This window comes from Spermophilus citellus, assembly GCF_964194105.1.
Source record: "Spermophilus citellus genome assembly, chromosome: 3".
NCBI lineage: Eukaryota > Metazoa > Chordata > Mammalia > Rodentia > Sciuridae > Spermophilus > Spermophilus citellus.
The window spans coordinates 73,022,149-73,144,044 of NC_138184.1; the positions used below are offsets into that span (position 1 = coordinate 73,022,149).

General features: G+C 44.6%; 8 protein-coding genes across 17 annotated transcripts in view; 3 read left to right on the plus strand and 5 right to left on the minus strand.

Moving 5' to 3' along the window:
- SMPD4 (sphingomyelin phosphodiesterase 4) overlaps positions 1 to 19,897 on the minus strand; it is a 27,261-nt gene extending 7,364 nt beyond the window's left edge. Inside the window, exons 1-11 of one of the 7 annotated variants that reach the window (XM_081285847.1) lie at positions 19,675 to 19,897; positions 17,143 to 17,190; positions 14,806 to 14,892; positions 14,042 to 14,184; positions 13,504 to 13,579; positions 12,663 to 12,771; positions 12,506 to 12,558; positions 12,199 to 12,350; positions 9,936 to 10,068; positions 5,766 to 5,837; positions 1,961 to 2,047 (exon numbers count right to left, since the gene is read on the minus strand). In XM_081285847.1, coding sequence (XP_081141973.1) covers positions 1,961 to 2,047; positions 5,766 to 5,837; positions 9,936 to 10,068; positions 12,199 to 12,350; positions 12,506 to 12,558; positions 12,663 to 12,771; positions 13,504 to 13,579; positions 14,042 to 14,184; positions 14,806 to 14,892; positions 17,143 to 17,190; positions 19,675 to 19,749 — 1,035 coding nt within the window. In that variant the 5' untranslated portion in view covers positions 19,750 to 19,897. The other 6 variants (XM_081285846.1, XM_081285848.1, XM_081285849.1 and 3 more) reach the window with 6 other exon arrangements.
- Positions 19,898 to 20,297: 400 nt separating this feature from the next.
- On the plus strand, positions 20,298 to 31,539 carry MZT2B (mitotic spindle organizing protein 2B). Of its 2 annotated transcripts, XM_081285853.1 has the most exons (4): positions 20,298 to 20,562; positions 20,746 to 20,894; positions 21,701 to 21,880; positions 30,785 to 31,539. In XM_081285853.1, the coding sequence occupies exons 1-4, from the start codon at positions 20,396 to 20,398 to the stop codon at positions 30,940 to 30,942; spliced, it is 654 nt and encodes a 217-aa protein (XP_081141979.1). In that variant the 5' UTR covers positions 20,298 to 20,395; the 3' UTR covers positions 30,943 to 31,539. The 2 variants fall into 2 exon arrangements, with proteins under 2 accessions (XP_081141979.1, XP_081141980.1); XM_081285854.1 differs by lacking the exon at positions 21,701 to 21,880 and having other exon boundaries at positions 20,323 to 20,562.
- A 1,444-nt stretch (positions 31,540 to 32,983) lies between these two features.
- On the minus strand, positions 32,984 to 38,344 carry LOC308644999 (tubulin alpha-3 chain-like; the record flags this gene model as incomplete). Its single annotated transcript, XM_081286881.1, has 4 exons — positions 38,111 to 38,344; positions 37,067 to 37,215; positions 36,059 to 36,739; positions 32,984 to 33,280 (listed from the first exon to the last, which is right to left on the minus strand). Exons 1-4 carry the CDS (start codon positions 38,229 to 38,231, stop codon positions 32,984 to 32,986), a joined length of 1,248 nt encoding a protein of 415 aa, XP_081143007.1. The 5' UTR covers positions 38,232 to 38,344.
- An 18,692-nt stretch (positions 38,345 to 57,036) lies between these two features.
- On the minus strand, positions 57,037 to 59,834 carry LOC308645368 (THAP domain-containing protein 7). Of its 3 annotated transcripts, XM_081287418.1 has the most exons (4): positions 59,125 to 59,834; positions 58,537 to 58,692; positions 57,890 to 58,030; positions 57,037 to 57,710 (listed from the first exon to the last, which is right to left on the minus strand). In XM_081287418.1, the coding sequence occupies exons 1-4, from the start codon at positions 59,202 to 59,204 to the stop codon at positions 57,158 to 57,160; spliced, it is 930 nt and encodes a 309-aa protein (XP_081143544.1). In that variant the 5' UTR covers positions 59,205 to 59,834; the 3' UTR covers positions 57,037 to 57,157. The 3 variants fall into 3 exon arrangements, with proteins under 3 accessions (XP_081143544.1, XP_081143546.1, XP_081143545.1); XM_081287420.1 differs by lacking the exon at positions 58,537 to 58,692; XM_081287419.1 differs by lacking the exon at positions 57,890 to 58,030.
- A 58-nt stretch (positions 59,835 to 59,892) lies between these two features.
- On the minus strand, positions 59,893 to 84,885 carry LOC308645266 (tubulin alpha-3 chain). The gene is made up of 6 exons (XM_081287326.1): positions 84,619 to 84,885; positions 78,762 to 79,072; positions 66,728 to 66,950; positions 65,706 to 65,854; positions 64,695 to 65,375; positions 59,893 to 60,714 (listed from the first exon to the last, which is right to left on the minus strand). Exons 2-6 carry the CDS (start codon positions 78,762 to 78,764, stop codon positions 60,418 to 60,420), a joined length of 1,353 nt encoding a protein of 450 aa, XP_081143452.1. The 5' UTR covers positions 78,765 to 79,072; positions 84,619 to 84,885; the 3' UTR covers positions 59,893 to 60,417.
- An 8,856-nt stretch (positions 84,886 to 93,741) lies between these two features.
- SLC7A4 (solute carrier family 7 member 4) lies at positions 93,742 to 99,981 on the plus strand. The gene is made up of 5 exons (XM_081287202.1): positions 93,742 to 94,504; positions 95,170 to 96,191; positions 96,817 to 97,457; positions 97,731 to 97,839; positions 97,942 to 99,981. Exons 2-5 carry the CDS (start codon positions 95,210 to 95,212, stop codon positions 98,115 to 98,117), a joined length of 1,908 nt encoding a protein of 635 aa, XP_081143328.1. The 5' UTR covers positions 93,742 to 94,504; positions 95,170 to 95,209; the 3' UTR covers positions 98,118 to 99,981.
- Positions 99,982 to 100,172: 191 nt separating this feature from the next.
- Positions 100,173 to 106,199, minus strand: P2RX6 (purinergic receptor P2X 6). Its single transcript, XM_081287203.1, has 12 exons — positions 105,986 to 106,199; positions 105,015 to 105,165; positions 103,631 to 103,702; positions 103,362 to 103,437; positions 103,122 to 103,215; positions 102,967 to 103,047; positions 102,744 to 102,885; positions 102,540 to 102,649; positions 101,067 to 101,160; positions 100,900 to 100,965; positions 100,676 to 100,753; positions 100,173 to 100,559 (listed from the first exon to the last, which is right to left on the minus strand). Exons 1-12 carry the CDS (start codon positions 106,117 to 106,119, stop codon positions 100,476 to 100,478), a joined length of 1,182 nt encoding a protein of 393 aa, XP_081143329.1. The 5' UTR covers positions 106,120 to 106,199; the 3' UTR covers positions 100,173 to 100,475.
- Positions 106,200 to 107,963: 1,764 nt separating this feature from the next.
- On the plus strand, positions 107,964 to 121,390 carry LRRC74B (leucine rich repeat containing 74B). Its single transcript, XM_081288306.1, has 9 exons — positions 107,964 to 108,139; positions 108,612 to 108,754; positions 109,176 to 109,308; positions 110,186 to 110,392; positions 114,031 to 114,140; positions 115,597 to 115,712; positions 117,373 to 117,451; positions 119,109 to 119,204; positions 121,111 to 121,390. The coding sequence occupies exons 1-9, from the start codon at positions 107,989 to 107,991 to the stop codon at positions 121,261 to 121,263; spliced, it is 1,188 nt and encodes a 395-aa protein (XP_081144432.1). The 5' UTR covers positions 107,964 to 107,988; the 3' UTR covers positions 121,264 to 121,390.
- The last annotated feature ends 506 nt before the right edge of the window (positions 121,391 to 121,896 follow it).

A 121,896-nucleotide genomic window follows, 5' to 3' on the forward strand; every position in this document is an offset into this window, starting at 1 on the left:
TGATGTCCTGCATCATCTAAGGACTCTACCAGCAACAAAGCCATCACCAGATGTGGCCCCATGACCTTGAATCAGAGTTGTGAGCCAAAATAAATCTGTGTGTGTGTGTGTGTATAAGAAAGAGAAAGAGAGACTGGGGATTGAATCCAGGGGCATTTACCTCTGAGCTACACCCCCAGCCCCTTTTGTTTTATTTTTGCGATAGGGTCTCACTAAGTTGTCAAGGCTGGCCTCAAACCTGCCATCCTCCTGCCTCAGCCTCCTGAGTTGCTGGGACTACAAGTATGCACCACTGTGTCAGGCAATAAATCTCTTTTCTTTATAACTTACCATTCTTTTCAATTTGTCTTAGTAATAGAAAACGACTAAGATACAATAATAATGTTAATGCTAATTAATACTAAAAGAATAGAAGAATATCAATGCCAAACTCTAACACCCCAATTCAGGAGGCTTACCCTTTCTACACCCTCATTCCTGACCCGTGGGGTCCTAAGATGCGATGTCATTCCCTCAGCATCATCACACGAACTGGCAGTCCACCTTCTCCTGCTTGTGCACCTCTCCCACTTTGCCCCATCCTCTGTTTAATCTCCACTGAGAGTTACTGAGGTGGGACCAGGTGGGATTTTTAAGAGATCTGAGGAGCTAGCTTCTGGGGGCCAGGCTCTAGATGCCTGTTGCTGGCAATCACATGGCACCCTCTCAGGCTACTTTCCTGCTAGGTTTGCCAAACAAACTTCTCTCCCAACTCCCCAATCTCTCTTAGGCCAAATTCCCATGTAAAATATGATGCCACAGTTGTATTTGGGCCTCTATGCAGTACTGGGGATGGAATCCAGGGACTTGTACATGCTAGGCAAGCACTCTACCACTGAGCTACACCTGTAGTCCCCACCTGCTTCCTTTCTAAGAATGAATCCTCAAAGCTTACAGCATTTCCTACTGGGCCCAACCTCTCAAGGATTCTTCCCTCACCCCTCTCCTACTCTGGGGATGAATGAGCCAGATGTTTTTCCAGGGATCCTGTTACACATTTGGTCCTCCCATGAGGCTTCTTCTCCCTCCTTAATGCAACCCCTGCTTCTGAGCCCTGCCATATGCTGCAATCACCATCCTCTCCCACCAACACTGGGTGGCCAAGCCATTTTTCTTATCTTGTACTCAAATTCAAGCTTTATTGTTGTGGGATCCTCTCCAGAGTGAGTAGGACAGAGCCCTGGCCACAAGCATGGCTCCACATTTCCACTGTTTCTCACAAATAAGCTAATGTCATCATCCCTGAAATATCTGACAGGTCTAAACTCCACTTCTTGACGTGAATCCATTGATATACTTGTTATTCTGAGTACACCAGCCTCCATGAGGTTACCACCTGATGTCATTTGCTTATGGAAGAGTCTACCAGTAGCTCACGCTCAACAGGCCAGACCCCACTAGACTGTCAAAGCCCTGAGTTCTTCCCACCCCTTGCTATACATACATACTTGGGATAGCTGCAGCCTCCAGGCTAGGTGATGGCTCTGAACAGGGTAGAACCCACACCACCCCTAAGTCCCAAGGCCTCTGCACCTTGGTCACTTCCTGAGCATCATGACCTTGCACAGTGAAGGTGAGCTGAGCCACTGCAAAGCTCACTCTCATACCTGAGAACTTGAGATACCTCTGCTGGTTGGGGTTCACCCAGACACATTTTGTGACGTCAAGGCCATATGCCTCACTGTCACATGGCCACATACCCCCAAACCAAGCTAGTCTGCAAAGCTGGAGGCCAGGCCTGGCTGAAGGCCAGGCCTGGCCTGGCCTCCTGTCTCATTCACAGACTATCCCTCTGCTGAGTACTAGCCTCTCAATCACATGCAGCAGGCCCCAGCCAGACCTTGCTCTGCCAATGTGCTGACATGCACTGTGTTCCCACTGTGGGGCAAGGGTAAGGGAAGGAAACGAGAGCGGCCAGTACTTGGTAGGCGTGGAGGGCCTGGAGGCTGGGTTGGGCAGGGCTGTGGAGGGCGCTGGAGACACTGAGTCGGTAGTGCAGAACCTCCAGCTGAGAGACAACACAAAGAGAGAAGCCAACAAGAGTCAGGGAGTTGGAAGATGAGGCAGGGTGGGGAAAGGGAGAGATGGGACCAAACAGGACAGGGGAAGGGGGAAGTGGGGAGAGAAAGAACAGTGAGAAGGAGCCCAGAAGAAAGGAGAAACAAACAAACAAACAAAACAAAACAAAACAAAAACATGTCAGTGGCAATCCAACCAATTTTAGCCCCAGCAGCCTTGGGCCAGCAAAGCACCACCCCTCTCAGTGGCCCAGACCAGGGCCTCCCAGCACAGGCAAACCCACAGCCAGGCCCATTTGGACATATTCTTCAGCCTTATAGACTGAGAAACAGGCAGACCCTCAAGATCACTAGGGAGGCTCCTCAATGTTGCTAGAGCTAAAGGCATCTTCAGCTCTGAAGTTAGCTCAACTCTGTCCTTCGAGAAAGAACCTGCTCTCCCACCAACCAAGAGACTGCACTACATGTGATACATGCACACCATAGCCCACCAGAACCCAGGTCCCTCACTAGGGCAAACTGTCAGCCACCAAGGCCCAGAAGGCTCAGGAAAAAAAATTTTTGTTGTTGTTATACTGATGATTAAACCCAAGGGCGCTCTACTACCGAACTATATCTCCAGCCTTTTTCATTCTGAGATGGTCTTGCTAAATTGCCCAGACTGATCTTGAACTTTCGATCTTCCTGCCTCAGCCTCCCAAGTGTTGGGATTACAGGTATGCACCATAGCACCAAGCTCAGAAGAGAAACTTGAGAAGCCAGTCCCAGGACTCTCTGTCCAGAAAAGTATATATGCTGTTGGCCCTCTGTAGCTGTAGGTTCTGATCCACAGATGTGACTAATCTTTGATGGAAAACATTCAGGGAAAAAAAAAAAAGTTGCAACTGTATTGATCATGTATAGACTATTTTTTTGTCATTATTTCCTAAATAATACAGTGTAATAACTATTTATATATTTACATTGAATTAAGCATTATAAGTAATTTAGAAGTAACTTAAGCATATGAGAATATGCATAGATTATATTCAAATACTATATCATTTTATATAAGGGACTTAAAGATTTATGGATTTGGTATCCTCAGGTGGCAATGCTCCTGGAACCAGTCCCCCACAAATATTGAGGAACAACTGTAATGTACTGGATTTCACTGGTTGTCTTTGAGAAGAAATTTACCAAATTAGTTAGGTAAATGACATGATCAATTCTTATGTGTCTAAAATCCAATCAATGATCCTTCCACGAATGTTTCTCTCAGAACCGAGAGGACAGGGACAGGTTTCCAGGTACAGAGATAAGCACAGGCTCAGCCCACCATGCCCACTCTCTGCCCTCCACACCCCACATTCTGTAAATTAAAGTCCCAACTGTAAATTAGTCCTAACTGTGGGAAGACAGCTGCTTCTACCTCACTAGGATTCCCTGCCCTCCAAATACACAGGGATCTCAATGGAAGAAGCCCCAAGAATTTGGCTATAGCCACATAGTCCTAGAGGCAGCAGGAACCCTGATGCTGGGACAGCCCAGGAACAAGGGTGACAGCTGAGCTAGCATGCTGTATGGTCCCCAGCCCAGGATCCTTTACCCTACTGACCTGCACCATCACTGCCTGCTGATATACCCTTCATCTAACCCAGCCCAGAGCAGGCCTGGCACAGAAAAGGCCATGCCTCCTGCCAAAGCAGCATGCCTGCCAGGATTCATACAGGAGAGCTCAGAATGCACAAGTCAATGCTGAGAATTGCAGGGCCGGGTGGGAAGCACAGTAGGATGGCAAAGGCCCCTCATAGCTTTCCTCTGAACCAGACCCCAGACTTGGATGCAGCACTCAGGGAGCAATCTGGGAGTAGTTTCCCAATTGAGTCTCTGCCCCTCCCTGTAGAAACACAGGGCAAGTTCCACAGTCACCTACAAAGCCATAGCTGTCACTGTCCCCCAGCCACTGGACAATGAACACATGCCCTGAACCCAGCCTGGCCAGATTGGGACTCAGGTGCTGCACTTCTTGCAGCTAGAAATCAGAGAGGGGTTGGCAAGGACTTCCATAAGATAGGGACAGCACAGGTCATGATAAACAGTTAAGGGGCCTTGAATGATGGGGACTTCCACAGCTGTCTTCCCCCAGCTCCCATCCACTCCGTCTTCTTGGGTTTTGTTTTCTGCCTTAACAGGAGAAGCCAAAGGGCAGATGCTCTTTGGGCACTGTCCTCTCATTGCCAATCATTCTTGGCAGGTCTCACCCAAGGTCTGGCCAAGAGGAAGCTGGGGACAAAGGGGAAGGTGCTTTCCTTCCTGAGCATGGACAACCCACTGACCTTTCTGCATGGCTCATGAAGACACAGAATCTTCATGTGACAGTCCAGAAGGGCCTTTCTGGTTGACCCTTGAAAGTAGGTGTAGCTTCCAGAAGGCAGTATATGCACAAAGGAAGACAATGCAGCGAAGCATCATGCACAGGACTGAGTGAGCCTCTCAGGGTCCCAGGGGAGAAGTTCAGCTCTGGGAACCAACTTGAGAGAAGCCCAGCTGCCATGCACTAGCTAGGAACATAAAGCAAGGCTACACTGGAAGCACTGGAAGAAAGGGCATTGCAGGCTCTTTGTGTTCAAGGGGCACAGGACAGAGACTTTAGCCTTTCCACATTCTCCTCCTCCTATGTGATGACAAGGATGGAGATTTGGGGTGCCGTGTGTTTTGAGAGAGCAGCAGTAGGTACAAATCTCATTCTCCACACAGCAGAGCACTGGGGTTGTAGAACTAGGACTCCACAGCAGGAGCAGAACCATGATCTTTCCCAAAATCTGAGATAATTTCACATACCCTTCTCATTTTTAATTTCATCACCCACCCATAAACTCTTAAAAATCTTGAAATTTTTAAGAATTCTGTGGAGTTGTCACAAAATCAACATCTGTAGAGCAAACTTATACACAGAAACCATGGCAACAGACGGTACAGTTAATGCTGCCTTGGGTAGGGGCTTGGGTATGTGATTCAAGTTATTTATAGTATGTGAACCTTGCTGTGACTCTAAGTGCCTATGCAGACACTCACTAATATGGGCCCAGTCCAAGGCAGAAATAGCTGGAGGTTCCAGGGACTCTGCCACCTCCATGTCTCAGCAAATAAGTATGCTGCCCAGGGAAGGAGGGAGAAGAAAAGCCATAGAAAGGGAGGGAGGAGGAGGAGGAGACAGGCTGGGCCATATGCAGGAGAGCAGCAGGCCCCATCCACTATAAAAATGTTGTTGTTGTTGTTGATGCTCTGCAGTAGGTAAATGCAGTGCAGGCAAGCAAAGAAGGTTTGGGTTCACTAGTGGTAGGGGTCTGTGGAGGGCTATCACCTCACCTGAGAGCATGATAGCAATGGGGAAACCAGGATGTGACTCCCAGAGGCAACTGCAGCTTCCCCTACCCTCAGAGCAATAGCACCAAAATCTCAGCCATTCCTGCCACAGGGAGAATCCACATAGGGAGACCCCCCAGAAGGACAGACCACTAGACCTTAAGGGCTTAGCCCTTGAAGTGCAAGCTGCCCGTATAACTGGAGAACAATACTCATTTGTGTTCAACATCTGAGTAAGGGGTAGATGGTGGGCTTCTGTGTCCCACCATCTAGGCTGTGACAACTAACTCAGACTACGGACAAGGAAGAGCAGATTGACCAGAGTCAAAGGCAAGAGGTAGACCAACTATGGTAACATACCTTGGCATGAGGAGACTGCATTTTTTGGTACATCTCCAAGGAGTAATGATGAAGCCACATTTCAACAAAAACCTGCAAAAGAGCATGGTCAAAATTGTTTGACAACAGTGCCAAGACCATTCAATGGGGAAAGGAGTCCTTCCAACAAATAGTGCTGGGAAGACAGTTGTCCGCATACAAAATAATAAAATACCACACATAAAATTAACTCAAAATGGATCAGCAGTCTAAATGTAAGAGCTAAAACCATGAAACTTAGAAGAAAACATAGAGAAAGCTTCATGACAATGGATTTGATCAAGACTTTTTCATTATGAGATCAAAAGCACAGGCGAACAGAAGGAAAAAAGACATTGTGATATTATTAAAACCAAAACTTTGGTGATTCAAAAGACACTATCAGGGCTGCGGATGTGGCTCAAGCGGTAGCGCGCTCGCCTGGCATGCGTGTGGCCCGGGTTCGATCCTCAGCACCACATACCAACAAAGATGTTGTGTCCGCTGAGAACTAAAAAATAAATATTAATAATTCTCTCTCTCTCTCCTCTCTCACTCTCTCTTTAAAAAAATATATTAAAAAAAAAAAAAGACACTATCAACAGAGCAAGGCAGTCCACAGAATGGGAGAAAATACTTGCAACCACACATCTGATATAGGGTTAATTTCCAGAAATATACACAAAGTCTAAAACTCTATGACAAAAAGTTAAAACAACCTGACTGAAAAATGAAAAAACATCTTTCTGGGTGTAATGGTGCATGCCTGTAATCCCAGCAACTCTGGAGGCTAAAGCAGGAGGATCATAAATTCAAGGCCATCCTTAGCCATTTAGTGAGGATTTAAGCAACTTAGCAAGACCCTGTCTCAAAATAAAAAGGGTTGGGAATGTGGTTCAGTGGAGAAACCCTTCAGGGTTCTATCCCCAGCACCAAAAAAAGTACAAACACCTAAATACCTTGAATAGATATTTTTCCAGAGAACATTTATGAATGGCCACTAAGATGCTCACCATTAACTAATCATTAGAGAAACGCAAATCAAAATGAGATACTACTTCAAAACTGACTACAGGGTAGCTATTATCAAAAAATAATTGATCATAAAAATGTGGAGAAAATAGAACTCTATGTACCCCACTGGTGGGAATATAATAAAATGGTACAGGAACTCTAACAAAACAGTATGGTGATGCCTCAAAAAAAATTAAACATAAAATTAACATGTGATTCAACCCAGGGGCTCTCTACCACTGAACTATATGCCCAGTCTTTTTTTTTTTTCTTGGTTGTCTATAGACCTTTATTTTATTTATTTATATGTGGTACTGAGAATTGAACCCAGTGCCTCCCACATGCTCGGCAAGCACTCTATGCTGAACTACAATCCCAGCCCCTGCCCAATCCTTTTAATTTTTTGAGACAGGGTCTTAATAAGTTGCCAAGGTTAGCCTCAAACTTGTGATCCTCCTGCCTCAGCCTCAAGTTGCTAGGATTACAGGCAGAGTACCTGGCTGAAAGCTGGATCTTGAGATATTTGTACCCTTATGTTCATAGTAACATTATTCCCAATAGCTAAAACTGGAACCAACCCAAGTGTCTATCAACAGAAAAATGGATAAACAAAAGATGATATGTACATATAATAGATATATCCATATAATAATTCAGCCTTAAAAAGGAGGTTATGCTAAGTAAATACTGTGTGTAATCTAGATAAATATTCTAAGATATGAAGTACCTAGAGTAGTTAAATTCATAGAAACAGAAAACAGAATAATAATTACTGGGGGCTGGAAGGGGAAAATAGATCACTGTTGTTTAATGGGTATTCTTTCAGTTTTTGAAGATAAAAAATGTTTCAGAATTTAGATGCACAACAATATGAATGTACTTAGTACTACTGAACACTTATAAAAAATGGTTAAGATGATACAATTTATGTTATATTTTAACCACAATTAAAATTTTTCGGTCTGGGGTTGTGGCTCAGCAGTAGAGCACTCACCTCACACGTGCGTGCGGGACCCTGGGTTCGATCCTCAGCACCACATAAAAAATAAATAAGTAAAATAAAGGTATTGTGTCCAATTGCAACTAAAAAATAAATATTAAAAAAAAAACCCAACTTTTCATTAGCTGGGCATGATGGGGCAGGCTTATAATTCCAAGTGACTCAGGAGACTGAGGCAGGAGGATCCAAGTTTGAGGCCAGCCTCAATAATTTAGTGAGGCCCTAAGCAACTTAGTGAGACCCTGTCTCAAAATTAAAAATTAAAAAATGGCTGGGGATGTGGCTCAGTGGTAAACCTCTGGGTTTAATTCCCAGTACCAAAAACAACTTGAAACAGAACTCTTCAACTCTGTCCTGAAAGTGTCTGTTCACCTGCCCTCCTCATAGCCAACACAGCACAGAGCCCACATTAGCTTGAACCATCTGGACTACCATGGTCTGCTCTATGAACAACAATATGACAATTCCTATCATTTCTACCTCCTAGGGCTGCTGTGAAAAATAACCTGGGGGCTTCCAAAAGCACAGCACTCCACACACCACTACAAGGTAGGAGACCAAATCCCATCCTATTCATGTTCCAGGCTGTCAATAGCAATATTATGGATAACAAGTCAGCCCCAGAATCTAGCATCAGAACCAGATGATTCTCTCTAGGGCCTGGGTGGCCAGCACACAGAAGGGCAGAACCGGGCTGGGGTTGTAGCTCAGTGGTAGAGTGCTTGCCTAAAATGTTTGAAACACTGGGTTCATTCTAGCACGACATTAAAATAAAGGTATTATGTGCATCTACATCTTTAAAAAATTATATATGTATATGTATATGTGTATATAAATAAAAGAAAAAAGGGTAGGACCACTTAGGACGTGAGCAAGCCCAAGCAAGGGCCCCCTCCCATTTGCATCTCCTGACACGAAGGGTGGTGGCTCCCTTCTGACCAAAGTGGAGGCTTTGTAGGGCCCTCAAGTTTCAGCATCATAAAAATGCTTCTCTGGCAAGATTTAATACCCACAAGATGGTGTTCAAAAGGAAACATCTTAAAACAACATGGGAGAGGATCAGAGGACCAGGGTGGGATGTACAGCATTCACACAATGATTTAAAAAAAAAAAAAAATTATTTTTTAGTTGTAGTTGGACATAATACCTTTATTTATTTAAAGTGGTGCTGAGGATCAAACCAGGGCCTTGCATGTGCTAGGCAAGCACTCTACCACTGAGCCACAACCCCAGCCCTCTTTTTTTCTTCTTTTGTGTGGAAATGTATGACACTAGGGATTGAACCCAGGGTGCTCCACCAGTGAGCTACATATCTAGATCTTTTTTTTTTTAACATTTTATTTATTTATTAGTGTGTATGTTTTACAGGGATTAAACCCTGGGGTGCTCTACCACTGTCCTATATTCTGTGCCCTTTCTGAGATAGAGTCTCACTAAATTGCCCAGGCTGGTGCCGAAGTTGCAATCCTCAGGCTCCTAGTGGTAGGATTACAGGTGTGTGCCACCATGACCAGCAACTGCAATGATTATGTCACCAAGAGAAAAACAAAACAAGTCAGAAACAGTGGTGTATACTTATCATCCTAACTACTTGGGAGGTTGAGGCAAGTTTGAGGGCAACCTTGGAAACTTAACTAGACCTTGTCTCAAAATGAAACATTAAAAGGACTGGGGATTTAGTTTAGTGGTAGAGCACCCCTAAGTTCTATCCCCAAGCAAAACAAAACTCTTGTAGTTGGAAGGGAACCTGTGATGGAAAACATCATCAATAGCATATTGGTTAGAAAGGTGGATAGATTTCTTTTCACAGGTTTTCTAAATGTCTCAGCAGGAAAATGCCAACATTTAGTACTACCTTCAGGCTCACAAGATGTTTTGAGCATTCTACCCTATATGGTGGAGAGTGGTTGAGCAGTTTGTTTTGAAATGGAAGCAGAGGGGGCTGGGATTATGGCTCAGCGGTGGAGCGCTCGCCTAGCACCAGCAGGACCCAGGTTCAATCCTCAGCACATATTAAAAAAAGGCATTGTATTGTGTCCATCTACACCTAAAAAATATTAAAAAACAAAAAACAAAACAAACAAACAAAACCCCCCCACACTATTTTTCTAAAAAAAAGAAATAGAAGCAGAGACAGACCCAGCCTCCTGGGCTCTCACCTGGAGGAGAGTTTCTGACCTCCAGATCTCATGGGAGGCAGGGTCTGCATTCACAGATGTCTGATGAGAGATGTGTCGCTTCAGAAGGCTGGTGTGATGAAGGCCGTAGGAGGCAAAGGGCATGGCTGGTGTCCTGATAGTGATATGAAAATAAGCCTGAGTTAGGGATTATTGCTGTCTAAGCCGGGGGCAATCTGGATATCAAAATCAATGATGTCAGTAACTGAATATAAGGTATTGAACCACATACAACAACCCCCAGGTCCATATTTATATTCTTTTTTTTAAATTAATTTTTTGTATTTGTAGATGGATAGCATACCTTTATTTTATTTGCTTATTTTTATGTGATGCTAAGGATAGAACCCAGTGCCTCACAAATGCTAGGCAAGTGTTCTGCCACTGAGCTACAACTCCAGCCTGTGATATTCTTAAATAAATAAATAAGGGAGAAGAGACTCCTTACCATAGAGTGCCCACTTAATAAATGTTGAAGGGATGAAATCAGAAAATCACCATTTGGCAACTGCCCAATTAATACCTGATTTGGGTAAGAATCAACAGTGGATGCTAACATGAGTGATGATTACATACTCTCAATTTATCTTCCCACTAAATCCTCAGTATTAATTTAGGGCAAAGTATGGATTTAACAATAGAAAAATCTGGCTAACACCCTTAATCCAATGACCAAGCTCATATCACCAGTATTAGGGCAAAGGGACACCATGAGTCTCCCAACTGGACACCAGGGAAAAACCAAACATCACAGCTGTTGTGCTTCTGCCCAAAAAGTCCAAGCTGGGCCTAGCCATGAGCGGACAAAAAACAGACAGCTCAAGTGAGGGAGCATCAACACACAAGTGGCCTGTGTATTAAGAGGAGCCATGGTTGGGAAAGACAGAGACTGAGGGACTGTTCCAGACTGAAAGGCACTAGAGAAACCAGTGCACAAAGCAAGCCTGTGTCAGGCTCAGTTAGGTAACAGATGTGAGTTGGGTGGCTGATGGCAAACTCTTAACAGGGTCTGAGGATTAGGTGATGACTGGTAGCAGTACTAGCTACCATGTAACAACAGTATTCCTGCTGTGGACAGAAGTACCATTGTCATGTAGGAGAATGCAACAGCTTTTGGGAAATACAGTTTGGAATATTAAGAGGTCCTGGGGTAGCATATCTATAAGTTGTTCCAACAGTCCAAGGGGGGTGGGAGGAGGGTGTGTGTATGTGTGTGTGTGTGTGTGCGCGCGCGTGCACGTGCTGTAGGAATGAATTTAAAGAGAAAGGATTAAAGAGACATTGCAAAGTGTCAACAATTTGAAAATCTGGGTGAAAGGATTGTGGAACATTTTTGTTACTTTTCTGTAAGTCTGAAGTTATTTCCAAATAAAGTTTAAATAAACCAAGAACAGAATCCTTCTTGGAAGCTGCATTCTGCCTTAGAGAGGGTATGACTCCAACCCACCTCCAAATCCTGCTTAACCAGAGTACAGTCAAGGTCACAGCTACTGTTGTCACCTAGGCAGCTTCTCCTGTCTCCTAAACCTGTCTCTCCATTCTCTGGAGGGCATCAGTCCACACATGTGAGTTTTGTCTGAAGGCATGGCCTAGTGAGCTGGGTCAGTATCTGCAACACACAGCCTATATGCAGCCTCCCAGTGTAAGAGCTGGGCCAGTGAGGTTAAGAAGTAGGAAAGGAACACAGGCAACTGCTACTGGAGAAGGAGGGGCTCCTGTGGAAAGTTGGCCAAGAGGCCCTAAGGTAAAAGTCTATAATGGCTCCATGGAGTCATCCAGAGAATGCTCAGGATGACTTAGGCTAAGACTGCTACACATCCCCTAGATGTGCAGTACAGCATTAGGCTCAGTCTATATAACCTGGCACAAAAAGTTTTTCATCCCATGGCCTCCCCCTGAGGCCACACAAATTCCCACTATTATTTTTAGTCCACAGGACAATTGTTCACCTTACACTCTGCTTGCCACATCAATGGGGTTTAGATGCTACAACTGGTGAGGGTTGATATGAGAACATATGCCTGTTCCCATACCAGAAGGTCATAAATAAAGCCACAGACCACCAAAAACAACAACACAAAATGCCCTCCAGTCTGTAGTAGGATGGCTGACATTGGGAAATGAGAGGTAAGAAAAATCAGAGACTCTCAAACAATGGGTGGTACCCCTGTCTCTGTAGGCAATGCCACTGACCAGGTCACTTCTTTATAGAAGAGCCAGGCCTTTATGACCAAGGCAGTCTTACCTGGGAGCTGGTGAGGGGCTGGTCCCCCCTGGACTGGAAGAGAGTGGGGGAGGCACACTGCCTTCAGTGGGCAGGAACCACGACAGGTACCTGTCGACCAGGATGAAATAGGCACAGTCTGAAGTACGGACATGGAGGGACACAGGTAGTGGCTAGAAAACCAAACTCATTATTAGTGTGGGCTCTGGGTTCTAAGCTAGCTTCCTCCAAGCACCAACAACTACAGGGATACCCCAGGCCAAGCCCCCACCCTTCACAGCAGGACTTGGTAAAGCAAGAAGGCACTCAAGAGGCATTCCTTCTGTACCTTTTGAGTGATGAGGCTCAAGGCAAAGAAGAATATGTAATACTCAAATGGATCTGATAGCAGTGTCAAGGAGCAAAACAGTATTGGTGGGCCACCCTCCAATGATGTGTGCTGAGCTATTCACAGCCTCCCCACCATTCAGGACACCAAAGGATACTGAGGGCCAGGTTCAGGCCAAGGCCCCCAGTTGGGGGGAACTGGACCTTGTTGTGGTACAGAGGGCTGTCGGGGAGAACACGCTCCTGGATAGATGCCTTCACAGGGCCCTGCAAAGAGAGAAATGTGGGCTCATGGGCAGGCTCCAGCACTGTGCCCTCTAGGTAGTGCTGCCCTTTGGGAAGGCTGCTAAGGAACAGACCAGCACAAAGAACTTGCCTTTGTGGATAATGTCCTTCCTGTGGGCAGTGCTTGGACAAAAGAGGTTTTGCTTAGAATTTTTCCTTTTATCCTCAAAAAAAGTTATAAACAGCAAGCGTAGCAGCTGGGTGTGTTTTTAAGTCCATTTCCCTTGCTTTTCTTTTTTTCTTAAAATTTACTTTTTAGTTGTAGGTGGGCACACAATATCTTTATTTCATTTTTATGTGGTGCTGAGGATTAAACTCAGTGCCTCATGCATGCTAGGTAAGTACTCTACCACTGAGCCACAACCCTAGCCCTCCCTTGCTTCTTAAACCCACATAGGAAGTCATTCCTCAATTTTCCCCTAAAAGACTGGAGGCTCAGAATATCAAAGTAACCAGTCACATGGCTCTGTTGGCCGCTCAGTCAGGAGCACATTAGGCAGCATAGTGCCTTCTCCACTGGCAGAGTTTGGAATGATTTTTTTAAAAAGTTGATATTAAAAATTCTAATGTGTGATGCCTCCTGAGCTCTGACCAGACTCTGGAATTCTCCTGCCCACTGTCACCACACCTCTAAGCCTCTGCCCCCTCACGATCATAGCTACTTTCCTGAACACTCTGCCTCAAACACCATTCTCACTATCATGGCTTACTTACAGGGAGGTAGGATACAGGAAAATCAAACTTGTAGTCTTCAGCTTGGAGTTTATAAACCAACTTCATCATTGGGCCACTGAACATTAAAAAAAAAAAAAAAATCAAACAAAAACAGGACAAATCAACTACAAACTACCTTGCTCTGATTCCCTCACCCCACTGTACTGGGGATTGAACCCACCAGGGCTTCATGCATGCTAGGCAAGTGTTCTACCACTGAGCTACATCCTCGGCCTTTCTGATTTTATTTTTAAGACAGGGTCTCATAAGTTACACAGGCTGATCTTGAACTTGTGCTCCTCTTTCCTCAACCTTTTGATTATTACCATACATGGCTGATTGATTATTTCTTACATTTAAGAAAAAGGGCTGGGGATATAGCTTAGTTGGTAGAGTGCTTGCCTTGCATGCACAAAGCCCTGGGTTCAATCCCCAGCACCACCAAAAAAAAAAAAAAAAAAAAAAAAAAAATTATTATTTGAAAATGAGGTCATTATGAGGAAGCACCCCATCCTTCTCCAGCTGCAAACCAACCTACCCAGGGTCTAGAAATTCCATTGCAATGTTGTATTCCACAGGGTTCATACGCCCTTGTAGGCAGCGGAGGTTCCAGCCAATGAGAATGCCATCCAGGCTGCCAAAGATGCTCTCTACTAGCCATGGGAAGATGGTGTGCAGCTCCTGAAACAGTGTACAGTAAGCCTTTAAGCAGGCTGGCGGAGGACCAGTGCCCACTCCCATCCCAGCTTCATGTTGCACCACAACTGCCCACCTCCCTCTAAGGAGGTCACTCCTTGGTAAAGATTCATAAGGCTAGCCCTGCATCCATAAAAACCCTTGTGCTACAGTGAAGAGCAGCTTTGGTTTCTTCTACTGGGGTTACTTACATGCCAAAACAAGCGTCACCACATTATATTTGGGGCAGATAAATAAGTGAACCTGTGATTAAAAACTTTTTAATTAAATATCAGAAATTCTGATCTTAAGAGACATTAAAAAGGAGAATAACATTCTTTCACAATCAGGCCCCTGAAATTTAACCATGATCTATTGTCATCTGATATTAATTTTTTGTCCAGGTCAGCTTCTTGGGCTTGACTCTTCAAGGTGTGAATTAAGACATATTTCTAAGGATTTATCTCTCAACTTTGGCACTATTGACATTTTGAACTGGATACCTGCTTGTTGCAGGGGACTGTCCTGTGCACTATAGGATGGCTATAGCACTCTATACCTCTATATACCAGAGATATGTAAGAATTATATGATATGTTGCAAACACAGAGGCTAGCAGAGCTGTACCTTTGCTGGAAAATCCTCAATGACTTTCACCAGGTCTTGGCACCTCTGTGCAAAAGGTTTATTTATAGAATCAGCTTTTAGGCTAGCCTAGAAAATAAAGAGGAAAAAAAAATAAAATAAAAACATGAAGTATTCACTGCAGTTTTTGCAAATATTCTGGCTCAAATCAAAACAAAAATCCAAACCAGGGATGGAGTTGTGGTTCAGTGGTAGAGCACTTGCCTAGCACGTGTGAAGCTCTGGGTTCGATTCTCATCACCACATATAATGAATTAAATAAATAAAGGTCCATCAAGTTCTAAAAAATATTATCCCCCCCCCTCCAAAAAAAATCCAAACCAAGTATAGTCACACACTTGTAATCTCAGCTACTTGGAGGTGACTGAAGCTGGAGGATCACAAGTCAGTCCAAGGTCAGGATGGGCAACTTAGCAAGACCCTATTTCAAAATAAAATCTTAAAAAAGGGTTGGAGGTGTAATTCAGTGGTAGAATACTAGCCTAGAATGTGTGAGGCCCTGGATTGGATCCCCAGTACTGCCCTGCCACCACATGAAAATGAATAAATACATAACAGAAATCTAAGCAATAGTATGAGTTATACAACCACTGGCCTGGTCCCTGGCACCTCATGCACATGGTCCTGTGTGTATCAGTGGCTCAGATAATGCTATTGGAAGAAAGAAGTTTTAATTCTATACTCCTCTAGATCAGTAATTTTCAGGCTTGCTTCCCAGCATCCTCCTTTAGGCATCTTGTTACCTCAAGAGTGCAGAGTCAAAATGAAACTGACTTCCACTCACCCACAAGTAGAGGTTCCTACCAGGGTCAGCCCACACAGCCAGGAGAGGATTTGTGTTATGTAGGGTACCTCTCACAGTTCTCAAGTACTCACTGAGTTTGTACACATGAATTGGAAAATTCTCACCTCATTAACCACTCATGATTATAGCACTGAGATCATCAGTGAGAATGCCCAATAAAATAACGAGGGTTGCAGCAGAAGCCTTGACCTTGCTAAATTGTTGAGGCTGACCTTGAACCTGCAAACCTAACCTCCTGCCTCAGTCCACGGGGCTGCTGGGATTACAGGTATATGCCATCAAGCCCAGCTAACCCTCCACTCCCATCCACCAGTATTAGGGATTAAACCAAGGGTGCTTTGCTACCAAGCTATAGTCCCAGCCCTATTTTTTGAGACAGAAGTCTTACTAAGTTACTCTGATCTTGCAATCCTCCTGCTTTAACCTCCTGAGTAGCAGGGATTATAGTTATCTACCAGTACACTTGGCTTTTGTTTTTTTCTCTTTGTTTCCTGGCAATATGGGGATTAAACCCAGGTGCACTCTACCTTGGAGCAACATCCCCAGCCCTTTTTTTATTTTGAGATAGTCTTACTGAGTTGGTACAGTTGGCCTTTAACTTGTGAGCTTTTCCCTAAGACTTTCAAGACACTGGTATTGCAGATATATACCACCATGCTCAGTTTCTCTCTTAATATTAAGGAATCTACTGGCCTCATTACCTTAAAAAATATGGCAGCCTGAAACTGTAGTCAACACTAACCATGAAAGAAATGAAGAGATCAGCAAACATTCAGGATAAGAACCAAGGAAATCTATCCAAGGTCATAGGATATGGGCAAAGAACCCTAACTATAAAAATAGACCTCTATGCAAATACGTTCATATCAGGAAGAGATGCCAGAATTTTAACAAGAGGGCTTTATACCCAAGGATGTCTAAAGCCAAATTAGGGTGGATTTCACTGGACTGGACTCACTCATGAAGACCTGGGCTGTTCAGGCCATGTATCAGGCCTACTGGCTTTAGTAGGATGCACCAAGGAAGAATGTCCTTTCAAATAGATGTTTACAAAAAGAATTCTCTGGGAACTGAAATTAGAAATCTTCATCTCTGATATCTGCTTTATAACTAACTTCTCTAGAATCGTGTTTAACACTTAAATGTAGTCCTAACTACCCCCAATATAACAGGGTCTCCCCATTTCTCATTGACAACATTTATGTTTTCTGATGTACATTCTCACTACTCCTCCTCATGCTTTGGGAAGTAGGGGAAAATGGCATCTAAATTTGAATGGTAGCATTGTGTAGATAAGAAAGAGTTCAGAGATTGCATAAACTCAAAGTCCTATAATACCAATAAGGAGGAAAAGTCAAACTTAAGCATTCTAACCCCTAAATATGGTGTTATTTCCATCATACATCCCTTAAAAACAATCACTAAAGTTCTTCAGATCGGTGGAAAGAACTCCCAAGTCTCTCTGCTATAGAACTATCATTACTCTAATGCTCCCAAATGTACCTGATACTTACTAGTAAGAAGCTGGGCTGCTGCAGGTGAGGGAATGCCATGGTAGCCTCCTGTGGAGGGTCAAAAATGATTGCCTTAGGAAACCACTGTGGAAGAACAAAGATGAAATCTCAGTATCTGCCATACAATAGAATGTTATGCAGTTTTAAGATGCCCAGGAGAACATCTGTGTAACTGAACACATGCTGCCCTGTCAATTTCCATGTTTTATGGAAATGCCATTCTCATACAGTTTATGATGACCAGCTTCAGAGCCACACTTGTGGTAGTGAATCCTTACTAGATGCCAGAACTGGCACTTATATTAGATGCCAGAACTGGTTCTCAGGGCTTTCCATATATTTCGTCATCTAATCCTACCTTAAAGGCAGTCCTTCCAAAGTCCTATATTTTGGTTATTCAATCACTTATCTAAGTACTGCTGTGAAGGAATGTTGCAGATGCAATTAAAAGTCCCAATTCAGTGGATTTTAAAAGAGCAGTCCAAAACTAATAAGTCTATTCTACAACTCCAAAGAATTGCATTCTACCAACAACTTAAATAAGCTTGGAGGCAGATTCTTCCCTAGAGGCTGCAGATAAAAGTAAAGACCCTAGCTGAGCCTGCCTGCTCTTCTGATTATGTAACTGTGGGATAACAAAATGGATGCTGTTTTATGCTGCTAAGTTTGTAAAACAAGAATAGTAAACACATCCTCACAACAACCCACGAGATCAGTACAGACGAGGAAACAGGCAGAAAGGTTCTAAGTCACTTGCTTCCACCTAGCTAGTAAATAGCAGAACTCTCATAGACAAATGGGTAAAACACATCACTTGTGCTGTGAACAGTGAACAAATGTAAGAGAAGAGAAAACTCTGCCAAGGGAACCTTTGAATGGGCCATCAAACAATTAGGGAGGTTAGGCACAATGGTGTATGCCTTTAATCCCAGCAGCTCAGGAGGCTGAGGCAGGAGGATCGCAAGTTCAAGGCCAGCTTCAGCAATTTAATGAGGCCCTAAGCAACTTAGCAAGACACTGTCTCTGAAAAATAAAAAGGGCTCTGGGATGTGGCTCAGTGGTTAAATGCCCCTGGGTTCAATCCCTGGTACCAAATGAATAAATAAATAAATAAAAATAAAAATTAGGAATGGGACTCTCTCTCCCTTCTTGGCCCAGAATGTGAGATAGACCGCAATCTCCCTTGAATGTTTCTGCTTTCCTAAATAAACCCTTGTGTCTCTGGAAAAAAAAAAAAAAATTGGAATGGCTCTTTAGATTCATACTTTCTTCCCAGAAAACAGAAAACAGAGTTGGACTGAGCAAAGAGGAAGCCTGAAGAGTCCCACCAAATGGCTAGTGACAGCTTTCCTAGCATAGCTCTGCCCAGCACACAATTAAAGAAGCTGAAGTGACAACTGGAAGATTATATATGGAAGGAGACTGGTTGGGCATAAGGAAGTTATGTAGGCAGTTGGGGTGCTGAGAGGATACTCAAATCTTTGCCGCTTGGCAAGAGAAATACCCCCCAGGCTATTTCAATTCATACTAGTTATCAGTTTCAGTGGAAAACTGAAATCACCTCAGTCCTGACCTACTTGGTTAAAGGGAACATTGCATTACTCCAAATTGATCAGGGCAACATAAAATTGTGAACTGTTTCATAAGAGCAGAGATTTCGAGGTGAAGTGAAAGTGTATATTTGCTCAGAGGAAGCTTTCTTAGGCAACGACTGAAAAAATGTAGCCCAGAGTTATAAAATTCGGATCTTTCCAAGAGGGCAAAGATTCCTATACCCATGGTCCCCTCTTACACCCCTCCGCGCGCAGTACACCAAGAATTCGCCTCATCCCACCCCTTCCACACCCCTTTCTTCAAGAACTGCTAGGACTCTGGGGGTTTCTGGTGGCGGCAGTCCTCAGCCGGTGCCAATCAGATCTAGAGTATAGCGCCACTGATAAGACCTCATCTGTTCCTTACAACGTTCTACGGAGTAAAGTATCAAGAGTCTCCTATTACAGAGGAGAAAACTGAGGCCCGGAGAAGTCGAACCATACAAAGTAAAAAGGCTGGGCCAACATCCACACCTGGCTCTTCAACACGGTTGAGCCCAAGGCTCAGTTTTTTTTAAATATTTTTATTAGTTATTGACAGATCTTTCTAATTTATTTAATTTCTTATATGTGGTGCTGAGAATCGAACCCAGTGCCTCACACATGCTAGGCAAGCGCTCTACTGAGCCCCAGCCCCAGCTCACAAGGCTCAGTTTTCAACTTGAAGCTTTCCTTCCCTCACTTCGTTCAACGAACGTTAACAGAGCACCTACCGGGATGGGGTGCGCAAGAAGGTGGAATAAAGGTATAGCCCAGGAGAGTGGCATAAAGGCCCAGACGGGAGCCTTGGCTCCATTGTTGGCCTGGCACAGGCTGAGTAGCCGGGGCCCGGTCCAAGTCCCGGGGCTCGCGAAAGAACGGAGACGGCCTCGGCGAGAGCTCGAGGACAACGACGACGACGGAGCATGGAGCTGTCTCGCGCGCTTTTCCAGTCACTCACCTGTGGGACCCCTATTACCTCTGGCCTCAGGTATGGAAGCCGCCATTCGGCGACCCGGCGCCGAAATGTCGTCATCACAATGCGCAGGGCGTTACGCCTCCTGGCCGGGCGGGAAAAGTGCCCCTACCTTGAAAGGCGCGTGCGCAAAGCGAAGGCCGGCCCGGGTTTGAGATGTATGGGAGGTGGTCCTGAACGCGCGTGCGCAGTTGCAGCATCTGCGCCCCTAACGCCTGTTTAGCCATTGCCAAGAGTGCGCGTGCGCACAGAGGTCATTTATTAGTGTTCTCTAGGAGCGCCCCCTAGTGGAGGACATACGCCAAAATACAATTACACGCGACATTGAAGCGCCCACTTTAAGCCAGGCATTGTGCTAGGTGTTGCTGTGTTAGTGAGCAAGATCAATGCAATCTATCAGGGAAGATCTGATTGTAAGAAGCTAATCTCTGTGTTCCACTATGGCATCCACACGCCTAACACACTACATAGTACACAGTGGGCCCTCAATAAAAGTCTAGGGCTCGAATAACTCCGTGAGATGGCCCCGCATGCCAGCCCTCAGAGCTGGGGAAGTCTAGTTGGCTCTGCAAGGACGCTGCAGGGAGAAGGATGGTTGTCAGCGGCCGGTAGAGGGCGCTGTGGGAACTCCCGTCCGACTGCGACTTGGCGGAGCTGCGGCCGGGTGGGCAGGGTCAGGGCGCGCTCTTTCTTACCCGCAGCTTACATGGCGGCTGCCGGCGGAGGTCCCGGACTCGGGGCGACCCCGGTTCTGGAGGCTGCAACTCTGCAGAAACTCGCGCTGCGGCGGAAGAAGGTGCTGAGCGCCGAGGAGATGGAGCTGTATGAGCTGGCGCAGGCGGCTGGCGCCGCCATGGATCCCGACGTGTTCAAGTGAGCGGGCGCGGGTGGTGACTTCTTGCTCCTCCGACCCGCAAACACCCCGGCTCCTGGCCTCCCCCACGCCCCAGCCTGGACCCACTGGTGTAGAAGAGCCCGCAGCCCGTGTCGGGTCTCCAGGGCAGGCCTGTCTTGTGGCGGGAAGGGTTCTCTGAGCATCACTTTTGTTCTCACCAGGATCCTGGTGGACCTGCTGAATCTGAACGTGGCCCCTCTCGCCGTCTTCCAGATGCTCAAGTCCATGTGTGCCGGGCAGAGGCTGGCGAGCGATCCCCAGGACCCTTTGGCTTTGTCTCTGCCCACGTCGGGCGTGTCGGAGACCCGAGGTCAGAGCTGGGCCCCATTTTCCCCTCCCCGGTGGCTGAGGTGTCAGGGTACAGTCCAGGCTTAGCCGTGAATGGCGATGCCTGCCAGTGAGTCTCCTGTGAGAACCTTTAGGGCCATCCACAGACTCAAGGCCCTGGCTCGGTTGCCACCCTTGGAAGTGCACTTCCAGATCATGATTGCAGAGTGGGGGCCCTAGGGTGTTCCAAACAGGCTGGGATTCACCTGCCCCATCTTCTCGCCTCTTCACTCATGCCTTCATTCCACAAGCATGGGAATTAAGATGGCTTTGTTACCTGTCCTGGCATTAAAACCTTCAGGAAAGTGTACATAGACCAGGGCATGCTCCCCCTTGCCTGTACCTCACCCTGGCCTGAGCTCTGCCCAGGGTCCTGGCCAGCCGGGCTTCCCTCCAAGGATTACTGGAGCACCTCTGTACTCAAGTTTCAAGGGCTTCCTCATTTTCTTGATCATGACTGGGAATGAGCAGATGCAGGTGATTAAGAGTATGTCACCATGGATCCACTGTCCTTGATCATCTTCCCTGTGTGTTGCTTCTGTCCCGGAGAGGCTCCTGGGAACCCTCTGAAATTCAGCAGGATCTTCCAGGCAAATGAAAGGAGATCCAGGGCTGGCTTCCTGCCTAGAAGCACTTGGGATAGCCACACAGGCAATCCCTGAGGGGAGTAGTGCCAGGGCCCTGGGGATCCATATGCCTGAGCCAGGAGAGGCCCCAGGCACTGGCATTCAGGTTGCCTCACTTACCTACCCTCTGTCTGCTCTCTTTGTGTCTTTCTCTGACTTCCAGAGGCCTCCTTTCTCTCTGCCAGGAACAGTAGCCCCCCTGCAAGGTCCTCATTTTCCTCTGCCCTGCGGCCTACGGCCTCTCCGGTTCTGCTCCACGGCCCAGCTGCCACGCACTCGCCTCTCTCTCCAGGGCCCCCCGCTTCCCTCCGGTTCTCTTGCTGCTTGTTCTCTCCTTTTGCAGGTCGTGTTTATTGGCTTATCTCTGGGGGTTGGTGTGCTCTCTTGTTTCCTTGGAAACTGCCATGGCACATGTGAGGCCAGAGCAGCTTTGAACTGCAAGGGCAGAATGTGCAGGCCATTATTGCCTTGCAGCTTAGTGCCAGGTCACTCTCTCTAAATCAGTTTACTAAAAATACAGTACTTCTAGAACATGTAGTTAGGCTGGTCAGGGGGTGGGGCTAATACCTCTATGCCCTAGAGACTAACTATGGTGGGTAAGACTTTTACACTGTAAAGGTCTCCACTCCAGGGGAGGACAGCAGGCTGAGAGGCAGGGAAGAGGCAACATGGCATAGTGTTGGGAGCACAACCTCAGGTATGAGAAGCATCTCAGTCTCTTAGATGCTGTCCTCTACCTGGATAGGTGGTCTAGAAGATAATACAGATGCTATGGCTTCCGCCAGCCCCCTTGGCAGTACCATAAGAGTGATGTAAGCTTGTCCTATAAGTCATACTTGCAATCTGAGTCCCCTTTCCTCTCTCATCCTGGACAGGGGTATCTTCTGGGTATTGCCAGATGCCCAGAGCATGGTGTGTGAGGCCTCAGGGTGCTTTGATTGCACCCTCCTGCAAACCCTCCCTCTGTGTTCTCCAGATTCCAGATACTGCCTGGAGCTCAGGCCCAGGGAGGGTGGGGAAGGGCCAAGGGACTGGGAAGGAGAGACTGGGAACAGGGTCTCTTTCACTTGAAGGGACATTGCTGCTCACTCAATCAGTAACCCCAGGTATCAGGTCCAGTTCTTGCCAATGAAGGCCCAGAAGGTAGATAAGATGGACTTGCTTTGGGTCCAGTGAAAGAAGATAAACTTACAATGATGAAGATAGAAAGAGGTATGGTCCATTCAGTTATAAACCTGCAGCACTACCATAGCAGGTTGGGGCAGGAGGGGCCAGTTAGGCAGGGCCTCTGCAGCCCTGCAGATGGTGTGGTGTGGAGAGGGCTGAACAAAGTGAGGCAGAGATGCAGGATAGTGGTATGTCATGTGTTGTGTCCTGGCCACTGGTAGGAGCATGGCCTAACCTGGGGCAGAAGGAAAAGGGAGAAAAAGCATAGAGAGTCAAAATATATGTGGGGGTGAAGCACAGGGAGCAGAGGCACTGTGTGAATGCATGAGGGCTCAGCTGGGTGCAGAAGGGCATGCCTCTGATCCCAGAGATTCGGGAGGCTGAGGCAGAAGGATTACAAATTTAAGGCCAGCCTCAGCAACTTAGTGAGACCCTGTTTCAAAATAAAAAGGGCTGGGGATGTAGTAAAGCTCTCCTGGGTTTAATAACCCACCAAAGAGGAAGAATAGGGGCTCCCAGGGAAGTGGGGAGAAGCCTCAGCACAAGAACAGGAGTGGCTTGAAGTGCTGGGCCCTACAGGGTTGTTGGCTTTCAAAGACTCAATCCTGGGGGGCTGGAGATGTGGCTCAAGCGGTAGCGCGTTCGCCTGGCATGCAGCACCACATACAAACAAAGATGTTGTGTCCGCCAAAAACTGAAAAATAAATATTAAAAAAAAAAGACTCAATCCTGGAAGCTTAACTAGACCCCAGTCCTGGGAGGACATGGAGGACCTGAGAAGATGCCTAGGGAGACAGAGGAGAGACTGGGGTGGCTGGTTGGTGGGGAGGATATACAGAGGAGTGAGGCAGAGGTAGGGCTATGCCAGGAGTATGCTGCAGCCAAGGGGCCACCAGATGAGATAGAGATCTCTAAGGCCTATATGTCATAGCATCCACCCACACAAACATTCCAGCTACCTCATAAATGACAAAATATATAAGTGGAATAAATATGAATGCTCAAAGTGATCCATTTGGGATGACAGAGTTTGGAACCATTGGGGTTAACTTGCCCTAGGTTTCCCACAGAACTCAGTGTGGAGGTGCTCTAGGCCACATGGGCCAGAGCCCCACTCAGGAGTTTTGAGTCTGTAAATCACAGCAAGTACGATGGTGCTATCTGGATTCCTAGCCATCCAGGAAGCCTGCAGGGACTCATCCATGCCCAGCAGAGAAGGGGGAAACATAAGACCTCAGAAACATAGATGGGGAATGCTGGTCACAGTGAGGGCCTGTAGTCATTGAGGGGAAATTAAATTCAGTTGAGTGTTCTCTAATTGGGTTTAGGGAAACTATACATTTTGAAAATATGTCCCTCCAGAACATGTAGAGTGAGGTTCAGTATGTGGAAGATGGGTCATGTGATCTGTGCTGTCAGTAAGGGAGCCATGAGCCATGTATGGCTGTTGCAGTCAAGACACACTGGATGTCAAAGAACTGGTACAAAAATGAATGCAACAGCTCATGGCTATATACTGATTACATGTTGAAATGATAATACAGTTGTCCCTTGGTATCTGTGGGTATTGGTTCTAGCACACCCCCATAAGTACCAAAATCTTGAGTCCCTTATATAAAATGGCAGAGTGTTTGCATATAACCTATGTCAATGGATCTTTTTTTTTTTTTAAAGAGAGAGTGAGAGAGGGGAGAGAGTGAGAGAGAGAGAGAGAGAGAGAGAGAGAGAGAATTTTTAATATTTATTTTTTAGTTCTCGGCAGACACAACATCTTTGTTGGTATGTGGTGCTGAGGATCGAACCTGGGCCGCACACATGCGAGGCGAGCGTGCTACCGCTTGAGCCACATCCCCAGCCCCGTCAATGGATCTTTATTTATTTATATATGGTGCTAAGAATCGAACCCTGTGCTTCACACATGCCAGGCAAACGCTCTACCACTGAACTACAACCATAGCCCCCCCACACTTATTCTTTTTTAATATACATAAAAATTATCTAACACTTCTTCAAAGGAATGGTGTTTGTGTGTGTCTGTTGGATGATGCTGGGGATCGAACCCAGGGCCTCATGTATGCTAAGCAAGCACTCTACCACTGAACTATATCCTGAGCCTCTATTTATTTTTTTTAGAAATGGGGCTTTGCTATGTTGCCTAGGCTGGCTCTAAACTCCTGAGCTCAGGCATTCCTCCTGTGTCAGTCCTTGGAGGATCTGGGACTACAGATGTATGCCACCATACCCAGCTCTCTTGTTTACTTAAAATCAGCTTGAGAATATTTAATCCAATATAAATATTATTTAAGTAGTTGCTATATTGTTTAAGGATGCAATTTTTTTCCAATTTTATTTTTATTATTTTGTGGTGGTAGGGATTGAACCTAGGATCTATACCACTGAGTTGCATCCCCAGCACCCCCTTTTTTTTGTCGGTGCTGGATATCCAACCCAGGGCCTTATACATGCTAGACAAGTATTCTACCACTGAGCAACACCCTCAGCCCCTTAACCCTATTCTACCACTGAGCAACACCCTCAGCCCCTTAACCCTATTTAAATTTTTTAAATTTTCAGACAGAGTCTGGTTAAGTTGTCTATGCTAGCCTCAAACTTATGATCCTCTTGCCTCAGCCTACTGAGGCAAGTATGCACCAACAAGTGTGCTTGAATTACAAGTGGGCACCAACACACTGGCTATTTTAAGTATTTTCTTTTTTAAAAATATTTATTTTATTTATTTATTTATTTTTTTTTTAGTTTTAGGCAGACACAACATCTTTGTTTGTATGTGGTGCTGAGGATCAAACCGGGGCCGCACACATGCCAGGCAAGCGCGCTACCACTTGAACCACATCCCCAGCCCCTATTTTAAGTATTTTCAATCCAAAATTGGTTGTATCCATGGATGTAGAAACCACAGATAGAGGGCTGACTATATATTGCATATTTTGGGTTAATTAAAATACATAATTTAGTTGGTTATGGTGGCACACACCTATAATTTCATTGACTTGGAAGGCTGAGGAAGGAGGATCTCAAGTTCAAGACTAGCCTAGGCAATTTAGCAAGACTCTGTCTCAATACAAAAAAGCTGAGGATGTAGTTTAGTGGTACAGCACTCCTGGGTTCAATCCCCAGTACTGTAAATAACTGACTGAATATAACTTCCCATTTTCTCTTTATTTTTTATCTTATTTTTTTAATATTTATTTTTTAGTTGTAGTTGGACACAATACCTTTATTTTATTTATTTATTTATTTATTTTTATGTGGTGCTAAGGATCGAACCCAAGGACCTGCACGTGGTAGGCAAGTGCTCTAACGCTGAGCCACAACCCCAGACTTTCATTTTAATGTGGCTACTTAAATTATATATATGTGGCTCAAATCATATTACTGTTGGACAGCATTGCTTCAGCACTTAGATGGTAACACTTTTTTCCAGCAACACCAAGGAAAGGTGTGTGGGTGTGGGTGTTTGTGCATGCGTGCACAAGCCCAGGGGTAGGGGCACTGGATACGTCCACATGAAAGAACGCCTTCCCAAGTATAGACTGAGTTAAGAGTACACATGGGTACATCTGTCCTATATGTATGTCTTTGTCACTAGGTCTGTATGTGTTCTGGAAGCATCAGGTAGGCCTCTACTGTGGCCAGAGAGCAACAGTAGTAGCTGGTGACAGCACAGACCTGTGATTTTCTTGCCTTAAGGAAGATTGTGCCCTTTGCCTGGGGAACCAAATTGGCCTCTACCAGGACACAAGTTTGTGTGCTCAAGAAGGTTTTGGGGTGGCTTGCTATTTTGCCACTGACCAGTGTGATATAGACTTATTGATGCTACTTGCCCTCACCACAGCATGCTCCTGAAGAGGATCCTGTAGTGTTTTCTTACCCTCTCTTCAGTTCTTACCTCTCCTTGCCCACTCCTGTTTTTACCTTCCTTAACACCAATGCCTGCTGACCCATGTCACCATAAGGTGGCATTCCCACTCAGAAAGGAGACAAGCCTCCCTAGACCAACAGAGAAAAGCAGGACACACTAGGTTTCTATTTATTATTTATTTATTCATGAGATGGGGTCTCAGTATGTTGCCAAGATGTCTCAAACTGTGGGCTCCTGACTTAGCCTCCCAAGTAGCTAGACAGGCGCACACAACCATGCTTGGCTACACCAAGGATCTTTATAAATCCTCATTCTCTACCTGCTTTGCCTAGTCAGCCAGTCAAGTTTATAGGGGTTGGCAAGTTGGGGCTCACAAAGGCTATTTTAAATGGCAGAATGGATCCCACTCCAACTTGGTCCACTCCCTAGCTTCTGGAAGTCACCAAACCATGACAGGGTAGCTGACAGACTGATACATTTTGGGGTTTGCTTCTATAGGAGATCATAAAATTCTGAGAGATCACCAGCTGGTTTTAGGGGTAGGAGTGGCACGAAAGTTTGAAGAGAACTAGGCAGGATATTTTAAACATTCAGTGGTTCTTGTTTATCTTTGGTTCATTAAAAGTGACCAGGCCTGGGAGCATAAGTTGCCACCACCCTCCCACTCCACCAACCCTTAATAACCCCACTGTTCTTGATAAAAAACTAGTTCTGCATTGTAAGGGCTTCTCCATCATGTCACTACAGACCATTCCCCTTTGGCCTAAAACCCTTGGCCTCCTTGTCCATGCATAAAATGAGGAGGCCTGGATCAGTGTCCCTACTAATAGTGAAAGTATGTGATTCCTGAAGGGTTCTAAGAATCACAGCTGGACAAATGGGTTGGCATTCATATATATGTGAATATATATTAAAAATGTATATGTATTATATATAATACATAGATTATAAAAATCCATTTAATTATCTCACATATATATAATTATATAAATTTCTTGTGGGGCTGGGGATGTGGCTCAAGCCGTAGCGCGCTCGCCTGGCATGCGTGCGGCCCGAGTTCGATCCTCAGCACCACATACAAACAAAGATGTTGTGTCCACCGAGAACTAAAAAATAAATATTAAAAAATTAAAAAAAAAATTTCTTGTGTGTGTGGTTCTGAGGACTAAACCTAGGGCTTTGTACATGCTGGGCAAGCACTTTATCACTGAGCTATACCCGCAAGTCTTAGACTGTTTCTTAATGTCTTCTATGATTTAGATTTATACCTGTTCACTCTTTCATATTACACTGGGCTTATTGACCCTGTCAGATTTAAAGATGGGCATGATTTGTCCCTTTCCATTTCCTTGTCATCCTTCATCTTCTAGGTGGACCTGGTCATTATCCTGACAAGGAGGAAACTCAGAGCAAGAGGAAAAGCTGGCTTCAGAGTCAGGCCCATGTCTGAGACCTGCGCTGCCAGTTGCTGGGAGCGAGCTTGATTGACCCACCCTGAGCTGTATTTCTGCTTCTGTCAGGAAACATCCCTTGCAGCCAGCATGTGGATACCTGAGCACCCAGGATTAGGCTAACTGATACAGAAAGTTTCATATGCCTGGTTTAGCATGCAGAGGGACTGTGGCCCCTTATGACCATTTGCATATTGTAGGAGATGCTGAGAGTGATAAGGCCCAACCAACCAATGGTGACAAGATCTGTGCTCACTGACCAGTCAATGAAGGCAAGAATGATGACCGCTTGTACCAAAGGAAATTCCTGCTGACCATTCTCTACTTTGTATCATTTTCGTGAGCCAGTGGTAGGCTGAGTGGGCCCAATTTCACCCTACCACATGCTCCAATCTGTTCTACTCCTCAATTGTGGGTACCCTGTGACTACATTTTTATTGAATCAACTTTATGTAATTACTTGAGTGATCAACTATATGTAATCACCTCCAGGGAGGTGAGACAGAGGAAAAATCAAAGGAAGACAAGGACAAGATATCAGCATTCAAAGTGTGGTACCACAGTTATCCTTCCCACCTAACCAGACAGCAAAGATCCCCTAGTTCTCCAAGGAAGAACTTTCTGGAAATTCTCATAAGGGGGGCCATCCTACTGTACAAGAATCCGGGGAGGCTCTCATCACAATTGAAGAATTCAAGTGACATTCCTAGGTGATTACCCTCCTCCCATGGAGGTCTTTCAAGAATGCAAAATTCCTTCATCAACCAGAGAATGAATACAAAGCAAAGCAATATTCAAAAAATTCTGAAAACTTTTCAATATTGATGAAAACATTGATCATGAATTTGACTACTGTTGAATTCAATTTGTTAGTAGACTTTAAAGAAATTCCCCACCTATATCAATGAAGGATATTATGCTACAAATTTAAAAGAAAAAAAAAAAGAAAGAAAAAGAATCTGGGGAGAGTTTCATGGTGAGGATTCTAGAGCATAAAAAATGAGTTGCAGGAGCCAGTGTCTCTATTATCTCAGACATGGGTTTCCACCTCATGGATTCTAAGACACCTTGTAGCATCTTTGCTCCAAAAACAGTTTTCTGTTGCAGGCTATTTGGCTAAACTCGATGAATAGGCCATGGAAAAACTATGATCAAAGGGCTGAGCCCAGGGCTGGGGATGTGGCTCAAGCGGTAGCGCGCTCGCCTCGCATGCGTGCAGCCCGGGTTCGATCCTCAGCACCACATACCAACAAAGATGTTGTGTCCGCCGAGAACTAGAAAATAAATATTAAAAATTCTCTCTCTCTCTCTCTCTCTCTCTCTCTCTCCTCTCTCACTCTCTCTTTAAAAAAAAAAAAAAAGGGGGCTGAGCCCAAAGCTGGAATTGCCCCCAAAAGTAGCAGTAGGGGAACTCCTATAACCACCCTGGCATAAGGCCAGTTGGAATGTCAAAGAAATAAGCTCTAAACATCTGGGTGATCAATCCAAAGTATTTATTAGAGGGATTTATAGAGGGGCTGTAGCATGTTCCTGGAGAAATACAGTGATAAGAGAGGTCACTTTGGCATGTCTCCAACCCCAGGGGATCAGCATATACAGTTTATATTAGGTTCAAGGAAACTAGCTACAGGAGAGGGCTTGTTTCTGTGAGTTTGGTAACACTTTCATCTTTTAGTATTTCAGGCAACAACCTAAACAATGTTGATCAGTATCTGGGAATCTTCAAAGCTTAGATTCAGTATTTTCAAGGGAAAACAAAGCAGGGGTCTCAAAGTAGCCAGGGTATCCTGTGTCTAATCAGGACAAGGAAAAAATCTAGAGGTGGAGAGATAGGGGTGGAACCCTATATCATGGCTCAAGCAGGGGACATATATCCTAGTCAAAACCTGCAGAGCATACCTTGCTAGGCCAGGGAAGAGATAGACTCTACATGTGTAAGGGACTGTGACCCCATGAGCAAGCCTGCTCCCAGTCATGTCTTGTCCCCACAGGATCTTCTCAGTCTTGCTCATACTGTCAACATCTTGAGCCCAGGAGAAGCCATCCCTTTAAAATAAAACTCTGGTCCAAGTGTGGCTACAGATCTTTCATTCTTTCTGTGAAAAAAAGAATATGCAAAGCAAAGACTATGTGAACCAGTGGGATTCATCACAGGTTAACTATCTAGCAGTTGGACAATTTCAAGTTTTCAAACCTCAGCAGGAATCCAACTATGGAACAGATAGTTGGATAGCTTGACCACTGCATTTAAAGAATAGTCCATAGAGGTAGGGAAAAAACAATGAGAAATAATGTTCAAAATCAGAAATCTGCTTTCAATTCTAGTGAATGTACTTCCTGTCAGAATCTGATCAAGGCAGTTACATATGGTACAGTATGAATATACATTGGGAAGGAGGTGGCAGCATGTTCCTCCTGTTACCTGCGGAGGGGCAGATCATGTACACTGTCCAGGGCACACCAGGTAGGGCTATCCTTTCCCTGATTGCACCTCTGCTATATACATCCTTTCAAAACATTCCTGCTTTGTCCCTGGGGTGACACCTAGAAGGCCCCCTGCACACTGTCAAGGGCTTCTCTGGGATGTGCTAATTTAGGCAGATGTGAGCCACAGGACTCCAGACTGATGTGGGGCACCCAAACCGTAACCTATTAACGTGAATGTTACTCAAGGAACACAAATATAATTAACTGAGCTTTGACAATGGCGTTTACCCTGGTTCCTAACGTTGTGTTGTTTTCTTAGGGAGAAACAAAGGCGGCCCTACTCTCAGTGGAGCACCTACACTGGCAGAACGTGGAAGCCGGGAAGGATCCAGCCAAAGGATGCCCCGCCAACCCAGTGCCACAAGGCTGCCCAAGGGAGGCGGGCCTGGGAAGAGCACCTCTAGGAGCAGCACATAGGAATAGAACAGACTACATTGCCAGCGTGCTAGAACCATTGTTCTCCCAGCAAAGGCTATGTGCCATCTCCTTCCACTAAGTCTTTCTAAAAAGCTGAAAATCAAAATCATTGTTCTCCCCACAAGAAAATATCAGAAATAAGTTTAAAATGATGTAAACATTTATACCTCCCACACAATTTATTTTAGTAGGTATATTTTTGACTTTAAAGGCGTCTTTTATTCTACTTTATTAGAGCTATTTTATTTTTAAAATTATAGGATAGATAGTATATGACATGGTCTCCCAAAACTTCTTTACAATTCAGTCCTTATAATACATTATAAACTAAATATGTCCCTTTTTAGGTCTTACAGCTACAGTAGTAGCACATGCCACCACACAAAAACAAAATTTTTATTGAAATGAGCCACTAGACTAAAAGTTCTGTTCAAACACCAAAATTGTCATATTTTCTCCATGTGTCAGCCCTCTGGGTCAACAAAACACCTATAAACATTGATTTTATTTAAATTGATTTGAATATATAAATATTGCAATCTCATGATAACTTTTATGGACAAGAGAACTGTGGAAATAGTAAAAATGCATATGTAATTCTTGAATTTCATTTGTACTTATTTTGTCATCACACCCATTCTCCTTCATTCCAATGTGCATGGCTCCAGCTTTCATTCTTATCCCCAGTCCATGTCATCCTACACAAGAAACTTTTTTTCAATTTACATGTAAGAATTTTAACCATGAGGATCAGAGGGAAGTTTCAATAATAAAGTGTTAAGGGAAAAAAATCAAACGTTCTCTTATCACTTTCTGAACATATGAAAGCACATAGATTTAGAATGAGGTGTATGCTGGTCCTAGTTTTTCTATAGCCTAACGAACCAAGTAACTTAAACCAGTGACTTGACTTTCTTGGTCCCAGCTTTTCAGTCCAAGAGAAGATATATGTATTGCCAGGTCTTTATTATAAACAGCTCAACATGTTTCCCTTGAAGTGCAAGAGGTGGAATTCCCTAATAGGACTGTTCACAATACTAGGGAAGAGGTGTGAGTGTATGAACGTAGAAGGAGAGCACTGTCTCCAACTGGCCACACAACATTGAGGTTATAGTGATGTGTTGTGACTTAATGAGTCATGCATACTATGGGGAATTCAGTAATATCCCTTTCCCCTCAAATTGCCTTGATCTTTCTCATTTGACTCAGTTTTAGGGATTTTGTGGACATTTCCTACCCTCAGACCTCAGATTTTAAGCCCTCCATTTCTAAACTCTTATGCTTTATTCAGTCTCATCAACAGAGAAAGCCCCAAATTAAAAATTTTTTAAAAAATGGGAAAAATCCAACTCAGTTTCCTTAGGAATTTATAAATTTTATGCTTTGAAACTGGATTTTGTATGTGTGTGTGTGTGTGTTTACCAAGGATTGATCTCAGGGGTGCCTAATGACTGATCCACATCCCCAGTCCTTTTTTTTTAACATTTTATTTTTTAGGTATAGATGAACAAAACACAATGCCTTTATTTTTATGTGGTGCTGAGGATCGAACCCGGGTCCCACCCATGCTAAGCGAGCGCTCTACCACTGAGCCACAAATCCCACCCCACATCCCCAGTCCTTTTATTTTTTTATTTTGAGATAGTGTCTCTCTAAGTTGCATAGGGCCTTGCTAAATTACTGAGTTGAATTTGTGAATCCTGCCTCAGCCTCCCAAGCTGCTGGGATTACAAGCATGTATCACCACACTCAGTTGAAACTAGATTTCAAATACTTCCATCAGGTCAAATCACTTCGGCACTGGTTCCTTAACATTATAGAAATATAATCCCCAAGTCCCTCTTTAGTACAGTAGACTATGGAGCCTGGACTGGCCTTCTGTGTGGTTCTAAAATCCTATCCACTCCTATGGACAGAGTTATGCAGCACACAGAAATTTAGGGTTTATACTGAAACTTTAATTGTAAAAAATGTGAAGGCACCTATGCTGAGGGGTGGCAGAAGAGTTGACAAGGAATGCATGCCAGTCTCATCTTTCCACTCAATATTCTTCCCCTTCTTCAGCCTCTGCTTCCACAGAATCCACGCCCACCTCTTCATAATCCTTCTCCAGTGCTGCCAGGTCCTCTCGGGCCTCTGAGAATTCCCCTTCCTCCATGCCTTCGCCCACATACCAGTGCACAAAGGCCCGCTTGGCATACATGAGGTCGAACTTATGGTCCAGGCGGGCCCAGGCCTCAGCGATGGCAGTGGTGTTGCTCAGCATGCACACAGCCCGCTGCACCTTGGCCAGGTCTCCTCCAGGCACCACTGTGGGGGGCTGGTAGTTAATGCCCACCTGCCAGGAAAGGAAGCATTCCATGAAACTTATATCAAACCCAGAAATGGTGGCTACTTTTCCTCATATAAAGATACACTGCAGGAGCCCTCTGATGACCCTCTGAGAAGCTCAGTTGACTCTGCAAACAGGCACTGAGCCCTTCTTTGTATCACACATGGTGCTGGGTCAACAGGGTAATGGTTCCAGAAAAGGAAAAAGCAGGGAAAAATAAGCCTTGGAGTTAGTCATCCTTGGCTCAGTCTCAAGTGCCTGAAGGGCTGGGTCTAAGCAACTATGATAACTATGGTACTAAGGGAAAGGACTCCATCTTCTCTCTGAAAACACACTACCTTGTGTTCTTTGTGGATTTTCTCCATAACAAGATGGTGAATTTCTGTAACCAAAACATTTTCCACCCAGATAAATCCTGAGAACTGTATATAACTGAAAGGCTCAGGGAATATCCCCCACTTCTGACCCAGCAACCAAACCCTTGTGAAATATACGAAGGTAGCAGATCAAAGGTCATGTGAATACTACTACCACAGTGGCAGAAGGTGGCCTATCTGTGTCTTAATCGGGAAGAGGGAGTGACATGCTCAAGGAGATACCAAAGGGGAAGCATTCCATATTTCAGAATCAGGGAGTAACTTGACCAGAAGTTTTGGCAGAATTGTGTAGTAACAACTAGAGCAGGGATGAACCAAACTTGTTCTGTAAAGAATGATAAAGTAAAAATTCCACATTTCATAATTCTTTGTCCAAACTGCTCAATTGTGCTGATATTGCAAAACCATAAACAATTTGTAAGTGAACAAGTGTGACTAGTCAGACTAAACCTTATTTATAAAATTTGGCAGCCAGTTTAACAACTGTGTAAACCCCTGATCTAGAGAAGAAAACCAAGAGCAAAAAATACTAGAAAAGGACCTACTGTATGGGCTGTGGCTGTGGCTTAGTGGTAGAGTGCTTGCCTAGCATGCATGAGGCACTGGGTTCAATCCTCAGCACCACATAAAAATGAACAAATGAAATAAAGGCATCCTGTCCATCTACAACTACAAAAAATAAAATAAAATAAAGAATCTAAAGGGATTGTGACTCAGTGGTAGAGCACATGCCTGGCATGTGTGAGACACTGGGTTCGATTCTCAGCACTGCATATAAATAAACAAAATAAAGGTCCATTGACAATTAAAAATATTTTTTAAATAACCTACTGCAGTAGAGCCACCAGAATCAATAAGGGGCTAGCTAACCCAGGGAACATAGCATGAAAACCAAAGTCAAGAGCTCAATGGTAAAGTGCTCTCCTAGTATACACAACTTGCTGGGCTTGATGCCTGAGGAGGGAAGAAAAGAAGGAAGAAAGAAAGAAAAAGAAAGCCAAACAAAATCTAGCCAAGCCAAGCCAAGCCCAAGGACAACTAGTTTTAAGAATCAACAGGATTTAGGAAACTACTATTAGAAACACTGAGTAGATAGATAGCAGTTTCTATCTTGTACCAGTGGAGAGGTGACTCAAGTTTTGTGTTTGATAAAACTCACACCAGAATTTCTAAGCTAAAAGAAAAAATATATATTGCAATTTTCAGCACAAAAAGATTCATGGAGGTTTTTCCTTAAATTGGATAATCCATAGGATATTGAAACTGAAATTAGTTTCTACATACCTATACAATAAAGTGAGATTAACTGACAATAGTCTGTTTTAGTAACACCCAAATTCAAAATAGTTAAAAAGACACACATTAATCACCAATGTACCCACACTAATCCTACCATCAAAATGGGGCACAAAAGTTCTTCAGAAAATACTATATTCTATTAAAAAATATAAATATAAGTGCACCAGGTGTGGTAATTCCAGTAACATGGGAATTGAGTGGGAGGATCCCAAATTCAAGGCCAGCCTCAGCAACATAGCCAGACCATTTCAAAATAAAAAATATGGGACTGAGGACATAGAGCTCAGTTGGTACACTTGCTTGCCTAGCATGCATAAGGCCCTGAGTTCAATCCCAAGCACCACCAAAAAGATAATAATAAGTAATAGGCTGGGGATGTGGCTCAAGCGGTAGTGCGCTCGCCTGGCATGCGTGCGGCCCGGGTTCGATCCTCAGCACCACATACAAACAAAGATGTTGTGTCCGCCGAAATCTAAAGAAAATAAATATTAAAAAAAAATTTTAAAAAACGATAATAATAAGGGCTGGGGATGTGGCTCAAGCGGTAGCACGCTCACCTGGCATGCGTGCGGCCCGGATTCGATTCTCAGCACCACATACAAAGATATGGTGTCCGCCGATAACTAAAAAATAAATATTAAAATTCTCTCTTTCTCTCTCTCCCTCTCTCTTAAAAAAAAAAAAAAGATAATAATAAGTAAATAAATAAATAAAGTTGAGGGGCTGGAGATGTGGCTCAGTGGTAGCGTGCTCGCCTAGCATGCATGAGGCACTGGGTTCAATTCTCAGCATCATATAAAAATAAAATAGAGATATTCTTTAAAAAATATAAATAAATAAATAAATAAACTTGAAAAGTGGGAAAAACACTCATGGGTTTAACAAAAATTTTTAAAACTGCTCATTACAAATACATAGTGTGATTCAGAAAGAAAATTCAAGAGATATCAATGAATAAATTATTCTGATTCGCTAATTTACAACCAAGAGCCTAGCCCAAGTAAAAAAGCACTGTCTCCCAAAAGGATTTGTGTTCTCAGGAGCGTCATGAAAATTCAGGCCTGCTGTTTGCTGACAAGCATGATGACTAGACAGCACCCAGTCCTACCTTAAACCCAGTGGGGCACCAATCCACAAACTGGATGGTGCGCTTGGTCTTGATGGTGGCGATGGCCGCATTGACATCTTTTGGGACCACGTCCCCCCTGTACAACATGCAGCAGGCCATGTACTTGCCATGGCGAGGGTCACACTTCACCATCTGGTTGGCTGGCTCAAAGCAGGCATTGGTGATCTCGGCCACCGAGAGCTGCTCGTGATAGGCTTTCTCCGCCGAGATGACTGGGGCATAAGTGGCCAGGGGGAAGTGGATGCGGGGGTATGGCACCAGGTTGGTCTGGAATTCTGTCAGATCCACGTTCAGGGCCCCATCGAACCGCAGGGAGGCCGTGATGGAGGACACGATCTGCCCAATGAGACGATTGAGGTTGGTGTACGTGGGCCGCTCGATGTCCAGGTTGCGCCGACAGATGTCATAGATGGCTTCGTTGTCCACCATGAAGGCACAGTCGGAGTGCTCGAGGGTCGTGTGGGTGGTCAGGATGGAGTTGTAGGGCTCTACCACGGCTGTGGAAACCTGCGGAGCTGGGTAGATGGCAAATTCCAGCTTGGACTTCTTGCCATAGTCCACTGACAGCCGCTCCATGAGCAGAGAAGCGAACCCAGAGCCCGTGCCGCCCCCGAAGCTGTGGAAGATGAGGAAGCCCTGCAGTCCTGTGCACAGATCCGCCTGCAAGAAACCACACAATGTGAGCCAAAGGCTGTGGAAGACACACCACCAAACTCCAACAAGCCAGGCTCACTTCTCTGTGCTCTCACAAGTTCACATGGACTCAAATAAAGTGCCTAACCAGCAGGCATTACCCTCAGAAGCCAAAGCAGACAAGAGACAGCTATCAATGCATCTCAGCAGACACCATACAAGAAGACTCTGCAGACTTGGTCAGATCCCAGAACCTGACCTAAGACCTCCCCAGACGACCTCCCCTTCATAATCCAGGGCCCACCGTCCCCACCCGGGAACCTCTTCAAGAAGCCTCCTTGGTGCTCTTCCTACCAGTTTGCGGATCCGGTCCAGGACCAGGTCCACGATCTCCTTGCCAATGGTGTAATGGCCTCTGGCATAATTATTGGCGGCATCTTCCTTCCCAGTGATCAGCTGTTCCGGGTGGAAGAGCTGCCTATAGGTCCCTGTGCGCACTTCATCTACAAAAAAAAAAAAAAAAAAAAAAAAAAACCATGTTCTGGGAGTCTCTCTGGCCTGCTGTACTCACTAAAGTGGACACAGCCACAGGGGGGCTGAATCTACAAACACACACTGGAAAAATCTCTGTGTGATACACAAACCACAAATGCCACTTATGGCTGTAGTAAGGTAGAGTCAACAGTCGTACAAATGCCAGCAGGATCAGTTCCCACTGAGGGTAAAATGCTCACATGCCCATATGGGTGATTCTCCAGGTACATCTTTCTTTCCTACCTCTAGCTACATCAAAGGGAACAATTAAAAACTCACTCATAAACCCGCAGTCATCAGGTCAGCGTGACTTCAGTGGGGCCGTGCCATCAGGGGAATTGCATATGGCTTGGGTCACACAGGTATTCTGTTATGTCCCGGGGGAACCAATGAAAGGTGCTCTGTTTTCCACCTCTTATGGGAAACTACCTAGGACTTCCAATCTAGAGGAACCCAGTGAATGTTCTACACTTAAGTTTCCACGTCTCCAGGCAGCTCAAGACTGTAGTGTGCCAGCATGTCAGTGTGGGTGGCATGAAGGAGGGAATGAAGGCTGTACACCCTGCACTGGGTGTGCACGGGAGCCACCTGACCAGCAGAGACAGCCAGGAGGGAATCTCTCTGCAGCCCAGCTTACTGCTGGCTACCAGCTTTTCTCTGCAGGGCAGGTTTCCTGAGATAGGTACCTGAGTCCCACAGTCAAGAACCTTCAGTCAATACCAGTGAGCTCCTCACCCAGCAATGTTGGGAGCATAGGCTTCAACATCCCTCCTTTCTGCACAGGGATTCAAGGAGTCCACATGGGACTTTACCAAGGCTCTCCCACCCTCCCAGGAAGGCCTCCCTGCGGGCCTGAGCACCTACCAACCACGGTGGGCTCCAGGTCCACAAACACCGCTCTGGGCACGTGCTTGCCAGCCCCGGTTTCGCTGAAGAACGTGTTGAACGAGTCATCCCCGCCACCAATGGTTTTGTCACTTGGCATCTGACCATCAGGCTGAATTCCATGTTCAAGGCAGTACAGTTCCCAGCAGGCATTGCCGATCTGGACACCTGCCTGCCCCACGTGGATAGAGATACACTCGCGCTGGGAACCAGAACATAAACATGAAACCCACTCCTCTTCAAGGGAAATGAAACCATATAGCATGCAAAGCATTAAAAGTTAGTATTTGAACAGTGTCTCAGTGACTGGCACTTTCATAAACTTCACTTTCAACCCCTGTTCTCTATGCAACCTAAATTGTTCTATGCCACTCTGTTAAGTGGCACAGTCAGCCACAGAACTTAAAACCTCTTTGCAAAACCAGGATTCTTTTTAAAGCCTGCAAGCCATGTAACGTTAATAATGAACTCCTTATTGTGGCTTATAATGGGAACTGAGGAAGATAGAGCAGTTTGTGCACTGGGCAACAGATAATGAAATGAAGAGTTAAGCAAGGAAAGATAGACTAGGTTCCAGATTACCATGGCCCAAGCCCAGGTATTCACTCTGTGTCTTCCATCTGCTCAGGCAGATTGCTGAGGGCAAAATATCATTCTCTATCTTACTTACTCCTCCTCCTACTTCATAGATAAGTAGTATTACCTGTCTCTGATACTTTAGAGGACAGAGGCTAAGACCACGTGTGTGTATGGTACTGGGAATTGAACCCTGTGGTGCGCTCTCATTGAGCTACTTTACATTTTTTATTTTAGACAGGATCTCAATAAGTTGTCCTGACTGGACTCAAACTTGCCATCCTCCTGCTTCAGCCTCCTCAGTAACCAGAATAATAGGTATGTGCCACTGTGCTTGACTGCTGAGACATCTTAACTCTTGCCCTATGGCTTCTGGTTGGTTTTCCCAGTAGCCAGCAGTGGCAGGAACTTGAGATTATAGCAAATGTAGTCAGGATGCTCCCTCCATGCCAGACTACAATGGATTGCCTGAGTCCCTTTATCCAGGCCACAACTTACTTTCAAAAGTCAGTACTCTTCAAAAAGATAACCCTCTCAACTTCTAGTAATCATTCCCTCCCCTTCTCTCCCCACCCCTTTAAGTCTAGGAGTATAATGACTCCCAGATATCACAAGTGCTCTTATACCTCAATGTCTTTTTTTTTTTTTTTTTGGTGGCAAGGCGTAGTAGGGATTGAACTTAGGGGCAACTCGACCACTGAGCCACATCCCCAGCCCCATTTTGTATTTTATTTAGAGAATCCTCACTGAGTTCCTTAGCACCTCGCTTTTGCTGAAGCTGGCTTTGAACTCATGGTCCTCCTGCCTAAGCCTCCCAAGTAAACTGTCTTTTGATGTCTTCTTTCTTTTCTTTTCTTCTTCTTCTTCTTCTTTTTTTTTTTTGTTGTTGTTGTGGTGGTGGTGGTGCTGAGGATTAGAACCCAGGGCCTTTTGCATATAAGGCAAGCACTCTACCATCTCGCTATATCCGCAGCCCTCTTGATCGTTTCTTTACCATCAAAAAGAAAAAAAAAAACCAGCTATCCATAACTTTATCAATTGTACTCTTTTAAAGTAATCTCAAAAAACAAAAATACCTATCTTCAATGAAGCATCTATTTCCGGAGGGGAGGTAACTGCACATTCACTAGCTACTTATTCAACTGTAAATACATTGCCTTCGCAAATACATAGAGGAGATCAAATAAAATTGAGGGACTATACCCATTCGATATGCTATTTCCTTTTATAGGAGCACCAAATCTCAGACTCTGTAGGGCATAAAAAAAAATCCACATGGACACAGTGGCGCATGCCTGTAATCCCAGTGACTCAGGAGGCAGAAACAAGAAGATCATGAGTTCCAAGCCAGCCTCAGCAAAAGCAAGGCACTAAGCAACTCAGTGAGACCTGGTCTCTGAATAAAATACAAAATAGGGCTCAATGGTCAAGTTCTCCTGAGTTCAATCCCTGGTGCCCTCTCCACCCACCCCCCAAAACAAAATTAACATGATGCAACAAACCCCCATCATCCCTAATAGATCATTCAGTTCCAGAAGGAACTTCTCTAATGCCAAATGTTAAAGGATATTTTGTAGGAGGCTACATTTGAACTGGGCACCTGCAGTGGGCTCAAAAGACCGACCCAATTCAGGGTTCAATCAGAGTAAATAAGCCTTAGCTGGTTGCAGAAGTCTCTGGAATCAGCTGACTGAGTCACCTGTAAACAGTGAGCATTTAAACTGCAACTATTTGACTATTTGATTGACTAGGCTATTGCCAGTGAAGTTGGTCTCTAGGTTTCACTTCAGTTTCTCAATGAATGCTCTCAGATCATGTTATCAGATGGAGTTCTCAGAACCTGCTCTGCTTCTGGGAGATGTACAGGTGATGTTTCCTTACCTCAAATAAACTCTACATAATTTAACCACAGCAAGAAATTTCCCTCTTAATGCAAGAAACTTGCTCTTCTGAGGAAATTGCTCAGCACTCTGGGAAAATACTTTTGAAGCCATCCAACAATACAGGATTTTTCATTACTGAAATCCAGACACTCTGTATTTCACAGGATGGCATCACTGGCATTCTGCTAACCCTGAATCAGTAAGATCTGACTTGGCAAATCTGCCATTACTTTTGTTTTTCTTGTCTTTCTTTTTCTTTTGTTGTTGTTGTGTTGGGATGAACCCCAGTGCTTCCCATATGCAAGCATGTCCTCTTCCACTAAGCTACATTCCCAGCCCTCTTAATTTCCTCATTTCCAAAAAAGAAAGAAAAAGAAAAGAAAAAAGAGCCAAATCCTAGCAGCCAGGTAAATCCACCCTTGCTTTCAAGAGAACTCCCATGTTAATTCAGCATTGCCAACCTCACACTGATCTTCCAACTTTACATTTCTTTGATCAAACTTTACATTTCTTTGGTCTCCTCTGAAAATAAATTACTTGTGTGCCGGGGATGCAGATCAGTGGTAGAGTGCTTGCCTAAGATGTATGAGGTCCTGGGTTCAATCTCAGGCACTGCAGGAAAAAATTATTGGAAATTTCATCCAACTTTTTCAAACCCCAGGCCAATAATCTGGCTATATTCTTTGTAGGTGACCTTGTTTTATACTTATGCAGGTATATCACTTCCTGCCACCAAATCTGCAACCGCCCTCCCTTTGCTTTATAATAAAGATGTGCCTCCTCCAATCAATGCTTCTTTGTTTCTGCTGATCTCTTTTCCCAAAACAGTCCTCAGTGGAGCTCCCAAGTACCTAGTGGGTGCAGAAAGGGTGCATAAAACTGCTGACACCTTAGCAGTGATCAAGGCAATGGCACCACCCCCATAAACTTAGAGGAAAAAAAAACAGTTTCATTGAAAAATTTCCTTGAGGAAGTGACTTAAAAACTACTAATTTTATTACATTTCTATTCTTTTTTAAAAAATTTTATTAGTTGTTCAAAACATTACAACGTTTCTATTCTTAAGTAGTATGACAGACTATTATATAAACCCCATGTCCTTGTACTAAATACAGTATGACTTGAGTGAATTGCAAGTTTCAGTGCCAATTTTTTATAGGATACCATTGTGTGTGTGTGTGTGTGTGTGTGTGTGTGTTAAATTTGAGCAGGGACCTGTCTATGTTGCTCAAGCTGGTCTCAAACTCCTGGGCTCAAGTGATCCTCCTGTCTCAGCCTCCAGAGTAGATTGGATTTTAGGCATCCTTAGATGCCTTTTTAAAATTTGAGGTGGGGGGAACCTAACAAACATTTGCTACTCAGGCTTAAATAGTTACTATTTATAATAACATGAGTTTCTTTTAAGTAAATATATAAATAGTTTTAAAACTTCTCTTGTTTTAATTTCTAATATGACAAACAGCAGCAGCTATTAACCACAGTGAAGCTCTTTGGGATCCCCATAATTTTTAGTTTTGTAGGGAAGATCCCAGACCAGAAAGCTGTGAAACTGTGAAACCGCACTGTCTGTACGACCTCACTGGTATTTTTTGTTCCCTTAGAGACTTGCCTAACATCTCTGTTCTGCCAAGTCAAGCCATGAGTGTCTTCTAAAACAAAAACTTCTAAACGTGGATGCCACCCTGGTTCTTATACAGCTCAACTCTGGGAACCGAATGTATTTGCCCCCACGCTTTCTACACTCTCTACTACACATCTCTCTCCATCTGGGTCTCTCTTGCCTTCCGGGCCGAAGAACACTCCTCCTGGCTCCTCTCCCAGCTCAGCCCCGCACCCTAGGCACTGGTAGGTCCCTCTGCCTGGCCGCCTGGCTGCGTAGTGGACCTTGAATGCCCTCCCCTCCCCACGCGCGCCTAGTCGGCAGCGCCCTCCGTCGCAGGATCCTACCATGTTGATCTCCCTCCGCGACGCCTCTTTTGTACACAGCCAACCTTATCTATCGAAATGCGTGCAACGACGCAGCGGTGCGCGCTGGAGTGTATTAACTCCCAATGCTCACTTGGTCATTGGTCCAGAGCTCCACAGGGCGGGCCGAGGCCCCAGAATTCATTTTGATTGGTCATTTTACTCGACTCGGAATGATGGAGCTTTCTGGTTGGATAGGGTTTCGGCGGGAAGGTTGTAGAGTCGCCGGTGGCTGCAGTGCGCGTGGGGCTTCAGGAGTCCTCAGAACCTTGGATTGGAGCAGCTTTAACACCGTTTGTTGGGGAGCAGGACATTATCGTGCTAGTTAAGGCCTTCGCTTATGAATCCTAAATGGGGATTACGTTTTGTCTCCGACATCCTAGAGCCCCAGGTGTGCTTGCCTCCCTGTTCTTGAATATATTCCGTTTTCTGAACATGATGACCTCCAAGAGGCCTTCCTGCCATCTATGAAAATCAATACAACCCCCTCTTGTGTGCTTTCTCAGGTGCAGAAAAGTCATTTTCTTTGAGCATATGGGAACTGGGCAATTTTGGGGAACTGAACCCTTCTTTAGTGAGAGAAGAGGTGGATTTCTAGGCACTAGGGCGAGGGAGGGCACACCTTCTACGCTGAAGATCTGGATTGCAACCTAGTGCCCATTTTGAAGAACTTTGGAGTAATCATCAATTCTTCCTTCCTTTCTTTTTTTAAAAATAGTTTATAATTGTCAATGGACTTTTATTTATTTTTATGTGTGCTGAGAATGGAACCCAGTGCCTCAAACATTCTAGGCAAGCACTCTACCACTAATCCACAACCGCAGCCCCCCAATTCTTCCATTCTTAAAAATCATTTCAGATTCCTTTAAGATCCAGTGTGCATTTCACTTTTGGGAAAAGCATGGGAGGAGGAATTCCTGCTCATGGCCAGAATGGAGCCTCCTGGTGTCTCCTGAGAGGGAGCAAGCCTTTAACTCTCTATGTTTAAAAAAGCGTTTCGAACTCATTCGTTACAATAAGGCACATCACATCAAGAACTAGGGACTTTCCTGAAGTAAGAAGAGTCTCTGAAGAGTACCATCAGATATATGCTTAGAAACAGCCCCTTGGTACAAGGAAAATGCAGGGAGGTCTGATGAGAGGGAGGGAAAGCAAAAAATTATGGCATTCCCTTCCTCTTTTACTAAGGAGAGCAAATTCTTTATTAGTCAGCCCCAGGTTGCAATAACAGAATACCATAGACTGGCTGAAACAAAAGCAATTTAAGTTCCCACAGTTTTTGAGGGTAGAAGGAAGAGAGACCTCTCTTTCTATCTTGTATAAAGGCACTCTCTCACTATGTACTCATATGGTAGCACACGGCCACTTGACATCATGTCCTCACATGATAGTAGCATGCAAAATACCTAAGTCTCTTGACAATAATTCTTTGTATCATTTAATTAAGGTTAAATTAGGCTAAATGGCCCTCATATATTTAACCTCATTTATCATTAATTCTCTCCTTCCCTGTCACCAAATACAGTCACTTAGGGGATTAGATTTTAAACATATTATTTTTGGGGGGACATATTTAGTTCATTTTACAGCACCCTCCTTCTTCAAGGGTCCAACTGCATCACTACACTGAAAGGAAAGTGACCATGACACTCAGAGCAACCAAGGGATCTTTATTGCAGCAGTGTCTGATTGACTGGAGGAAAAAGCGGAGAGAGAGAGAGAGAGAAGGAGAGGAAAGAGAAGAAAGAGAAGGAGAGAGCAGAGAGAGCAAAGCGAGAGAGAGAAAAAGGGAGAAAGGGCAAACTGAGGGGGTGGGTGAGAGCAAAGCAGAAGAAAGAGAAAGCGAGAGAAGAAAGAGAGAGAGTTCCTGCAGGAAAGAGTTCTTATAGCCAAAATCTAATGGGGTCTCTGGATCTACAAGCTGCCTTGTTGGTATACAATGATTGGATCATACAGTAGTTGCTAAGGGTATCATCTTCTGCCTTCAGACAGACCAAGCAGGGGCCATATGTGGGTTTCCTTTGCACCAGATGGTGGGGGTTGAGTGTTCAGCCTTAAGGCAAACAAGAGATAAGGAACCAGATGGGTGATGGTGAGTGTTCAGCCCACCCTGCAGCTAACATTTGTTCAGCCTGCCCTGCAGCTAACATACGCGACTTAATTGTAGTCCTCATTATGTTGTGTTTTAAAGTAATAATTATTTTTCTTATTATAAAATTAACACATTCAGAATAGAAAGTGTGGAAACAGTAGGAAACAAAATAAAAAATCACCCATAAACCCACATTGTAGAGATAAGCTTAATATTTCAGTGGAGCTATTTTTGTCATTTTAACAAGTCTCTTGGAATTTAATACACATACTGTATAATTTACTCATTTGCAGTATAGAATTTGATAATTTTTTCTTTGTTTATTGAGTGGGGGTCTCATTATGTTGCCCAGGCTAGTCTCAAACTCCTTAAGTAAAGCCATCCTCCTGCCTCAGCCTTCTGAGTAGCTGGGACTAAAGACACCATCACACTGGGCTTGGCTTTTAGTTTATCAGTCAAGTATGCAACCTGAACATAATCAGCTTCAGAACATTTTTAAAAATATTTTTTTAGTTGTTAGTGAACTTTTATTTTATTTATTTATATGTGGTGCTGAGAATTGAACCCAGTGCTTCACACATGCTAGGCAAATATTCGACTACTGAACTACAATAATAGCCCAGTTTTAGAACATTTTTATCATCCTGGAAAGAAACCCATATCCTATATCTGTCAACCCTTAATTCCCCCATAATGTACTGTCTCTATATATTTACCTATCCTTGTTATTACATATAAATAGAATCACATCATATATGGTCTTGTGATTGGCTTCTTTCACTTAAGATAATGGTTTCAAGTTTCGTCCATATGATATGTATTAATATTTTGCCTTTATTAAAAAACAGATATACTGACATACAATTCAAATATCATAAAATTCTCTCAAAATACTGGATACAATTTAATTGCTTTTAATATATTCACAGAATTATATACTCATAACCCAAATCAACTGAGGAACATTTTGTTCACCACAAATTTTATTCCTTTTGATTACAGAATAATATTCCATTATTATGGGTGAATATGCCACATTTGTATTTATCTGCTGGTGAATATTTCCACTTTTTGTAATGCTGATATAAATTTTCTTTTTTAAAATACTGGGTATTGAAGCAAGGGATGATATATGACACAGCTACATCCCCAGTACTTAAAATTTTTTTTGAGCCAGGGTCTCACTAAGTAGATGAAAGTCTTGCTAAGTTGCTGAGGTTCTAGCAAAATTGCTGAGACTGGTATCCAACTTGTGATCTTTCTGCCTCAACCTGCTGAGTCACTGGGATTCAAAGCCTGTGCCATAGCACCCACCTAGAACATTCATGTACAAGTTTTGGCACTAACCATGTGTTTGTGTTTATATGAGTATATACCTGGGGGGTAAAATTACTGGTTAACATGGCAATACTATGATTAACCATTTGAGAAATTACCAAAATTAATCCTGATTTTCATACTTTAGATTAATTATGTAAACTATAATTATGTAAACTATTATGTAAATTATGTAAACTGAGTGTGGTGGCACACACCTGTAATCCCAACAACTCAGAAAGCATCAAGTTAGAAAGGCCCTAAGAATGTTGCAAGACCCAGTGTAAAAATAAAAAAAAGGTAAATTTTTTAAAAAGGACTGAGAATGAGGCTCAGTGCTTTAAAAAAAAAAAACCCAGGTGTTAATTCCAAAAGGAAAAAAAATTTAGATTAATCATGTCTATTTGTGTACTTCCATGAATTATTCAATTTTGTTTGAGCATGGGGGTTTTAACATTTGCAGAGTTCCAAATCTTAGTTAGTGGGCATTTAAGTTACTTCTACTTTTCATTATCATAAACAGCATTTCAGTGAACATCTTCAGGCAACAATTTTTTGTGCATCTCTGATTAGTTCTGTAGAAAAAATTACACAAACATTTGGTTCAAAACGGACAATTTGATGACTCTCAGTGCATAATAACAAATTGCCTTCCCAAAGGGCTCTGACAAGTTGCATTTTTGCAAGTAGTTGGGAGTGCGATATGTACTGCTTCTTATATTTTGTCGTCCAAGATCACCAAAACAGGAACATATTGTTGAGAGCCACAGCCAAAAGTGCCCCAGCAAACTTCCAGCTGCCGGCTGATGATTGGCTCACAGAGGCCCCAGCAACATCTAGCTGATTGGCTCCTCTGCGGTGATGTTCATTGGGCTGTTTCCCCACCCTTCAGACTGCCAGCTGATGATTGGCTCACAGTGGCCGCAGCAACATCTAGCTGATTGGCTCCTCTGCGGTGATGCTCATTGAGCTGTTTCCCTGCCCTTTCAGACCACGGAGCTGCTCATTGGGGGACTTCTTTGGCTCCGCCCATGCAACCCAGCCAATCGGCCTCAAGAGCAGGAAGATTGTGGGAGGTGGAGACGCTGGTGTTGGGGAGAGAGGCTTCTGCGAAGCCGGTGGTGGCGGTTGGGCTCTGAGGTTTTTTTCCTGAGGAGCTGTTTTGTTTGGCGTGTGTAGTTCTAAAAATAAAGTTAGTTTCTTTTGACAAGTGGCTCCTGAATTGTGCCCAGCCAGACTGCGGCAACATATGGAAGATGAACAGGGACATCTTTCACCCTGTGTCCACATCAATGTGTTACATGAATGAGTGATGGCAAAGGAAGGCCTAGATTATAGCAGGGTCCATGGAGCAGAGAGGAAGATACAAGTGTCATGAGTCGAGTAGTCCACCATGTGGAAACTGAAGTGACTTATTGGGAGATGAGGAAGCCACCTTCCAAAGTCATTTAGGAGCAGATGCTGGTGGGGGCGTGGTCTGAAGACTGGCAGCAACTCTTTCTTATAGTCCACTCTGGGAGCACCAGTCTTTATGCAAAACCCTGGAAGAATCTCCACCTTCAATGAGCTATCGAGGTCATCAAACTCTCTGTTCACCTGCATATCCTAGGAGAAACTCATGATAAGACAGTGCATTCTTCCTTTCTGAGAACTTGGTTGTATTACTTGTACACAAGGTCTCCAAGAAGTTCCTCTGGGCAGTTTCTCTCCCATGGATGACGATCTCACACTCCCCAAAGTATTAAAATAGAAAAGGGAAGGGATTCAAGAGGGGAGGGCTTTTAAGGGCATGCTCTATTTCTCCATGTGGGGGGATAGTTACATGGGTATATGCTGCTTGAGATCCACCTTAATCTTTAGGCACTCTTTAGCATGGGAAGAGGCCTGAGGAGAAGAGAACTAGCACACTAACTGAGCCTTTCTCTGTGCAAGTCCTACCTACAGGGTCTATCATCTCATCCGATCTTTTTCACTTTAAAAATTTTAAATTTACTATCTTCAACACAGATGGAGTCCTTCTGTGATGCCAAGGCAGATCTTGAACTCCTAGGCTCAAGAGAGCCTCCTGCCTCAGACTCCTGAGTAACTGGGACTACAGATGCACACCACTATACCTAGTTCCCATTCCCTGTACACAGTGCCCCTGGAAGGCAGGTATTAGCCCCATTTCACATAAAGAAAAGGCCGAGGGGCTGGGGATGTGGCACAAGCGGTAGCGTGCTGGCCTGGTACGCATGGGGCGCTGGGTTCGATCCTCAGCACCACATACAAATAAAATGAAGATGTTATGTCCACATAAAACTAAAAAATAAATATTAAAAAATTCTCTCTCTCTCTCTTCTCTCTCTTTAAAAAAAAAAAAGAAAGAAAATGCTAAGTTCTGGAAGGGAGTTTACTTCAACTACAAGAGTCATAAGCATACCCCTCAGAGCTGAGGATAAAATCTGGGTTAGTCAGATTAGACTAATGGTAACAATTAAAGACTAGAAAATAGAACATTAGAATCTGGCTTGTGTGATGATTCTTTGGTTCAGAAACTTGTGCAAGTTCCCACATTTATGAACCCAGGTTTTGGTCCCAGGAATGAACTGATTGCAAAACCAGTGCTATTTCTGTAATATTAGAGATCTCTGCTAATGACCTATATTGTATTGAATAAATATGTAGTTTAACAGGCAAATGTATATATTTTCCACCCTCCTTATTCTAGAATGATTGGATACAGTGTTGAGAAGCATTTTCAGGGGCTCAGGATGTGGCTCAAGTGGTAGCGTGCGTGCCTGGCAAGCCTGAGGCACTGGGTTCGATACTCAGCACCACAAAAAAATAAAGATATTGTGTCCATATAAAACTGAAAAATAAGGGCTGGGGATGTGGCTCAAGCGGTAGCTCGCCTGGCATGCGTGCGGCCCGGGTCCGATCCTCAGCACCACATGCAAACAAAGATGTTGTGTCCGCCAAAAACTAAAAAATAAATATTAAAATTCTCTTTCTCTCTCTTTTAAAAAAACTAAAAACTAAATAAAAAAATCATTTTCAGAACTGAAGAAACATGGTTAAATCATGCTCATTTCTGGCTTTGGAGTTGTAAGGACAATCTAGGAAGACTATAACTGTTTTCACAGTTCTGGTATGATTGTGACTCAAGTGTGTATTAAATAATCTAGGTTAGAATGAGCACTGATTGGTAACCAGACTTTAAAACTTCATATTCTGTCAGGCTGGATACATAGCTTAGTTGTAGAGTGTTTGCCTAGCATGTGTGAGGTCCTGAGTTCCATCCCCTACACCACATGTGCATGCACACCCCACACACACATATACAAAGTGATTCTGGAGTCTTTCCTTAATGATGAATTGACATAGAATAGAAAAGAGTGACATTTCTTTCCCATACTAAAAAAGCAAAATTGGGCTGGGGTTGTGGCTTAGTGGCAGAGCGCTTGCCTAAAACGTGTGAGGCACTGGGTTCTGTCCTCAGTACCACTTAAAAATAAACAAATAAAATAAAGGCAAACTATCCAACTAGAAAAAAAAAAAGAAAGAAAACAGGAAAAAAATTAAAATGGCATTAAAAGTGGGTTCTAATTCTCTTGCTGTCACACAAATGGATCTTCCAGCAGTGCAGTCCACCTGCAGGCAGTACTGGCTGGGATGGGGGAGGGAAGAAGGGTACCCTTGCCCAGTGCTGAACCTGCAGATCGAAACATCCATGCATATTAAGCATGGTGCCCCCAAATTCCACCTCTACTCTTTCAGCCAAGGAAGAACAGAGTCGGGGCCCAAGGTCAGACCAGGCTACAGATGCCAGCCCAGAGTGGGAGCAGAGTTGCAGTAGTGTCATGACCTGCATTGAGACCTGGGTTGGAACTCTCACTTGCCACTGGTGTATCTGAGTAGAGCACTTTGTTTCTGTAATCCCCATTTCTTTCCTCTCAAATGGAGATGTAACAGAGTTGTTGGGAGGATCAGAAAATGGCTTAGAAAAAGCTCTTACAGAGAAATCTAGCAGTTCTAGTGCAGATGCTGGGTTGTTCCAGACAGACTTGAGGAGATGAGAGCAGCCTTCAGTTTGCATGGGATTCCTGGACACCTAAGAAAGACAACACAGAACTAAGAGGAGCTGAGTCCAGGTAGGCTGAGAGCGACCTGCAAGGGAATGAGGGCACTCATAGTGTGGGAAGGAAGGCCCCACTGTCTTAACTCAACAAGTGTTTCTGTGTGACATATTGAGCTGGGCAAGAGAGGAATGGATTGGATGCTGACAAGGCACCTATTCAGCTCTATGCTGGGAGACAAAACACACTGGATTCTTAAATAAGAGTTCAGTTGCTCAGGGAAGGTGAGGCAAAAGAAATGTAAAATTCAGTGTGGTAAGTTCAATGCAAGGGTGCATGCCAATACCACCTGGGAGGTCGTCATTGGAGAGTAAAATCCCAGAACCAACCTGATAGGGGCATATCAGCAAGAACAACAGGAGCAAAAGCAAAGGTAGGAAATAGTATACTGTGTGCGTGTGTGCGTGTGTGTGTGTGCATGCAAATTCTGAAGAGCAATGAACTTGGAAGCAGGGTTTAGAAGAGTCCAGATCCCCATGATGTGCTATTATTGATGAGGTATAAAGCTTGGATTTATCAGAAGTGAAAGGTTTAGCAGGAAGTGACAGGGGCATGTGTCATTTTAGAAAGATCATCAGGCAGCAGATGGGAAGGAAGGACAGAACTGGGAAAACTAACAGCTTAACAGAACCTGAGAAAGGGAGAAAAGGAAGACCCAACAGGCTGAGCACTCTGCTGGAGGAGATACTGGAGGGAAAGTGTGGGGAAGAGACATGGGTCAGGCTCTGGCCCCCATCTTCTGACTTGGTTTCTCCCACTGAGAGGCAACCCCTAGAAGGAGGTGAAGCATTCATGACGAACTCTCAAGAGTTCATTGTGATTAGGAGACTGTCAGTGCTGCAGAGGTGCATGTAAGCTTGGGAGAGAGGTCACAGTTTTTGAGGGGCAAGGAATGGGAAAGCTAATGAGATAAGACCTGGGAAGGCTGAAGATGGGGAGCAGAGCCAGATGCTAACCCTGTCCCCAGAGCTGGTGATACTGTCCCCTAGCACAAGCTATTGGTACAGCAGACCTCAGAGATTTTTCTCCACATTTGCCTGGCTCCCTCCCTTCTCCATCTTCCACTCTGAGCCCTGCTCAGTGGCTCTCTTTGCACCTGCAACTCTGAAGAAAGGCAACTCCCTTTAGACACACAGGCCTCAGGTAGGTCTGAGCAGTGGCAAACCAATCCACCTGCATTGACCCTGGGTTCCAGGACAGAAGAGAAAGAGCAGGGGAGATGAATGCCAAGCGAGGGGTTCTCTGGCAACTTTCCACAGAGGAACACCCCAAAAGGAAGAGGAGGAAAGTCAGCAAGGTGTTGTTGAGGACATAGTGCTGGGAGGGATAGGTTGACAGAAGAGGAGTGTGAATCTCAGCATGGGCCAGGCCAGAGGTGGGAGACTGAATGGCGAAAGGAAGAAGTAGTTGCAAAAGTAATCCAGGAGGCCCCCCTCCCAGAGACCCCATCAGGGGTCTGGAGTCTGTGTACACTGCCACCCATCCAGTGGCCCTAGGTTTGGTGATGTGGTAGAGGAGGCATCTGAGTGGACAGGCACAGGGCAGGTCTGTGCTGAGGCTTCCCTCTTGAGGTTAGCACTCACAACAAGAATCCTCAGTGTCTGGTTGACCCAGAGGCCCAGCCACAGGTGCCGGGCTCCCATTGCAGAGATTCGGTTGTTGCTGGGGAAAAAAAAAAAAAACAAAACTTATGAGTCATAGTCAAGATACAGGATTAGTCTAGGTGTCCATCAACAAGTGAGCGGATAAAGAAAATGTGGTACATATACACCATGGAGTATTATTCAGCCATAAAGAAGAATGGCATCTTGTCATTAGCAGCATGGATGAAACTTAGAGAACATTATGTTAAGTGAAATAAGCCAGACACAGAAACACAAGGGTCACATGTTCTCTCTCATATATGGAAGCTAAAAAATATCAACCTGAAAATAGGTTAGTGACTACTAGAGTTTGGGAAGGGTTTGGAAGTGGGGAGGTGGAAAAAGAAAGGCTGGATTTGATCAGTGTGAGTATGGAAATATCACACAGAACACCATTACTTTGTACAATTAACGCACAATACCAACTCCGACAAAAAAAGACTCATTCCTCTTGCAGCTTTCCAAAGAGCTGTGCAGGACTGATTGCCCCAGTGTCTCTTCTGGATCTTCTGTTGCATCCACCAGGATTGGCTTCTCATTCCAACCCTCCATTCATGCCCAGGTTTTTCAGGCAACTCAGGGTGAAAAAGATGGGTATGATGCCGCCTCACGGGTGACTCCGTTTCCAGGGAGATCACCCAGCCAACAGGCCAGAGTGTCCCTCTTGTGGTGGAGACCAGCCGTCACTCCCTGGCCCTTTGAGCTCAGCAGGTACCCCCACGTGTTCTGCTCCATGGTACCTACCCATCACCATGACAACAACTATTGATAATCACCTATCTCCCAGTTCTCATCCTCTCTTCTCCTCCTACTAAACCAACTTTGGGCTTCAACTCGGGGCCACCTTTTCTCAGGAGCTAGTCCCACTTCTGACTTCTCACATGTTGGCTCTGGCTGTGCCATGAATTTCAGCATTTGCTGTTGCTGCCTCCAGCCTTGGCTCTTCCCATGGGGAGGAAAGATGTGCTGGACTGAGTGGGACCTTTTGCCTGCAAGATGCAGCTCCTGGGGAGGGGCTCAGCCACAATAGCCTATAACTTGACTGACATCTGCCTCTTTTTTCCCCAGTGGGTTTGCCCCTACCCCATTCATTACCTGTTGAGGGCTGAGACGCCGCCTGGCCTGGATAAGAACCTCACGCAGAGCCGGCCCCTGGAGAAGAACCTCACGCAAAGCATGCCAGAGGGGCCACCAGTCAGAGCCTGGCCTTGCTCCATCCAGAAGAGGATCCATTGAAAGGCATGGAAGTTCTCATAGGTCACCATCTTGTGCCAGGCCTTCTGAAGGTCATTCACACTTACATTTGGGTATCCCTAGCTACCTGCCTTCAGTGCAGGAATTAGGAGTCACAATGTATTAGTGATGATCTTGAGAGAGAAGGATGGAGCTGGATGTTTTAGGATTGTGGCCAAACCCCTTCCTAAGTAGACTGTCATAGGATCAGAAATGAAAATGAATATCCATGAGATCACAGTGTGTTAGGGTCTGTAAACAAGTCAGGATGGCGCCTGGCATTTTGCCAGAGGGATTGGTTTTTGAGGTGGTGCCAGGGAGCCATTAAGTGTGGAGATTCCTTATTGGTTGACTGCTGTATCTAGTTTATGTTAATTAAGATAAGCTGTGTGGAATGTATATATACCCCTCCTGTCCTACAATAAACGGCTCCCACTCCTGCTGTATCAATCTACACAAGTTGTTCGTCACCTCCCCCCCCCACCCCGTTATTTTGCTGCAGCCGGACTGCGACAGATGGTGGCCCGTTAAGGGGAGCCCTGGGACAAGTGATGAAAAAAAAAGCTGCCTGTCCATAGATAGGACGGGAGCAAATCTGCTCGTCCCTAGGCAGATAGGGCGAGAGGAAAAATGGCCATTTTGAGAAAATGGAGAAGATTGATACAGTATGTTTGTGTCTTGTTTTGTCTCAGTGTATTGTATTGTCTTTGTGATAAAAATATGGAAGGGGTGTTAAGTAAACTGATGAGGAAAGGAGGCACCCCAGTGAAACCAAGAATAGTTAGGGCATGTGGTGATGGAAGCCCAGGAACTCTAGTCAGAAAGAACAAAGTTCAGAGGAGGAAGGATTATCAGGAAAAAAGTTACAGCAAAAGGCTATTCCTCAATACTTACCGTGAAAGGGTAAAGTTTCTAAGCTGGAAAGCTTGAATTAAAATGTAAAAGATTAGGTATTATTAAGTTCCTCTGTTACACCCAGATTCCTGAGATAGTTAAGACAACGCCCTACTGGCCATTCAGCCTAGGGCCCTGTGCAGTTTGTCACAGGGCCCGAACCAATCAGTTTGAATGTGTACCAGTTTAGAAGTGACCAATCACCCCTGCCCAGCCTGTTCCCGCCAATGAATGGACTAATCATGTATCAGAGTTGTTGTTCAATTTTCCCGTGCCTCATGATGATTTGTTCTGATGTATGCAAAGCCCCCCACCCTCTCCAAAAAGTGTACTTAAGCTCTGCTTGACCTCTGCTCTGGGCTCTGGGCTGCTCTCCCTTCTTGAGTGAGCACGGAGCCCCAGCGCAATGGAATGGATCCCCAATAAATCCCCCTTGCCATTGCATGGAGCTAGTCTCGTGTGGTCTCTCCTTCTCCGACGTTTCGTCGGACCCTTACAACCGTAGGGTGTGTGAATCAGCGCGGCGGCTGCCACGTGCTCAAGCTGGTCATGGCGCAGCAAGGATTTTCCAAGCAGCGGCAACGGACTCTTCCCTGCTCCCCGCCCGGGGAGTGGGACGCCACTGGGAGAGCCCAAATCCAAATCTGACCCGGAGGCACAGTCTCACAGGCTCTTGCTCCCTGTGCCCGGAAGCAGTTTGAGTCCAAGACTCTCCCCAGGGCCATCTGGGGCTGCCCAGGACGCTGCAGCCGGCAGAAGATGCTACCAGCGTCCCTGATGTTTGGTCATTTTCAATGCCAATAACTAAGCTACAATGGTTCTCCCACACCTGGAAGCTAATGAGTAATGAGCACTATTAAGGCTTATTTCAAATGTAAAAAACCTTGAGATAATGTACTAAATTGTTCAGAAGGTTGTTTTCTTAGCGCCTGCTGGAATACTACAGGATTTTCTTTAGCCATCGGGAGTTCCTGCCTTTGTCCCAGTGCCAGTGAAGACGAAGGTGGAAGAATTTCCAGTGTTGCTGAGAACCCGACGAGACTTCGGATCAAGCTAGCTGCCTGTGATTTAAGCTATCTGCCTGCAGAACTTACCTGGACTGTGAGTTAATCTATTGAGACACTGCTTTACCTGGACTGAGACAACAAACTGTAATTTACAACAAATTGTAAGTCTGTATCTTTGCTAAGGACCTCTAGATGTTGAAAGGGTGGGTACTCTGACAAGAGAGCAATATGGTATGCTACTGAAGCACATCACCATTTTCAGTTGCCACTCTCAATACACCATTGATTAGAGGTTTCCAGGTTGGACCCTACCACTGAGAGCCCTGCAGTGGTACATCTCTGTTGGGTCCCAAGGAAGGCTCTACCCTCTTGCCTGGGCTGGGAGTTGAGGAAAGATCAGAGAATCCTATCACCCAGGATTAAAACCTGTATCAATGCATTCCGATACAGGAGGCCCAATTGTGCTTTTCCAGGAACCAGAATGCAGGACCTGCCTTATCCTGTCAGGAAGTCAGAGTGTATCTTAGGGAACATCTGTTCTCTTTCTGGCCTTAGAACACATGTTCTTCCTCTGGTTGAAGAGTACCCAGACATGGCCCTGCAATGGGGACCCAGGTAGCTATAAATAGGTTATGGTTGGTGTTGTGGGCAGCAGGTTGGCTACTCCTTAACCAGGTGTAGCAGATCCATAAAACCAGCCAGCCAGAAAGGGGCCTAGTACATGATGAGCTAGCAAGTGAGTGTGGGTGTGGAGCAGGAGCTGAGGCAGGTGGCTGAGTGCAATAGGTAGCATTTGTGGGGGTGGGTAGGGAAGGTTTACATGTCAGCAACCAGAAGACAAGGCGCAGCCTGGGTTGGGCAGTAAGATAGGCTGGGTGTGAAATCAGTATGACAGTGATCCTCCAGATGTGGTCTTGTCTTATCCCCAAGGCAGTCTCATCCAAACCCCTCTCTTGGAAGAGTGGGCCTGCAAGCCTCATGAACAACCTACAAACCCTGTACTATGTGTACCCTTGTAATTGGCCCTCTGACTATCTCTTCTAAACATGGTGTAAATAATTTAAACACCATGGACTGTAGAAAAAAAGTGAATTTGAGAATAGTGTGTGCTAGCTCTGGGAATGAAGTCAGGTGTGCCCATTGGGCTTTGTGGCCAAGGACCAGCAGGAAGAGGTCATACTGTCAGTGAGAATCAGCATGTGACTGGGCACGGTGGCGCATGCTTGTAATTCCACCAGCTGGGGAGGCTGAGACAGGAGGATCATGAGTTCAAAGGCAGCCTCAGTAACTTAACGAGGCACTAAGCAACTCAGTGAGATCCTGTCACTAAATAAAATACAAAATAGGGCTGGGGATGTGGCTCAGTGGTTGAGTGTCCCTGAGTTCAATTCCTGGTACAAAAAAAAAAAAAAAAAAAAAAAGTTGAGAATCAGCCTGTATACTCTCAGCTATGTACAATAGTCAAATCCAGTATGAAGCCTTCTAGGTTTCCATGAATTGAAAAAATAGGACAATGAGGACTGGGGATATAGCTCAGTCAATAGAGTGCTTGCCTTGCCCTGGGTTCAATCCCCAGCACCACCACCAAAAAAAAAAAAAAAAAAAAAGATAATGAAGCCAGGATCTGTACATTTCCCCCCAAGATCTACCCACTTCGTCCCACACTTCAACAATCTGAAAATTCTTCATAGGCTTTACTATTAGCCAAATGGAGGATCCCAAGGAGGTCAGTGATAATTATCATTATCCCCCTTTTTTCTGAGGTAGACAGATCCAGTGGTGGCTGGTACAGTTTTCTAACCTACCAGGCAGTTTGGGTGTGGACAAAAGCCTGTTATGCCTCTGCATAAGTACCAAGTCTGAACAGGGTTTTATGAGTGTTCTCAAAAGGACTGGTTTCTTAAGTCCAATCTGTTTCAGGATCTAATAAAGGGTGCCTGGCACTGCCCCATGACTCCTACTAACACTATTGTGTCCTCCAGAGAACCCTGTGAGGCAAAGAGCTACACAGGCAAAAATATCTGCCTCCTATTTACCTGTGTGGCATGAAAGGGTAGTAAAGAACCAAGCTTTCAGCTTTCCACAACCAAGAATCTGAACCCAGGTCTAAGCCATCTGGAGCCTGCAGACACTGGAAGAATGAACCTGGTACCCAAAGCTGAGTCAGACAGTAGGGCCACCAACTAGAATCCACTTTATTGTGCTATTTAGTGGTCTGGTGGATTCAGTTCACATCAGGTGCTCTCCAAGCAGATTTTGAGGGAGAAACAGGCCTAAGCCTTCATGATAGCCATTCCCTCAGGCCATACTGTTGCTCAGTTGCATAGCAAAGTCCTGCACATGCTCCTTCAAAGTCTGGCGGGCATCTGCCTGCGCCCGCTTCTCTCGTGCACGCTCCTGCTGCAGCTTGGTCAGCCGTAGTCTCAGCCTCTGCTCCCTCCGCTTGCAAGCCTGCAACTGGCGCTGGGCCTTGTCCAGTGCATCTAGGGCCGCTTCAGCCCTACGCTTCCAGAGAAGGGCACTGCCCACCTGGTAGCTGTGCTCATTCTGGATGTAGGCTCCAGCAGGCGGGGGCAGGCGCAGCATGTAGGCTGAGGGAGAGATAGGTCGAGGCTCAAGAGGGGAAGTTTGTTGCTCTGGAGAGGGTTGCGTACTACAGCCTGCTTCATCAGCCTGGGCACCAACAGGGCTCAGAAGGTCTGAGAAGGGGCTGCTAAGGCCAGGCTCCAGCCTCCCAGATGGGGAGGCAGGCAAAGTGGCAGGTGCAGAGGCCTCTTCCACCGGAAAGCAGGTGACATCAGCAGGAGGAGGTGGAGAAAATGGAGTTGTGGGCCTTCGGTCTTCAAGGCAGCTGAGAGAGAAAAAGGGATTGACAGGGAGATCTCATTTCAAAGAAATGCCCTAACATATGAAACCCCACAAGAGGGTTGGTGCAGTAAGAACCCTATATGTTGGCAAACACCATAAAGCCCACACCCTTAGTCTCATGGTAAAAGAAAGTGGGGAACATTTAACACCCATAGCACATACCGCTTCCTGCATCTCCGCAACCGGCTGACATCGGGGGGCCCAGGTAGATAACTATGCCCCTTGGTCTTGGTTGTCCGTCGTAATTTGGAGAAAGACTCAAATATGGTGGGAACTGCCCCTTCCTTCAGCCTGTGATAGCCACTGTGGGGAAAAGCAGCCCTAATGAGCTGAAGAACAAGTGCTGCCACTTGGGCCATCTCCCCCTGGCACCCAACACAGCTTCCCCAGTACTGGGGTTGTGGCAGGCTGGAAGGCACATAATAAACAAGTTTGAGAAAATGCCACGTTAGGCAGAATCCCACCAATCTCTTAAAGCTGAGATGGGCAAAGCAGCTCCACCAACAGGGCTGGACAGATCAGCCAAAAAGAATTCTTTTTGTGGGCTTGCTGGGAGGCCTGGGTGAGGAACACTCCCTGGAACAGCTGTTTTTCTCTGGTGTTCCTGGCAAAGTGAAACTGGGAGTGCGCTTTACTGTACACAAAGGGGAAGGGAAAGCAGCACGTCTGGAACCATGGCTGCCTGTCCACCTGGCAAGCTAACCTCACGGCAGCTGCTCAGGGACTGCCTCTTCAAGACACAGCTGCCCCACTGTATACTATGCTGACACCCCACACCCTGCCCAATGCTGGCTGGCAAGGAAGCCCACCTGATTCCCACCAGCTCAAAGCAGTTCTCCTCGAAATGTTTGGAGCAGAAGTAGATGTACTCAGAGGCAGGGTCCCACAGGCCCTGGCCGCTGGGGTCCAGCCGCTGACAGTTGGCCAGCCACAGGCTACGCCTCGGATTGTCCTTCTTGGGAAGTCTGCAGAACCACAAACCCGTGAGAACCAGGCTGCCAGAGCCCCTGGGCTCATGCTGTTCAAGTTCCCCAGGGAGGAAGAGTAGGCCCTGCACATGCCGCCAGGAGATCTCCCTGTGACCCTGTCGAAGAAGTACCCCCGCTACCTCTGGCACAGACCAGGAAACTGAGCCCTGGCGAAAGCAGGCAGCGCGCTCAGAGTCCGCTGGCTGGGAAGAGAAAGCACCAAGTCGAAGCCTGGTAAGCGTCCCGTTTTTCTTCCAGGACCGGACTCAGGCGCCAATGACCCGCCCCCTTCGCCCGCCCACCCACAGGTTCAAGCCTCACGCGGCCTGGAGGAAGGGGAGGGACGAAGGCGCCGTCGCGACTCCAGCGGACGACAACAAAACGCATGCGCAAGCGAGACGTCGCGCACTAACACGCACGCGCGCCGACCTGTGGAAAGAGATGCCGCGGTTGCGCGTCTCGCGCGTATCCCGTGTGCAGCAGCCGGCGGCCGAGCAGTGGCGCGGCATCTGGGGAAGAGGCGGAGCTAGGTCGCTGGCGGCCGTCCGGACCCCGGAGTGGCTTCACGACCCCAGCTGTCACGCCCTCCAGGGAAAAGTGGCCCGTAGGGACCCCAGTAGCCCGATCTCGGCCCAAACCCGTTCCAGCCGGTTCTCTTTAAGTTCCGTCAGCGGCACTCACGGTCCCGCCATTGCTGCGTCGCGGAATTCTCGCGAGTAGTGGCGCTCAGCGGAAGTTGGTACCATAGAGCCGCCGGCGCGAAGGGCGCTCGCGAGCGGGGAGGCGGTGCTGAAAGTTTCTCAGCGGGTTGGCGCCGGAAGCTGCGGGCCTTGTCCTGTGTTGCGCCTGCGTCGTCCGGTTAGGACCATGGGATACTTGTCCCACATCTGGGGTTTTCTTTGTCCAAAAGTCAGCTCTTCGTTAACGCCCCACTCGTTTGAAACGGCTCCCGGGTGCTGGTCCGTGCGGCGTGTCCTCGATGCCCAGGGATCCTCGCAAGCCCACCGTCACCTAAAGGAAGGACTCCCTAACTCAAGAAGTCGCGCGCGCGCACACAAACGGGTCCAGGACTCTTGTGAAGAAAAACAACCCACCGGAACGCCCTGCTCAAAACTTGACTCATCTTTCTGGGCGAGGGTTTGAGGGAGTGCTTGCAGGCTGTGGCTCTTGAGTACACTTTGGGTAATTCTGGAGGTTCTGTTGTCCCCCACAGCGGCATGTGAGCAGTGGAGGAAGCCTAAGGACATATGTGGAAAAGGAAGTTAAGAACTGGGTTGACAAAGCCCTTGGACACACGCCCTAGGCGGAGTCCACTGCAGCCCCGAATGATTACTGGGTGAAATCCTTAACGATGTTGGAGGAAACAGACATCAGTGTATCTGCCAGACAAGAATGCCATGAAGGACTAAAAAGAATGCTCAGATTGAAGATATTGATCAATAATTCCCTTAGGAAGCGAACCTTTCTGGGAGAAATGCAGTACTTAAGCATACAAACGTGCCTACCAATTTCTTAAAAGAAACAAATGGATATATTTTCTCCTGAGGAATCCACTGGCAAAGGCGGGCCTCTAGACAGGCAGTTTGATCAAAGTACAGCACACAGAACAAATAATGCCTCAATAAACAAATTTTAATAGGTAAATATATCCTGTAAATGTACAGTGTGCGCGCCCAGGAGGGAGAGTGAAAGGGAGAGTTGCTGCCAGTCATACCCTCCCAGTCAGTATTCTTCCCCTTCTTCAGCCTCTGCTTCCACAGAATCCACGCCCACCTCTTCATAATCCTTCTCCAGCGCTGCCAGGTCCTCTCGGGCTTCTGAGAATTCCCCTTCCTCCATGCCTTCGCCCACATACCAGTGCACAAAGGCCCGCTTGGCATACATGAGGTCGAACTTATGGTCCAGGCGGGCCCAGGCCTCGGCGATGGCAGTGGTGTTGCTCAGCATGCACACAGCCCGCTGCACCTTGGCCAGATCTCCTCCAGGCACCACTGTGGGGGGCTGGTAGTTAATACCCACCTGCCAGGGAAGAGGAACAACACTAAGTGAGACTGATGTAGGTGTCACATATATGATGGCTTATTGAAAACTGGAGCACTGGTCCCAGTTTAAACAATGCCCTGGCCTGGGATTGTATGTAGCTCAGTGGCCCTGGGTTCTAGCCTCAGCACTACATAAAAACAAATAATTACAATAAAGGTTTTTGGCATAAACTGTCAACATTTAATGTACTTTGATCCTACCATACTGCTTTTAGATTCACCCACAGGAAGATGGATCAGGTTTTTTTTTTAAACCTTTTTTTAATGTGGTGCTGAGGGTTGAACCCAGTGTCTCACATGTACAAAGCAAGCACTCAATTGCTGAGCCGCAATCCCAGTCTGATGTTTTAGGTTTTTGTTTTTTTTTTTAAATGAAGGTATTTTATTTATTTTTATATGGTGCTGAGGATTGATTGTGTGCCCTATGTTTTAGGTTTTTAAGTACAGAGTTGAATCTTTGTTTTAATGGCAAAATTGGAAAGCATCATCCATTTATAAGCAACCAGTTCAATCGTATTACATCTCTAAAGTAAAACATGAAAATGAATGAGGGCTAGGGTTGGAGCACTTGGTTTGATCATTAGGACCTCATAAAAATAAATGAAGCCATTTTGTCCATTTCCAACAACAAAAAACACTTATTAAAAATACGATATTACAGGCTGGGGTCGTGGCTCAGGGTTGAGCACTCACCTTGCACGTGCAAGGCCCTAGGTTCAATCCTCAGCATCATGTAAAAATAAATAAATCTGTATTTGGGGTAAAAATGGAGTTCATAACCCACTTGAATCTAATGTATGAAATATGATATGTCAAAAAAATTTAAAAATTAAAAAATAAATTTTTTTTTTTTTTTAAATATTATGGGGCTGGGGTCATGGCTATGCAGTACTGTACTTGCCTACCATATGCAGGGACCTGGGTTTGATCCTCAGTACCACATATGAATCAATAAAATAAAGGTATTGTGTCCAACTACAACTAAAAAATAAATATTTTTTAAAAAGAATGTTACTTAAAAAACTAAAAGAAAGCAAGAAAAATGAATTGAGAACCCAGTTCAGGTGTATCAATTTGCCTTGAGTTTGATGTATACTCATTAAAGAAAACAGTTGAATTCTATGTAGTTAAGTGTGTGTGTGGTGGGGGAGAAACAAACAAACCTACGTGGTTAGCATTATACTCAGAGTACAGCCTCAGACGCTACTGGAACATGTGCTGAAACTGAAGCACATGAATACCTGGCAGTGTGTTGAGTCAGTGACCCTGCATTATCCTGTGAACAGAAGTAGTTAGCAGGAGCTCTGCACACAGCTAGGCTCCAGAGGCTTTAGAAGGGGTAGAGGGAAGGGCACAGGAGCTCAAACTCTGATGGAGGGGTTGCCCTCCCACAACTTTAAAGCCCAGCCAACTAGCCCTTCTAAGTGGCAGTGCTGCCAGACTCCTGTTCTGTTTGGCCACCTATATGCAGGAATTTGGGTCTGCCACCTACAGGAAAGGAACATGCATCCTTTGCCCATGTCTGTGACTTCTCTGTCAGCCAGCATCACCTGTGTAACAAGAGGCATGGTTACCCGAAATAGGCAAAGACATCTCTTAACGGACAAAAAAGCTCTGGAGAAGGGGAAGAGGATTTCAGTTTTTCAGCCTTCCACCATGTTTCAATATTTTATACTGATTTTGTAGTATAAAAAGGCCAAATGATGGAGTTAAGGATTGAACCCAGTGCCTCCCATGTGGCTCAGCAGTACAGCACTTGCCTAGCAAGCCCAATGCCCAGGGTTTGATCTTCAGCACCATATAAAAATAAATAAATAAAATAAAGGTACTGTGTCCAACTATAACTAAAAACTAAATAGTAAAAAAAAAAAAAAAAAAAAAAAAAAAAGGCCAGGGCTATGGCTCAGTGGTAGAGCATTTGCCTAGCATGCATGAGGCACTAGGTTTGATTCCTGGCACCACATACAATAAACAAATAAATAAAAACAAAAGATGTTGAGTATTAAAAAAAAAAAAAGCCAAATAGTTTTAATCATGGAAGAGACTCCTTGAAAATAGTGTATCCCTCAGCAAATGGTTGCAAAAGAATGGCTGCCAAGTCACACTCCAACTGACAAAAAAGAACTTAGAGCAAGGAGAATTCAACAAGGCCCACCTGGTGCTGGATGGTCTTACATAAGGGGACAGCAGAGGCTGAGACACACACTTTCCTAGAGACCTGCCTCCCTGCTGCCTCTTAGAACCACTCAGCTAGGACAGCAAACCTGGACAAGCATCTTGCACATGCCCTGCCAACTAAGGCTGCTTTTTATGTCCTCAACTCCCAAATGTCTCACCTATTGGAAAAATATTTTTGCTTCTCAAACCAAAGTCTTAAAAATTAGAAACAAGGGCTGGGGATGTGGCTCAGCGGTAGCGCTCGCCTGGCGTGTGTGCGGCCCAGGTTCGATCCTCAGAACCACATACAAACAAAGATGTTGTGTCTGCCGAAAACTAAAAAATAAATATTAAAAAAAAAAAATTAGAAACAAAATGGAAAGTTTCAACAACTACCTGTAACCTCTAACTAGCTTCTGCTACCCCTGTCTTACATTTGTTGACTATTTCAAGGTCAGTAAGTCTGTAGTAGATTTTACCTGCTTCTATGAGTTACTTTAAACTTGACAAATGAAAAATACCCTCTTACCAGTAATCTGTGTGCAGATGTCTTTGTGAACTGGGGCTGAGAGGTTTCAAAACGCTTCCTGTAGTAACAGGCAAGCCATGGCCATTCCACATCAGAAGATGATGATTAACACACATTCCTGTGATGTTTTCATCTGGAATGACCTTTACCTCCCCCAACACCTCAGGAACTCATCAGGGCTTACAAATATGGGGCCCAGTTGGCCTTGGTGGTGCACACCTGTAACCCCAGCAACTTGGGAGGTTGAGGCAGCAGGATTAAGAGTTCAAGGTCAGCCTTAGCAGTCTAGCTAGTATCTAAACAACTTAGGGAGACTCTGTCTCAAAAAATAAAAGTGTTGGGAATGTGGCCCAGTGGTAAGAGCCACTATGTTCAATCCTTAAAAAAAAAAAAAATCGGGGCCCAGAGCTTTGAATAAATGTAAAACTATTGTGGATAAGGACTGATATCCACAAACCAGAGGGCAAAGAGTTGAGGAACACATGTATGGGGAAGCATTTAGTCTGGTAATCCAACAGGTGTTACAGCCTGAGAGTCTAGGATGGCTTCCACATACATGGTGCTTTCCCCATAATAGATGTTTCCTTATGACATCAAACCTACCCTTTGCCTACACTTAAATGCTTAGGACTGGGGTTGTGGCTCAGTGGAAGAGCACTTGCCTCGCATGCATGGAGCACTGGGGGTGATCCTCAGCACCACTAAATAAATAAATTAAATTAAGAAGTTGTGTCAATCTACAACTAAAAATTTAAAAATAAAAAACACTGAGATACACATTTAACAATCCATTCATAAAAACATAAGTAATTCCTAAAATTCAGGGACAACAGGTGAACAACATCAAGTAAAGTAAAAATCTACCATTTGGACCAACCAAAATAGAATCATAGGCCCTGACAAATGTCTAAAGTCAGTAGAGAGGTGAGGGAAACAAGACCAGGGTCTGCTGCCAGACCATTTCTGAATTCTCCTTCCCATCATTTGCAGGCCCCTTAAAGGTATCTCAGCCTCAGTCTTCTAAACTACTAAGAAACTAGCAACACTAACCTCACTATCAACTTTAAAGCATGGTTTTAAGAAAGGAGTGCACAGAATGAATGTATTACATGAAGTATGAAGCTGTTAGCTAATTAAGGACTGCTCTCCTTGAAGTCTCATTAACATCAAAAGAGGCAACCTCTCTGAAGGAGGTGTGCCTTGAGGGTCAGCACCAGTGTGCACCTGCTGCTCCCTGACTAGCAAGGTGACTAAAAAGTACCCAGTCCTACCTTAAACCCAGTGGGGCACCAATCCACAAACTGGATGGTGCGCTTGGTCTTGATGGTGGCGATGGCCGCATTGACATCTTTTGGGACCACGTCTCCCCTGTACAACATGCAGCAGGCCATGTACTTGCCATGGCGAGGGTCACACTTCACCATCTGGTTGGCTGGCTCAAAGCAGGCATTGGTGATCTCGGCCACCGAGAGCTGCTCGTGATAGGCTTTCTCCGCCGAGATGACTGGGGCATAAGTGGCCAGGGGGAAGTGGATGCGGGGGTATGGCACCAGGTTGGTCTGGAATTCTGTCAGATCCACGTTCAGGGCCCCATCGAACCGCAGGGAGGCCGTGATGGAGGACACGATCTGCCCAATGAGACGATTGAGGTTGGTGTACGTGGGCCGCTCGATGTCCAGGTTGCGCCGACAGATGTCATAGATGGCTTCGTTGTCCACCATGAAGGCACAGTCGGAGTGCTCGAGGGTCGTGTGGGTGGTCAGGATGGAGTTGTAGGGCTCTACCACGGCTGTGGAAACCTGCGGAGCTGGGTAGATGGCAAATTCCAGCTTGGACTTCTTGCCATAGTCCACTGACAGCCGCTCCATGAGCAGAGAAGCGAACCCAGAGCCCGTGCCGCCCCCGAAGCTGTGGAAGATGAGGAAGCCCTGCAGTCCTGTGCACAGATCCGCCTGCAAGAAACCACACAATGTGAGCCAAAGGCTGTGGAAGACACACCACCAAACTCCAACAAGCCAGGCTCACTTCTCTGTGCTCTCACAAGTTCACATGGACTCAAATAAAGTGCCTAACCAGCAGGCATTACCCTCAGAAGCCAAAGCAGACAAGAGACAGCTATCAATGCACCTCAGCAGACACCATACAAGAAGACTCTGCAGACTTGGTCAGATCCCAGAACCTGACCTAAGACCTGCCCAGACGACCTCCCCTTCACAATCCAAGGCCCACCATCCCCCCCACCCGGGAACCTCTTCAAGAAGCCTCCTTGGTGCTCTTCCTACCAGTTTGCGGATCCGGTCCAGGACCAGGTCCACGATTTCCTTGCCAATGGTGTAATGGCCTCTGGCATAATTATTGGCGGCATCTTCCTTCCCAGTGATCAGCTGCTCTGGATGGAAGAGCTGCCTGTAGGTCCCCGTGCGCACTTCATCTACAAAAAAACCCATGTTCTGAGAGTCTCTCTGGCCTGCTGTACTCATTAAGGTGGACACAGCCATGGGAGGGCTGAATCTACAAAGCACATGCTGGAAAATTCTCTGTATGATACACAAACCACAAATGCCACTTATGGCTGTAGTAAGGTAGAGTCAACAGTCGTACAAATGCCAGCAAGATCATTTCCCACTGAGGGCAAAATGCTCACATGCCCATATGGGTGATTCTCCAGGTACATCTTTCTTTCCTACCTCTAGCTACATCAAAGGGAACAATTAAAAACTCACTCATAAACCCGCGGTCTCCAGGTCAGCATGACTTCAGCGGGGCGGTGCCATCAGGGAATTGCATGTGGCCTGGGTCACACAGGTATTCTGTTATGTCCCAGGGGAACCAATGAAAGGTGCTTTGTTTTCCACCTCTTATGGGAAACTACCTAGGACTTCCAATCTAGAGGAACCCAATGAATGTTCTACAATTAAGTTTCCAGTCTCCGGGCAACTCAAGACTATAGTGTGCCAGCACGTCAGTGTGGGTGGCATGAAGGAGGGAACCAAGGCTGCGGACCCTGCACTGGGTGTGCTCGGGAGCCACCTGACCAGCAGAGACAGCCAGGAGGGAATCTCTCTGCAGCCCAGCTTACTGCTGGCTAAGCTTTTCTCTGCAGGGCAGGTTTCCTGAGATAGGTACCTGAATCCCACAGTCAAGATCCTTCAGTCCACACCAGTGAGTTCCTCACCCAGCAATGTTGGGAGCATAGGCTTCAACATCCCTCCTTTCTGCACAGGGATTCAAGGATTCCACAAGGGACTTTACCAAGGCTTTCCCACCCTCCCAGGAAGGCCTCCCTGCGGGCCTGAGCACCTACCAACCACGGTGGGCTCCAGGTCCACAAACACCGCTCTGGGCACGTGCTTGCCAGCCCCGGTTTCGCTGAAGAACGTGTTGAACGAGTCATCCCCGCCACCAATGGTTTTGTCACTTGGCATCTGACCATCAGGCTGAATTCCATGTTCAAGGCAGTACAGTTCCCAGCAGGCATTGCCGATCTGGACACCTGCCTGCCCCACGTGGATAGAGATACACTCGCGCTGGGAACCAGAACATAAACATGAAATCTTCCTCTTCAAGGTAATTCAAACTATATATAAAATGTAAATGAGACTTCTGTTATAAATTAACCCTTTTAATATATTTTGGTGTAATTTTTTTTGGACATAATATCCCATGAGTTCCATAATCATTCTATATCAGAACACCTGTGTTTCCAACTTTAATACAGATAAATTTGAATCAATGAATCAGAATAGTTATTATAAGTTCTTCTAATAAATTGTTTAAAGTGAACATATAATAATCTGTCAAGTACTGGGCATGGTTGTGCACACCTATAATACCAGAGTTTTCAGAAGCTGAGATAGAAGGATTAAGAGTTCAAAGGCAGCCTCAGCAAAAGCGAGGCACTAAGCAACACAGTGAGACCCTGTTTCTAAATAAAATACAAAATAGGGCTGGGGATGTCGCTCAGTGGTCAAGTGCCTCTGAGTTCATTCCCTGGTACCAAAAAATAGTAGTAGTAATAGTAGTAGAATTATAATAATCTGACAGGTAATTCTGCTTCTACGTAAGGATTGAATTTACTATTGTGTCTGAATCAAGGACTCAGGAAAATAGAGAAGATATATACAATAATTGTTTTCAGTCATTGGACAATAGCTGGCACAAGATGCAAGTTCCTTAGAGCAGCTTTATAATCACCCCAAACTGCCTGGTGAACACCAGGGTGTGGGACAGAAGGCCAAACAACCCAGGTGTTCCCTGGTTTGATGAGAGAGAATTCATTGCTCAGTGAGGCAAAAAAGCTAGAAACCACGGGGCAAGCAAGAAGGAATAGATGTGCAGAAAGAATTTTGTACAAATAAGCAGAATTCAAGGAAGTCTGTAGTTGAGTACAGTATATTAGGTATAAGCCAATGCCAGGGAAGGGCAGGCAGAGCAATCCCTGGAACTCACACAGGGCTGGGAATCGTTTGTGTTCCCACTAATTGTGGTGGAAAGACTTCTTGATTCACAGAGTAATAAATGGAGTCCTCATAAGTAGGGCCAAGCGAGGCCTAAACTAAAGGCTGATCTGAACCTACAAAAGAAAATGTAGGGCTGGGGTTTCAGCCTAATGGTGGAGTGCTCACCTAGCATGTGAGGCCCTGGTTTCGATCCTCAGCACCACATAAAAATAAATAAATAAAATAAAGGTATTGTGTCCAACTACAACTAAAAAATATTTTTTAAAAAGTGTAAAAGCAACCTCAAAAGGAACTATTTCTTGGAACTGCAAATTGATCAACTACTCTGGAAAGCAGTGTGTAGATCCTCAAAAAAACTTGGAATGGAACCACCATTTGACCCAGTTATTCCACTCCTCGGTATATACCCAAAGGACTTAAAATCCACATACTACAGTGATGCAGCCACATTAATGTTTATAGCAGTCAATTTACAATAGCTAAAGTACAGAACCAACCAGGTGCACTTCAATAGATGAATGTATAATGAAAATGTGGGAGCTGGGCCTGTAGCTCAGTGGTAGAGTGCCTCGCATGTGTGAGGCACTGGGTTCAATCCTCAACACCATATAAAAATAAATAAATATAAAGATACTGTATCCATCTACAAATAAAAAAAATATTTTTTAAAAAAGAAAATGTGGTACATGTACATAATGGAATATTACTCAGCCATAAAGAAGAATGAAATTATGGCATTTGCCAGTTAGTAGATGGAACTGGGGACTATCATGCTAAGTGAAATTTGAGGTTGATGAAAAAGTTCTGGAAATAGCAGTGATGGTTATACAACATGTGAATGTTCTTATCATCACTGAGTGGTACACATAAAAATGTTTAAAATGGAAAAATCTTATGTCATATGTACTTCACCACACTAACTTTTAAAATGAAAATAAAGCAATAAACTGGGCACAATGGCTTATGCCTATAATCCCAGCTACTTGGAAGATTGAGGAAGAAGGACTGCAAATTTGAGAGCAGAATTGTCAACTTAGTGAGACCTGGTCTCAAAATAAAAATAAAAAAGGGCTGGGCATGTAGCTCAGTGGTAGAGTATCCCCAGATTCAATCCACAGTACCACACACAAACAAATATATTAACAATAAAAATAAATCATATTGATATATCCACACAATTGAATTTAAAAATAATTATAGTAATGATTATGCAACAACAGAAGAGTTTTATTATTTCACTTATATAAAAATTCTAGAAAATACAGAAAAGCAGATTAAAGCAAATTTAAAGATTGGGAGGGCAGTAGGTGAGAAGGTTTGCAAAGAAGCACCATGAAATTTTGGGGGGTGATGGATATGCTCATTTTTTCCCCTTTATTTTATTTGTTTTTATGTGGTGCTAAGGATCAAACCCAGCACCTCGCACATGCTAGGCGAGCGTTCTACCAGCTGAGCCACAACCCCAGGCCTGCCCCCATATGCTCATTTAACATTTGTGGTAATGGTTTCATGGGTTATGAATATATTTTTAAAATTTTTTTAAATATTTATTTTCTAGTTATGGTTGGACACAATACCTTTATCTTATTTATTTATTTTTATGTGGTGCTGAGGATCGAACCCAGGCCTCCTTGCACATGTGGGCAAGCACTCTACCACTGAGCCATAATCCCAGCCCGTGAATATATTAATATTATGTTAAATCTCATCAGATTATACTTTTTAAATGTGAACTTTACTTTTATGTTAATATACCTCCATAGAGCTGTTTAAAATGCAAAATAGAGGCTTTTGAAGATATTCAAAATCTGAGACTTAGAGACTTAATCATTAGCAGATCATACTACAAAAAATGTTAAAGAAATCCCTTCAATCCTCAAAAAAAAAAAAAAAAAACAAAAAAAAAAAACTTGGGAATCAACCTAACAAAAGAGGTGAAAGATTTATACAATGAAAACTACAGAACCCTAAAGAGAGAAGTAGAAGAAGATCTTAGAAGATGGAAAAATATACCCTGTTCATGGATAGGCAGAACTAACATTATCAAAATGGCAATATTACCAAAAGTTCTCTATAGGTTTAATGCAATACCAATCAAAATCCCAACGGCATTTCTTGTAGAAATAGATAAAGCAATCATGAAATTCGTATGGAAAAATAAAAAACCCAGAATAGCAAAAGCAATTCTAAGCAGGAAGTGTGAATCAGGCGGTATAGCGATACCAGATTTCAAACTATATTACAGAGCAATAGTGACAAAAACAGCATGGTACTGGTACCAAAACAGGAGGGTGGACCAATGGTACAGAATAGAGGACACAGAGACTAATCCACAAAGTTACAACTATCTTATATTTGATAAAGGGGCTAAAAGCATGCAATGGAGGAAGGATAGCATCTTCAACAAATGGTGTGGGGAAAACTGGAAATCCATATGCAACAAAATGAAACTGAATCCCTTTCTCTCGCCATGCACAAAAGTTAACTCAAAATGGATCAAGGAGCTAGATATCAAATCAGAGACTCTGCGTCTGATAGAAGAAAAAGTTGGCTCCAATCTACATATTGTGGGGTCAGGCTCCAAATTCCTTAATAGGACACCCATAGCACAAGAGTTAATAACAAGAATCAACAAATGGGACTTACTTAAACTAAAAAGTTTTTTTCTCAGCAAGAGAAACAATAAGAGAGGTAAATAGGGAGCCTACATCCTGGGAACAAATTTTTACTCCTCACACTTCAGATAGAGCCCTAATATCCAGAGTATACAAAGAACTCAAAAAATTAGACAATAAGATAACAAATCACCCAATCAACAAATGGGCCAAGGACCTGAACAGACACTTCTCAGAAGAGGATATACAATCAATCAACAAGTACATGAAAAAATGCTCTCCAGGGCTGGGGATGTGGCTCAAGCGGTAGCGCGCTCGCCTTGCATGCGTGCGGCCCGGGTTCGATCCTCAGCACCACATACCAACAAAGATGTTGTGTCTGCCGAGAAGTAAAAAATAAATATTAAAAATTCTCTCTCTCTCTCCCCTTTCTCTTAAAAAAAAATGCTCTCCATCTCTAGCAGTCAGAGAAATGCAAATCAAAACCACCCTAAGATACCATCTCACTCCAGTAAGATTGGCAGCCACTATGAAGTCAAACAACAACAAGTGCTGGCAAGGATGTGGAGAAAAGGGTACACTTGTACATTGTTGGTGGGACTGCAAATTGGTGCGGCCAATTTGGAAAGCAGTATGGAGATTCCTGGGAAAGCTGGGAATGGAACCACCATTTGACCCTGCTATTGCCCTTCTTGGACTATTCCCTGAAGACCTTAAAAGAGCACGCTACAGGGACACTGCCACATCGATGTTCATAGCAGCACAATTCACAATAGCTAGACCGTGGAACCAACCCAGATGCCCTTCAATAGATGAATGGATAAAAAAATGTGGCATCTATACACAATGGAGTACTACGCAGCAATAAAAAATGACAAAATCATAGAATCTGCAGGGAAATGGATGGCACTAGAGCAGATTATGCTTAGTGAAGCTAGCCAATCCCTAAAAAACAAATACCAAATGTCTTCTTTGATATAATGAGAGCAACTATGAACAGAGTAGGGAAGAAGAGCAGGAAGAAAAGATTAACATTAAACAGAGACATGAGATGGGAGGGAAAGAGAGAGAAAAGGGAAATTGCATGGAAATGAAGGGAAATCTAATGTATGAAATATGATATGTCAAGAGCTTTGTAATGTTGTGAACAACCAATAAAAAAAAATAAAAGAAAAAAAAAGAAAGTTAGGAAAAGAAGAAAAAAAAAAGAAATCCCTTCAGGCAAAAAAAAAAATACCAGAGGGAAAATTGGACCCATACAAAAGAATGAAGAACACTGAAACTGCTAAATATGTGGGCAAACATAAAAGACTTTTACCACATTTTTAAAATATAATTAAGGCAAAAATAATTATTTCTTGTGGGATTTACAAAGGTAAAATATGACAATAGCACAAAGGTCACAAAATGGGAAAAATCAAAGTAATCTGTGTAGACTATGATAAATTAAATATATGTGCTATCATCCCCAAAGCAAACACACACACACAAAATAAATAAAACAAAGTGGTACAGACAAGAAACTAATGAATGAGATTTTTAAAAATCATAAAAATAATCAATTATTTAAGAAAGAGAAAGAAAAAAGGGAACAAATAAGATAAATAGAAAATAAATAGCAACCTGGTAGATGTAAGCCAAACCATTTGAATAATTATTAAATGTCTTTACAACTATAAACACCTAACTAAAAGATTCAGATAGATTAAAAAGCAAGACCAAGATGGATATGGGGTACCTGCCTGTAACCCCAGCTAATAGGGAGGCTGAGGCAGGAGGATCACAAGTTCAAGACCAGCCTGGACAATTTAGCAAGACCCTTCCTCAAAATAAAATATTTCAAAAGGTTTGAGGATGTATCTCAATGGTTAAGTGCTGATATACTCAATCCCCAGTACTGGGCAAAAAAAAAAAAAGACTAAATTATACACTAAAGACAAAAAACCCAGAGATAGGTTAAAAAGTAAAAAAGATACACCATTAGCATAGTCACTCTAGCTTTCCTTTGATTCAGTTTTAATGGAGTATCTTCTTTACTTTTTGACTTAATAACATAGTTTTTAAAGGGAAGAATTTTATCAGGGAAAAAGAAGGTCATAGTGAAAAGGGGGTCAATTCATCAAGAAAGTATGATAATTCTTTTTTGATGGGGGATACAGGGATTAAACTCAGGAGATAGGCCGTACCTGATCTTTTCTGAAATTGGGAGCCATCTCGCCACAAAGCCATGAAAAGATAATTTCCGCTTTACTATAAATTACTGCAAATTCTGAACCTGCTTGGAATGCCTGCCCGTGCCTTGATCTCACCCATGCCTGGCTCTCTGACCAGATAGCAGCCCTCTCTGAAACTTTAGTGACACCTCACAAATCTTGGCCTTCCCTGGCCAGATAACGACCTTCTCTAAGGCTCTAATGACCTTCATAAATTTTGATGTTGGGGCCAGCAAAAAAATGTAAACTACCATTTGTGTTATGCTTTTCAGAGTTCTGTTATCTGTAACCCCCTCCCCTTTGTGTAACTTTCTGGGCTATAAAGCTGGGCTGCAGGAAAGCTGCAGCTGCTGTCTTGTTCCCGAGGTTTGGGGTGGGAGAGGCAGCCCGGCCATCTAAATAATAAGCTTGCTTTAATTTGATTTTAATTGGAGTCAGTGGTCTTTTCTTGCATCCTGGTCTAACACAGGGGCACTCAACCACTGAACCACATCACCATTTTGTATTTTATTTAAAGACAGGGTCTCACTGAGTTGCTTAGTACCTCGCTGTTGATAAGGCTGGCTTTGAACTCATGATCCCCCTGCCTCAGCTTTCCAAACTGCTGGGATTACAGTATTGCACTACCACATCCGGCAATAATTCTTAATGTTTATGCATTGCTATCTTTATAAATTTTTAATACAGAATTTCAAATCATTCAAAGCAAAAACTGACAAAACTGAATGAAGAGGGCTGGGGTTGTTTTGTTGCTCAGTAGAATAACATTCGCCTAGCATGTTTGAGGCACTTGGTTCGATCCTAAGCACCACATAAAAATAAATTTTAAAATAAAGGTATTGTGTTCATCTACAACTAAAAATTTTTTTAAAAAATTTGAATGAAGAAACATACAATCCATAATCAATTAAAGACTCTTGTATTCTTCTTTCAATAACCAACAGAACAAGTCACAAAAATCAGTAATGATATAAAAGATTTAGACAATGTCAACCACAATGACCTAACTGACATTTATAGAACTCTCCACACTGCAAGAGCAGCAAAATATACATTTTAACTGCCTAGGGAAAATTTACTAAAATAGATCATATTCTCAACTGGTCATAAGTTTCAATACATTTTTTAAAAATCCAGATAAAACAAAATATGTTTCTGAATGTTAGAATTAGAAATCAATAACAAAGATATCCGGATAATTCCCAAATGTTTAAAGCTAATAGTAAGGGAAATTCGCAAAGTATATGGAATGAAAATGAAGACATAACATCAAATTTTTGTGGGATGCAGCTTAAACAGAGCTTAGAAAGAAACTTACAAAAATACTAAAAAAAAAAAATTAAAAGGTCTAAAATCAGGGGCTAGGGCTGTAGCTTAGTGGTAAAGCACTTGCCTCGCATGTGTGAGGCACTGGGTTTGATTCTCAGCACCACATAAAAATAAATAAAGATATTGTGTGTTCATCTACAACTAAAAAAAAAAAATACTTAAAAAGAAGTCTAAAATCCATGACACATACAACTCGTTCAGAAGAAGAACATTTCCTATGAGGCCAGCATTACCTTAATACCAAAAATCAAAGAAAACTACAGATCAATGACTCGTGGACTCTCCTTTTATAAACCTAAAAATCAATGACTGAAGCTTCCATCTTAAGAAACTAGAAAAAAGAGCAAATACCTAAATTAAGCAGAAAAAAATAATAAAGAGCAAGAATAAAATTAAAAAAAAAAACAGAAAAATATTAGAATCAGTGACAGCAAAAGTTGGTACTTAGAACAGTCCAATGAAATTGATGAACTCCAAGCCCAACTGATCCAGAAAAGGCTTAGACAAATTACTAGAAATGGAACGAGAAAAAAAGATGGGCTGGGAATGTGGCTCAAGTGGTAACGCGCTCGCCTGGCACGCGTGGGGTGCTGGGTTCGATCCTTAGCACCACATAAAGATGTTGTATCCACCAAAAATTGAAAAATAAATATTAAAAAATTCTCTCTCTCTCAAAAAAAAGATGATTATTACTGATGCTGAGATATTTCAAGATAAAGAAATATTGTAATTTTTTGTCAATAAATTCAACAACAAATGTAATGGACAAAAATCCTTGAACATTTTACCAAAGCCACTCAGAAGGGATAGCAAGAATTAAAAAAAAAAAAAAAAAAAAAAACAAGCAGTGAAAATGGCCACATAAAGATCCAGATAGGGCTGGGATTGTAGCTTAGTGGTAGAGCACTTGCTTATTAGCACATATAGGGCATTGGGTTCAATTCTCAGCACCACATAAAAATAAGATAAAGGTATTATATTCATTAAAAAAATCCAGATAATTTTAAAGAAGTGTATTATTGTCCCCTCATGTAACTATGATCGCATCATGGCTCAGAAATTTCAAACTATCAGTTGTTTCAAAGATCCTAACCCAGGAGTGGGTTTGTCTCTTTGTCTTTAAGCTCCTTGTAAAGCCTAGAAATTCTGCTTCTTAATACACTTAAGACAAATGGTTAAGACACAACTGATAGTTTAAGGTTTTTTGTTTTGTTTGTTACTGGGGATTTAACACAGCTACAACCTCAGCCCTTTTATTTATGCAGTTTTTGTTTTGAGATAGGGTTTCATTAAGTTGCAGAGAAAGTCCTTAACTTTCCAACTCCTACCTCAGCCACCCAGATAGCTAAGATTACTGGCACGTACTAGGCCAGATAATCAATTTGTGATGAGACACTAGAATGCATAAGTAGGGTTTTGAGCAATTTCTGTTACTGGCATTTCCTTTATCACAAACCTTTCTAACACAAAGGAAAAGTGCCTAACATGTTTTCTCACAGATCAGCTCTTTGGGTTTATACTCACCACCTCCCACCACAAAAAATTTCTAATTAAATAATTCAACTAAGTACTACACACTTTTTTCTTTTTTGTCATGCTGAGGACTAAACCTAGGCAAGCATTCTACCACTAAGCTACATCCCCAGGCCACTATGAACTTTTGAAATCATATTAAGCATTTCAACTTGACTGTATCATACAACAATGGCTGAATAGCTTTTTTGTAAGTGTATTAATTAATTGATCAATCATTATTTTGGTTGTCCTTTTTTGCTCATGTGTGATGCCATGGATGGAACCCAGGGACTCATGCATGCTAGGCAAGCACTCTACCACTAAGCCACATTCCCAGCCTGTCTGTATCTCTCTCTCTCTCTCTCTTCTCAAACAAAGTCTTTGCTAAAAATAATAGCTCCTACAATGGTAAAATGCACATATTTCTTCTATTCCTGAAGCTTCTTTTTTACTTACTGGATGATAGAGGTATTTTCCTTTTAGAATAATTCACCTTTAAATTGGGTGTGGTGGGGCACACCTATAATCCCATCGGCTCAGAACTTGAGGCAGGAGGATTGCAAGTTCAAGGCCAGCCTCAGCAATTTAGAGAGGTCCTAACAAACTCAGTGAGACCCAGTCTTAAAGTTAAAAATTTTAAACAAGGGATGGGGATGTAGCTTAGTGTACCTCTGGGTTCAATTCCTAGACAAAAAAGTTCACCTTTAAAAGTTAAGAAGCTCTGTCCATAAGAGAATAAAAGCCTCAAAACCAACTTTAAAAAATTTTTTTAGTTGTAGGTGAACACACAGTTATCTTTTGTTTTTATGTGGTGCTAAGGTTCTAACCCACTTGTGAGGCAAGTGCTTTACCACTGAGTTACAGCCCCAGTCCTCAAAAACAACTTTTATAGAGACGAAATGTCAAGATTAGTCATATTTTTTATATAATCATATGTTTTTATAAAGTTTTAAAGCCATCAAACTTTATAAATTTTGTTGGACATGGTGGTGTACACCTGAAATTCTAGCGACTCTGGAGGTTGAGGGAAGACTTGGATCACAAGTTTAAAGCCAGTCTAGGCAATTTAGCAAGACTCTGTCTCAAAACAAAAAATTTTTTAAATGAATGGGGATGTAGCTCAGTGATACAATGCTTGCCTACATATGCAAGGCCCTGGGTTCAATCCTTAGCACACACAAAAAAGAAAAAACTTCATAAATATTAATTTGAAGAGGAAATTGAGGCTGAAATGACTGGCCATCAGCCTCAGTTAATTGGAGAAAATTAAAACTGGACTGTCAATTTCTATAGAACAGTCTTTCTGGTGTTTCTCCACATAAGACCATTTTTTTGTGTGCCATTTGTTTTATTTATTCATTCATTAATTCATTCATTCCAGGAATTGAAGCCAGAAGTGCTTTACCACAGAGCTACATGCCTGGTTCTTTTTATTTTTTAGTTTTGAAACAGTATCTTGCTAAAGTGCTGAGGCTGATCTCTATTTGTGATCTTCCTGTTTCAGCCTCTGGTGTAGCTGTTATTACAGGCATGTGCCATCACATCTGGTGGTTGTGTGCCACTTGTTTTAGGTGTGCACAAAGGTAGAGCTGTTGGTTGGATTCCACTGATGTGTAATGTATTAATTAATGGATTATTTCAACAGTTACCTAGTAGGTATCTATGAGCTGAGAATATAAAAATGAACAGAAGCCTTCCCTTCTGTGGGAGAACAGGAGTTCTCATTTATTCTTTTTAAAATATATTTTTTAATTGTAGTTGGACACAATACCTTTATTTATATATTTTATGTGGTGCTGAGGATTGAACCCAGTGATTCACCCATGCTAGGCAAGTGCTGTACCACTGAGCCACAAACCCAGCCCCCTCTCATTTATTCTTGATGGAAAGGAATCTGACTACATCTACAAAATCACAGACATCTATTTCTGGAATCACACTCCACCTACATTAGAGTACAGGTAACTCCCTGCAGCTTTCTGTGTAAAATGATTAGAAATTACCCAAAGATCCAGTGAAACAGGACAGGATGAATAAACCACAGGGCTGGGGTTGTGGCTCAGAGGTAGAGCGCTGGCCTCACAGGTGCGAGACCCTGAGTTCAATCCTCAGCAACACATAAAAATAAATAAGTGGGGGCTAGGGTTGTGGCTCAGTGGTGGAGCACACGCCTCCCACGAGCAACACATAAAAATAAATAAGTGGAAATAAAGGTATTGTGTCCAACTTCAACTAATAAAATAAATATTTAAAATAAATAAATAAGTGAAGTAAAGGTTTGTGTCCAACTACAAAAAATACATAAATACTTAAAAATAAAATAAACTACACATTAAGGTATAGCCACACAGAGAATATTATGCCACAGTAAAAGGTGCAGATATCTTTTAGTTGTTTTTTTTTTTTTTTTTCCTGATACTGGGGACTGAACCTAGCATTGTTCTATCACTGACCTACATCCCTAACTCCTTTCATTTTTTAAATTTGAAATGGGATCCTTAGATCGCTAGATTGCCCAGGCTGGCCTCCTGCCTCAGCCTCCTGAGTTGCTCTGATTACAATACCGCACCTGGCTAACAATGCAGATCTTCATACGCCAATTCGGAGAAAGCCTACTGGGGCTTTCACTATGTTGCTCAGGTTGTTCTCAAATTTTTAGGCTCAAGTGATTCTCCTGCCTCAGCTTCCCAAGTAGCTGGGACTACAGGCATTCACCACTGCACCAGCAGACTTTTTTTTGCACGAGGAAAAAGCAAAGTTACCTCTAGTACAAAAAAAGGGGGACGAGAATAACCATATCTATTCCCGTTTGTTTGGTTTTGCATTTTTTTAAAACTGGAAGTATAAACAACAAAACTCTAATGGAGGTTTTTCCATTATTCTTTCGTAAAGACGTGGTAAATACTACCTGTATTTGTAAATGCCCTCGTGAGGAGCTCATAGCTTTACGGGCAACTCTGTTAGGGAAGGAAAGATTGGGAAGCTTTCTTGGTTGCTGCCTGGCGAGCCTGGGAAAGGCAGAGGGCAGGGGGCACAGGCCGTTGTATGCTCAGGTACAGCCCGGAATCCAGGCTCCTCGGGCAAAAGCCAGCGCGGCCTCCCAGGGGCAGTCCTCAGTGGCCTCGCCACTGCTCAGATTCACTCTGGTCTCCAACATCACAGACGTCCCTCCCAAGCCATCCCATACCCTCCAGCCGAGTACTTACCATGATAACTTCCTCCCAGCAGCACGCTGCCTTCTCACCTTCTCTCAGTTCAACGCTCCACGCTCAACTGCCGACTGCCACGCAGTATGCCAGGTCCTGATTGGCTCATCATCTGCATGACTGCCATTGGCTCCAACAGCTCCAGGGCGGGGCCGCGGGCTGAGCCCCCAATCGTGATGGGCCATCTTCCTTGAATGGCAAAGCAATCCTTCTGATTGGTCTTCACTTTAGGCGGGAAGGCGAGGAGAGGTGGCCCTGGGCTTGCGGTGTTGATGCCAACTAAGGGTTGGCCACCGGACCAAGAAGGAACTCTGCTTAGGGGAGAGGGACATATTACAGTTGCGTATTCCACACGAACCCTATCTGTTCTTCTGCAAAAATCCGCCTCTACCAAGCTTTACTGGGCGTCCGGATTACAAAGTGGATATCTAATAAAAGACTTTGCAGGCTCAGCTTTATGCAACTATACATAAGGACTACTTGGCAATCTGTTACAGGTGCTGATGATGTTATTAGTATAGTAGGCTGATAAGAATCTTAAGTCCCTATGCAACCCACTCTTGTTTGGTCACATGATCAACTGAACCCAGCATGCTCAGCCACATAGACCTTTTTAAATATTTTTTGGGGGGACAGGGTCTCACTAAGTTGCTCAGTAAATTGCTGAGGCTGACCTTGAACTTGCTATCCTCTGGAACTTGTCTCAGCCTCCCAAGTCACTTGAATTACAGGCCACTGTGCCCAGCTTCGGTCATTTAAATAACTCTTATAATGAATTTATTGAACTTAGTCATCATGAACATACAGATCTTCTCTTTTGGGGGTGGGGATATAGCTCAGTTGGTAGAGTGCTTGCTTCACATGCACAAGGACCTGGGTACAATCCCAGCAGCACACACACAAAAGAATCTCTTTCTCTTTTGCTTTCTATTTTTTCAACTTTTATATCTTTTCAGTTCTATCTTATTTGAATCATTCTGTGTGTGTGTGTGTGTGTGTGTGTGTGTGTTTTGGTTGTAGTTGAACACAATACCTTCATTTTATTTATTTAATTTTATGTGGTGCAGAGGATCGAACCCAGCATCTCACATGTGTTAGGCAAGTGCTCTATTGCTGAGCCATAACTCCAGCCCCCTGAAACAACTTTTTATTCACATATTTTTTTGGTACCAGGGATTGAACTCAGAGGTTAGTTACTTCTACTTTGTATCGCTACTAATCATTGAAGAGATGCTCTCCCTCTTAAAGATTCTAAATTAAGGACTTGGGATGTATCTCATTGATAGCATGCTTGCCTACCAAGTACAGATCTTAGTTTGAACAAAGAGAGAGAGAGAGAGAGAGAGAGAGAGAGAGAGAGAGAGAGAGAGAGGGGGAGATTGGGCCAAAAATACAGAAAGAATTAGAGGTGATGAAGTTTGATTACAGAACCTCATGTAGTAGGAGGATATGTATGATACAGTAAAGCAAACTTGGTTGCATGTTCTTGGAGTCTGTCAGGCTTATCTTCTGGCTGTCAGCATTTACATAAATAACTTGTTTATCTTGGGCCTGGAGTTCAGGCTGGCATGCTTCCCGTAAATTTTACAGGGAAAAGGAAGCTAAAATAGGCATCTGGGTGTTTAAAGGATATTTAGAGAAATTGGGAGGAATTTTAGGAGTGAAAGGAATTTGCTAAAGAGATAAGACAAGATATTGACAAGACATTTGATCTAGAGGCCCAAATATCCAAAAGATCTTCTGGGGAGGTTAAGAACAAGCAATCAGAAGTAAAGGGCAACAAAGGTGGGCATAATACGAGAATTTATAATGAATAAAAACTTAAACTTTTCTTCTATATCTAATTTTTGTTCTTTAATCTTGCTAAGGGATTCATAAAGCTAACTGTTAGAAATAACCAGATACCCCAAGAAATCAAACGTGTGCTCAAAAGAGAGTGGGTAAAGCAAACCTTTACTTCTGCCAGAATAGTATGTTACAGGAACCTGGTTAGCAAACCCTCCTGGGTGCACAATCCCCCTAGTTTATATACCTAATGCTTCACTGCCCTTCACCCTGATTGGAGAACACAATGGAACAATCTACACAATTGGCTAATTTTAGGCAAAAGGGAAGAACTACTACAATTGGACCTAATTAAGGCTGAATACTATACTCTGAAAATGGACCCCTAGACTTTCTATTTCTCACATAACCATTATATATTCCTTTGTGTGCCTTTTAAAATTTGATCTTTCTATATGTACCAATAGGATAGATTTTTGGAATCGAGTGGTCTTAAAAAAAAAAAGAAAGAAAGAAAGCACTTGGGCCCGGGAATATACCTGAGTAGTAAAGCGTTTGCCTGGCATGTACAAGATCCTGAGTTTGATCCCCAGCACTGAAAAGAAAAAAAAGAGCAGGAAAAGAGGGAAGGAGGAAGGGAGACAGAGAAGGAGGAAGGAAGGAAGTGGGATGGGGTTGTAGCTCAGTGGTAAAGCATTTGCCTAGCACTGCAAAAAGAAAAAAAGAAAAGAAAAAAAAACAAACAAACAAAAAACCCCACAATCTTTTAGATACAAAACTCTAAATCTTCAAATATATACTTACTTTGTGAGTCTTTTTATGACTTGAAACCTAGAGGCCTTCTATGGTTCAACAAACTATGAACACAAGTGCATTTCAAAGTGCAAAAGATGCAGTCTGTTTTAGGATTCAAAATCTCCTCCAAAATAGGCTTAGATAGCAAAGACCCTCATTGTTAACAAGGCAAGGAAGATTGGAGATAATTAAGACAAACTCCCCTGAGAACTGATACCTTTTTTTTTTTTAAGAGTGAGAGGAGGGGAGAGAGAGAGAGAGAGAGAGAGAGAGAGAGAGAGAGAGAGAGAGAGAGAGAGAGAGAGAGAGAGAGAATTTTTAATATTTATTTATTTTTTTTTAGTTCTCGGCGGACACAACATCTTTGTTGGTATGTGGTGCTGAGGATCGAACCCGGGCCGCACGCATGCCAGGCGAACGCGCTACCGCTTGAGCCACATCCCCAGCCCAGAACTGATACCTTTGCCAGAATAGCAAAAGCAATTCTAAACAGGAAGTGTGAATCAGGCGGTATAGCGATACCAGATTTCAAACTATATTACAGAGCAATAGTGACAAAAACAGCATGGTACTGGTACCAAAACAGGCGGGTGGACCAATGGTATAGAATAGAGGACACAGAGACTAATCCACAAAGTTACAACTATCTTATATTTGATAAAGGGGCTAAAAGCATGCAATGGAGGAAGGATAGCATCTTCAACAAATGGTGTTGGGAAAACTGGAAATCCATATGCAACAAAATGAAACTGAATCCCTTTCTCTCACCATGCACAAAAGTTAACTCAAAATGGTTCAAGGAGCTTGATATCAAATCAGAGACTCTGCGTCTGATAGAAGAAAAAGTTGGCTCCAATCTACATATTGTGGGGTCAGGCTCCAAATTCCTTAATAGGACACCCATAGCACAAGAGTTAATAACAAGAATCAACAAATGGGACTTACTTAAACTAAAAAGTTTTTTCTCAGCAAGAGAAACAATAAGAGAGGTAAATAGGGAGCCTACATCCTGGGAACAAATTTTTACTCCTCACACTTCAGATAGAGCCCTAATATCCAGAGTATACAAAGAACTCAAAAAATTAGACAATAAGATAACAAATCACCCAATCAACAAATGGGCCAAGGACCTGAACAGACACTTCTCAGAGGAGGATATACAATCAATCAACAAGTACATGAAAAAATGCTCACCATCTCTAGCAGTCAGAGAAATGCAAATCAAAACCACCCTAAGATACCATCTCACTCCAGTAAGATTGGCAGCCACTATGAAGTCAAACAACAACAAGTGCTGGCGAGGATGTGGAGAAAAGGGTACACTTGTACATTGCTGGTGGGACTGCAAATTGGTGCGGCCAATTTGGAAAGCAGTTTAGAGATTCCTGGGAAAGCTGGGAATGGAACCACCATTTGACCCTGCTATTGCCCTTCTTGGACTATTCCCTGAAGGCCTTAAAAGAGCATGCTACAGGGCTGGGGATGTGGCTCAAGTGGTAGCGCGCCCACCTGGCATGCATGCGGCCCGGGTTCGATCCTCAGCACCACATACAAACAAAGATGTTGTGTCCGCCAATAACTAAGAATAAATATTTAAAATTTAAAAAAAAAGAGCATGCTACAGGGATACTGCCACATCGATGTTCATAGCAGCACAATTCACAATAGCTAGACTGTGGAATCAACCCAGATGCCCTTCAGTAGATGAATGGATAAAAAAATGTGGCATCTATACACAATGGAGTACTATGCAGCAATAAAAAATGACAAAATCATAGAATTTGCAGGGAAATGGATGGCACTAGAGCAGATTATGCTTAGTGAAGCTAGCCAATCCCTAAAAAATAAATACCAAATGTCTTCTTTGATATAATGAGAGCAACTATGAACAGAGTAGGGAAGAAGAGCAGGAAGAAAAGATTAACATTAAACAGAGACATGAGATGGGAGGGAAAGGGAGAGAAAAGGGAAATTGCATGGAAATGAAGGGAGACCCTCATTGCTATACAAAATTACATATAAGAGGTTGTGAGGGGAATGGGAAAATAAACAAGGAGAGAAATGAATTACAGTAGATGGGGTAGAGAGGGAAGAGGGGAGGGGAGGGGGGATAGTAGGGGATAGGAAAGGTAGCAGAATACAACAATTACTAATAGGGCATTATGTAAAAATGTGGATGTGTAACCGACGTGATTCTGCAATCTGCATTTGGGGTAAAATTGGGGGTTCATAACCCACTTCAATCTAATGTATGAAATATGATATGTCAAGAGCTTTGTAATGTTGTGAACAACCAATAAAAAAAAATAAAATAAAATTTAAAAAAGAGGAAAAAAACCCACCAAAACCCAACTAAGCCATTTAATTGTGTCTTTGAAGGTAAACAATACATGAAGATGGACCCCAAACCCTGAGGATACCAGAGCTGCAGGTCCAAAATGATGTGGTGTGGTTCTTAAGAGTTTAGAAGTGTCATAACTCAAGCTTTACAAGCCAGAGAATGTATAGGATCCACACATTCTGTTTAGCAATTTTTCCAATTATCAGAAAGAGATCCCCCAAGAATCTCTCAAAAAGGGGAAAAATTCAATTCCTGTTTAAAAAGAATAAAGAATACCAAAAATGTTAAAAAAAAAAAAAAAGAATTGATACCTTTGGACAAAGAGACCCTTTGTGTTACTGATTCTAGCTGGCTAGCTGCCTGGTACCAGCATGACAAACTGTACCCCTTAGCTGGTGAAGACCAGAATGATTATCTGTTTTGGTCACAAAGTCAAGATCTCAAGACATAAAACAAAAGGAGAATCTTATCTTTTCCTGCTCATGATATAAACCACACAGAAGACAAAGACAAAAGAAACAAGGGGGATTCCTGGGAGGCTATGGATCAATAAGCAATGGGTACTCAGAACCAAATTCACAGAGCAAAAATTCAAAAAATTCATTCCTTTTTAAATTTATTTTTTACATACATGACAATAGTGGAATGTATTACACTCATTATTACTCATTTACAGCACAAGTTTTTGTAACTCTGTATATAAAGATGTTCCCTCCAAATTAGAATTCATTCTTTTAAAAAATATTTTTCAATTGTCAATGGATCTTTATTTTAGTTATTTATATGAGGTGCCAAGAATCGAACCCAGTGCCTCACACATGCTAGGAAGGTGTTCTACCACTGGGCTACAACCCCACCCCAAAGAGTTCATTCTTACAAATGTTTTTTTCCTGGCAAAATTAATTTGGAAAGGAAAAGACAAGGAAAAAAATTTACCTTCCTCTCACAATCAGGCATTCCAGAATGAACTCCAATAGTGCTGACTTTGATAAGAATTTCTACCTTTTTCTGGCTTTGGCAGTTTTTCCAGGATCCTATCTGCAGTCTCCAGAGCAAAGTGTTCCAGACTTTTAGGATCCTATTTTCTTGCCAGAAACTGTAGGGACAGTAAAACTCTAATTCCATCTTCTTGGGGTCTCTTATGGGCCTGAGAATTAAATTGACATAAGACAGATTAACAGGAGAAGAGTGTACCAAATTATTTAATACCAGTTTTACATGGCCCAGGAGCCCTCATATGAAAATGAAGACTCAAAGAAGCAATTACTTATATACTGAATTGGTCAAAGAATAGTAAGTTGTGAAGAGGCAGCTCAATTATGTGGGGATACTTAAAAGATAGGGCTATTTTTAACAAAGTCTGTGTAGAATTCTCTCATCTCAATTTCTCAAACTCAAGGTTAAGGATGTTGTATCTTTCACATGGGCATTTAATCCGATTCTAAGAAATAACATGAAGATCAGGGTTATCCTGAACCTGCTGTTTTTTCAGATGCTTTTTTTTTAGACATATATGACAGTAGAGTGTATTTTGACATATTCTACATACATGGAGTACAACCCATTCTAATTATGATCCCATTCTGGTTGATCCCATTCTGGTTGTACATAAGGTGGAATTACACTGGCTATGTATTCATATATGAGCAAAGGAAAGTTATGTCTGATTCATTCTACTGTTTTTCCTATTCCCATCTCCCCTTCCTTCCCTTCATTCCCCTTTGTCTAATCCACTGAATTTACATTCTTTCTCCTCCCCTACCTTATTATATTTTAGCATCTGCATATCAGAGAGAACATTTGGCCATTGGTTGCTTTTTTGTTTGTTTGTTTGTTTGGTACCAGGGATTGAACCCAGGGGCACTTAACAACTGATTCACATCCCCAGCCCATTTTTGTATTTTATTTAGAGACAGGGTCTTACTGAGTTGCTTAGTGCCTCATTAAGTTGCTGAGGGGCTTTGAACTCCCAATCCTCCTGCCTCAGCCTTCCGAGCCACTGGGATTACAGGTGTGTGCCACTGTGCCTGGTTGGTTTTGGGGGACTGGCTTATTTCACTTATCATGATATTCTCCAGTTATATCCATTTACTGACAAATGCCATAATTTCATTTTTCTTTATGGCAGAATAATATTCCATTATGTATATATACCACATTTTCTTTATATATTCATCTGTTGAGGGGCACCTAGGTTGGTTCCATAGTTTGGCTACTGTAAATTGAGCTGCTATAAACATTGTTGTGACTGCGTCACTGTAGTATGTTTTCAAATGCTTTTAAGTTAACTAGTCAACAGGCTATAGTGATAAATTTTTAATTTTTTTGCTCCATAGAAGAAAAGCACCACTTTGCTTAGTTACTTGAAGTATTAATGTAAAGGAATTGGAATTTTCATGCAGAAGAAAGGACCAAAAGGAGACAAATATAAAGACCATAGAAATAGCTATTTATTTGTGTATTTATTTATTTCCTTGCAGTTCTTGGGATAGAAGATAGGGCCTCATGCATGCTAGGAAAGTGTTCTACCACTGAGCTATATCCCTGCCCTTTTTATTTTTATTTTGAGACAAGGTATTTCTCAGCTGCCCAGGCTAGCCTTGAACTTGAGTTCTTCCTGCCTCAGTCCCAAATTGACCAGATTACAAGTGTATGCCACTGTGCCCAGTTTTACCAAGCAGTTAACATATGAACCTTTGGGGGAGAATTATCCAAACCATAGAATGAGTTTTTATGCATTATGATCAACAGTGCTATGAAAATTTGCATACAAGTTTTGTATGAACATGTATTTTTACTTCTTTTGGATATACATCCCTGGAAGCAAATGACTGTATAATAAAGAACCTTAATGTTTAAAAATTTGAAGAACTACCCAACTCTTCCAAAACAGCTGCATTCCCCTCAGTAGAGTATGAAGTTTCCAACAATTCCATTTTTGTCTCCAACACTTTATTATCTGACTTTGTTACTCTAGCTATCTTAATATTCACTACTAAGTGGTGTGTCATTGTGGGAGATTTGTGTTTCCCTAATAACTAATGATGTCAAGAGTTTTTCTATGCTTATTAGATATTTGTATATTTTCTTGGGAGAAATGTTTCCTTCAGATCCTTTACCCACTTTTAAATTGTACTGTTTATCTTTTTGTTGCTTAATTTGAGTTCTTTACATATTCTGGGATACGATCACCCTATCAGATATATTATTTGCAAACATTTTCTCCTGTTCTGTGCTTTATCCTTTCACTTTCTTTTTGCAAGGGTATTCTGGGTTGAACCCAGGGCTTCACGCCTTTTCATTTTCTCAGTGTTACACTTTGAAGCACACAAGTTTTCTATTTTGAAAAAGCTTAAGTTATCTCCACTTTTCTTTGGTTGTTTGAACTTTTGGCATCATATTTAAGAAATCATTGCCTAATCCAAGGTCATGGAGATTAAACCCTATTTTTTTCCCTAAGACTTTTATAGTACTAGCTTCTATATTTAGGTATTAGATTTTTATTAATTTTTGTATGTGATAGGAAGTAGGGGATTCATTTGCATGTGTACAGTTTGTTGAAAAGACTACTCTTTCCCCTTCTCAAAAATCAATTGTCAGGGCTGGGGTTGTGGCTCAGCGGTAGAGCGCTTGCCTCAAAAGTGTGAGACCCTGGGTTCGATCCTCAGCACCACATAAAAATAAATAAACAAAATAAAGATATTGTGCCCACATATAACTAAACAAATATTTTTAAAAAACTAAAAAAAAAAAATCAATTGTTAGGGACTGGGATTGTAGTGCAGTGCACTTGCCCTGCATGTGTGAGGCACTGGGTTTGATCCTCAGCACCACATAAAAATAAATAAAGATACTGTGTGTTCATCTACAACTTAAAACAAAACAAAACAAAACTATTGTCGGGCCGAGCCCAGTGGTGCATGCCTGTACTCCCAGTGGCTCGGGAGGCTGAGGCAGGAGAATCATGAATCCAAAGCCAGCCTCAGCAAAAGCAAGGTGCTAAGCAACTTAGTGAGACCCTATCTCTAAATGAAATACAAAATAGGGCTTGGGATGTGGCTCAGTGGTTGAGTGCCCCTGAATTCAATCCCAGTACTGAAAAAAAGAAAAAAAATGTTGGGGGATAGGGGGCTGTGGTTGTGGCTCAGTGGTAGAGTGCTTGCCTAGTATGTGTGAGGCACTAGGTTTAATCCTCAGCACCACATAACAGTGAATAAATAAATAAATAAATAATGTATTGTGTCCATCTACAACTAAATACATTTTTTTAAAAATCAATTGTCAGGGCTGGGGGTGTAGCTCAGTGGGAGAGCACTTGCCTAGCACATGTAAGGCACTGGGTTTAGTCCCCAGCACCACATAAAAATAAATAAACAAAATAAAGGTATTGTGTCCATCTACAACTAAAAAATATTTTTAAAAATCAATTGTCCAAGCCAGACATGGTGGCGCACGCTATAATCTCAACAGCTCGGGAGGCTGAGGCAGGAGGATCGTGAGTTCAAAGCCAGTCTCAGCAAAATTGAGGTGCTAAGCAACTCAGTGAGACCCTGTCTCTAAATAAAATACAAAATAGGACTGGGGATGTGGCTCAGTGGTCCAGTGCCCCTGAGTTCAATCCCCGGTACAAATAAAAAAAAATCAATTGTCCATCAAGAGAATGAGAAGGCAAGCCACAGACTGGGAGAAAATATTTGCAAAAGTCACCTCTGATAAAGGACTATTATCCAAAATATACAAAGAATATACAAAGAATTCTTCAAACTTGACAGTAAGAAAATGAACAACCTATCAAGCAAGGCATGGTGGCATACTTCTGTAATCTCAGCAATTTGGGAAGCTGAAACAGGAGGATCAGAAGTTTGAGCCCAGCTTGGGTAACTTGGAGAGTACTTGTTTCAAAAAACAAACAAAAAATGCTGGGGATGTAGCACAGTGCTTGAACCCCTGGGTTTAATCCCCAGCAGCACGTAGAAAGAGAGAGAGAAAGGAGAGAAAGAGAAAGGGAAGGAAGGAAGGAAGGTAGGAAGGAAGGAAGGGGGGAAAGGAGAGAAGAAAAATAAATGAACAACCATTATAAATTGAGCAAAAACAAAAGATCTGAATAGACGTCTCACCAAAGAACACACACAGTAGCAAATAAACATATGAAAAGATGCTCAACACTACATTTCATTAGGAAAATGCAAAATAAAACAATAATGAGATGCTATCATATACCATATGCCTATGAGAATGACCAAAATCCAGAACACTGATAATACCAAATGCTGGTGTGCATATGGAGCAACAGGAATTCATTGGTGGTGGCAATGCAAGGTGGTACAGACACTGTGGAAGACATTTTTGCAGTTTCTTAGAAATTAAGCATACTTGGGCTGGGGATGTGGCTCAAGTGGTAGCGTGCTCGCCTAGCATGGGTAAAGCACTGGGTTCGATTCTCAGCACCACATAAAAATAAAATAAAGATGTCTTGTCCACCTAAAAAAACTAAAAAATAAATATAAAAAAAGAAAATTAAGCATACTCTTTTTTAAAAAAAGAGTATTCTATTTGTATTTCATTTGTATATATTTTTATGTGGTGCTGAGGATCAAACCCAGTGCCTCACACATGCCAGGTAAGCACTCTACTATTGAGCCACAACCCCAGCACTAAACATGCTCTCAATATAAATCTAGCAATCATTCTTGTTATTCACCCAAATTAGTTGAAAACATGTCCACACAAAAGCCTGCACATGAATGTTTATAGCAGCATTATTCATAATTGTCAAAATTTGAAGACAATTGAATATGTCCTTCAGTAGGTAAATGGGTAAATAAATTATAGTACATCCAGATCATTAAATATTAGTCAATATTATATAGAAATGAACTATCAAGCTATAAAAAGGCATGAAAGACTTTTTTTGTACCAGGGATTGAACTCAGGGGCCATTCAACCACTGAGTCACATACCCAGCCCTGTTTTGTATTTTATTTAGAGACAGGGTCTCACTGAGTTGCTTAGCACCTTGATTTTGCTGAGGCTGGTTTTTAACTTGTGATCCTCCTGCCTCAGCCTCCCTTTTGAGCAGGTGTGATTACAAGTGTGCACCACCATACTCAGCGCCCAGTCCTTTTTATTTTTTATTTTGAAACAGGGTTGTTGTTGCTGGCCTTGAACTTTCTTTAAAAAAAAAAAAAAAAAAATATATATATATATATATATATATAGTGGTAGTTGGACACAATACCTTTATTTTTTTTATTTATTTATTTTTATGTGGTGCTAAGGATTGAACCCAGAGCCTTGGCATGTGCTCTACCACTGAGCCCCAGCCCCAGCCCCTGGCCTTGAACTTTGGATCCTCCCATCTCAGCCTCCCAATTTGAGGGATTACACATGTGTGCCACAGTGCCTTATGGCATGGAGGAATTTTTTTCTTTTAGAGAGAGAGAGAATTTTTTTAATATTTATTTTTTATAATACTTATTTTTTAGTTTTTTCAGCAGACACAACATCTTTGTATGTGGTGCTGAGGATCGAACCCGGGCCGCACACATGCCAGGCAAGCACGCTACCGCTTGAGCCACATCCCCAGCCTGGCATGGAGGAATTTTAAATGCCTGTTACTAAGTGGGGAAAAAAAAAGCTAATGTGAAGCCAGGCATGGTGGCACATGCCTGTAATCCCAGCAGCTGGGGAGGCTGAGACAGGAGAATCGCAAGTTCAAAGCCAGCCTCAGAGAAAAGCAAAGTGCTAGGCAACTCAGTGTGACCCTGTCTCTAAATAAAATACAAAACAAAGCTGGGGATGTGGATCAACAGTCAAGTGCCCCTGAGTTCAATCCCTAATACCCACCCCCCGAAAAAAAGACAATCTGAAAAAGCTACATGCTGTATAATTCCAACTATATGACACCCTGGGAAGGGCAAAATTGTGGACCTTTATTTATTTATATGCAGAGCTGAGAACAGAATCCAGTGCCTCAAACATTAGGCAAGTGCTCTACCACTGAGCCACAACCCTAGCCCCAAAACTATGGAGACAAGGGCTGGGGATGTGGCTCAAGTGGTAGCGCGCTCGCCTGGCATGCGTGCGGCCCGGGTTCGATCCTCAGCACCACATACCAACAAAGATGTTGTGTCCGCCAAAAACTAAAAAATAAATAAATATTTAAAAAAAAAAACTATGGAGACAATAAAAATGATTAGGTGTTCCCAAGGATTGAGGGGAAGGAAGGATGAATAGGTAGATCACAGAGAACTTTTAGGGGAGTGAAACTATTCTGCATGTTACCATAATTATATATGGATGTTGTTATACATTTGTCTAAATCCATAGAATGTGAAACACCAGGAATGAATCCTAATATGAGGTATGGACTTTGGACTTTTATTAATGTGTCTATGTAAGTTCACCAATTGTAACAAGTGTACCACTCTGGTGCTGGAAATCAATAGTGGGAAAAGTTGTGTATCTGGGGACAGAGAGTATATGGGAACTCTCTGTACTTTCTACTCAGTATTACTATGAAACTAAAATTTCTCTGATAAATAAAACCTATTTTTTAAAAAATCAACTGTTGGGCTGGGGTTGTGGCTCAGTGGTAGAGCACTTGCCTAGCACGTGTGAGGCCCTGGGTTCGGTCCTCAGCACCATATAAAATTAAATAAAGAAAATAAAGATATTGTGTCCATCCACAACTAAAAAGTAAATAAATATTTTTAAAAAAATCAACTGTTGGGACTGGGGATGTGGCTCAAGCGGTAGCGCGCTTGCCTGGCATGCGTGTGGCCCGGGTTTGATCCTCAGCACCACATACAAACAAAGACGTTGTGTCCGCCGAGAACTAAAAAAAATATATTAAAATTCTCTCTCTCTCTCTCTCTCTCAAAAAAAAAAATCAACTGTTCATAAACCTAAGGATTTATTTCTAGATTCTCAATCATATTCCATTAATTTTTGTCTACCCATATATCAATACCACAGTCTTGATGACTATAACTTTGTAGACAATTTAGAAACTAAGAATTGTGAATCCTCCAATTTTGTTTTTTTTTAAGTTGGACACAATACCTTTTATTTTATTTATTTATTTTCATGTGATGCTGAGGATTGAACCCAGGGCCTCACACATGCCAGGCAAGCACTCTACCGCTGAGCTACAACCCAGCCCCAATTTTGTTCTTTTTCAAAAGTGTTTTGGCTATTTTGGGTCCATTGCATTTCAATATGAACTTTGGGATCAGCTTAATAATTTCTGCAAAATAGGCAGTTGGGATTTTGATAGGAATTTCACTGAGCCCATGGACTAATTTGGGAGAATACTGCCATTTTAACAATACAAAGTCTGACACTGGGAATGTGGTTCAGTGGCACAACACTTGCTTAATGAAAAAACAAAATGAAAGAAAAGGAAAAAATAGTCGTCAAAGAAGAGTCTTCCATTCTATGAACATGGAACATCCATTTTTTAGGCTGTCTTTAATTTAACAATATTTAACAGTTTCCAATGTACATATTTTACATTTAGTTAAATTTATTAGTTTTTTTCCCCCACTGATGCTTGAGATTAAACCCAGGGGCACTTTACCACTAAACTATATCCCTATTTATATTTTGAGACAGTTTATTGCTAAATTGCAGAAGCTGGCCTTGAACTTGCAATCCTGCTGCCTCAGTTTCTCAAGTAGCTGGGATTAGAGGTGTGCACCACTGTGCCCAGCATATCTTAGTATTTTTGTAAATAAATTTATTCTAGGTATCTTATTCTTTTTAGTGTAATATGAACAAAATTGTTTTCTTAATTTCATTTTGGAATAGTTCATTGCTAGTGTATATAAATCTAATTGAGCTAGCGTTGTGGCACATGCCTGTAATCCTAGAGGCTTTGGAGGCTCAGACAGGAGGATCGGGAGTTCAAAGCCAGACTTAGCAGTTTAGCAAGGCCCTAAGTAAAATATTTTTTAAAAGCTGAAGGCCAGGCACACACTTGTAATCCTAGAGGCTTGGGAGGCTGAGATAGGAGGATCGAGAGTTCAAAGCCAGCCTCAGCAAAACTGAGGTGCTAAGCAATTCAGTGAGACCCTGTCTCTAAATAAAATACAAAATAGGGCTGGGGATGTGGCTCAGTGGTTAAGTGGTTAAACTGCTCAAAAACTGCATTCCAGCTTTAACATGGTTGTTAGTAAACCCTTGGGGGAACTTCCATTATAAAGTTTTCAAGTCTCTTGTTCTGAAATACACTTTTCTAGACTTAAGTGGAAGCATTTTGGGACAAGGGACATCTGCTCAGTTAAGTTTAGGCATTATGGCAGTGGGTTAAAGGAGATATCAGACAGGAAGTGGGAGCCTATCTGAACAGTTCCTCAGGACAACAGAATCAGCAAATATTTGAATAGACTAAGGTTTGCTAAAGCAGAGTGTTCCAAGGGGCATCACCTTGTCTGGAAGTCCACTATCCTGTCACTAGTCTACCAGGCTATACAGGCAGCAGGCTAAGATCCAACCTGAAAACACATATAAAGTTTTTGTGGGGAGCAGATGCCTGCTTTGGTTCTGTTTGGTTTGGCTGGGTTGTTATCATTTTGCTGGCAACAAGTAAATACCTTATTACACTAACTTTTTCTCTTTCTTTTTATTTTCCTTCCTTTTTTTTGTACTGAAGATTGAACCCAGGAATACTCTACCACTATGCTACATCCCCACCTTTTTTTTTTCAAAGATAGGGTTTCCCTAAGTTGTTGAGTCTGGCTTTGAACTTGCTATCCTCCTTCCTCAGCCTCCCTAGTCTCTGATTACAGGTGTGCACCACAACACCAGGAACCCCAGCCCTTTTAATATTTTGTGACAGGGTCTTCTAACTTGCCCAGGCTGGCCTTAAACTTTCGATCCTCATACTTCAGCCTTCCAAGAGGCTGGGATTAACTTTTTTCATTTTCAAAGAAATGAGTGAAAACAGAAAAAGACCTCTTGGCTCCAAGAATAAATTAACCTGAGGGGAGTCTGATGGTAACACACATGGATTTCCTCATGGTATGAAGTACTCTTGAGTGGGGAGTTGCCATTATGGTCCCCCATGGTTCTTCAAAAACTGCCAGGTGCTCCTAGGCGAGGAGAGGCTGCTATTGGCATCTGAGGGATTCTAGGGGTACCCCCAATGGAGGACTGCCTGTTGCCTTTGGAGAATGTTTGCCTACTTATAGGACATTATCTGTAGCTGGAGGCTCAGAGCACCCAGTGTGAATTTTGCTAATTTATAGAACACTCCCAAAAGGCTGCACTCTCCTGTCAAAGCATGGGGAGGGGGGTGACTTCCTGCCATCCCATTGTAGTTGAGAGGTCAGGGCCCCTCAGCCAGATCCATAACCACATCTCACAGTGCCCAAAGATGCAGACCAAACATCACCTTGTGTTGGGGGGCTTGGATGATGCCCAGCTGGATGAAGTAAATGTTTTGGGCTGAATGATCAAGGATGGTATCAGGTACAGTGGAAGCAGGGTAGAATTCTTACCCAGGGACGTCACTTGGCCCTCAGTGAAGGCAGCTAGTCATTTATCTGGTGACTTGGAATTCCTCCTCTGGTGTGTCAGTAAGAGAGATACTCTAGAACCCAGTGAGCTCTGGTCTTGATCATGTGAGGTGTAGGTAGGGTGGACTATTTGGGTGTTTAATGGCGGGTAAAGCCCGGTGCTGGGTCCTCCAGGGAGTGCGAGTGGCGGAGCTGCTGGTAGAATCCAGCGCCTGGGGGCGGGGGAGAGCCCTGCGCGCAGGCGGGGTTAGCAAGAGGGGCGGGCACAGAGCTCAGAGCGGTGGCTGTGGTGGCGACAGCAGGTGGGTTGCATCGGGTCTTGCGCGGATGGGCTCGGGCGGAAAGCAGCTGAAAGCTTGGATTTCTGGGCACAGGGTCGCGCGCAGTTGGCTGGGGCGGTGGCGGCAGCCGCGAGTGTCAGAGCGCCAGCAGGTGCACCGGGTCTTAGCTCCGGATCCGGAGCTCAGGGCCCAGGGAGCCCCAGCTTCACAGCCACTGATATTCTGGCCTGCCCAGTGGGGGGGGATTGCCATTCTTTGAGGCCAGGTGGTCACTTGAGCCCCGTCCCGGGTTGCACAGCTGCTCCTGTTCCGGGTCTCGACTTCCTGGCCCAGCTCCCAGGAAGCCTCCCATTTCACCTTGCTCTTGGATCTCAGACCACAGAGCTCTTCCCAGACTCTGGCTTTCCCTACCCTCAGGACTACCTAGCTGGTACCCATGTGGGGCTTTGCCTTATCCTCTCCACTGCCCTAAAGGCAGACAGGACCTCCAGGCTTCCTTGTAACCTCCTGTCCTCTGGCCTGACTCCTGTCCCATCCCAACCCTCCAGCAAGCCCATGATGCAGGTGTCCTAGGTCTCCAGAGCTAAGATAAGAAGAGGACTGGGGAGAGGCAGTACAGAAGGAACTGAAGGTTGGCTAGTACCTGGCTGAACAACTTGTCATTTCCCTCTGTCTGGCCCTACTAGGTTCCAGTGGCTAGTTTGGTGCACCTCTTAACTACCCATTATGGCCTGGGGACGGCACAGTGCTGCTAGCTTGGCACACTTCTGCCAGAAGCTGAATCGACTGAAGCCTCTGGAGGATTCCAGCATGGAGACGTCTCTGCAGCGCTGCCTGTCCACCTTGGACCTGACCCTGCTGGGTGTGGGTGGCATGGTAGGCTCAGGCCTCTATGTGCTCACGGGTACCGTGGCAAAGAATATGGCTGGTCCTGCTGTACTCTTGTCCTTTGGTGTGGCTGCTGTGGCCTCCCTGCTGGCAGCCCTATGCTATGCAGAATTTGGAGCACGTGTGCCCCGCACGGGCTCTGCATACCTATTCACCTATGTGTCCATGGGCGAGGTGTGGGCCTTCCTCATAGGCTGGAATGTGCTCCTAGAATACCTTATTGGGGGTGCTGCTGTGGCCCGTGCCTGGAGTGGCTATCTGGATGCCATCTTTAGCCATGGCATTCGCAACTTCACTGAGTCTCAAGTGGGTGTCTGGCAGGTGCCCTTCCTGGCCCACTACCCAGATTTCCTGGCTGCTGGCATCCTACTTCTAGCTTCTGCTTTTGTCTCCTGTGGAGTCCGTGTCTCCTCCTGGCTCAATCATACTTTCTCAGCCATCAGCCTGATGGTAATTATCTTCATCATCATCCTGGGCTTCATCCTTGCACGCCCCCACAACTGGAGTGCTGAGGAGGGTGGCTTTGCACCCTTTGGCTTCTCTGGTATCATGGCAGGAACTGCTACCTGCTTCTATGCTTTTGTGGGCTTTGATGTCATTGCTGCCTCCAGTGAGGAAGCCCAGAACCCACGGCGGGCTGTGCCCATGGCCATTGCCATCTCCCTTGGCCTGGCAGCTGGTGCCTATATCCTCGTCTCCACCGTACTAACCCTCATGGTGCCCTGGCACAGTCTGGACCCTGACTCAGCACTTGCTGATGCCTTCTATCGGCGGGGCTACAGCTGGGCTGGCTTCATCGTGGCAGCTGGCTCCATCTGCGGTAAGGGGTCCTTGTGGGCAAGGTGGGAGAGAACAGAGCAGTGGGGTCCTGTCCTGAGCCTCTTAGAAAATCTCCACCTTGGGGCTGGGGTTGTGGCTCAGTGGTAGAGTGCTTGCCTAGCATGCACGAAGCACTGGGTTCGATTCTCAGCACCAAATAAATGTAAAATGAAGATATTGTGTCCATCTAAAACTTAAGAATAAATATTTTTAAAAAAGAAAATAAAATCTCCACCCATACCTCAGTCTTACCAGTTGCAAAATGGGCCTGGAAAAGTGCTAATTATTGGAGGCTTTCACCTAGGCTTGTTGGAAGGACTCCTCCTATGGGGCTCCTCCCCGCAAATTGTACATAGAATGTCAATTCTGGGCATGTACTTACAAGCCTTCTCCTGGGCAATGGGGCTCAGTTTTTATCAGATTCTCCAGTGGGCCTATGACTTAAATTGGAGTGCCCCATTCCTGGAGTGGGGGAATGGTAATCTTGTACTTCATACACATTCATACTAAAAGCCCAGACAATCTCATCCCTGTGTCTCCAAGGAACCACCTAGGCCCCAGACCCCAACAGTGACCCCTGATAGGTTTAACTATCATGATGACCATTGCCCTACCCTCTGCTACAGCCATGAACACCGTTCTACTCAGCAACCTCTTCTCCCTGCCGCGTATCGTCTATGCCATGGCTACAGATGGGCTCTTCTTCCAGGTGTTTGCCCGCGTGCACCCCCGGACACAGGTGCCTGTGGTGGGCATCTTGGTGTTTGGTATCCTTATGGCTCTCCTGGCACTGCTGCTGGACCTTGAGGCGCTGGTCCAGTTCCTATCCATTGGCACTCTATTGGCCTATACCTTTGTGGCCACCAGCATCATTATTCTACGTTTTCAGAAGGTTTCTCCACACAGCTCCCCAGGCCCAGCCAGCCCTGGCCCTGCAGCCAAGAAGTATGATTCCTTCTCAGACCACATACAGCTAGTAGGTGCTGTGAAAACCTCAATTTCTGAGCCTGGGCAGCTGCGACCAGCCCTGAGGCCCTACCTGGGATTCCTTGATGGATGCAACCCTGGAGCTGCTGTGACTTGGGCACTTAGCATCCTGGTGATCTCAGCCATCACCCTGGGCTGTGTGCTAGTCTTCGGAGACTCAGCCTTGCACCTCCCACGGTGGGGCTACATCTTGCTGCTCCTGATCAGCAGTGTTGTGTTTCTGCTTTGCCTTCTGGTCCTGGGGGCTCACCAGCAACAGCAACAACAAGACACTTTCCAGGTACCTTCCCCATTCAGGACCTGCTCAGTCTTACCCCCGCCAGCTCCCTTTGCCCCTTCTTTTTCTGCCATTCCATAATGAACAAGGGCTGATGAGGTTGGGGAGGCCAATCCATCCATCCTCACTTTATTCATCTTTCCTCATGGTGAGGGAGTACATTCTCTCCAAAATTTCCAGAGACAGATGGAGGCTCTATGAAATTTCTGTGAAGTCAGACTCTGGGCTGGCAGGTCTTTCCTTCTGTCCATCTCAGCCTTGTCCTTATGCCCTCAGATCCCCTTGGTGCCTTTGACTCCAGCCCTGAGCATTCTCCTCAATATCTGCCTCATGTTGAAGCTGAGCTACCTGACCTGGCTGCGCTTCTCCATCTGGCTGCTGATTGGTGAGTGGGGGCAAGGCTAGGACATCTAGTGTGCTACAGTGGGAGGACAAAGAAGGCAGATAGGGCTGGGTCCTATCCCTCAGGCTCTTTTCAACCTTGCAGGACTCGCTGTGTATTTCGGCTATGGCATTTGGCACAGCAAAGCGAACCAGCAGGAGCCACCAGAGCTGACCACCACACGATATGTGGTATTCTCCAGCAGCAGCCTAGAAGAGACAGTGCAGGCTGTACAGCCCACCAGCCAGCCACCAGCTGAGGAGCCTGGCTGCATGGAGTAGCCGACCAGTCTGTGAGGCCAACTCATGATTGTTTTGCTCTCTCCATCTCCTCAAGAGGCCAGAGGAGCTGGGAGCTGCTTCTGTTCGGGGCAGCTTGGGTTTGTAGGCTCTGGTGGTTCTCAGGACTTTAGGACCCTAATCCAGATACTAAATTTCTCTGGTCTTCAGATAATGGGTCTTGGCCAGTGTTGGTGCAGTGAACTCCTTGCTCAGCACCTTCCTGTTTCTGATCAATTCCAGCTATTTGGGTGGGTGGGTAGGGTGGGCAGGGAAGAGGTCGCAGCCCCAGGAATTCATAATAATAACTGTTCAGCCAGCCATATGGTCAGCCACTATGTCCACTGTGGAATTCTCTGTGATATGAGTCCTCACCTACCTTTGGGAATCAGGCAATTGTTCCAAATCCATAATAAAGACTGAAACTTCTACAAAGGTTACCTTGGGACCACCTTGAATCAGGGACACAGCCAGGCCTGGGTTCAGGGATTCTCCCTCAGGCCAGTACTCCCTACCTGACTTAGAGGGAAGCAACATACACCAGACATATAGGGGTCAAACGGGCAAGAATATTCCCCACTTATCCTCTGGCAGATAGATCAAGGAGCAGAGCCTGGGTCTCAAAGAGGTTGCCTAGAAAAGGCAGTGGGGTTCCAGAGTTCTCTTGGTTTTTCAGGGCTCCCAGAGAGCACAGCATATTCCTGAGGCCTACCTAGGAACATCAAAGCACTCCTGCACACAGGCATATACCCTCTTGGCACAAACATCCCTAAGACATATGGCTCACATGGATATCCTGCATGCCCATGTGCAGACTGAAATGACAGCTGTTTCCAAGCTCAGGCCCAGCCCACAGCTCACTTTTGTCTCTATCTGCCCGCTCTGCCAGGGCTTTGAAATGAAGGCTGGAGATGTTGCACTTATGACTAGTTCACACGGATGTTCATGGGTATACGAGAACCTGGGCCTGCCTTCACTACCTTCCAGCCCACTTGGTAGAAATGGGAGCCCTAGCCTGGGGAGGAGGGAGTTCCCAGAAAGGCCATAGGCCCACACTATACCCTCCCACTGGTATTCCTTGTCTGTACTATGCCCACTGTAGTTGCATCCCCCTTCCTATTTCTTCTTGTAAGGACCACACAGGAAGCTGCTGGTTTTGGCAAGCTTTACTCCAACAGTCATATCATCTTTCTCTGGACCTTGAGAACAATCAGGTACATGTGATCCACCTCAGATAATCAGGCTTCATGAGCCATGCCTTCCCAGTCTACCCCTTTGGAGCCCACCTGCCCATGAACACTGCTGCCCTGGACATTGAGAAGCAGCAGGGACCCCCAAGGACTGAGGCCAGATGACTCCAGATGCTAGTCCAACTTCAGCCTTAGCCTTGGCCCTCAGTGATAAAGGCATCCATGATAAAGCAACCTTTTACCTCCCTTAGGTGAGTACTTCCAAATCCCTGCCCTACCCAGGGACCTACATTCCTGCATCCCTGTCCCTCCCATTCTGACCTTGGGTCCTAGGACTTGGGGAAAATCTCCATCAGGCAGGACTTAGGCCCCCCAGGAAGATTCCACAGCCAGAACCTGGCCAGCCTTCAGCGGACCTCAGTGTCCTTTATTAGGGACATTCCTTACAGCCACTGTGCTCTGCCTGGGTCAGGATTAGGGCCTCCTGCATGCATATGCCTCAGGCTAAGGTGGGCAGGTGCCCAGACAGGTTATTGAGTATGACATGGATGGCAGTAAATTCCAGATATACAGCCTCCCCACCTCCAGGGCTCCTAGGAAACCTGGTAATCAGATTCTGGGGTGGGGGGTTAGCCTGGGTAATCTCCAAAGGGATATACAGAAGAACAAAGGACCCAGTGACCACCAATTCAGTCCCATTGTCCTCTTTTCCCTGTTTAAGCCCTCCAAAGCCCAAAGGCTGTCACAGGGAAGTGGCAGGTGGGCGTAAGCTAAGCATATGTGGGCCCTCTTTCTACGATGTAATGAAAATGTCCAAAACTCACCCCACCTCCATGGCTTGTGTTCTACCATATGTCTCTAAACAAAACTGGCTTCCATAGCTCCCCAGGCAGCACCCTGCTATGGCTGGACTCAGGAGGTAAAGTCTGCCTGGGAGTTCAAGAGTGGCATTTTCCCTCCACTCCCTACCCCAGTTCTGTTAAGTTTCTCATCCTTAAGGTCCCCAAGTCAGGACCTCATCCTTCCCAGCCCCCAACCCCCCAAACAACATGGAGTGCTACAGGCCTCAGGAATAATCAGGTAAGTGGGTACCAGAGCCCAGACAGGACCACCCTAGCAACCAAGTCTGGCTCCCAGTAGCAGCTACCATGGGGGTGGGTGCTGGCCCTATCTAAGGCACCTGAGCAATGGGGCTTGCAGGTGTGAAAGCTGGCTTGGTCCATTCAGGATTGGCAGCCTCCTTTGGTGCTTTTGCCTAAAGACAAGACAGTAGGTCAGGGATCTGGCCAACATCCCCTAGAATGTGGCAGAACCCAGTGTTCAGGCAGAGTGGCCTCAACTCTGGAGCTCCAACTCTGAGCCCTCACTCACCTCCTCATACTTTGTACTCCAGTAGAAATGGGCTTCTCTATCCACATACAGCAGCAACAGGTCACAGAGGAAGGTGATCTGGGAGAGACAGGGCCCACCATGTTCTGCCCTCCTGCTACCACCCAAGCCTCATCCCGAGACGCAACATGCAGGCTCAGAGGGTTCTAGCAGACCCAGGCAGGTGCTCAATGCAGCCAGAGAGAGCCCGTGGTAGTTGGACTTACCACACCTAGCCAAGCAGCTCCAGTGCCCACCGTGATGGCTGTGGGGATAAGCCCGAACTTCCCTGCCTGAGAAAGACCTGGGCTGAGCGTCTCAGGCTATGACTTTTACCACAAGCCTCCTTCAGGCCCATCTGTCTGCCTTCCCCAAACCCTGGCTCCATCCCTACCTGCCCAGTGACGAGAATGTCAAAGCGGATCCCGTAGAGCTTGAGCAAGCTTCGAGCTTCCACACCTGGGGCTTCCCACCAGTGACTGGCTGTCCTGGGAGCAGAAGAGAGGGCTCTGGTGGTCTGCACTGCCCATTCACAGTTTGGTCTGGTTTTCCTGGGCCTCCAATTTTACTTATGTATTTGCCCCATAAACTCCAAGACCAACCCTGAGTCCTAGTCTTAGACCTACATAGTTGCTAAGAACATAGGGAAGAAACAAACCAGGACTGGACCCAAGGAAGCTCCCTGCCCTCTGGAAAAAGTCAGAGAAGCCAGATGAGGGTACAGTGAACTATGACATGGGATCTAATTCCCAGGCCTATTGGCTATGTGCACACATAGGAGTTTCTATGTGCAAATCAAGGTGACACTAGATGATAAAGGACTAGTAGGAGGGGGAGGTCTGTTTTAGGAAGACAAAGACATGACAATAAATTCATGTTGAGTGAATCCTCAATTGTAAAATATAAAGTCTTTTTTTTGTAGTAGATATTTTAACCCAGGGGTGTTTTACCACTAAGCTATATCCCCAAACTTTTTTTGGTTTTTGTTTTTTATTTTGAAAGAGAGGGTCTTATTAAGTTGTTTAGGGCCTTGCTAAATTGTTGAGGCTGGCCATGAACTTGGGATCCTCCTGTCTTAATCTCCCAAGCCACTGAGATTACATGTGTGTACCACCACAACTGGCTTGAAAAATATAAAGATTTAGCACATTATTAGCACCTCTGGGAAAATAGAAATATTAGATTTAATCTGTTAGTGTTCAATTTCTTGGGTGTGACCATAGAATGGTCACATGGAAAAGATCCTCATGCTCAGGATCGTGTTAAGAAGGGTGAATGTCTACCTGCCATTTTCAAATAGTTTTGTGTGTATGTGTGTGTTTGGTGATGGTTTAAGAGTTCTACCACTGAGCCACCCAAAATAGTTCTGTCTGAAATCTATCTAAATATATCCAGCTTACTCTAAATAAAAGTAGAGAAAGCAAACATAGCCAAATGCCAAAAAGAAAACAAAAACTGGTAAGCCCAGGTGAGGGGTATATGGGTGTTCACAGTACTTTTATTCTTTGAACTTTTCTATAAATTTTTTGAGAAGTTTTAGGTAAAACCATAAGTGGAAACAAAACAAAAGCCTCCCGTGCCTTGGAGGAAGATGCTGGAGGCCAGGTGGGGTGGAGAAGAAACCATGCCCAGGTCTAGAAGTGAAGAGTCCACACTATGCAGAAGGGATGGGGACAGATGGGGTGGAGGACTCAGGGACAAGGCTGGATGCAACCTGTGCTGGAGGATGAGGAACTGAGAATACCTTCTTCAGCCCATGGGCCACCCCTCACAAATAGAGTGGGGTATCCAGAGGGCTAGACAAGCAGTGGTCTGTCCTCACACTGGCCTGTGAACAAGTAGACACTGGGGGCTATGAGGGTCATACCTGAAGTTGTAACTCTTCTCCTGCAGCTGGAAGGAGTAATGGGGCCAGCAGTCAGAGCACCCGGTGTCCAGGTCACAATCCCAGTGGATTCTGATGCCTACAGCACCACCCTGCACACAACACATCTCTGCTTACACAGCACTAGTGGATGGGCCTGAGGCCCTCTCCACTAGCCCTTAAGGAACCCTGCCTCCAAGAACCCACCAGCAATGCCAGGTCTTCAAAGTCCCCACCAGCTGCAGCTATAAGGTCTCCTATGCCAAACACGGGGCAGTAGGGGCTGGAGAGTGCATCATAGCGACAGTGCTTAAAATAGGCGGAGTCCCAGGTATCTAAGGCATTGGTCCTGCAAGGAGTGGAGGTAGGGATCAGATGATCCAGGGGGTCATGGAGGACCTGGGGTTAACCAGCACCAGCCCATACATACTTGGAAAAGTTGAATTTGCTGAAGGTGACAGTGTTTTTGATGAACAGCGTGAAGTTCTTGGCATGGATCAGCAGGGGCCTCCTATAAGTAGAGGGGACCATGTTAGAATTTTGCCTGTGCTGTTGCCTTGCCCTGGGAGTCAGTAGGAGACTTACTTGGGCACAGTGCCACTTTCCACTGGGCACCAGCTCTGGATTTCACAAGTCCTGTGGGTCCCGTTGAATTCCACACATTGACCTGTTTTTATGCCTTGAAAACAAAAGATGTACTCTAGGTCCTCAAATCTCCACAGGGCATGAGGAGGATGTGGAACAGATTTGTTGACAGAACCACACCTAGAGTCCCCTCCATCCCCTGCCCTGGTAGAGGTTCTGAAAGACAGAGCTTATAGTTACCATGGCTGTGTGTCCCTGTCTCCCCTTTAGGACAGTCCTCATTGACCCAGCAGTTAGCCAGCGGGATAGAGGGGTGCTGAGGTAGACAAGAGACTCCAGTCACCAAAAGCCCAAGGGGGTGCCTTCCCTTAGCCCTATAGACTGCAAAGAGATGCTTCTCCCCATGTTAGCCTCCTGTGATACCCTGGCTTTGGAAGTACACAGCACACATGGCTGGTGACCCAGGACTGGTAGAGGAAGTAGGGACCCACTCTCCCAGGCAATCTTACCTCTGGGCATTTGCCCTGAACTTGATCTGGCGTCACAAGGAAATTGGTGACCAAGAAGAACACGTTCTCTCCCTAGGAGGCAAATCTCAAGGTTGGTCCCTACTTGGTTCCCTCACCTGTGGAGGCCAGAAGCTGACAGCCTGGTTTTGTTTGTTTGGGTGGTGCTGGGAATGGAACCCAGGGTTTACACATGAACACTCTATTGCTGAGCTACATCCTTAGGCCTAGGAGTCTAGTTTTTGAGGGAATAGTCTTGGCCCCATCTAGTAACCAACCAAACTGTCCCTCAAGAAAATGTTTCCAGTGAGGCAGGTGCAAACAGGAAGCTGGCTGGGTTTCTGACCATTTCTGAACCTAGGGATCCTCGTGTCCATGTTTATCTTTTAGTTACCAGTTTATTTCTCACATTTATTCTCATTCACTCAACCTGAATTTTCCAAGAGCCTCCTGCTTCTAAGCACTAAAGACAAAGACTTGAAGAGAGGTGGACCCCTTATCACATGTACATCAGAGCTGGCAATGGCAGGGGGTTGGGAGAGCAGATGGTAAGCTTGACCTGGGGTCAGAGTGGCCAAGGACATGCAGAGGTGCTGCTCCTGAGAGCATGGTGCACTTAGGAAAGGAAGATAAGGGCTAGGCAGAGGGCATTGGGGCATGGCAACAGTTAGGATATGGAGGGTCTTGGTGGTCACCGTCATGGGAGAGGACCCTTCCCTGGGCAGAGAGCAGTGGTTGAGGTTCTGATGATGTTAAGTGTAAAAGTTCAGCCTGGCTGCTGCTTATGTGCACCTAGTGGCAGGGAATAGGGGAGAGAATCAAAGGGCCCACTCAGAGACCAGGCATGGTAGAGGTTGCAGTGAAAAATAATGGGAGGGACAGGAAGGCATCTGGCTTTAGCACTGGTGGGTGTCACTGCTCTCGTTGGATGAATAGAAGTGAGAATGCCAGGAGAGGTAGATGATTTATCTTTGGACATGGTGGGTGAATCTGGAATCAGCTTCTATCCAGGCAGGTGGTCACTGGGGCTATAATTTGAGCATCAGTGGAAGAGAGGTGGACATTGGGGATATAGACTAGCTGGGTAGAGGGATTAGGGACAGAAAGCCCAAGAGGGTAGAGGAGGAACACATGACAATGATGCCTCAGGCAAGGAAGCTCAGCCTTTGGACCTTTATAAAGGAAGTTACTTTGGCTTGGCTTCCCTTCTTGTTCACCAGGAAACCTCCTACACAATTCCTGAAGACCCCATCTAGGCAACACTCCTCTACATGCTCCTTCCCAAACCAGATGCACTCTGATATCACATGCCTCTCGTGCATGATTTGTATTAGAGCTGTCAGTAGGGGAAGGACTCATGCCACCTGAAGCAGCACTAGGGACCTACCTGTGGTGGTTTCACGAAGTCAGCCACATCCCACAAACGGTTCCCGAGCTCCTTGATCTGAGTCACAGAAACTCCTTTGAGTTTGGTGATGACAGAAATCTGGGGGTCCAGGTCCCGTTCTTGGTAGCCTTTTTTTGCAAGGAGGGCCCATCTGGGGAGGAGATGATGGACAGTATGGTATGACTCTAGCAAAAGTGAACAGTGGAGGAACTGGATCCTATAAGCTCAACTCCCTTCCCATACTCCATAGGCTCCTAGCCCAGCATCAAAGCCTTCTGACTCCTCTCCAGCATCAACTGTCACCCCAGATACCCTGAACAGACCAAAGCCTTGGACAATCACTGGAGAGTCAGCATCTACCACAGTGACTTTTTTAATATTTATTTTTTTTAGTTAGAGTTGGATATAATACCTTTATTGTACTTATTTATTTTTATGTGGTGCTGAGGATGGAACCCAGGGCCTCACACTTGCTAGGCGATCACTCTGTTACTGAGCCATAACCCCAGCCCCCACAGTGACTTTCATAGACAATATCCTTATTCCTACCCCAGCTAGACATAGCTCCCTCCTTAAAGACTCCTCTGACCTCCCAGATAGAACTGGTGGTCTCTCTGGGGGGCCTCAGTGCTCCAGCTCTCATGAATCTAAAGGACTACTGCCTTCTGCCTCACCAGGGTTCCTCCGGGGCAGGAATGGGACTGATCTTCATGTGTCCAGAGCCCAATATGAGACTAGGAATAAGGCCCCGGAAAGAAGGCAGGAGGGCAGGCAGGAACACAAACAGAGATTATTCTGAAAGCCTTGGAATGGACAAAGATCCCTCATTCTGTTTACTTCCAATCCTGTCCCAACCTGCTACCCCCACCACCACCAGCCTGGTCCCTAAAGAGTCAAATTCTCAACCCTCAGCCCAATAGGACCAGCCATGATCCCTTCAGCCAACCTGACTAAAAACTATTTTCTCTTACCCCACCACGTAGGCCACAATCCCGAGCTGCAGCAGCCTCTGTAAGGTGCCCACCCGCCAGTTCCTGGTCATCACATACTTCTCTGTCTTGTAATCCAGAAGCCCCCAGCCTGCTGAGGCCCCTGAGGAGCACATGCCCCCAGTTTCTGCTGGCTACTGGTGCAATGAGTCAGCACAGCAGCTGCAGCCACAGCTGATCGGGAGGCAAAGAGTGCATCCAAATGGGCCAGGCCAGCTGTTGTTAAAGGGACACCTCCACTTAGGGCAGGAACTAGCCTCCATCCCCCAGTTCTGGACTTGGTCCCAGGCCCAAGCTGTCCTGGGCCTCTCCTACTCTCCAGAGTTCCTCTGCTGATCCCTAGGTACTCCAAAAGGAGCAGCTCTGCTCCTGCCCTCCTGCTATACTTCCTTATAGGGTGGGGAAGAACAGGTGGCATAGGGTCAGAAGGAGCTCAGAGGAGGAGCCAAGGCAAGCTTCATAAAGAAATCCCTCTGAAGGCTGGGGTTATGGCTCAGTGGCCTAACACATGTGAGGCCTTGGGTTCAATCCTCAGCACCACATGAAATAAATAAATAAAATAAAGGTATTGGGTCCAACTAACTACAACTAAAAAATAAATATTAAAAAAAAAAAAGGAAAAGAAATCCCTCTGAGGGCTGGGTATGTGGCTCAGTGGTAGAGTGCTTGCCTAGCACACATGAGACACTGGGTTTGATACTCAGCATCACATAATAAATAAATTAATTAAATAAAGGTATTGTGTCCATGTATAACAAAAAAAAATTTAAAAAGAAGAAATCCCTCTAAGCTGATATGTGCAGATTTTGAAACACTGCAAGAAAAGTTGGGTAAAGATGTAGGGTGGAGGGTCTGGGGTTGTGGCTAAGTGGGAGAGCACTTGCCTAGCATGTGTGAGGCACTGGGTTCAATTCTCAGCGCCACATAGAAAGAAAGAAGGAAAAAGAAAGAAAGAAAGAGGGCTGGGGATGTGGCTCAAGCGGTAGCGCGCTCGCCTGGCATGCGTGCGGCCCGGGTTCGATCCTCAGCACCACATACCAACAAAGATGTTGTGTCCGCCGAGAACTAAAAAATAAATATTAAAAAAAATTCTCTCTCTCTCTCTCTCTCTCCTCTCTCACTCTCTCTTTAAAAAAGAAAAAGAAAGAAAGATCTATCATCAACTAATAATAATTTAAAACAGCATAGAAAAGGCCAAAGCATGAGAGAGAACTGAGAGCCACAGACTGAGAATGTGGTCTAGCTCCAGAGAGGAGGGTAACCGGGCTCTGCAGGTTCCCCATGCCCTCCCATACAGCTGTCTCCCAACCGCCAAGTACAGTGACTAAAGCACAAGCTCTGGGGTCAGGCATGACTCCCTTTTGGTGAAAAAAGGAAATGCTAGAATTTCATCGGGTGGCAAGAATGAAGAATGCGCCTGGCCGGTGGCACACGCCTGTAATCCCAGCGGCTTGGGAGCCTGAGGAGAATCACTAGTTCAAAGCCAGTCTCAGCAATTTAGCGAGGCACTAACATCTCAGTGAGACCCCGTCTCTATAATACACACACACACACACACACACACACACACACACACACACACACACACACGGCTGCGGATGTGCCTCAGTGTTAGTGCCCCTGAGTTCAATCCCCTTTACCTAAATAAATAAATAATAAACAAAGCCTTCAAGGTGCCCAGCCTTACGCTAGGCCAGTGGAGAGTACTTTTATCGATCCTGGCTAGGGGCCCACTCAAGGTCTGCGCAGGCCAGTCACCGTTTCTGCAGCAACCAAAACACCGGGTTGCCCGGGCAACAGGCTAGTGGCAGCGCGCCTGTATTAGCCGAGGGGAGAGTCTGTTGTCTGTATGCCACATTCGATTGGCCAGCGAGGGCGTAGGATCCGCCCACATTCCCAGTGCTGCGCTGCGCTGTAGCTGAGAATCCGCTCACTTTCTAGGTGCGGTGCTAAACTGCCCTTGCCTCAGAGCCGACCTCTGCAAAATGGGTGTAACCATGAAGGGTCCTTGTGAGAGGCCTGGGGAAAATGAAGATCAGAGGGAAGAGGCGATAGCACCCGCTGGGTGTTTTGCAGGGGTCCCAGAGGCCGACAAGGATTCAGAAGCAGATTCAGACTCTGACCTGGAGACAGAAGGTGCTCTGAAGCAGGGGCCTAGGCCTGACTTCTCACCTTGGGGGCTTCTTGGCAGGTGTGGAGGGAAATGGGCTGAGACTGAGTGGGAGCTCATCGTTTTGTAGGGTGATTTCAGGGCAGCCAGTGGTCTCTCAGGCCATGCCCACCCTTCTGAGCGACATTAGGAGGTCCATCATTAAGAATATGCTTCCAGGGCTTGGGATGTAACTCAGTGGTAGAATGCTTGCCTGGCATGTATAAGGTCTTGGGTTTTATCCCCAGCATTGCAGAAACAAAACAAAACAAGAACATGTTTTCAGAACAAAGAAATGCAAAATCCTGCCAACAGATCTGAAATATGAGGACAATAGTCCCACCAGTACAGGAAGAAATGCCTCTAGAAGGGAAACAGCTAGGATAGTAATGGAGGGTAAGGAGGGAGGTGGGTGTGCTAGTGAAGGGCTCCACATTTACCTCCCTTGTTTCCTTCCAGGCATACATGGACTTAGAGAACCCATCAGGGATGCCCTCCACTTGGGGTCTTGCCGGGCCTATAGCATTGTGCCCACCATCTACTTTCTGAACCAAGGGTGTGCCCCAGAATTGAAGCTGAGGCACCGTGGTCTGGGACCCCAGGTACCTGTGGTGGGACTCTGGAGTCAGGCTTGGTGGGTGGCACCTAGGAGATAATAGCCATGGGAGTGCCTCTCATTGAGACCATCCCACACACTCCTCAGCTGTCCTTTTTGCCAGGTATATCCCATCCCCTATATCTGGGTAAAGATGGAGGCTGGGACACATCAGCCATGAAGGTTGGGGAGCATACAGGCTCCTAACCTGCTGGAGGGTCAGGGAAGACTTCAGAGGGTGAGATCTGATTGGAGCTTAGAGGGAGAAGAAGGTGTCCCTTCAGAATGTGGGAAAGTGAAGGCTTTTGGGTTGGAGGGCACTGAGCAGGCTGAGCCCTGGAAACATGAGCCCAGAGATGGCTAGATGTGTTTGGTGCCCTCAGCCCTGAGAAGAACCTGACCTCTCAGGACTCTCTGCTCTGTTCCAGGGGGCGTGGACTCTGGCTTCCATGTTGACCTCCAATCCCTACATTAAGCGGCTGGATCTTCAGGACAATGGGCTCTGTGCGGCTGGTGCAGAGGCCCTGGCCTATGTCCTGAGCAAAAACAGCAGCATCTGTGGTAGGTGCTGAGCCTGGGGCAGGTGGGCAGGCTTGAGTTCTTTCCTTTACTTTTCTCAGTGATGTGGAAAGTCAGGCCTCACTTGGGGTCCACTGGTGGCTAATGGGAGGGGGGGGTTGCTTAACACAGGATGCAGCACATGAGGGTGGAGTTAAACCCTCTGAGGATCCAGCCTGTGGAGCAGTCAATGCTGGATGCCATTTCTTTCCTGACCAGGTCTACCCTACTCACTCCCCTCCTCCACTGACCAGCACACCCCCTCCAGTATAGGGTAGATTCCCAGTGCCTGAATGCAGGGTAGAGGAGAGAGGCAGAGACCAGACTGTGAAAGAAGCAGGAGGGCAAGGTAGGAATTCATTGAGGCTGGATCCATATGCCAGCTCTGCAGGCAGATTGGGCAAGCAACTAAATCTTGTTGAGCCTGTTTTCAGCCTGTGAAGTGGCCCCAACAATACCACTTAGCCATTGGGTTTTGGTGAGTATTAAATAAAACTGAGTATATAAAGTGGTCACCAGAGTATCTGGTCCATGAAAGAGCTCCTTTCCTGGCCACCTGGGCTAGTATCATCAGTCCCTGGCAATAGAACAGAGACAAGTTAACAATGTGGTAGCTATTCCTCTAACAACATTCTCCACAGTACCACAAGGTAGGTGGCTTTTAACCCTTTGGCAGAGAAGTTTATAAACAGGCGAGGAGGGAGAGGTCAGGGGCCCAAGGGGACCTAGCCAATGGGTGGCAGAGCTAAAACTCTAGGATAGTCCAACCTCAAAGTTTCTTCCTCTGCCTCAGGCATGGAGGTTTGGGAGATATAGGAAGGTGGATAAGGGTGGTCTTGACTTCAGATCCCACTGACTGAAGAATGATGCTGGCCCCCAGATGTGGATCTGTCGGAGAACCAGATTGGAGTGGCAGGGGCCCAGGCTCTTTGTGCTGCCCTCCAAGTGAACCAGGCTGTGCAGAAGATACAACTGGCAGGAAATAGCCTGGAAGAGAAGGCAGCCCAGTACCTTGCTGAACTCTTGCTGGTCCACACAGGCCTGAAATCCCTGGATGTCAGCTATAACCAGTTGAATGACCAAGCAGGTAATCCCTGGTCTGGGCCACCATGGGACATTACACCTCATCTTCCTTTGATGATAGGGGAAGGAGGTGGCAGAACCATAGTGAGCATTCATGTCTGGTTCTGCTCTCTCTATATACCTTGGCCCACTCCTTGTCCACTCTAGGTACACACAGCCTTTAACTCATTCCACAAATATCTCATTACCCACTGTTGTGTATACTTAGCACTGGTTTGGCCACTAGGGATCTAGAAGTAAACAAAACAAAGGCCCTGTCCTCAAGAAACACATATTAACAAGATAATTCTTAGTAATTATTGGTGCTCCAAAAGAAACAATCTAAAACAAGAAAAGAGTGGGGACTCCTTGCTTTAGAGGGATGGCCAGGGAGGCTTCTTTGAGTAGGTGATATTTAAACCTAAATGAGGTTTGCGAAGAGGTCATGGCAAAACCAGAGGGTGAGAATTTCAAATAAAGAAACAGTGAGTATATAGGCCTGTTTCTCAAACTGGTAGATAACCAATATGACTAGACTAGTGTTCCAGGGGAGAGTGACTAGGCTATGGTATAAAGAGTCAATGGCTGCAAGTCATGGCTGAACGTGTGAAAATTTTATTTGAGGTACTGTGAAAAACATAAGTGGATTGCTTGATCTCTTTCTCTCATGCCCCAGGGCTTTTGCATGAGCAGTCTGTTTGCCAGGAATATACACTTCTGTGCCTGTTCCCAAAGGTTCCAACCAATTATAAGAATCATCTATAAGCAGGCTGGGGATGTAGCTTGGTGTGGTGGAAAGTTTGCCTAGCATGCACAAGAGAATCACCTAGAAGCAGGGCACAGTGGCACGTGCTTGTAGTCCTGGATAATCATGAGGATTGCTTGAGCCCAGGAGTTTGGGGACAGCCTGAGCAACATAGTAATACCCTCATCTCAAAATAAAGGAAAATAAAAAGAATAACCTGGGATCCTGGACCTCTTGAATAATATTTTGAAAGGAATGCACATGTTATTTCCACTTTAATAAATTCCCCAGGAGAAAATTGACTGATCTGGAAAGTTTTGGAATTGATAATCTGTCTCAAGCACCAGTGTTGGCCTGTGAGAATCAGCCCTGGAGTTTAACTGACACTCAGATTGCTTTCTAAGAAAATTTTATTTTGGGAAGTCAGTGAAATTAAAGGAGAAGTTTATTTCAGATTTTGACAAAATATAGGTGTCTTTCCAGACCGTCACAATTAGATGGAACTGGTTAGTTATATATTAGTAAATTTTTTGTTACTATAACAAATACCTGAGATAACTAATTTATAAAGAGAAAAGATAGGGCTGGGGATGTGGCTCAAGCAGTAGCGCGCTCGCCTGGCATGCGTGCGGCCCGGGTTCGATCCTCAGCACCACATACCAACAAAGATGTTGTGTCCGCCGAGAACTAAAAAATAAATATTAAAAATTCTCTCTCTCTCTCTCTCTCTCTCTCTCTCTCTCTCTCTCTCCTCTCTCACTCTCTCTCTAAAAAAAAAGAGAAAATATATATTTTGGCTTAGTTTTATTTTTTTTAAAGAGAGAGAGAGAGAATTTTTTAATATTTATTATTTTAGTTTTCGGCGGACACAACATCTTTGTTTGTATGTGGTGCTGAGGATCGAACCCAGGCCGCATGCATGCCAGGCAAGCGTGCTACCGCTTGAGCCACATCCCCAGCCCTATTTTGGCTTAGTTTTAGAGGTTTCAGTTCATGATGAATTGGCCCATTAGTTTGGACCTCTCATGAGGCAGCACATCATGGTAGGGGCATATGGCAGAGCAAAACTACTCAACTTATGGCCAGAAAGCAAAAAGACTAAGAGGAAGAGGCCTAGGTCTCAAAATTCCCTTCAAGAACATACACTCCAATGACCTAAGACATCCCACTAGGCCCCACCCCTTAAAGGCTCTGTCACTTTCCAGTAGTGCCATTGTGGGGATCAAGCCTTTAAAATATGAACCTTTGGGAGCCACTTAAGATACAAACTCTAGCAGAGGTCAAGCACCAGAGAGGCAGCTAGAAGAGAGGGGCTGGAAGCTAAGGAGATACAAATAAGTACACAAGGAAGGTAGAATGGGGCCTGGGAAAGGAAAGGCCATTTTGTTTCTCCAAATAGGGACCTGAAGGTATGGCTGATTTCCTTGAGTGGTGAAGGAGTTTCGGTCTTAGTCTCCTCACCTGATCCATGGTGATGGCACCACCTACCTCAGGATGGCTGTGTAGATGATGGAGACCAAGCATTAGCTATTACAGATGTATAAAAGAAAGAACCCTCTCACTGACCAGTAATTCAGCAAAGAAGGGATTACTATCAAGTGGATGACCACCACCCTCCCCTCTCAGCTCTGGAAGTGTCTGGGGAAGGAAGAAGTATCCATATCTAAGAACCTGGAGGTATCAAAACTGGAGTTGGATGCTGAGTCTGGCTCTTGGAGCGGCAGTGCATTGGCACAGGGAGCTCTCCAAGGTGCTAAAAGTGTCTGCCACTGTATGTGCTAGCAGAGAAAGCTGGCTGAGTGCTCTTACTGATCCATTCATTTTTTCCTCTCTGCACTTCTTCAAACCAGCCTTACAAGACATGTAATAGGCTCTGGGCTCATGGGGAGGAGTCAAATTCTTATCTTCAAGGGACTCCTAGACTGGTGACAGAGACCAATCAGACAGGAAGAGATCTAGTGGCTAGAGCCTGGAAGGATGGAGGGATTTCTGGTGTTCCAGAGATCCAGAAAGGCCCAAACCAATCTGACCAGGCAGTACAGGCTTCTTGAGTCTATGAAAAACCAGATTAGAAATATTAGAGCTGTTATAAAAGTAAGGAAGGGGATTCCAAAATAGGGGACGGCCAAGAGACATGTCAGAGCTGGTGCTCTGGAGAACTGGGAGCAGGTCAGACTGGCCAAGTACTACAGATAGAAAGCATTCTATCGGTTTGGGTTCTTCTAGTTCTACATGCTAAATATCCCTTTTGAGTTTCTCCATACACAGTCACTTCCTTTCAATATCTCCCTGGGCCTCCTCTCCATCATGGCTGTTCTAGCAGTCACCTCTTACCTATAGCAAGCACCGTTCAATGGGTCACCTGACCACTCACTGTCTTTGCTGATGTTTATCATCAGACACTAGGAATCTTGCTGAAATGCTATTTAGCCTTTCCTGATTCCTTGGCTACTATAGGGAAGAGCCTGAGCCCTGTCTTTGACATAGAATTACAGGCTTCTGAGCCTCTCTCAAATACCACCTACTATCTACCACATTGCACCTGCTTCCTTAACCAGCTCCATGCCTGAGTGTGTTTCTCAAATGTCTCTGCACTTCTGTTCTTTCCTGTGTCTACTGTACATTATGCTTGAATACATGAGTGGTGGATATTCAATTCAGAGTTATAATTACTTTTGTGACTCCATCAAGGCCACCACTCTCTTCCTATTCCTCCCTGTTTTAGTTTATATTAGCTTGCATCCCATTAATTTGTATTTGTATCTCCCCTATAAAATGTGGATTCTGTGAGGGCAGGGCAAGCCTATGTTGACCTCATCTCTTAGATACTCCTGCCCAGTAGAGATTCAGGCAACAGTATCATTTTTTAAAAAGGAATGAGCAGAGTTAATAACAAGATCTATCTTGGTGTTCCAAAGGAGAGACACTTGGACCAGCCTTGGCAGAAAACACAGGACTAACAGAGCTTAACATAAGCTGGAATCACCTCCGGGGTCCAGGAGCCATAGTATTTGCCAGGGGACTAGAGGTATGAGACCCCCATCCAGTCAGTTCCTGGGGCCTCTCCTTTGCAGATCATCAGATATGAACCTTAGATCTTTTTTCTTATTCTTTATTTTTAGGGGGTGTGGGGAACCCAGGGCTTTGCACATCCTCAGTGCAAAATTAAAACTTTAAAAAGAACTTAAAGGGTGTTTGTTTTAGGTAACTTTTATTTTCCTCACCCCATCTGATGACTACAGTACACTGGGCCCACTATCTGGTCACTTACTGAAGGGTCCAGAGCTGAATGTTTTGTACCTTCTCCAGGTACAAACTCTTGGCTAGTAGGGAACATCTGTCAAGTCTTGTAGACGGATACAATACCTTTACATAATTTGTTTATTTTTATTTTTTAATGTTTAGCTGTATATGGTCACAATACCTTTGTTTTATTTAATTATGTGGTATGGAGGATTGAACCCAGTGCCCCATGCAAGCGAGGCAAGTGCTCTACCACTGAACCACAACCCCAGCCATAATTTCTTTTTATATGGTGCTGAGGATAAAATCCAATGGCTCACGTGTGCTAGGCAAGTGCTCAGTGACTGAGCTAAAACCCTAGCCCCACATGCTTACTATTAACATAAATAGATGTTTTTCCTGAAAGACACCATTGCAACCCTGAATGCCAGTACACTGACTCAAACGTCTCACTTGCTCCCCTATATATTGAGGTTCATACAAATTGAGAGTTGAGCCTCAAGCAATGCTAGAGTGGCACAAGGCATATTCGATGTTCCTGTAACAACTACTTTTATGGACGACCTCTAAGGCAAGGTGGTAGGTCAGGGTTTTCTTCTCAGAGCACCAAAACATCTCTTCCCATCAGACACTTGGGCAGATTTTATCCCGCAAAACTTTGCTGGAACCCGAGGTCTTTGGGGCTGCTTTATGTCTCAGGGTCCCTGATATTAAGAAAATCCAACATGGCAAGGTGTAGTGGTGTACACCTGCAATTTCAGAGGCTCAGAACACTGCAGCAAGAGGATGCCAAGCTCAAAACCACCCTCAGCACCTTAAAGAGAGGCACTAAGAAACTTAGCAAGACCCTGTCTCAAAATAAAAAATAAAAAGGGCTGGGGATGGGGCTCATTGGTAAAGTGACCCTGGGCAAAGTCTCTAACAACAACAACAACAAAAACCCCTCCCACATGCATGGAAATCAGATTACTGTGTCTTGGGACCCATTACTGCCTGGTCTTTGGGGGTCCAGAGACCATGGACCAGTCCCAGCCTCCTCTGTTGTGCTTGGGACTGTTCAGCTCTATTAGCATCACCTCCAAACTAAAGCTAATGAGGGGAAGTACAGCACTTTACCTCATCTCTGCTCTTTTTCATTTTGTCCCTATCATGCACCTCAAGCCTCTTGGGTTCTGAGGATGTGGCCCCCATGCTTTCTGCACCATGAGATGTGGGTCCCAGCTTCACTCTTTATGTTCTAGGCAAATATCTTCCTGAAAGTCCTAGACATCTCTTTTAATGGTTTTGGAGATTCTGGAGCTTCTGCAGTGGGTGAGGCCCTCAAGGCCAACAACGTGTTGGAGGAACTCAAAATGAGGTGAGAAGTATAGGGGTATCATGCAGGGACCAGGGGCACTGTGATCTCACTGATATTCATTTTCATTTCTGATCCTATGACAGTCTACTTAGGAAGGGGTTTGGCTACAATCCTAAGACATCCAGCTCCATCCTTCTCTCTCAAGATCATCACTGATACATTGTGACTCCTAATTCCTGCACTGAAGGCAGGTAGCTAGGGATACCCAAATGTAAGTGTGAATAACATTCAGAAGGCCTGGCACAGGATGGTGACCTGTGAGAACTTCCCTGCCTTTCAATGGATCCCCTTCTGGAGGGAGCAAGGTCAGGCTCTGACTGGTGGCCCCACGGGCATGGTTGCTTGGGGTCAGCTCTGAGTGAAGTTTTTCTCCAGGCCAGGCGGCATCTCAGCCCTCAACAGGTAATGAATGGGGTAGGGCAAACCCACTGGGGAAAAAGAGGCAGATGTCAGTTAAGTTATAGGCTGTTGTGGCTGAGCCCCTCCCCAGGGGCTGCACCCTGCAGGCAAGAGGCCCCACTCAGTCCAGCACATCTTTCCTCTCCATGGGAAGAGCCAAGGCTGGAGGCAGCAACAGGAAATGCTGAAATTCATGGCACAGCCAGAGCCAACATGTGAGAAGTCAGAAGTGGGACTGGCTCCTGAGAAAAGGTGGCCCTGAGTTGAAGCCCAAAGTTGGTTTATTATTTTTTTTTTTTTTGAGAGAGAGAGAGAGAGAGAGAGAGAGAGAGAGAGAGAATTGTTTTAATATTTATTTTTTAGTTTTTCAACAGACACAACATCTTTGTTTGTATGTGGTGCTGATAATCGAACCCGGGCCGCACGCGTGCCAGACGAGCATGCTACCACTTGAGCCAAAGTTGGTTTCGTAGGAGGAGAAGAGAGGATGAGAACAGGGTGATGGGTGATTATTGATAGTTGTTGTCATGGTGATGGGTAGGTAGCATGGAGCAGAACATGTGGGGGCACCTGCTGAGCTCAAAGAGCCAGGGAGTGACGGCTGGTCTCCACCACAGGAGGACACTCTGGCCTGTTGGCTGGGTGATCTCCCTGGAAACAGAGTCACCCGTGAGGCGGCATCATACCCATCTTTTTCACCCTGAGTTGCCTGAAAGACCTGGGCATGAATGGAGGGCTGGAATGAGAAGCCAATCCTGGTGGATGCAACAGAAGATCCAGAAGAGACACTGGGGCAATCAGTCCTGCACAGCTCTTTGGAAAGCTGCAAGAGGAATGAGTCTTTTTTGTCAGAGTTAATTGTACAAAGTAATGGTGTTCTGTGTGATATTTCCATACTCACACTGATCAAATCCAGCCTTTCTTTTTCCACCTCCCCACTTCCAAACCCTTCCCAAACTCTAGTAGTCACTAACCTATTTTCAGGTTGATATTTTTTAGCTTCCATATATGAGAGAGAACATGTGACCCTTGTGTTTCTGTGTCTGGCTTATTTCACTTAACATAATGTTCTCTAGTTTCATCCATGCTGCTAATGACAAGATGCCATTCTTCTTTATGGCTGAATAATCCTCCATGGTGTATAGGTACCACATTTTCTTTATCCACTCACTTGTTGATGGACACCTAGACTAATCCTGTATCTTGACTATGATACAGGATTATTATCTTGACTATGACTCATAAAGTTTTTTTTTTTCAGCAACAACCGAATCTCTGCAATGGGAGCCCGGCACCTGGGGTTGGGCCTCCGGGTCAACCAGACACTGAGGATTCTTGTTGTGAGTGCTAACCTCAAGAGGGAAGCCTCAGCACAGACCTGCCCTGTGCCTGTCCACTCAGATGCCTCCCCACCACATCACCATACCCAGGGCCACTGGATGGGTGGCAGTGTACACAGACTCCAGACCCCTGATGGGGTCTCTGGGAGGGGGGCCTCCTGAATTACTTTTGCAACTACTTCTTCCTTTTGCCATTCAGTCTCCCACCTCTGGCCTGGCCCATGCTGAGATTCACACTCCTCTTCTGTCCACCTATCCCTCTCAGCACTATGTCCTCAACAACACCTTGCTGACTTTCCTCCTCTTCCTTTTGGGGTGTTCCTCTGTGGAAAGTTGCCAGAGAACCCCTCGCTTGGCATTCATCTCCCCTGCTCTTTCTCTTCTGTCCTGGAACCCAGGGTCAATGCAGGTGGATTGGTTTGCCACTGCTCAGACCTACCTGAGGCCTGTGTGTCTAAAGGGAGTTGCCTTTCTTCAGAGTTGCAGGTGCAAAGAGAGCCACTGAGCAGGGCTCAGAGTGGAAGATGGAGAAGGGAGGGAGCCAGGCAAATGTGGAGAAAAATCTCTGAGGTCTGCTGTACCAATAGCTTGTGTTAGGGGACAGTATCACCAGCTCTGGGGACAGGGTTAGCATCTGGCTCTGCTCCCCATCTTCAGCCTTCCCAGGTCTTATCTCATTAGCTTTCCCATTCCTTGCCCCTCAAAAACTGTGACCTCTCTCCCAAGCTTACATGCACCTCTGCAGCACTGACAGTCTCCTAATCACAATGAACTCTTGAGAGTTCGTCATGAATGCTTCACCTCCTTCTAGGGGTTGCCTCTCAGTGGGAGAAACCAAGTCAGAAGATGGGGGCCAGAGCCTGACCCATGTCTCTTCCCCACACTTTCCCTCCAGTATCTCCTCCAGCAGAGTGCTCAGCCTGTTGGGTCTTCCTTTTCTCCCTTTCTCAGGTTCTGTTAAGCTGTTAGTTTTCCCAGTTCTGTCCTTCCTTCCCATCTGCTGCCTGATGATCTTTCTAAAATGACACATGCCCCTGTCACTTCCTGCTAAACCTTTCACTTCTGATAAATCCAAGCTTTATACCTCATCAATAATAGCACATCATGGGGATCTGGACTCTTCTAAACCCTGCTTCCAAGTTCATTGCTCTTCAGAATTTGCATGCACACACACACACACACACACACACACACACACACACACAGTATACTATTTCCTACCTTTGCTTTTGCTCCTGTTGTTCTTGCTGATATGCCCCTATCAGGTTGGTTCTGGGATTTTACTCTCCAATGACGACCTCCCAGGTGGTATTGGCATGCACCCTTGCATTGAACTTACCACACTGAATTTTACATTTCTTTTGCCTCACCTTCCCTGAGCAACTGAACTCTTATTTAAGAATCCAGTGTGTTTTTTGTCTGCATCTTTGGCTCCCAGCATAGAGCTGAATAGGTGCCTTGTCAGCATCCACTCCATTCCTCTCTTGCCCGGCTCAATATCCTCACCCAGGGCAATATGTGACACAGAAACACCTGTTGAGTTGAGGCAGTGGGGCCTTCCTTCCCACACTATGAGAAGAAGTGCCCTCATTCCCTTGCAGGTCGCTCTCAGCCTACCTGGACTCAGCTCCTCTTAGTTCTGTGTTGTCTTTCTTAGGTGTCCAGGAATCCCATGCAAACTGAAGGCTGCTCTCATCTCCTCAAGTCTGTCCGGGACAACCCAGCATCTGCACTAGAACTGCTAGATTTCTCTGTAAGAGCTTTTTCTAAGCCATTTTCTGATCCTCCCAACAACCCTGTTACATCTCCATTTGAGAGGAAAGAAATGGGTATTACAGAAACAAAGTGCCCTACTCAGATACACCAGTGGCAAGTGAGAGTTCCAACCCAGGTCTCAATGCAGGTCATGACACTACTGCAACTCTGCTCCCACTCTGGGCTGGCATCTGTAGCCTGGTCTGACCTTGGGCCCCGACTCTGTTCTTCCTTGGCTGAAAGAGTAGAGGTGGAATTTGGGGGCACCATGCTTAATATGCATGGATGTTTCGATCTGCAGGTTCAGCACTGGGCAAGGGTACCCTTCTTCCCTCCCCCATCCCAGCCAGTACTGCCTGCAGGTGGACTGCACTGCTGGAAGATCCATTTGTGTGACAGCAAGGGAATTAGAACCCACTTTTAATGCCATTTTAATTTTTTTCCTGTTTTCTTTCTTTTTTTCCTAGTTAGATAGTTTGCCTTTATTTTATTTGTTTATTTTTAAGTGGTACTGAGGACAGAACCCAGGGCCTCACACGTTTTAGGCAAGCGCTCTGCCACTAAGCCACAACCCCAGCCCAATTTTGCTTTTTTAGTATGGGAAAGAAATGTCACTCTTTTCTATTCTATGTCAATTCATCATTAAGGAGAGACTCCAGAATCACTTTGTGTATGTGTGTGGGGGGTGTGCATACACATGTGGTGTAGGGGATGGAACTCAGGACCTCACACATGCTAGGCAAACACTCTACCACTAAGCTATGTATCCAGCCTGACAGAATATGAAGTTTTAAAGTCTGGTTACCAATCAATGCTCATTCTAACCTAGATTATTTAATCCACACTTGAGTCAGTCATACCAGAACTATTTTCACAGTTCTAGTCTTCCTAGATTGTCCTTACAACTCCAAAGCCAGAAAATTAGCCTGACTTAAAAATGTTTCTTCAGTTCTAAAAATGCTTTTCAACACTGTATCTAATTGTTCTAGAATGGGGGGGGGTGGATAATATATACATTTGCCTGCCAAACTACACATTTATTCAATACAATATATGGTCATTAGCAAAGGCCTCTAATATAACAGAAATACCACTGGTTTTGCAATCAGTTCATGCCTGGGACCAAATCCTGAGTTCATCAATGTGGGATCTTGCAGAAGGTTCTGAACCAAAGAATCATCACACAAGCCAGGCTCTAATGTTCTATTTTCTAGTCTTTAACTGTTATCTTAGTCTAATCTGACTAACCCAGATTTTATCCTCAGCTCTGAGGGGAATGCTTATGACTTCTTGTAGTTGAAGTAAACTCCCTTCCAGAGCTCAGCCTTTTTCTTTATGTGAAATGGGGATAATATCTGCCTTCCAGGGGCACTGTGTACATAGGATAGGAACTAGGTGTAGTGGTGTGCATCTGTAGTCCCAGTTACTCAGGAGTCTGAGGCAGGAGGCTCTCTTGAGCCCAGGAGTTCAAGACCTGCCCTGGCAACACAGAAGGACTCCATCTGTGTTGAAGATAGTAAATTTAAAACATTTTAAAGTGAAAAAGATGGGATGAGATGATAGACCCTGTAGGTAGGACTTGCACAGAGAAAGGCTCAGTTAGTGTGCTAGTTCTCTTCTCCTCAGGCCTCTTCCCATGCTAAAGAGTGCCTAAAGATTAAGGTGGATCTCAAGCAGCATATACCCATGTAACTAACCCCCCACATGGAGAAATAGAGCATGCCCTTAAAAGCCCCCCTCCTTGAATCCCTTCCCTTTTCTATTTTAATACTTTGGGGAGTGTGAGATCATCATCCATGGGAGAGAAACTGCCCAGAGGAACTTCTTGGAGACCTTGTGTACAAGTAATACAACCAAGTTCTCAGAAAGGAAGAATGCACTGTCTTATCATGAGTTTCTCCTAGGATATGCAGGTGAACAGAGAGTTTGATGACCTTGCTAGCTCAGTGAAGGTGATTCTTCCAGGCCTTTGCATAAAGACTGGTGCTCCCAGAGTGGACTATAAGAAAGAGTTGCTGCCAGTCTTCAGACCACCCCCCACCAGCATCTGCTCCTAAATGACTTTGGAAGGTGGCTTCCTCATCTCCCAATTAGTCACTTCAGTTTCCACATGGTGGACTACTCGACTCATGACACTTGTATCTTCCTCTCTGCTCCATGGACCCTGCTATAATCTAGGCCTTCCTTTGCCATCACTCATTCATGTAACACATTGGTGTGGGCACAGGGTGAAAGATGTCCCTGTTCATCTTCCATATGTTCCTGTTTTGGTGACCTTGGAAGAAAAAATATGAGAAGGAGTACATATCGCACTCCCAAACTACTTGCAAAAATGCAACTTGTCACAGCCCTTTGGGAAGGCAATTGTTATTATGCACTGAGAGTCATCATATTGTCCGTTTTGATCCAAATGTTTGTGTAATTGTTCTACAGAACTAATCAGAGATGCACAAAAAAATTGTTGCCTGAAGACGTTCACTGAAATGCTGTTTATAATAATGAAAAGTGGAAATAAGTTAAATGCCCACTAATTAAGATTTGGAACTCTGCAAATGTTAAAAGCCCCATGCTCAAAAACATTGAAGAATTCATGAAAATATATATGATGTAAGCAAGTACATCAAGGTAAAAAACTCCTATGGTTTTTGGCATTTCCTCAAAAGTTTAATCATAGAATTACCAACTGAACC

Coding starts and splice junctions, on each gene's coding strand:
- MZT2B (XM_081285853.1), top strand. CDS start 20,396: ATGGCGGCTGCCGGCGGAGGTCCCGGACTCGGGGCGACCCCGGTTCTG. Junction 20,895..21,700: donor GGGCGTGTCGGAGACCCGAG/GTCAGAGCTGGG, acceptor TCTGACTTCCAG/AGGCCTCCTTTCTCTCTGCC. Junction 21,881..30,784: donor CTTGTTCTCTCCTTTTGCAG/GTCGTGTTTATT, acceptor TTGTTTTCTTAG/GGAGAAACAAAGGCGGCCCT.
- LOC308645368 (XM_081287418.1), bottom strand. CDS start 59,204: ATGCCGCGCCACTGCTCGGCCGCCGGCTGCTGCACACGGGATACGCGC. Junction 58,031..58,536: donor TTTGAGCTGGTGGGAATCAG/GTGGGCTTCCTT, acceptor TTTTCCCCACAG/TGGCTATCACAGGCTGAAGG. Junction 57,711..57,889: donor TTGCGGAGATGCAGGAAGCG/GTATGTGCTATG, acceptor TTTCTCTCTCAG/CTGCCTTGAAGACCGAAGGC.
- LOC308645266 (XM_081287326.1), bottom strand. Junction 65,855..66,727: donor CCTGGAGCCCACCGTGGTTG/GTAGGTGCTCAG, acceptor GTTTTTTTGTAG/ATGAAGTGCGCACGGGGACC. Junction 65,376..65,705: donor TGGACCGGATCCGCAAACTG/GTAGGAAGAGCA, acceptor GGTTTCTTGCAG/GCGGATCTGTGCACAGGACT.
- SLC7A4 (XM_081287202.1), top strand. CDS start 95,210: ATGGCCTGGGGACGGCACAGTGCTGCTAGCTTGGCACACTTCTGCCAG. Junction 96,192..96,816: donor GGCAGCTGGCTCCATCTGCG/GTAAGGGGTCCT, acceptor CCTCTGCTACAG/CCATGAACACCGTTCTACTC. Junction 97,458..97,730: donor AACAACAAGACACTTTCCAG/GTACCTTCCCCA, acceptor TTATGCCCTCAG/ATCCCCTTGGTGCCTTTGAC.
- P2RX6 (XM_081287203.1), bottom strand. CDS start 106,119: ATGTGCTCCTCAGGGGCCTCAGCAGGCTGGGGGCTTCTGGATTACAAG. Junction 105,166..105,985: donor ATTGTGGCCTACGTGGTGGG/GTAAGAGAAAAT, acceptor TCTCCTCCCCAG/ATGGGCCCTCCTTGCAAAAA. Junction 102,650..102,743: donor TTGAAGACCTGGCATTGCTG/GTGGGTTCTTGG, acceptor TGTTGTGTGCAG/GGTGGTGCTGTAGGCATCAG.
- LRRC74B (XM_081288306.1), top strand. CDS start 107,989: ATGGGTGTAACCATGAAGGGTCCTTGTGAGAGGCCTGGGGAAAATGAA. Junction 108,755..109,175: donor ACCGTGGTCTGGGACCCCAG/GTACCTGTGGTG, acceptor GCTCTGTTCCAG/GGGGCGTGGACTCTGGCTTC. Junction 109,309..110,185: donor CAAAAACAGCAGCATCTGTG/GTAGGTGCTGAG, acceptor GCTGGCCCCCAG/ATGTGGATCTGTCGGAGAAC.